Source organism: Chrysemys picta, chromosome 4 (assembly GCF_011386835.1).
Source record: "Chrysemys picta bellii isolate R12L10 chromosome 4, ASM1138683v2, whole genome shotgun sequence".
Taxonomy (NCBI): Eukaryota; Metazoa; Chordata; order Testudines; family Emydidae; genus Chrysemys; species Chrysemys picta.
In genome coordinates, this window is record NC_088794.1 from 102,342,606 (window position 1) to 102,455,845 (window position 113,240).

The following is a 113,240-nucleotide window of genomic DNA, read 5'->3' on the forward strand; positions in this document are numbered from 1 at the left end:
TACTTGCAGGTTTTTAAAAAGGAACTTTACAAGACAGGTATTTGCCCTGCCTGTGAATAAAAACAAAGGCTCTTTTCAGTATAACACAGAGGTACTATTCATTCATTGGGAAACTCCTTTGTGGAACAGGGGTGTTCATGAACATTTGGATCTTGATTCTTGTAAAACCAGTCAGCTCTGCAAAGACTGAATGTTGGGGAGAAAACCTACTTTATTAGATAGGAAGTCAACTAATAAGTTTAGACCAAGATTGGTATTTTATGGTTTTGTTTTGTATTGTAATTGTTTGTTTACATCACTTCTCATTCTAGTTAAATATTTACATTTTCTTAAATAGATCTACCTTTTGTTTTACTTTAAATGCTCACAAGTGCTGAGTGTTTATTGGAGCTGTGGTTTAAGGTAAAACTGGTAACTGGAGTACACTGCACCTTCGGAAGCAGAGGATCTGGGATTTCTGTGAGTAGCCAGTGGCAGGGACTAGTTATCAGTGGCAGATTATCCACTGGGCCAAGGGGACCTGTGCCCAAGGACCCTAGATAATTGGGGGGGGGGGGCAGAAAAATGGGCGCCCCGGTGCTCCAACCCCACTTCCTGGCAACATTGCAGGGCTGCAGTGCGGGGGAGGGGCATAAAGGGGCTGACCATGTATGGAACGGGGTGGTGCCATTGGGACCACAGGCGGAATGGGTGGAACAGGGTAGGACTGCAGGTGGAAGGGGTAGCGGGGGCCCCCATGAAACCTTAATCCACCTCTGCTGATTATCACAGGGAAATGCTTCAAAGGGACTCAGGGATAGGGTGCACCTATCATTAACCAGCAAGGCAAAGTTAGGTCTGGCATAGCTCGGAGGAGAGGGCTTGCGTGGCTGAAAGCTGCCTGTGCCTGGCACCACCAGCGACTCCTTGACACTGAAGACAAGGGTTACAAGGTGACTCTCAATCCTGACGGCCCAAAGAACAGTCACATAAGCATTAGTCTCTCCATTTTACAAATTGATTTTTGGGAGCCTACTTTGAGACAACTTGGATCTGATTATCAGAGATTCCCAAACATCTTCAGCTTCCATTGACTTCAAGGTACCTCAAATTTGACACTCAAAAATGAAAGCATCCAAAATTAGTGAGTAGTTTTGGAAGTTTTGGACTAAGGGGTCTATTGTGTGCTCATTGAATTCAATGGCAAAATCCCACTCATTTTGTGTATTACGGGTGTAGAATCAGTCCTTAACCAAAGTCAGACAGGAAATCTATAGCAGATTTGGTCTCCAGATATCCAATTTTATACTTTATCCCCTGAAAAATGCATCCTTCCTTAAACAGGAGGCCAGCATGGTCAGGATTTGTTGGCTTGCTCTAGGCATACGTTAACCTCTTCTATAAAACAGCACCATGCTTAGCTAAAACCAGTGTCTTTTTGATATTGCTCCATTGGGTCTTATGCCAAAGATACATTGGGGCAGTTTTCAGCATGTTTTCCTAACTATCTCTGAAATGTTTGCTGTTAGACATGCAAAAACTCTCTTATCCAAAACTCCACAATTGTAATAAATAATAATAATATAAAAATTAACTTTGCAACCAACAAGACAAATGAAAAACTTGAACTCAAATAACATTTCTTCTAAAGTTACACAACTTGTCAGCATTCTGTCTAATTTATCATTTAAGATCTTTGAAATGGGTCTTTGTCTTCTTACATATCTTTAAACCCGCATGCACGGTAACAATGCTGTAAAAGCAATGCATGCTAAGATAATTGCACTTGCAGTTATCAAATTGCATGAACAAAGGACAAGGCCCAAATCTGTAGTCCTAACCTCTCTGAGCCTTACTCCTGCATCCTATTGTAAAGTAAATTCCTATTTAACTACTTCATATGGGTGTTTGCAGCCTAACAAACTAATAGGCAGTGGAACTATGTCATTTTATACCAGTTGGGCTGAAAATCTGGCCCAGCTTTTGTAAGGCAAACTATATACTGCTAAGTAGTAAGGCCAGTCAGATGCAGCTGTTCCGAGGAACTAGGCCTGTGCTCTTTCCTTCAGACCATGTAGTCTCTGTAAATGCTACCTCCAATTTGGAATGGATGTTACAGAGTGTGCAGCAGACCTCCTATAAGTGGTTCTCACCCTATTTATCATTGTGGGCCACATATGCAGCTTTCCTGAGTTATGTGGGCCACATGCACACAACATATATACTAGCTATATCTCTACAAAAAAAATTAAGGTTTAATATGTGTTATAGGACAGCATTGATATAGTGCCTTTCATTTCAATACGGGCAAATGTCTACCAAGAGCATTTTAAATTTGCAAAATAAGTCAAAGCATTAAATGTTAAAATTAATTTACTGTAAGGGTGGCATGGCATATTTCCACCCTCACTTCCGCGCTGCTGCTGGTGGCACCACTGGGTTGAGCACCCAGAGAGTGCGGCTGCAGAGCCTGGCTGCAAAGATGGGGAGCCCTGCCCAGTGCGGGGCAGCCCCCCAGCTCTTCCCCAGACTTCCCCGTCACCCAACCCCCTGGGTCTGTCCCCCCAGCATCCAGAACCCCCAACACTGGGCTGGCACACGTGCCTCTCTGCAGAGACAGGGTGCGCAGAACAGCCCCCCAGGAACTGCCCCCCATGCACCCAGACCCCCACCCAGGGACTGCCTCCTAGGACGCCCCTGCAACTTCCCTCAGTACCCAGCCCCCGCCAACATTCAACTCCCCCATCCTGGGACAGTGCTCCAATATCTAGTCTCTCATCCAGGGACTGCTCCCAAACACCAGTCTGCCTCCCGCCCAAGAGTGTCCTCCACGCACCGGCTGCACGCCCCTTCCACTCTCCCCATGCCCGCTGGTCTCCTACCGTGCAGCCAGCTCAGCCATGCAGCCCTCCCTGCCCACCTGCTGCTATGATCCTAGTGCTGGGGAGCCTGGACTGTGGGATGATGAGTACCCTGGCCTCCTACCGATGGTGCTGGCCCGATCTTGCTGGAGGGAAAGGGGGAGCTGATGCTGCTGGGCCCAATTCTGTGCCACCCGAGTTTTGCGCGCACACATCCCTGCTGGCTCTGCGCCTCGGGCAGGTGCCCCTCCCACCCTGCCCTAGTTATGGCCCTGAGGATGTCACACGGGTCACAGCTGTGTGCTGATTGGGCTGTGGTTTGAGAACCACTTGTGGTTTAATAGACTGTAAGAGCACTTTCATGATTCAATCAAATTAACATGCTCACAGTGCTTCCAATGTTCTAAGCCATTCTGGCTTCAAATGGACAAAAAACAGAAAAAGTCTACAGCACGTGCATGAAAAGAAAAAAAAACTATAAGTGCTCATAACTTTATAACTAGCATTAAGCTGGTCATTTTTTATGTGGTTTATTCATTATGTAGATGAGATCTATAACACACAAAGTATGGATAAAATTACCGGTAGTTTAGTTTATGTATATGCAAAAGATTAGTAGAACCAAATTTTCAAACTTTCAAGAACAGATTCACCTCTGATCTAAATAAAAGCATGCAAATATTTCATATGAGAAACAATCAGTTTTGAGAAAATTAAGAGGAACTTAAAATGGGTGTTACAATGGAAATAAACCTTAACTATAGCCTATGTTACCAGTGCTTGCTATAATATAAATCAGTGGTTTTCAAATTGCAGGTCATGACCCAGTACTGGGTCGTGGAATGTAAGGCACTGAGTCCCGGCATTCTGGTCAGGCAGGCTAGTTCTTATCTGTTCTGATGCCGCGCTGTGCACCAGAAGCAGCCAGTAGCAGGTCTGGCTTCTAAGTGGGGGACCCACAGGGATCTGCGCGTTGTCCCCACCCCAAGCACCAGCTCAGCACTCCCATTGGCCAGGAAATGGCCAATTGGAGCTGGGGGGCGGTGCCTGTGGGAGAGAGCGCCTCCGCCTAGGAGCTGGACCTGCTGCTGGCCACTTCTGGGGCGCAGCACGGTCCGCGGTGCCAGGACAGGCAGGAAGCCTGCTTTAGCGCACCTGCTGCACCGCTGACCGGGAGCCACCTGAGGTAAGCCATGCCCCAACCCCATGCCCCAATCCCCTGCCCCAACCCTGACCCCCTCTCACACCCCAACCCTCTGCCCCAGCCCAGAGTTCCCTCCCACATCCTGACCCTTCATCCCCAGCTCCATTGGGTCACGGACATCAACAATTTTCTTCAACTGGGTCACCAGAAAAAAAGTTTGAAAACCACTGATATAAATGATGTATTATTGTGGTATATTTTTAACATTACAAACTGACATCTTAAAATTATTTCAGATAATTCTTTTCTTGATTTTTTTAATCTTTCCCTCCCAGCCATATCTATCTGTAATAACTGCAAATGAAAAACAGACCTTCATTTGGCACCTGAGCCATCAAAGGATCTCAATTTAGCCTTCAATTGTTCATACAAAATTGCATGTTCACTAATGTTACATGCACAGTTATTAAGGCTGCATGTACAAATTAAGAAAATAACCATTTGCACATCTAGCTCTATGCTTGTCCTTGTTCATATGGAAATAGAGCATGCACATTCTGCCTGGACCAAAGTGAAAGCCATTTTAAAAATATAAAATCTGACCCTAGCTGCCTAAAACTATGTTTGAAGATAGAAAAATGTTTGCTTCCAATTTTGCTTTTTTCAGGTTCATATGTTGTTACATAACTTATTTTGTGAAGTGACCTTTTTAGATCACTATCAAGTTAAAATCTCAGATAAGGCTAATCCTTGATTTCATGATTCTACAGGTTATATAGTGGACTCCACCTAAACTGAATGCCAATTATCCAGACAATCCTGATGCAAACTGATTTCCCAGGCTAAGTCCATTTTCTGCATAGCATGTACTGTACTGTCAATTAAACTGAATAGAATTTTCTCTAGTTTACTTTCCATGGTTTCTCATATCCTTTCCCCTTCAGCCTCTAATAGCTTTCTACATCCTCTTATATCTATCATATATAGCCCCACAAGTGTACATATTTTAAAAGCTGACAAAAAGACAAAGTGCCTGCCCTTAGGCACTCACACTTTAAGACTTCAATCTTTCAAGCAGCTATGCACCTACCTAGCTTGAACCTTGTGAAAAACACTGAAGAACATGATCTTGAAAACCCTTAGAGACTGATTCTGCACCATTTAACTGAATGGGATTTTTGCCATTGACTTCAATGTGCACAGGATCAGGTCCTTCAGGCTCACTGCTGAAACTGAAGAGTTGCAAGCTCTGTCAACAGTATTTACATGTCTGTAGAATCTGGACCTATATTAGATTAAGAACACAACATGAAACCCAAGATCAGACAGTAGTGGATAGGGAAGGGTGGGCATAGGGGAGACAAAATAGTAAATGTACAGGAGGGCAGTCCACTAAAAATACTATTAGAGAAGCATAATTATTCCCACAGGCCCCGATCCAAGAATGTAACGTGTGAATAGGACTACTCACATGCTTTAAACTGAGCACTTACTTAAGTCCTTGCTGAAGAGGGGCCACAGTGGCAAATTATTTGAACAGACTAATGCTTTATATTTTATCTTGCTTACATAGGTTTTATTTTGTGATTGTCTTTGTGGGAACTTTATCAAGTTATAACCTCTAAGAATTAGTTTATAATTGAAACAGTCACAAAACATTAACTATAATGCTCGCTATGGGAATATGTTACCAAATAACTAGCAACGGTTTATGACTGATAAATACTATACAATGTCTGTGTTCTCCACTATGTGCAGCTTCATCCGGTTTTTATTATTTGTGTAGCTCCAATGCATTAGAAACTCTACAAATAGTAATACCTATTTTGCCTTATTTCTGTTTGAGTGTGTGTTACCCAAAGTACTACTCTTTCTCCTTCTGCTATACAATATAGATTTTATCAACCCACTTACAATTAAATTTGTAACCCAACAATGAGGACTATTCTTAAAACAGAAAACAGTAATCCCATATGCAACAGAAATGGAGTATTACGGAATGAGTCAAATGGTACAGTATGTATGGCATGTAAAACTCTCCCTTCAGAGGCCTGTAGTGAAAAGGAATGACAACTATGGATTGTTTGCATGCAGATAGGGACACTTACAAGGGGTGAGGGATTTTGGGTAGCCCACATACTTCTATTCTCTTTTCCCAAATATAGCCTAAATGGGTGATTGCCATTCTATTGACCCAGCTTCTAGATGTATAACTCACAAGCCACCATTTCAAGATACAGAAAGAAGATGATATATGTATATTACCTTTGATTTACTCCATATAATAAGTGTATGTATATTTTGTACAAAGACTATTACAATAGTGTGTAGGGTGTGAATACCGGTGTGCTCATTGTCACAGTGAACTTGGACTCAACCACTCTTTGGGGCTCAGTTCACCAGCAATAAACCAGAGTTACTTCTCTACCTCTCTGGGGTTTTGTGAGAACAAAAGATTAAAGATTGTGAGATGCTCAGATACTACAATAATGGGGGCCAGATATGAACCTAAGGATCTGTCTTTAAAACACCCCGCACACCTTTGATATTGTATAAACAAAATAGCTTCATTTTGGGAAATGAAATCTGGGATGTGATCAGTTCCTAATCTTGATGCAGTTGAACCAAATCACCTGTGAGGATATTTACACCTGTAGTTAACTGATAACTTATTACAATACAAGACTACCTCTAAGATTTCCTGCTCTTAGTTTCAAATTGGTATAGGCACACTTTACCTTTTTTGGCCCTGATTCTCCTCACACTTACCCTTGCAAGTGTGAGAAGAGTCAGGAGGGGTGAATCAGGAATCAGTGGAGCTACAGTGGTGTAATGTGGTATGGGAGGACAATCTGGCCCCTTCTTCAATTAAGGATGTCATCTGAGTGTTGCTAAAATCCACGAAAACAAGTATAAAAAGCCCCATCACAGGGTTCACTCACAGCTGCCTCCCCTCTTCCCTCCCCCTCCCCCCCCCCATAGGTGGGTCTGGGGATCAGCTCCTGTCTGGTGTTGCACACTCTTCCATTGCTCACTTGCCTCACAGCTCTTCTCACTCTCCAGGACTCATGGTGCTCTCTCTTTGTGACTCAGCCCTCCAGCTACCTCACTGGCGTTTTCCCCTTCCAGGGTAGCCAAGTCCACCTGGACAATCTGATCAGGTACCACCTCAGGCAGTCTTCTATAATTCCCGGTCTGTACCACTTTCCCAGTGGCTCACAGGGGAACCCAGGCTTGCCCGCTACTCCAGGTTTCATCCCAGGGACCTTATCAACCATCAGCAGCCAAAGTCTACACAGTCTCAACTCTTGCTGATTTTCCCTTGGGCTTCTTCCCAGTCTGCCTTTCACAGGTTTTCTTCCCTGCAACTTCTGTCAGGGACAAGATCCCAGGGCTTTTGGTCCCCCCATGGTTTCCTCCTACCCACTCTCTGTGCTCAGAGAGTAACTGCAGACTCTCTCCCTGCAGCCCTTTTCTGCTGCAACTTCCTAGCTTTCTACAAGCCCAACCTGCTCCTGTCCATCTGGGCTTCATCCTCAATAAGTGCATATCAGTCAAGCCTGACTCTTTTCCAGGTGCAACCTATAAGGTTAGTTGCCCCCTTCTGAGCCACTTTAGGGCTGGTGTCGGGGTGAACACTACATCATGCCTCCAAAAAAATATCATGCTGGACATCACAATAAAACTCCTCGCTAATGTGCTTTTAATATAGTAAATACTGAGTATGGTATTTAACATTTATCTAACATTTCACCTTATAACCTTGTTTACAGTTTAGGTATGGCCTCAAAAGAATTTACCTACCAATGGGTAAAATACAGTTCCTTACCAAAGCAACCATGGCTCTTTGAGAGGATTACCCATATACCTTTGCATCCATGCATCTGAAGAAGTGGTTTTTTTTACCCACAAAAGCTTATGCCCAAATAAATCTGTTAGTCTTTAAGGTGCCACCAGACTCCTCATTGTTTTTGTCATATACTTATGTATATAGGTGCTTATATAGCCCAAACCATAGTATCAGATGAAATAAAAATAACTATGAAAATTTGAATCTGCATTCTTGGGAGATGAAAGTCTGTGGAGCATAAGGTCAGAAGTTTCTAGCAAGCAGTGTTCATTAGGACCACTCACCTTCCCCCATCTCCCATGCTTTGGTTCCCAAGGATACAAATGGGGACACATCCCCAGCTGCATGCTATTGCCTTAACCGGAATCCAAAGAATATTGGACTGAAGACTTCAAAGAAGCAGAGAAGGTGGGCTCAAAGTGAGTACATATGAGCGGTCATCTCAAAGAACCAGTTACTATGGTGGACTTTTGGGGAGTGAGGAAGAGTATTTTATTTTGTACTGCATACTAATTGATATCTCAACCCTGACCTGGAGGAATAACTATGAAGGGTAAGAGATCTCAAACCCTAGTTAATCTTTTTCCTTTGTGCTCAGACTGGCAACAAGAGTAGCAATCATTGCCAATTGTGGTGATTTTTGTGATGTGGACACTTGTTTCCTCGAATAGACTGAAAGCAATAATTTATTTCATGTAGATTGGAGTCCTATATACTCTTCTGAACAAATGCCAAAAACTATAATGCTCTATGCTTAAAATAATTAGAATGAGTAAATATTAGTACAGTACTGCTATCTAGATATGGTCTGTTTTTCCAGGTCAGTTGCCAGGTATTTCAAGACAAAAGTTTCAAGACCGTACATATGGGCTACTAATGCCTTAAATTCTTCACTCTAAAAAAAGCATTATTTATATGCAGTATGAACAATTTATGCCTCATTCTCATTTTTTGGATGAACTCGTCAACACATACAAAGACCAGGTCTATACGTACAGTGCTGCAGTGATACAGCTCTATCGGTTCAGCTGCGCAGCTGCAGCATGTCTGGTGAAGATGCTTTATGCTGACAGGAAAGAGCTCTCCTGTCAGTATAATAAAATCAGCTCCATGAGCAACAGAAGCCATGATGGTGGGAGAAGCTGTCCTGCCGACATAGCGCTGTACATACGAGCACTTATGTTGGTGTAAATTATGTCGCTCAGGGCAGGGAGTAGTTTTTTCACACCCCTGAGTGACAAATTATGCTGTCAAGTATCAGAGGGGTAGCCGTGTTAGTCTGAATCTGTAAAAAGCAACAGAGGGTCCTGTGGCACCTTTAAAACTAACAGAAGTATTGGGAGCATAAGCTTTCGTGGGTAAGAACCTCACTTCTTCAGATACAAGACATCTTGCAGAAGTGAGGTTCTTACCCACGAAAGCTTATGCTCCCAATACTTCTGTTAGTCTTAAAGGTGCCACAGGACCCTCTATAAATTATGCTGACATAGGCTATAGTGTAGACATAGCTTAAGATCCTCCCTGATAGGATTACCAGAGACACAGTGTTTCTCCCAAAGATCCCATTCATGCACACTCACACACAGTATTTAATAGCATTAGTCCTGTAGCAGCAATTTTCTCAATAGTGGTTCATTACCAGCAGTTAACAACCCCCTTTGGGCCTTTAATTAATTACCTTGTCTTTGAATCTTGGTGAAGGGAAACTACTGTCAAGGGCATTGTTTGCTCAATTACCCAAAAGCAATAGACAAATGCTTAGTAATGAATGTAGAGATAGAAAACCTTCAAAAAGCCATTCAGTTTTATTATATTTTCAGTGTGGGCTGTGAAGCCTGAATTTCTTTGATTTGCATCTTTAAAAGAATAGAAGATTTTTTTCCAAATACCAAGGCAAGAATATTTAAGTTCCTTCTGTAAAAATGCAGTAAAAGGATAAGCTCCAAAGATCAACTAAAGTACCTGATATTATAGCAATATATGAACAGTTATGGCTCAGTACAACAAGATGCTGAACAGCTTGAAGTCACCGGGAATTGAAGATGCATATTGCAGGTAGACACTTACAATTATTCTGTATTCACTCAGCTCCAATGTATTCATGAACAGTTCTCCTAGATCTGACAAAAATAATCACGAATTTCTATGTGCATTAAAGATGGCCGTGAGCCTTTTTATTCCCAGTTACCATAATCTTGTCTAAGATTTACAAGTAATGGGGACAGCAGAGCCCCCAGTTTATCGACTTTTGGAGCACCACGTTTTTTTTATTAGAAAGACCGGGGGGTTAAGTGCCTAAATACTTTTCAGGATCTGTCCCCTGATATATAGGCACTCAAGAAAAGGGATAGAATTTAATTAAAACAGGAGAGACAGTGTTTGTCATTTTGTTCCAAAAAAAGTGATGTACAATATTTAGCTTATCTCTTGATAGCTTAATGAAGGTCTTTGTGGCATACTGAATGCCACAATCTTGCTCTCCATGCAGGCTGAACAGGATTTGAAAAGAAATATTTACTGTGTGTTATAGGTACTGGATGTAATGCTGTTTGATTACTCACGAAAATGTTATAAAAGCAGTACCAGCATGAGGTGGTACAACAGTTCTGTAGCAAGATGCTAAGGGCCAGCACTTATGCTTCACTGGGAAATCTGAGTGCAGCTACTGTAATATCTATGCATCAAATTCTGCTCAGTTGCACCTGTGTAAATCCAGAATAACTCCTTTGTGTTTAGCAGTGTCATTCCGTATTTGCACTAGCTCACACTCTGACCTCAAGTATTGTAAATAGGTCACACTTGGTTGGGACCTGGTTGCAGGGCAGACAGCTTGAGCCCCGGGGAGAGCGGGCAGGGCAGTTTGGGCTGGCAGCCCGAGCCCCAGGGAGAGCAGGGCAGGGCAGTTTGGGCTGGCAGCCCGAGCCCTGCCCCTGTCAGTGGGGGAGCTGGCAGCCCAAACCCTAGCACTCTGCACGGGGCTGGCAGCCCAAGCCCCAGGAAGAGCGGGGCCAGGCAATTGGAGCTGGCAGCCCGAGCCCTGCCACCATCAGCGGGGGAGCCGGCTGCCCGAATCTCAGCGCTCCACATGGGGCTGGCAGCCTGAGCCCCAACGGTCAACGGGACCTGCAGCCCGAGCTCAGTTGACCAGGGTGGTCAACGAGGTCCAGCAGCAAGAGCCCCACGGAGTGTGGAGCCAGCAGCCCAGACCCTGGCATGGGGCCAGTAGCCTGAGCCCTGTGGTGGGCAGTGCAGCAGCTGACACCCCAGGGACGCAGGTGTCCTTGTCAGACAGAGGAAGTTGGCATCCAGGGCAGAGTGAGCAGGGGCCACGCTGTATGTGGGAGGTGGTCCAAGCTAATTTGTCCGTCACAGGGCACCCTCGTAGGGACGGACCTCGTGGCGGAAGTAAAGCTGTTTGCGAGCCAAACCAGCTGTTTGCGAGTTGTAGCCAGTGTAGCAGTGTTAAGGTGCCTCAGTAATTGTCATTTTCTCTGGAGTGCTGTTTTGCTTCAGTGAGACTTGAGTGAATCTTCTCATTTTCTAGTTTGTTGGTTGTTAGCAGTCTGTGTTACCAGACCTGAGACTTTATCTTACTCCAGTGTTCTGGACTTCCAAGAGCTATGCAGAGCAAAGCAAGCACATCCATCACGCTGAGTAAATCTAAACTTTAATCCCTGGAAATATTTATTTTTAGGAGGGGGTTCACAAGATTTCACAATTTAGTGAAAGAGGTTCGCGGGCTGTTAAAGTTTGGGAACCACTGCATCAGAGGGAATTGCAAACAAAATGAAAGCTACTTGCAGGTTTTTAAAAAGGAACTTTACAAGACAGGTATTTGCCCTGCCTGTGAATAAAAACAAAGGCTCTTTTCAGTATAACACAGAGGTACTATTCATTCATTGGGAAACTCCTTTGTGGAACAGGGGTGTTCATGAACATTTGGATCTTGATTCTTGTAAAACCAGTCAGCTCTGCAAAGACTGAATGTTGGGGAGAAAACCTACTTTATTAGATAGGAAGTCAACTAATAAGTTTAGACCAAGATTGGTATTTTATGGTTTTGTTTTGTATTGTAATTGTTTGTTTACATCACTTCTCATTCTAGTTAAATATTTACATTTTCTTAAATAGATCTACCTTTTGTTTTACTTTAAATGCTCACAAGTGCTGAGTGTTTATTGGAGCTGTGGTTTAAGGTAAAACTGGTAACTGGAGTACACTGCACCTTCGGAAGCAGAGGATCTGGGATTTCTGTGAGTAGCCAGTGGCAGGGACTAGTTATCAGTGGCAGATTATCCACTGGGCCAAGGGGACCTGTGCCCAAGGACCCTAGATAATTGGGGGGGGGGGCAGAAAAATGGGCGCCCCGGTGCTCCAACCCCACTTCCTGGCAACATTGCAGGGCTGCAGTGCGGGGGAGGGGCATAAAGGGGCTGACCATGTATGGAACGGGGTGGTGCCATTGGGACCACAGGCGGAATGGGTGGAACAGGGTAGGACTGCAGGTGGAAGGGGTAGCGGGGGCCCCCATGAAACCTTAATCCACCTCTGCTGATTATCACAGGGAAATGCTTCAAAGGGACTCAGGGATAGGGTGCACCTATCATTAACCAGCAAGGCAAAGTTAGGTCTGGCATAGCTCGGAGGAGAGGGCTTGCGTGGCTGAAAGCTGCCTGTGCCTGGCACCACCAGCGACTCCTTGACACTGAAGACAAGGGTTACAAGGTGACTCTCAATCCTGACGGCCCAAAGAACAGTCACATAAGCATTAGTCTCTCCATTTTACAAATTGATTTTTGGGAGCCTACTTTGAGACAACTTGGATCTGATTATCAGAGATTCCCAAACATCTTCAGCTTCCATTGACTTCAAGGTACCTCAAATTTGACACTCAAAAATGAAAGCATCCAAAATTAGTGAGTAGTTTTGGAAGTTTTGGACTAAGGGGTCTATTGTGTGCTCATTGAATTCAATGGCAAAATCCCACTCATTTTGTGTATTACGGGTGTAGAATCAGTCCTTAACCAAAGTCAGACAGGAAATCTATAGCAGATTTGGTCTCCAGATATCCAATTTTATACTTTATCCCCTGAAAAATGCATCCTTCCTTAAACAGGAGGCCAGCATGGTCAGGATTTGTTGGCTTGCTCTAGGCATACGTTAACCTCTTCTATAAAACAGCACCATGCTTAGCTAAAACCAGTGTCTTTTTGATATTGCTCCATTGGGTCTTATGCCAAAGATACATTGGGGCAGTTTTCAGCATGTTTTCCTAACTATCTCTGAAATGTTTGCTGTTAGACATGCAAAAACTCTCTTATCCAAAACTCCACAATTGTAATAAATAATAATAATATAAAAATTAACTTTGCAACCAACAAGACAAATGAAAAACTTGAACTCAAATAACATTTCTTCTAAAGTTACACAACTTGTCAGCATTCTGTCTAATTTATCATTTAAGATCTTTGAAATGGGTCTTTGTCTTCTTACATATCTTTAAACCCGCATGCACGGTAACAATGCTGTAAAAGCAATGCATGCTAAGATAATTGCACTTGCAGTTATCAAATTGCATGAACAAAGGACAAGGCCCAAATCTGTAGTCCTAACCTCTCTGAGCCTTACTCCTGCATCCTATTGTAAAGTAAATTCCTATTTAACTACTTCATATGGGTGTTTGCAGCCTAACAAACTAATAGGCAGTGGAACTATGTCATTTTATACCAGTTGGGCTGAAAATCTGGCCCAGCTTTTGTAAGGCAAACTATATACTGCTAAGTAGTAAGGCCAGTCAGATGCAGCTGTTCCGAGGAACTAGGCCTGTGCTCTTTCCTTCAGACCATGTAGTCTCTGTAAATGCTACCTCCAATTTGGAATGGATGTTACAGAGTGTGCAGCAGACCTCCTATAAGTGGTTCTCACCCTATTTATCATTGTGGGCCACATATGCAGCTTTCCTGAGTTATGTGGGCCACATGCACACAACATATATACTAGCTATATCTCTACAAAAAAAATTAAGGTTTAATATGTGTTATAGGACAGCATTGATATAGTGCCTTTCATTTCAATACGGGCAAATGTCTACCAAGAGCATTTTAAATTTGCAAAATAAGTCAAAGCATTAAATGTTAAAATTAATTTACTGTAAGGGTGGCATGGCATATTTCCACCCTCACTTCCGCGCTGCTGCTGGTGGCACCACTGGGTTGAGCACCCAGAGAGTGCGGCTGCAGAGCCTGGCTGCAAAGATGGGGAGCCCTGCCCAGTGCGGGGCAGCCCCCCAGCTCTTCCCCAGACTTCCCCGTCACCCAACCCCCTGGGTCTGTCCCCCCAGCATCCAGAACCCCCAACACTGGGCTGGCACACGTGCCTCTCTGCAGAGACAGGGTGCGCAGAACAGCCCCCCAGGAACTGCCCCCCATGCACCCAGACCCCCACCCAGGGACTGCCTCCTAGGACGCCCCTGCAACTTCCCTCAGTACCCAGCCCCCGCCAACATTCAACTCCCCCATCCTGGGACAGTGCTCCAATATCTAGTCTCTCATCCAGGGACTGCTCCCAAACACCAGTCTGCCTCCCGCCCAAGAGTGTCCTCCACGCACCGGCTGCACGCCCCTTCCACTCTCCCCATGCCCGCTGGTCTCCTACCGTGCAGCCAGCTCAGCCATGCAGCCCTCCCTGCCCACCTGCTGCTATGATCCTAGTGCTGGGGAGCCTGGACTGTGGGATGATGAGTACCCTGGCCTCCTACCGATGGTGCTGGCCCGATCTTGCTGGAGGGAAAGGGGGAGCTGATGCTGCTGGGCCCAATTCTGTGCCACCCGAGTTTTGCGCGCACACATCCCTGCTGGCTCTGCGCCTCGGGCAGGTGCCCCTCCCACCCTGCCCTAGTTATGGCCCTGAGGATGTCACACGGGTCACAGCTGTGTGCTGATTGGGCTGTGGTTTGAGAACCACTTGTGGTTTAATAGACTGTAAGAGCACTTTCATGATTCAATCAAATTAACATGCTCACAGTGCTTCCAATGTTCTAAGCCATTCTGGCTTCAAATGGACAAAAAACAGAAAAAGTCTACAGCACGTGCATGAAAAGAAAAAAAAACTATAAGTGCTCATAACTTTATAACTAGCATTAAGCTGGTCATTTTTTATGTGGTTTATTCATTATGTAGATGAGATCTATAACACACAAAGTATGGATAAAATTACCGGTAGTTTAGTTTATGTATATGCAAAAGATTAGTAGAACCAAATTTTCAAACTTTCAAGAACAGATTCACCTCTGATCTAAATAAAAGCATGCAAATATTTCATATGAGAAACAATCAGTTTTGAGAAAATTAAGAGGAACTTAAAATGGGTGTTACAATGGAAATAAACCTTAACTATAGCCTATGTTACCAGTGCTTGCTATAATATAAATCAGTGGTTTTCAAATTGCAGGTCATGACCCAGTACTGGGTCGTGGAATGTAAGGCACTGAGTCCCGGCATTCTGGTCAGGCAGGCTAGTTCTTATCTGTTCTGATGCCGCGCTGTGCACCAGAAGCAGCCAGTAGCAGGTCTGGCTTCTAAGTGGGGGACCCACAGGGATCTGCGCGTTGTCCCCACCCCAAGCACCAGCTCAGCACTCCCATTGGCCAGGAAATGGCCAATTGGAGCTGGGGGGCGGTGCCTGTGGGAGAGAGCGCCTCCGCCTAGGAGCTGGACCTGCTGCTGGCCACTTCTGGGGCGCAGCACGGTCCGCGGTGCCAGGACAGGCAGGAAGCCTGCTTTAGCGCACCTGCTGCACCGCTGACCGGGAGCCACCTGAGGTAAGCCATGCCCCAACCCCATGCCCCAATCCCCTGCCCCAACCCTGACCCCCTCTCACACCCCAACCCTCTGCCCCAGCCCAGAGTTCCCTCCCACATCCTGACCCTTCATCCCCAGCTCCATTGGGTCACGGACATCAACAATTTTCTTCAACTGGGTCACCAGAAAAAAAGTTTGAAAACCACTGATATAAATGATGTATTATTGTGGTATATTTTTAACATTACAAACTGACATCTTAAAATTATTTCAGATAATTCTTTTCTTGATTTTTTTAATCTTTCCCTCCCAGCCATATCTATCTGTAATAACTGCAAATGAAAAACAGACCTTCATTTGGCACCTGAGCCATCAAAGGATCTCAATTTAGCCTTCAATTGTTCATACAAAATTGCATGTTCACTAATGTTACATGCACAGTTATTAAGGCTGCATGTACAAATTAAGAAAATAACCATTTGCACATCTAGCTCTATGCTTGTCCTTGTTCATATGGAAATAGAGCATGCACATTCTGCCTGGACCAAAGTGAAAGCCATTTTAAAAATATAAAATCTGACCCTAGCTGCCTAAAACTATGTTTGAAGATAGAAAAATGTTTGCTTCCAATTTTGCTTTTTTCAGGTTCATATGTTGTTACATAACTTATTTTGTGAAGTGACCTTTTTAGATCACTATCAAGTTAAAATCTCAGATAAGGCTAATCCTTGATTTCATGATTCTACAGGTTATATAGTGGACTCCACCTAAACTGAATGCCAATTATCCAGACAATCCTGATGCAAACTGATTTCCCAGGCTAAGTCCATTTTCTGCATAGCATGTACTGTACTGTCAATTAAACTGAATAGAATTTTCTCTAGTTTACTTTCCATGGTTTCTCATATCCTTTCCCCTTCAGCCTCTAATAGCTTTCTACATCCTCTTATATCTATCATATATAGCCCCACAAGTGTACATATTTTAAAAGCTGACAAAAAGACAAAGTGCCTGCCCTTAGGCACTCACACTTTAAGACTTCAATCTTTCAAGCAGCTATGCACCTACCTAGCTTGAACCTTGTGAAAAACACTGAAGAACATGATCTTGAAAACCCTTAGAGACTGATTCTGCACCATTTAACTGAATGGGATTTTTGCCATTGACTTCAATGTGCACAGGATCAGGTCCTTCAGGCTCACTGCTGAAACTGAAGAGTTGCAAGCTCTGTCAACAGTATTTACATGTCTGTAGAATCTGGACCTATATTAGATTAAGAACACAACATGAAACCCAAGATCAGACAGTAGTGGATAGGGAAGGGTGGGCATAGGGGAGACAAAATAGTAAATGTACAGGAGGGCAGTCCACTAAAAATACTATTAGAGAAGCATAATTATTCCCACAGGCCCCGATCCAAGAATGTAACGTGTGAATAGGACTACTCACATGCTTTAAACTGAGCACTTACTTAAGTCCTTGCTGAAGAGGGGCCACAGTGGCAAATTATTTGAACAGACTAATGCTTTATATTTTATCTTGCTTACATAGGTTTTATTTTGTGATTGTCTTTGTGGGAACTTTATCAAGTTATAACCTCTAAGAATTAGTTTATAATTGAAACAGTCACAAAACATTAACTATAATGCTCGCTATGGGAATATGTTACCAAATAACTAGCAACGGTTTATGACTGATAAATACTATACAATGTCTGTGTTCTCCACTATGTGCAGCTTCATCCGGTTTTTATTATTTGTGTAGCTCCAATGCATTAGAAACTCTACAAATAGTAATACCTATTTTGCCTTATTTCTGTTTGAGTGTGTGTTACCCAAAGTACTACTCTTTCTCCTTCTGCTATACAATATAGATTTTATCAACCCACTTACAATTAAATTTGTAACCCAACAATGAGGACTATTCTTAAAACAGAAAACAGTAATCCCATATGCAACAGAAATGGAGTATTACGGAATGAGTCAAATGGTACAGTATGTATGGCATGTAAAACTCTCCCTTCAGAGGCCTGTAGTGAAAAGGAATGACAACTATGGATTGTTTGCATGCAGATAGGGACACTTACAAGGGGTGAGGGATTTTGGGTAGCCCACATACTTCTATTCTCTTTTCCCAAATATAGCCTAAATGGGTGATTGCCATTCTATTGACCCAGCTTCTAGATGTATAACTCACAAGCCACCATTTCAAGATACAGAAAGAAGATGATATATGTATATTACCTTTGATTTACTCCATATAATAAGTGTATGTATATTTTGTACAAAGACTATTACAATAGTGTGTAGGGTGTGAATACCGGTGTGCTCATTGTCACAGTGAACTTGGACTCAACCACTCTTTGGGGCTCAGTTCACCAGCAATAAACCAGAGTTACTTCTCTACCTCTCTGGGGTTTTGTGAGAACAAAAGATTAAAGATTGTGAGATGCTCAGATACTACAATAATGGGGGCCAGATATGAACCTAAGGATCTGTCTTTAAAACACCCCGCACACCTTTGATATTGTATAAACAAAATAGCTTCATTTTGGGAAATGAAATCTGGGATGTGATCAGTTCCTAATCTTGATGCAGTTGAACCAAATCACCTGTGAGGATATTTACACCTGTAGTTAACTGATAACTTATTACAATACAAGACTACCTCTAAGATTTCCTGCTCTTAGTTTCAAATTGGTATAGGCACACTTTACCTTTTTTGGCCCTGATTCTCCTCACACTTACCCTTGCAAGTGTGAGAAGAGTCAGGAGGGGTGAATCAGGAATCAGTGGAGCTACAGTGGTGTAATGTGGTATGGGAGGACAATCTGGCCCCTTCTTCAATTAAGGATGTCATCTGAGTGTTGCTAAAATCCACGAAAACAAGTATAAAAAGCCCCATCACAGGGTTCACTCACAGCTGCCTCCCCTCTTCCCTCCCCCTCCCCCCCCCCATAGGTGGGTCTGGGGATCAGCTCCTGTCTGGTGTTGCACACTCTTCCATTGCTCACTTGCCTCACAGCTCTTCTCACTCTCCAGGACTCATGGTGCTCTCTCTTTGTGACTCAGCCCTCCAGCTACCTCACTGGCGTTTTCCCCTTCCAGGGTAGCCAAGTCCACCTGGACAATCTGATCAGGTACCACCTCAGGCAGTCTTCTATAATTCCCGGTCTGTACCACTTTCCCAGTGGCTCACAGGGGAACCCAGGCTTGCCCGCTACTCCAGGTTTCATCCCAGGGACCTTATCAACCATCAGCAGCCAAAGTCTACACAGTCTCAACTCTTGCTGATTTTCCCTTGGGCTTCTTCCCAGTCTGCCTTTCACAGGTTTTCTTCCCTGCAACTTCTGTCAGGGACAAGATCCCAGGGCTTTTGGTCCCCCCATGGTTTCCTCCTACCCACTCTCTGTGCTCAGAGAGTAACTGCAGACTCTCTCCCTGCAGCCCTTTTCTGCTGCAACTTCCTAGCTTTCTACAAGCCCAACCTGCTCCTGTCCATCTGGGCTTCATCCTCAATAAGTGCATATCAGTCAAGCCTGACTCTTTTCCAGGTGCAACCTATAAGGTTAGTTGCCCCCTTCTGAGCCACTTTAGGGCTGGTGTCGGGGTGAACACTACATCATGCCTCCAAAAAAATATCATGCTGGACATCACAATAAAACTCCTCGCTAATGTGCTTTTAATATAGTAAATACTGAGTATGGTATTTAACATTTATCTAACATTTCACCTTATAACCTTGTTTACAGTTTAGGTATGGCCTCAAAAGAATTTACCTACCAATGGGTAAAATACAGTTCCTTACCAAAGCAACCATGGCTCTTTGAGAGGATTACCCATATACCTTTGCATCCATGCATCTGAAGAAGTGGTTTTTTTTACCCACAAAAGCTTATGCCCAAATAAATCTGTTAGTCTTTAAGGTGCCACCAGACTCCTCATTGTTTTTGTCATATACTTATGTATATAGGTGCTTATATAGCCCAAACCATAGTATCAGATGAAATAAAAATAACTATGAAAATTTGAATCTGCATTCTTGGGAGATGAAAGTCTGTGGAGCATAAGGTCAGAAGTTTCTAGCAAGCAGTGTTCATTAGGACCACTCACCTTCCCCCATCTCCCATGCTTTGGTTCCCAAGGATACAAATGGGGACACATCCCCAGCTGCATGCTATTGCCTTAACCGGAATCCAAAGAATATTGGACTGAAGACTTCAAAGAAGCAGAGAAGGTGGGCTCAAAGTGAGTACATATGAGCGGTCATCTCAAAGAACCAGTTACTATGGTGGACTTTTGGGGAGTGAGGAAGAGTATTTTATTTTGTACTGCATACTAATTGATATCTCAACCCTGACCTGGAGGAATAACTATGAAGGGTAAGAGATCTCAAACCCTAGTTAATCTTTTTCCTTTGTGCTCAGACTGGCAACAAGAGTAGCAATCATTGCCAATTGTGGTGATTTTTGTGATGTGGACACTTGTTTCCTCGAATAGACTGAAAGCAATAATTTATTTCATGTAGATTGGAGTCCTATATACTCTTCTGAACAAATGCCAAAAACTATAATGCTCTATGCTTAAAATAATTAGAATGAGTAAATATTAGTACAGTACTGCTATCTAGATATGGTCTGTTTTTCCAGGTCAGTTGCCAGGTATTTCAAGACAAAAGTTTCAAGACCGTACATATGGGCTACTAATGCCTTAAATTCTTCACTCTAAAAAAAGCATTATTTATATGCAGTATGAACAATTTATGCCTCATTCTCATTTTTTGGATGAACTCGTCAACACATACAAAGACCAGGTCTATACGTACAGTGCTGCAGTGATACAGCTCTATCGGTTCAGCTGCGCAGCTGCAGCATGTCTGGTGAAGATGCTTTATGCTGACAGGAAAGAGCTCTCCTGTCAGTATAATAAAATCAGCTCCATGAGCAACAGAAGCCATGATGGTGGGAGAAGCTGTCCTGCCGACATAGCGCTGTACATACGAGCACTTATGTTGGTGTAAATTATGTCGCTCAGGGCAGGGAGTAGTTTTTTCACACCCCTGAGTGACAAATTATGCTGTCAAGTATCAGAGGGGTAGCCGTGTTAGTCTGAATCTGTAAAAAGCAACAGAGGGTCCTGTGGCACCTTTAAAACTAACAGAAGTATTGGGAGCATAAGCTTTCGTGGGTAAGAACCTCACTTCTTCAGATACAAGACATCTTGCAGAAGTGAGGTTCTTACCCACGAAAGCTTATGCTCCCAATACTTCTGTTAGTCTTAAAGGTGCCACAGGACCCTCTATAAATTATGCTGACATAGGCTATAGTGTAGACATAGCTTAAGATCCTCCCTGATAGGATTACCAGAGACACAGTGTTTCTCCCAAAGATCCCATTCATGCACACTCACACACAGTATTTAATAGCATTAGTCCTGTAGCAGCAATTTTCTCAATAGTGGTTCATTACCAGCAGTTAACAACCCCCTTTGGGCCTTTAATTAATTACCTTGTCTTTGAATCTTGGTGAAGGGAAACTACTGTCAAGGGCATTGTTTGCTCAATTACCCAAAAGCAATAGACAAATGCTTAGTAATGAATGTAGAGATAGAAAACCTTCAAAAAGCCATTCAGTTTTATTATATTTTCAGTGTGGGCTGTGAAGCCTGAATTTCTTTGATTTGCATCTTTAAAAGAATAGAAGATTTTTTTCCAAATACCAAGGCAAGAATATTTAAGTTCCTTCTGTAAAAATGCAGTAAAAGGATAAGCTCCAAAGATCAACTAAAGTACCTGATATTATAGCAATATATGAACAGTTATGGCTCAGTACAACAAGATGCTGAACAGCTTGAAGTCACCGGGAATTGAAGATGCATATTGCAGGTAGACACTTACAATTATTCTGTATTCACTCAGCTCCAATGTATTCATGAACAGTTCTCCTAGATCTGACAAAAATAATCACGAATTTCTATGTGCATTAAAGATGGCCGTGAGCCTTTTTATTCCCAGTTACCATAATCTTGTCTAAGATTTACAAGTAATGGGGACAGCAGAGCCCCCAGTTTATCGACTTTTGGAGCACCACGTTTTTTTTATTAGAAAGACCGGGGGGTTAAGTGCCTAAATACTTTTCAGGATCTGTCCCCTGATATATAGGCACTCAAGAAAAGGGATAGAATTTAATTAAAACAGGAGAGACAGTGTTTGTCATTTTGTTCCAAAAAAAGTGATGTACAATATTTAGCTTATCTCTTGATAGCTTAATGAAGGTCTTTGTGGCATACTGAATGCCACAATCTTGCTCTCCATGCAGGCTGAACAGGATTTGAAAAGAAATATTTACTGTGTGTTATAGGTACTGGATGTAATGCTGTTTGATTACTCACGAAAATGTTATAAAAGCAGTACCAGCATGAGGTGGTACAACAGTTCTGTAGCAAGATGCTAAGGGCCAGCACTTATGCTTCACTGGGAAATCTGAGTGCAGCTACTGTAATATCTATGCATCAAATTCTGCTCAGTTGCACCTGTGTAAATCCAGAATAACTCCTTTGTGTTTAGCAGTGTCATTCCGTATTTGCACTAGCTCACACTCTGACCTCAAGTATTGTAAATAGGTCACACTTAGCATAATTATATTGGGAATTACCATTTTCTCAATAGACAGAAAGATGTTCATTTTCCTCCTACGCCAACCCCCATGTAACAAAGCACACTCACCCCTGTGGCGCCTCCTGCTGGTTGCCCTCGGGAATTAGCTCTCCCAGCCTTGGTGCACCCTCTGCAGGCCAGTGATCCGCCTTGCCACTGGCCAAATGTCCCTCCCAGGACCCCGGTGCCCCTTTCTCTGGGTCCTGCCTCCTGGCAGTACCCCCACAGTTCTGGGTCTCCCCCTCCCAGGGGAACCCCCACCCACTATCCCCACTTCACCTCAGTCTTGGCTACTGCCCAGTCTCCATCTAGCCCCCGTTCACTGGGGCAGACTGCAGTATCAGCCACTCATCACAGGCGAAGGGGTTCAGACCTGCTGCCTCTGCCTACCCATGGGCTGCCCCCTGCAAACCAGAACCCAGTTGGCCTTACCCTAGGCCTGCAGTCTGGGGGGGGGGTTTCCAGGCTGGAGCTCCCTAGTTCCTCTTGCCTTCCCCCGGCCCTGCTCCACCTTGGGTACCTATTGGGTTCCGGGAAGTGAGCGGGCGTAAGGCCGCCCACTGCTAAAGGGTCCCCCCCCCAGCCTAAGGGGAGGATCCACAGGGCCTGAAACCCAAATGAATACGGGGGACAACTAATGTAAAAACAGGGACAGGAGTGCGGTCAAAGGGTCAAAAGAAGGGAACCTGACGGGGACACAGAGCAGAGAACCCCGGACAGCGCCCACTGCTCCTCAAAGGTGTCAAGGGAGCCAGTGGACGCCTCCCAGAGGAACTCTGCCCGGATACGTGAACGGACCTTAGGTACCCAGGTATGCTCCCTAGCAGCCAGGCCCTTCTCCCTCCAAAAGCAGAGAGAGAGGCTACGTCTTCACTACCTGCCTGAATCGGCGGATAGAAATCGATCTCTTGGTAATCGAATTATTGCGACTGCCCCCCCACCACCCATAGTAAGGACGTAGCCAGAGAGACTGTCTGCTTGAGCTCCTGGCTCAAGTCTTTGTAGGGCCAGCTTCCTCCCAATCAGCCCAGCCTTTCCCCTGCCACAGCCCTCTCCCTGGGCTGTTTTAAACCTTTCCAGGCAGGAGCGGGTGACCACCCCCCTACACCCCACTTTCTAGACATAAGCTGGAAATGGCAATTCAGCATTACAGACCTCTGTACTAATGTACTGGGACTCTCACACAGTGCAATACTGCACACTAGCCACAGAACTAATGGAAACTACATACATTCCATCCCCTATTCTTGGACCTAACTGTAATGCTCATTCAGTCACTTCATGTTCACCATCAACTATTTCCTATTTTGGCTTTATAGCCATCTTTACTCCCCCCCCACCCCCCCCCCCCACCCTCCCTGCCCGAAAAAAAATTCTTAATCCCGGTAGATTGTTTCCTCTGTGTCACAAGAACCCCGCTGACACTGTGTTTTACAGTATGAACAAAATGCCACTGCAAGTTTTTCTGCTGCACCTCCCTGAGGATAATGATCATTGATCCAGGAACACATGCCTCACAACACTCCAAAGATATATGAACACCTCCACAGGCTTTTCCTTCTTCGCTGGTGTTGTGATTTTAACCCTAAAGAATAAAAACAAAACATGATTTCCATGTCTTTTCTGGCACTGTGCAAAATACTGGCTCCAGAAATCCTGAAGTCTAATCAATATACTTTTTCCCTCTGCCAAAGAAACTACAAAATGTAGGTATGTTACACATTTACATTAAGACCATAACACTTGTGAATTACATCAAGTATAATCAGACTGCCTGACAAAAGAAAAGAGCAACGTCAGTTTCTTGCCATAGTAAGTAATTCCTGTGCCCTTCCCAAGATAAAATACTATCTTCCTAACCACTTAACCCACCACAAAAACTCAGTTACACATACTCAGCCCCCCACACAAAAAAATTATTCTGTACTGTGTCCCTACTCCCCAAATTATTAATCCCTCCCACCCTCTGGCAGGCATCCCTTCACCTGTCATGCTCGCCCTTCCCAGAATCTCAATGAGGCTCGGTTCCTCACAGCAGTTGCAGGTGGATTGTTGTGCAGCCTCTGTTGGCAGCAGTTGTGGCAGACATGGAGTCCTGCACTTTCCAGATGGGGGGTACCTGGGTGGGTGAAGGGGGGGGGGTCCTATCTGGTTGACTGGGTGGACAATTGGGAAAATGGATTTACTTTGGTTCTTGAAGAGGACAGGGCTTCCCTGACAGCTGGAGGTCTCCTCTAGCTGCTGAGGGAGTTGTGGGAATGGAACTCCCCATGGTGGTGGAAATCTAAGCCTGACAAGTCTCCCCCAAGTCTGGTGGCCAAGAGAACAGAGCTCTTAACTCCTTACCAGTTTATTAGGCTCTGGCATGGGCAGGGAAGCACCAGCAGGGATTTGATGTGAGATGCAGTGGCTACAGAGCTTCTGCTCAGTGCAAATTCTGAATTGTTTTGATATGGTCACTTTCTCATGAAGATGTGGAGAACTGTAGTGTTTGTTACAATTATTCACATTCACATGGGAAGAATGCCATTTGCCCCATTAGTGCTTGCCATATTTATACAGGTTTATTAAGTAAGTGTGCAGAATCTATACCATGTGATATAGATGACCAGTCACACACCGTGAATAATGAACAACGTGTAGTTGAAGCCATATAGCTTTTCTAGCGATTTTTACAATACCCATCACTTCAGTAGTCAAAGTGAAAGGTTTATGAACCACCCAGAGGATGAAATGTTTGCACAAGTGTTTAACAATCATAATAGCAAAGGATAATTACAAATAGTCTGAGACAAATGAGACTTTGAGAGCTACATTTGTCAGATAAATTGCTTGCTATAATAGTGAATATAGTAGTCAAAAGGCCAAGTTTAAAAGGATGTCACTTTCAAACATGTGGGTGCTGAAAGGGCTACTTATCAGAACCCAAGAATTTACCAACACTAGACTGACACTAGACAGCCTGTATGATGATCTGAGTGAAGACTTTGTAGGGCAAGTCCAGATACTCCAGTGCAAAACTGCCAAACAATATATGGATTTACAAAATTTGGTTCTATGAGTCTGTAACAGGAGCCCTGTGTCTCGAGCTGGGGCACCGCCGCTGGCCCAGTGCGGGATTGGTACACCCCATAACCCAGTCATCGGGACTCCCCGTTAAGTGGGTGATTTCGGCCAAGTGGATCCCGGCCCCATGACAGGGTCACTTGAACACAGGGGTTAAAGTAACATAAAAGACTTATCGGTACGGGGGCCTGGCTCCGGGAGGGTGGGGCGGGGGAGGGTCAGCCTCCCCCAGCCAGCCCTTCCATGCTGCCCGGCCCGTGATGCCTGGTCACTTCTTACTGGTACGCTGTACTGGCCCACTTTTACCTCTGCTTAAACAAATAGTCTGTGGTCTCCGGGCGGTGAAAACAAACAAAAAGCTTGGAGCCCTGCAGTCTCCTGGCTGGGGCAGACAGTAATACTTAACAGCAATCAGGCTGCAGCCCCTATGCTGGGCTAACAAACAGTTTAGAGCCCTGCAGCCTCCTGGTTGGTGTGGCAGTGGCACTTGGGGAATTAGCCCCCTGGGCAGGGTGAAGCAGCAAGCAGGCTGCAGCCTCTGGGTGGGGCAAAACAAACAAACAGGTCTTACTTCCCTCTGGGCTGGACATAGAGCTGGCAGCAGCCTCCTCAGCAGATGGTGGCTTGGCTTCCCTGGTGTTCTCTGCAGTCAGTGAGTCGCCTGGAGTCTTCGTGCTCTCGTGCCAGGAGTGTTGCCGAGACCGGCAGTATACGTCCTTCCTCCTCCATCATTCACCCCGACTGAGCTGGACTGCCTCCCTTTATTAATGACTTCTCCACCTGGACCATGCGCAGCAGGAGAAAGGGAGCATGGCCTCCTTGGCCCACAATGATTGGTCCGCCCCTGACGGCCCAGGGCGGGGTTGGTACACCCCATCAGAGTCTATATTCAAATAAGAATGTATGTGCAAAAAATAAAGTCAGAAAGAAGAAAAAGGAAAAAAATAAGCAACGAAGAATAAATATTTATAATGAATAAATCAATAAGTTTATGTCGTCTTTTTACTGTTAAATCACATTCCATTAAACATGTAGGAGGGATTTTCAAAAGCACTCAGTGCTGGCCTAACTCTGTTCCCATTAAAGTCAGTGGTAAAACTCCTAAACACTTCAATGGGAGCAGAGGTAGGTCAATGCTGAGCATTTTTGAAAATCTTATGTGTAGTTTTTATTTGCTGCAGGCATCTGTCTTACTGGTTCCTTAGTCAAACAAATGATACATTTGAATGTATGGTACAGGAGCACCACATCTTCTAGCAGACTTGCTTTTATTTAAAAGGTACTTTATACAGCATCCAATCTAAGTATTTTAAGTATAACTTCCTCAAGTTATCAGCAAATGGAGACTTGTGTTGCCACCTCCCGCAATTTCACCCTAAGCTGCCTCTGCTGGAGCCAGCCTCATGATGATGCAAAAAGCTCCAGCCCTCACGCTATTTCCAGTCTAGCACAGAGGAATGATGTCACAGTCTCTTGGTCCAGGTGCCTGGAAAGTTACTGGCACAAACACAGAGTCTTGGGTCACATGTGCCTTGCTGAGTCATGAGGCATTCATCGCCTACATACTCCCTGAAAAGACTCCGGGAGGGGTCCCTGGTAGAGCTGATTGTCCTTAATGGGCCATCAAGCAGGCTGGCTAGCCTTAATGTAAATCTGTCTTGGGGGTATTACCCAGAAACACAACACATTTGAGATACAAACCATACCAAATATTCATAACTTCAGATACTATGATGATACATGGATTTAAACAGAATAATCATACTTAGCAAATTACAACTTTTCCATTGATACTTTATGAGGCATACAGTGTACAATATTTATTGCAATTATGTAATAGTGGTAGAAACAGAAATATAAATGGTCACCTACCTTTTTATACAGCATCACACTTCCATCCCTGAAACACCAGGCCTAGAAAGGAAGCAGGGAAGCTTCTCCCAACCCTAGTGGAGGGAGTGAAGAACCTCTGGAGCCTCAGGAGGAGTGGAGGTACATTGAGGATGAAAAGTAGATTTGGAGGTTAGTCTGGTGAGAAGGGGAGACCCAGAATTAGATAATTAGAATGTCTGGGTTTGGAGAGAAGCTGGAATCTCTGCACCATCCAACAGCCACTGAGAGCCCTTTCAGTGACGTCCAGAATCATCTCATGCTGTAACATTTCGGAGAGCTGGCAAAACTGTCACACACACACACACACACCCCACATGTGAGATGGGCTGGGAAAGTTCTTAAAAAAAATCAAGAGACCAAACCCCCCCCACACACACACTATAGTTGTTACAAGATTCACCATCCCAGAGCGACCCCCTCACAACATCATGTGGTGTTGCAGCCACTGTGTCTGTTTCCCCTCAGTGGTCTTCTCCTTGATCCACTTATAGAGGTGTTTTTTCTGCAGTGATTTCGCCGCCTTCCAGGATATCCATGTCTAATACAAACAACATATCAAAGTCTTTGACCAAATCTCAAACTGGGCACAGCCCCTTATTTCTGAGGGTCTGCTTTCTCTTCTCTAATTCAGATGCTCTCCTGCCCACCCTCTGGACTCATCTTTTTGCCCTTTCCAGGCTCCTCTCCATCTCTCCTCTAGCCCCTCCTGGCTCCCTACACCTTTCTAAGCAACCAGTCCCAGGCCTTCCTATCTGGAGTCTTCCACAGGCCTCTCCCTATCTTATACTCTCCTCCAGCTGCTCACAGACATCTGCTCTCATCTCCAGCCAGCTCTTCGCTGCTGGGCTTCCTTCCTCTAAAGTCCAACACCCAGCACAGGTGTAGTGGGGTGGGGTTATTTGAAAGGGCTGATTGGCCCCAAGCCTCCTGGACCTAAAAGAGGTGGGCTGCCTTGTTACAATAAGCTTAAAAATTTCATGATCTGGGGATTAATCACATAGGGGCTAACAGAGTCTGAATTATGATATTTTAACTTTTGGGGTTGGCAAATAGGCCTGGCCAGAAAACAATTTTGCTTTGTAAAAAAATAAAAAGTCAAGGTTTTACATGTTTATTCAATGTCTGAATGAAACTGAGACCAATCGAAAATTTTCTTATGCACACACACAAAAACCAACACAAGAAACCTCACTGATTTGCCAACAACCTGTTGGTTAAGGTGCTTGCAGGAATGTCGGAGTCCCAAGTTCAACACCCTAGTCTGCTTGATGTAGAGCAAGTGCTTAAGTCTGTTCCTTCCTCCATGAAATTCCATCGTGGACACAAGAAACTTTCCCAACAAAATTGTCATTGAAATGGATATGTTTCTGTGAAAGATTTCAGTTTTGGTGAAATGGCATTTTTTGTTCGGAAACAGTTTCACAAAATTTTTTTCAGCCAACTGTAATTGTCCATAATGAAATGTTATGTTCACATTTAATGTCCAGTTGTCTAGCTCATCTGTAGGGTCTGATCCATCACCCATTAAAGTTAATGCTCCCACTGAAACCAAAGGTGCTGTATGAAGCCCTAAATTCTCATGGTCAGAATCAGCTTTATTCTTCTATTCACCTCCATTACACAACTTAAATCAGTGGGAGCCAGATTACAATTCACCCCCCATAATTCACTTTCAGTAAAAATAGGAGATGGAATCATGAAACACCATTTTATCTGCAAAACCCTGAAAGTACCTGATAGTCTGAGGGGTTTTTAAATGATCTGCTTCTTAAAGGTTTGTCTTTATTATTATTTAATGTTTATATTGCAGTAGTGTCTAGAGGCCTCAGCCAGATAAGGTACTCATTGTGCTAGATACTGTACAAACAAAGTAATTGCCCAAAGAGCTTTCAGTCTAAAAGGCAAGATGTAACTAGTGAATGAAGATAAAAGGGTAACACAAATACACAGCAGAGACTAACTGTGCACAGGATTTAAACCTAATAAGTTGAAGTAGTTCACAGTTAATATCATTAGAGTTGGGTCAATAACTGATTTTATGGTTAGGTGGCACTTCAGGGGGGGAAAAAAGGGAAAAAAATGGCTCTAGAAGAACCAAATGTGACCCTTTTTTGAATTTTTGGTGAATTGAAAAAGTCTATTTCAGAACAGGGATTTGAACCTGGATTAAGCCAGTGAGGTAGAGGTTAAAGGGGGAGAAGTGTACAATGGCAGCACCACCACCACCACTTCTGTCTCTTTGGACTGTTTTGTGGCTGGCTGAAACCATGTTTGTCAAATTTGCTAATATAGTTTTTCATGAACAAAATGCATTTTTAGGCAAATAAATTTGTCAAAAAATATTTTTGTCCGGCTATAATCATCATCAGCAACAATAAATATTTGTTAAAAGTGCTTACAAAGGCAATTCTTACCCAAAAGATTTTATAATCCAGAGTTCAATCTGTATCACTAAATGTGTAAGTGGAATCTTGCTGTCCACATGTTGTAAAGGTGTGTCTCGCAAATTTGTTCTGTTGGAAAAGCTGCTTACAATAGAGCATTGGCTTCAGACACATGCTATCTTTCAGGACCCAAACATAAAGGAACAACCTAAGGTGACAGTTTTCTGGGTCACTTTGTCACCCTCTGCCTCCAGCAAGAGAGTGTCTTTCTTGTGGCTGCTGAGTGTCAGATGCCTGGCAATACAAAACAAAATCATTACACGCAAACCTAGGTCTACACTTATCAACTGTTATCTTTCTTATCTAATAAAGTAGATCCCTTGCAAAGTTCAGTCCCATGTAGAACTGGCTGGTTTCTCAAGAACCAGGAGTCATTTCATGAAAGCACCCCCTCCGCCAGGGGTTTTCCTCTGTGTATGGATCCAGAGTGTCTTTCCCTACACTCTGTTACAGTGAAAATAGAGTTTTCTGTTTCTATTCAGAGGCAGGGCAAACCCTGACCTTGTTGTACAGGTGTGTTTTCCCCCCTATCTGTAAGTGGTTTCAATTGTTTGTGATTATCTCTGATGGTTTTCCATTGACTGTTCTGCAATGTGGTGAGGATAGACAAAACTTTGCATCACTACACTGGCTGACTTCAATGGGTCATCACCGAGACACATCACCTCCTGGTGACCAACTTCTACTCCTAGTCTGTAAAGCATACTTTCAACATAAATACATTCTTCCTCAAATAATACCTGTGCATACATCTCATGAGGATTATAAGTCTTGACAAATTACGAGCTTTCTGGAAATACTTACATTGTACTGTGGAAGCAGAGAAAGATTGACAGGAAGGGGATTGCAATGCATGACAGTTTGTTAGCAAGAGTCAGGCTAACTGTAACCCTAATAACGCGAGATTTGTAGAAGCGAGGATTGTGTGAGGTGAGTAGGAAAGAACTGTGTGAGAAGTTGTTGCGACCTTGTATAGATAATATATAGATAATATGGAATGTAGACTAAGAGTCTACATAAGTGAGAAAAACAAGATATCAGAATGACCTATGTATAAACAAAATGCAGCCGTTGCTCATTATTGTCTGTAACAAAAGGTATAAATGCTTGCCGTAATTGTTTACCTGTTGAGAGACCTGCTTAGGAGGGGAGAACATGTGTCCTAGTGCACTCTCTCCCTCTATGCAATTGATAGAGAGAGAATAAAGTATCTGACTTTGCTGTACCCGAACAAAGAATGAGAACTGTGTTATTCTCCGACAGTACTCTTTATGGATAAATATCCTGCAAGACTGGAGTGGGTTACCTACGGAGGTGGTGGAATCTCCATCCTTGGAGGTTTTTAAGGCCTGGCTTGACAAAGCCCTGGCTGGGATGATTTAGTTGGGGCTGGTCCTGCTTTGAGCAGGGGGTTGGACTCGATGACCTCCTGAGGTCTCTTCCAACCCTAATCTTCTATGATTCTAAGACATGTTGTTATGAGGTTTGTCAAATCTGAGAGGAGAGTTGTTTGTAAGGAACAGAGGACCCCTTGCCAAGAGGTCTCTGGGTATGTCTACGCTAAAAACACTACAGCAGTACAGGGGTTTTCCCATCGCTGTAGTAATTCCATCTCAGAAGCAGTAGCTAAGTTGACAGAAGAATTCAATCTTCTGTCAATCTTTCAGTCTCTACACCAAGGATTAGGTAGGCTTAATTACATTGCCCAGGGCATGACATTTTTCACAGCCCTGAGCAATGTAGTTAAGCTGACCTAACTTGGTATTATAGACCAGGCTGCAGTGTCACACCTTGGCAAATGGGTTTTTGTTACATTAGAACCCATTCAAGTTCTGTCTATGATCTTCATCATATCAGCAACATTAACTAGGATCCCTGTTTTTGAGTCTCTGTGATATGGATTCTTATGAATGCTTAATGTGAACATAAACTGTTTCTTTCTGCAGTTTTGCTGGAGACTCCTGAATGGTAAAAAGCAGGCTATAGAGAAGTGCCGTTTTCCATTGTAAGCAATAAGGCATTTGCATTGCCTAATGGCTGCAGGTCTCCTCTCAGTTAAAATTTTTGCATAGCGAAGAGTGTGGGGATAACAAGGTGACTTAGGGTAAAAAGTACAATACATTTCCCAAACCAGAAATATGTCACAAATATTGATGCACTGCATTTCAGTATGATTTTTGTTTCAAAGCCATAACAAAAGTCCATATATTTCATTAAAAACATTAAGAGAGCTTCAATACAATGGCACAGCAGTCTCTCAGAAATACCCAGACTTTTACTTCAAAGATATTACCCACGCTAATTTATTATGCAAACTAAGAGTGTTTTTTTAAATAAAATTCTGCGAGTATTCTCTGTCAGATCTTGCACTTTTATATAAATGCAAAATCTTTAGAATTTCAACTCCTGGAATGTTTGTCAATTTCATGACTCTGGCTTGGGGCTTTCAAATTGTCATGAGGCACTCCGTGTGGGCAGCCAGAGGTTTGAAGTTAACAAAAAGTGACGGAGCTCATATCTGGGACTATGTTAAAGAAGGTTAGGTCAACTGGTTTTAAGTAGATGTTCTATTTATAGATGATCCTGGTTTTGAAATTAAATATTTCACTGAGAAGCATGGGTTAAACTACTCTGCTTGTCCCTTATTTGCCCTTAACTCGGGGGAAGTAGTTGCATGTGGTCATTTTGAGTTAGTCAAGCTGTAACAGTTCTCTACCCATTTATCCCTTCTTGCAATATTCTTTTTCCAAGACTAGATGACAGCTGAATACATTCAGTGCAGACAGAATTTATAAGAAGGAATTTAACTATTCAGAGAGAAATAAAATATGAAATATCTATGCAGTAGTAAGGGACATGTTTTTGCTGCATTCTTCTGACCGTCCAAGTAGTTAAGTATTATGCATATTTGCACTGTAGATGTGCACAATACTAGATGAAATGCAGATATTCTGTATAATTTACCTTTTTATGTTTTCATGGCACATTTGTGTCACCATGGGCCAATATGTACCAATGTGTGTGTGTTATACTGAACACCTAATAAAGCCAGAACTTCCAGATATCTTCCTTTCCACACTTGAAATGTGTCAGGAGCCTTCACCTACAGCTGGTCAGGAATTTTTTTGGTGAAACAGTTTTTATTGGAAAACATTGATTTGTCAAAGCCAGAATTTTTCATGGAAACTTATCAGTTTCAATGAAACATCTCAGGTTCAGAGTAGAATCTGTGGTCAGAAAGAGACAAAGCCAGATCTGCATCCCTATTCTTCCTGACTCAGAGCAGGGTCTTGAACCTGGGTCTACCACATGAAAGACATGTACCCTAACCACCAGGCTATTGACATTTCTGGGATGGGGGTGGCTGGTGCACTGGTGTGCACACAACTCATGTATCAGTATGGAATGAAACAAAATTGCAAAACTGATTTTTTGCAAAATAAAATTCTTGTGTTCCAACCAGCCCCCTCCTAAACTTCCATTTATACCAGAAACCTGCTAACACATCTTGTCAGGGAAGAGATGCAATACCACCTGACCTATGTGTTTAGTCAATACTAAGCAATGCATCTTGAATGTTCAATAATGAATACTCACAAAAACAAAAACCTATCTACAAGCCAAGGATTGGTAAATAATTCTGAACAACAAATAACTTTGAGGAAAACCATAATCTGCTTGCAAAATTTTACAAACAGAGGCAAAATTAGTCAAGTAATTTGCTTAGTTCTGTTTATAAGTAAGTTGTGTACCTGGATGTGATAGTGTTATGATTATGAAAAGGGGATTTTTCCCCCCTAAAAGGACATAACCTTATACAATGCATATTGAGTTTTCATATTGTCTGCACCTTCTGTATTGTTAACAACTGAATTTTCATTTTCCTGTGATTAAGAACACAAATTGCCATTACTCACTCTCAAACTCTCCATGTGTAAACCATCTAAATGTTATCCTCTGATAAATGAAACTCCACTTCTTAATGCACATCTCACATGCAAATTTACTTTACTCATGTCTATGCATATGGTGCAAATGGCCAACTATCAAACATATTTGTTTCTGATACTAGAAAACACTACGACATTAACTTGAGGACACGTGTCAAGTGAAAAATAGGGAAAAAATAGAATCAGAGCCTTTTAACTTAATCCAGGCAGATGTCCCTGATTCAATAGATAGAATGGCATGAGACACAAAAGGATATTGTAACAGATCCTCTGCTCAATAGAAACTATTGCAGTGATGATAGTTAACAATAAAATACATGACCACTGCCACTGAAATTCAGAAGCTTATCCCACCTATGAGGTGTATTGTGCTAAATGTTACATTTTATTATTTGTTCTATCATATACAGTATGTGGCAGCACCAAGTTGTTTTAGAAAGTGTCATTGGCAACTGACTCAAGGAATTGTCTAAAGGACCTTAAAGGTGTGAGCTAAAATAATTATAACATTTAACATATGTATTAATTAATAAACATCTGTATATTATAATATTTTAGCTGGGTGATAGGTTTCAGAGGGGTAGCCATGTTAGTCTATATCAGTAAAAACAATGAGGAGTCCTTGTGGCACCTTATAGACTAACAAATTTATTTGGGCATAAGCTTTCATGGGATATAACCCACTTCATCAGATGCATGGAGTGGAAACCTGCTTATTGTATTTTCCACTCCATGCATCTGATGAAGTGAGTTATATCCCATGAAAGCTTATGCCCAAATAAATTTGTTAGTCTATAAGGTGCCACAAGGACTCCTCATTGTTTTAGCCGGGTGAGCTATTCACAGCAAGCAATATATTCAACAAATATGGCCCCTTTTTCTCTTTATGAATTATCTGTGAAGAGGCTTCAGTTATGCTGAATGGGGTCTTTATTCAAAATAACTTGAAGGATTTAGGTGTACATATTTTAATTTATAGATTACTTGCAAATTATTATCTATGACTATGGCTTTGTGTGGTTTGTGGTAAGAGACTTTCTCCTGTCCCATAACTGAATTACTGCCAAACCCATAAACAATCAAGAGAGCTATATGAATTTTTACAATCCAAAAATTCACGTGTATACATGTTTTCATAAGTATCTGCAACTCTATTAACATTCTGGTGACAAAAATCCACATGTACAAATATTTTCAGAAGATACAAATGTTGTGACTTTTAATCACAAATGTTTGCAAACACTTTGGCCGCATCTACACGATGAGCTATGGGTGTGACTCTCCTATCTGTATACACATATTTATGCCAGCTTGATAAGACAGCTAGCAGGAGCATAAATAGCAGCATAACCATGGTAGCAAAGATAGCAGCAGCAGAGATATAGTGGAGCAAATCCACCTGAAACTGGTGGGCATGTTCTCAACACAGCTCACCCATGCCTTCACTGCCTATATCCATGCTACAGCGCCTACCTACTATTTATACTCACGCTAATTCGATGAGACCTAGCACAAATGTGTGTACATGAGCAGAGGACTCACATCCGTAAGTAACTCTTAGCGTAGACATAGCCTTTGAAGCATTATTCACCCAACTCCAAATGTAACACTCAGTATTTGTATTACAGTAATTCCTACAGGCCCCAACTGAGATCAGGGCGCCATTGTGCTTAGGTGCTATGCATACACATAGTAAGAGACAACAGCTGTACCAATAAACTTATAATCAAAATAGGCAAGGGATGGGAGGGATTGCAGTGTTACAAATTTAACCTAAGCCATGTTGAGAGTAAGACCTTGTGATACCTGTATTATCTAATGCACATCTGCCAGAAAATGAGAGAAGCACAAAACATGATAGAAGTGTATATGCTTGCTAAAAACCAGGTATCTGCCAATAAAATGCAAGAACTTATAGAGGAAACTTGTGAGAATGCAGGTCTTTGAAAAGATTTTATTTTACAGGTGGTCAGTAGCAAAGAGATGAGTTATCTGTAGCTCACTATTAATGGTCTGTAAATGATCCATTGGTAGGTGTTGGTGACATAATTCTGAAAGTGACAAAATTTAGTGATTCCATGCACAATGAGGGAAGACATGCAATGTTACATTCATGAAGAACATAATGCAAAAGGAATACCAGACAAATCTTTCTAGACGAGTATGAACACAAAAAATATTGTTCATATAGTTTTGAAATATTCATTGTTTTACAGCAGTCTAAGAACCATCATATCTTCAACAAGTACCAGACAAGATCATGACAAAATCCATTAACTCACCTTATATTTTGAAGGTAGATCATTTAGTGGTAGTTGATTCATATTCAAACTATTTTGAATTGAATCTTCTACAACAGTGGTTCTCAAACTTTTGTGCTGATGACCCCTTTCACATAGCAAGCCTCTGTGCGACCCCCCTAATAAATTAAAAACACTTTTTAATATATTTAACACCATTATAAATGCTGGAGGCAAAGCGGGGTTTGGTGTGGAGGCTGACAGCTTGCGATCCCCCATGTAATAACCTCGCGACCCCCAGTTTGAGAACACCTGTTCTACAAGATACCCTTAGTGAAACAAAATATATATATTTATATGGCAAATTACTAACAGAGAATTTTTGATTAAATGTTTTCAGCTAGCGCTGCACAGTATACTAATACAAAATTCAAAACATTCCCACTTGGAGTCTTGAGCATGTTACCTTAATCTAAGGTACCCAACGGCCAAATGGAATAGCAAATTAAACTGTTCAAATTGTCAGTCAAATTAGGATGCTTGTTTGACTATACTTTAAGATACTCCAAGAGGACAATCTGCATTCAAAGAATATCAGGGTTGGAAGGGACCTCAGAAGGTCATCTAGTCCAACCTGCTGCTCAAAGCAGGACCCATCCCCAGACAGATTTTTGCCCCAGATCCCTAAATGGCCCCCTCAAGGATTGAACTCATAACCTTGGGTTTAGCAGGCTAATGCTCAAACTACTGAGCTAGCCCTTGCCCAGTTACTAAAGGTAGACATCTGAAAACAGGTTTCTGGTGGTTAAACTGCACAACTGTGACACAATTAAGAAACTGACTGTAACCAGATTAAAAAACTACTAAGAACTTATCTCAGTTTATACAGTAGCGTTACCTTACATGGGTTCAGAAGAAACATGAAAGATATATTGAAGGTTTCAGGTGCAGACACTAACAGTTGGAATATCACTTTCTTACATACCATACACTGATGTTCAAATTAGGTCAAAAATAGGAGGAGAAATTCCACAGAAGTGCTGGCAAATTCAAAAGCATTTTCCATCCTGTTGTATAACTATCTAGAAATAATGTCACCACGGTCATTTTTCAAACTTTGTTGTGGCTTTTGGAGACTGAATGATGAGGAAGAGGGGAGATCAGACAGATATAATAGAGTAGTTTAGATATTAGATATGATTAGACTGGATACGAGTAGGAGAAGAGGCATGACTAGGGAAAGGATAGGAGAGAGATGCAAGAGTGGGAAGCAAGGGGATAAGGGTAATGACATGAGCCCAGAAACCAGGGCTCAAGAAGAAAGATTGTTATTCAGTTCCAGTTGCCCACAGGTAATGGGTCATTGTCAATGTAGTCTCACCTATGCAACCGCCAAGACTTCTGTGCCAGCAAATCATCAAGTGATCACCATCAGTAAGAGCAGGGAAGAGAGCAGGCATCGGTTCAGCCATCAGAAAAATCATGTTCTCAACCGGCACCAGCATGGCCAGCTTCACTACATGTCTCCCAGAGAAGCTGGGGCAACAGAAGTGAGAGTACCCAGCAGAAGGTTCCTTATCTGCTGACTCTGAGTGACCATGTACATCTGATGGTTGTCTTCTCAGCACACATCAGTGCTGTGTATGAGGAGAGGGGTGCCCTCCAGAGGGATAGGAGCACTCACAAGAAGAAATAGGATAACAGTTGTTAGATACAACCAATTAAAGCCATCATCTCCTCCCATACACCTACTAAGCTTTACTTCCCCCTCCCCTCGCCCCCTCCATGGTGCTTGTACACCTTATTGAGGAATCTGTATAAGATGGGTCCCATCTGGGATGTGATGAGATCATCATTGAAAATATGCGCTTTCTGTTGAAAGAAATGCTTTAAGGGAGGGGAAACTTGGGATATTTATCTTGAAGCAGTACCTTTATGAAGCATGTCACTGTTGTGTTAGAGTTAGTGCCCAGGAAATAATAAACAAAATATCAAAATTTGTCAATGTAAAAATAATGTATTCTGCATAATGCCAGTGAGGCTGTAGTAACACCAATAGGTAAGGTTGCCTAATACTTTCCATTATAAGGCCCTGTATTCAGTTGCTTTTAACTTTGCTACATTTTGATCATGAGCTAAAATTTTCATGCTTGTTCTTGTACTCAGGCCGATTATTTGTTTACTCAGAAATTTTCAGCAAAAGCTTATCAGCTGTTTATGAAAGTGAATCTAGGAAAACAGGTGACTGTTCCAATGTTAAAATTTTTCCTATTTCTTTGAAGAGCTCTAACATTTGAAGTTTGGCAAGAGGATAGTCCTGGAGTCAGAGAGGTGCATTTTTATGTTCCAGTGAAAATCCACCTAGATTTATGTGCTCCTGAAAAATCACCATTTGCATGTCCTCAGTAGAGGCTTGCTCCTCTGAAAATCAGACCGCACAGAGTATGATTCAGTCCCACAAAGTTACCTGTGTGCCAGCCAAACTGTGAACCATCCCAGGCACAGAACTACAGCTTTGGATGGGAGGAACAGGGGGAGTTGCAGCTGCCACAGTTCCTTTGATCTATGGGAAAGGAGGGGCTAAAGTAAGAAGTCAGTGGACTTATGCCAGGCCCACGTCTCTTCCTACTTAAATCAGAAGAAATATTTTAAGTTTCCACTTCAAGTGCAGTTAAAGTCTGTGTATCTTAAACCTACTTTTAATTGTGCGTAACAATAGATATGGTCAAGGTGCTAACAGTTGAATCTCCTCATGCTGGAATCCCTTTGGAAAAAGAACCTTCCCAAAACACAACAAGAAAAATATGTTTAGTGAGAATCCTGAAGTCTCCCAAGCCACCTGGGAACACTGGTTTATAACTGATGTGGTTGCCAGGCAACCATCACAATCTTTCAGTTACTAAAAATGATTTGACTGGAGTTGACCTTACTTTTATGTTAAGGTTACCCCTGCAGCCTTCCCCAAAATAGCAGAATTCTGTCAAACTGCCAGAAACAAAATTCTGTCATTACACAGAAATTTTTGCAGCCCATTAGTCCATAATATGAATGAATGCCTTTAGCCACTCCAGAGGGGGAGACACAAAAACGACTGATTTATTTCATTTAGAACAAGGTTTTCACTTTTCACCACATGTACACTCTTTTTTTCCCTATGAACATTTATAAGGATTTAAAGCATGTACACTTTGGGCCCAATTCTGCAGTCCTGATGCAAGCAACCCCCTATTAGATTTAATGGGAATGTTGCCTTATTTAACAAAACAAAACAAAACAGAGGCCAACAGCTACAAAGAAGTTTGTTAATGTCAAATACACTGTCAGACCAACACAACAACAACTTAAATAACTAAGGAGTCATATGACAAATGTTATTAACACTTTCATTATTTATCACATTCTACCAGTCAGCCATAGATCTCAAAGTGTGTTACATAAGTGCACAGATATCATTCCCATTTTACAGTCAGGAGAAATGAGGAAGAGAGAAGTTAAATGACTGATATTAAGGGCATGTTGACACTTATCGGTAGATTGTCACTGCTAGAATCGATGCAGCGAATGTCGATTTAGCGGGTCTGGTGAAGACATGCTAAATCGATGGGAGAGTGCTCTCCCATCTATTTGTGTACTCTACCTTCCCGAGAAGCGTAAGGGAAGTCAATGGGAGAACGCTCTTCCGTAGACACAGTGCAGTGTAGCCACCGTGGTAAGTGGATATAATTACGTCGACTTCAGTTATGTTATTCACATAACTGAAGTTGCGTAAATTAGATCGATTTACCGCGGTACTGTAGATCAGCCCTAAATTACGGTGTGAGCATAGGCAAAGTCAGAACTATTCAGGTTTCCTGTCTCCCAGTCCTGTGCTCTATCCACTAGTTTGTATAACATTGTCTATAGACACTCGTATGCACCAGTGGGAAAGGATTACAGAAGGAGTAGCTTTCTTCTAACACTGAACAAAGACATTGATTAGAAAAAGACAGACAGTATAATCTTTAAAGCTACTTTATCACTGCTCTGCTTTTGTGTACAGCCATTGCCTAGAATCTTTCAGTCCCAATCCTGGCTTCTTGATACCATTTTTAAAGAAGTGGTACACACATACTCACACTGCTCTTAATATATCAAGTTAAAAATCCCTCTGCCATGGGATGTAGTGAAGGCCAAAAGTATAACTGGGTTCAAAAAAGAATTAGTTAAATTCATGGAGGATAGGTCCATCAATGGCTGTTAGCCAAGAAGGTCATGGATGCATGCTCTTGATGTCCCTAAATTGCCAAGTTCCAGAAGCTGGGACTGGACAACGGGGATGAATTACTCTAAATTGCCCTGTTCTGTTCATTCCCTCTGAAGCATCTGGCACTGGCCACTATCAGAGACAGGATACTGGGCTAGAATGGCCCATTGGTTTGACCCAATATTGTTGTTGTTATGTTCGCTTAACAGTCATGACTCACTGTTTCTTCCCAGCCAAAGTGATAGCAGCTATTTTGGCAAAACAAACAAACAAACAAAAAAATCCTCCCTGGTCTGCAAACTCAACTAAACATTTTACTTTGGTCAGCATCAGCAGTTTCTTGTCCTGAAATAAGATCTGGTTATATCAACATGGTGTTCGCTTCACACACTTTGATTCAGTATTCTTTGGGGTGAGACTTGCCAACATGAGAAGGGTGTAAAGATCTATGACACAGCTCACCCATTCAGGAACTGTCTGGGATTGAGTCGCATGTACTCAAAGGGCATTTTACACCATTCTGACTCTGTAAAGGGTGTTAAAGTAAGTGTAAAAATTTAATTTTCAGAGCAGTGTAAAGAAAATCAGGATTCCTAATATGGAGACAAGAGATAAAAGACTGCAATCACCTGGATCTAGATATTTCTCTTGCATTTCATATGCCAGGACTTAAATATTCAGCGTCTCTTGTTGCAGCGGATTCAACCTCCACATTAATTACAAAATTACTGTATATGGATTGGAAGTTTTGTTTGGCCCCTATTTTAAACAAAAAATTTACATGAAGCACTATTATTTTGAAAGTATTTGATCTGTTCACCATGGAAAAGTTACATGCTGATTTAAAAACGGAAAAGTATATCTATATCAAAGCTTTTGAAGCTGATTTCTAATGAACTGAAATGTTAATCTTCCTTTGTCTGGAATCAAAACAACAAATAATCATCTTATTGTCTGCATTTATGAGTTGCCCTTTGCTGTGGTATCTGAGTAACAAATTCCTAGCACTTAGTACTTTACATATATTAACTACTGTTCTGCATCCTACCAACACCCTTGCGAGGCAGGACGCTACTTTTCCAATTTTACATAAGAGAAACCGAGCCACAGAGAGAATAAGTGTCAGAGCCAGGATTAGCACTTAAAAGGTCTGAGCACAGTACTGAGAGCCACAGTTCCTAAGATGGTACCTCATTCTCTAACAGAAAGTAACCTGACATTTCATTAGAAACAGATAAACTCACAAATTTCAGCTAGAATAAGGCACAAAAATGATCTGATTCAATAAAATTCTGAATCTAAATTTACCACTTCTGGGTATAACAAATATACATGAGTGTAGGGGCTGAAGAAATGCAAACATCCAAACAAAGAGGCCCAGAAGCTTACAAGACTTAGAATGCTCACTGGAAGAGCAGATGGCTTCCTCCATTGGGCTAGCCAACATGTCAGACAGATGACTTATCGAAGAAGGCAGAATTTGGGATGTGGCATTTAAGCCCAACGATAATACGGCCATCCTGAAAATCTTGTATGCATATTGTCCAGTGTAGGTCAGCAAGATCCAGGTTTCATGTATATTTTAGCTAGACAAAGAACCATTTTCACCATGGAACTCCTGTAAATGTTTTGCTGAGTGTTTATTAAGGGGAAGTGATAGCTTTAGGCAATCATCACTCCTTTCTAAAAATGCATGCTATTACTACTACTATGGAAACAAACAATTATGCCTCTCTTGAGGTCATAGCCTGAAGCTCATATTCAGATATATTCCTAGTTAACTCAGTGGGAATTGTGGGTGCTCAGCACCTCTGTAAGTCAGGCCACTTTTATTTACTGAAGGAGCCTAACTTTAGACACCCAATTTCAAAAATTTGTGACCCAAGAATCTTAAAATTATTTCTTACCAGAAGCAAGATGTGTACAATTTCTCTACCAGGTTTTCAATGATCTGATGTGGTCTATTTCTTATGCAACAACCATTACTGATGGGGAAAGTCAATTTCAGCTGCTGAAGTATAAGCAACAATAAACATCACACTTGTGATATTGGCATAGTCAATACAGTGTCCTTTCCACTCTTTACCAGTTGGACAAACCTCTGAGGTAACTGGAGTTGTGGAAGCACATTTAGGAGATTTCTTTGCATTAAATTCTATTCATCTCAACTTCATGTGCTCAGTGCTAAGGTGCTAGAAGTTGTGTAAAATAAGAATAATAAGCAAATATAGACTGGACCCATTTGACATTTGAATATTGCCAACTCATTGAGAATGTACCTGCCACCTCATGTTGGCCCTCATGTAGGGTATTGATTAACATGGTTACATGTAGGAGAACCTTTTTGATATTCCATCCTGACAAGAAATGTTTAAAAAGTGGCTTTTATGATTAGCTGAAGTAATATGTTAACAGAGTCTCATGATAAACTTATCAGAAAGCTGCAATGAATGATAGGGAAACAGGGACAGGATTCAAAACAGGGGAGTGTGATTTAAAAAAAAACATTTAAAATATATATCTTAAATAGCACCAATTGTTGTCAATGTATAGGAATTTTCATTTATATACAACAACAGGACAGGCAACAATGTACCTAGTGAGAAAATATTCACAGTAATGAATGCTTTTTGGAAGAAGGACAAAAAGTGGAATGTAAGCAGATAGGTTAGTAAAAATGATTAGTTAGGAACTATTTGGATAGTAAATGCTGTGAGTTTTATGACTGGCTGTCAGGAACCAAATGTATAAAATAAACCTTATATAAGATATAGAGAAGCCTGGAAATAAGTTTGTAAATGTGTGTTTAGCCTTTTTTGGAATCTAATATTAGAAAAGGACATCAGAAAAAGTATGCAATCATCTTGTGCACCTCTTTGATTGTAAATATATATATTTTAAAAAAGCTTTCACCCCAGGTAAGAAGGGCTAGAAATGCTTGGAGTATGCCAGCAGGAGGAGTGTTTAGACACCACGATAATAGGTGCTAGATGTACCAGGTAGGCTGGAGAAAATACTGATGGGAGGAGGAAAGCACTTTGAAGAGTTGGCTGCCACAGTGCAGTCTCATTTGGTTCAAGGCACACATCCAAAAATGGTCAATTCAGGCTGTAGGTTTAGGAATGCTCCTGGAGTTATTACTGATACTAAACTCTCACACAGTAGCATCCATGAATAATATTTTCTGCACTCTCTGGCTTGGAGACCACATCCCATTCTGGTGAGTGATAACCTGTCCTCAGTTACACATGCCTTCATCACCTACCATCTGGACTACAGCATTGCAGCTGGGAAGCTGGTCTGCAAAATATCTAGAATTTTTGGAAAAAAAATTAATCCCAAATCAGGACAAAGCAAAAAACTCAATTTTTCATGAACATAAACTCAGCAATATTTTGTTTCAGAAACAAGCATTGCCACTGCTACAATGTTTTGGTGTTTCCAAAACAAAATGCTCACCCCACCTTCATGCCAGCCTACCTGGAGGACTACCTGACTTCCCACTTAGCGGGTTGCTGAATTGCCTGGCACCCAGCCTCCCTGGGGCTGCCTGGCCGGGCAGCCCACTCACCAGACAAGCAGCCTGGGTAGCTAGACAGCCTGGGAGCCAGCCAGCCCACCCATCTACCCAGCACTCAGCCTGGGAGACTGGTACACTGGGGAGCCAGGTGGGCTGGCGAGAAACTAGCTGTCCAGCCTGCCTGGTTTCTGTCAAAGCTTTTATTTTGATTCCATCAAATCATCATTTTCTGGCAGAAAACTGTTCTTTCAGAAAATTTTCAACCAGTTCTAATTGTGATATATCTGGGCACAAAGCCATCAGCCCCTAGGAAACTCCAAGTAATTCCGAATGTGGTAGCATGTCTCCTCAGCAACACGGGCTTCTGTGGGCACATTAAACCTGACCACCACTCGTAACACTGGCTTCTCATGTAATATCCAGTGACAGGAAAAGTCTTGGCCTTTATCTTCATGGACCTTAAAGGCCCGAGTACAGCATTTCCAAAAGATTGCCTAATACTCAAAGATGAAGACTTGTTGACAGCAACACTCCTCGGACACAATGGAACTTTCTACTACAAGACCATCTGTGCAGGCGCTTTATGGAGGGCTGGTCCCAGAATGTGGAACAAACTCCCACAGGAACTAGGAAGTTCCACAAGCCTCACCACCTTCCTCTCCAAGTGCGAGGTGCACTGCTTTCACCTTGCCTTCCTTCCCAAACACATGGCAACATGTGCGTATTATTTTTTCAAAAAGAGTCCTACCAAAACACATACAATTTTCCCCACCAGGGAAAGGATGAGAGAGAAAATAAACTATATGTCACAGATGTTAGTCACATCACTTAATGTACTACTGGAAGGTGCTCAGACACTACAGTGATAAGGGTAGTAGAAGAACTTATATAGAACAGAAAATGCACAGGAATAGGAAATCTAAGATTAGACATGGTAATGGAAAATTATTTTTATATACCATAGTCTGCATGTACACTGTTATACCATATATAGCAAGATATTTAAGCACAGTCCTACCTTTAACTATGTGACTGATCCCTTTGACTTCAATAGAACAATTCCTACTTAAAATTAGGCATGCGTTTAAGAGCATCTTGCTGAACTGTGACTTCAGTAAGAGGTCAGAAATAAAACATAGGAACATAAATATACACGATAGTTCTATCTACAGTGTAAATACTACCATACTGGAGGACCCAATTAAAATGTGATTGATCCTGAACTGGTGAAAACACAGTGTGATTTTACAATGTAGACCAGAGCAAAGAGTACTAAAGCCCCGTTAAATCTCAAGTCTGTAACATGGTATAAAAAAACACAACCATGTGCCATCCAATCTGTAAGTCTAAACAGCAATTCGCACAGCTAAAACTTCAAATATCACCAAGGAATCCAGCTCACACAAATGTCAAATTGACAGTGGCTATACCTGGAATGTACTGATCTTTAAGTATTTGTGCAGAGTTGTACAAGATAAATCGCACTATTAACACCATGTTCATAGAGTTCATCGATTCATAGATTGTAAGGACAGAAGGAACCATTGTAATAATCTGGTCTGATGTCCTGTATAAACAGGAGTTCCCTGAATTATTTTTTGTTTGAAATAGAGCGTATCTTTTAGGAAAAAAATATCAAAGCTTTATTTAAAAATTGTAAGTGACAGAGAATCCACCCCAACTCTTATTGAATTGTTCCAATGATTAATTATCCTCACTATTAAAAAAAATGCACCCCATTTCTAGTCAATTTGTCTAGTTTCAATGTCCAGCCTTTGGGTCTTGTTATACCTTTTATATGCTAGATTGAAGAACTCTCTATCAAATTTCTGTCCCCCATGTAGGTGCATCTGAACTGTGTTCAAGTTGCCTCTGAACCGTCTCTTTGAGAAATGAAACAGACTCAAGGAGCTTAATCTATCACTATAAGGCTTGTTTTTCAATGCTTCAATAATCATTCGTGTGGCACTTCTCTGAATCCTCTCCTATTTATCAGTATCCTTCTTGAACTGCAGACACCACAAGTGGACATAGTATTGAAGGAGTGGCTGTATCAGTGCCAAATAGAAAGGTAACATAGCTTCCCTACTCCTACTCAAATATTCCCTTTTTATATATCATTAGTCTTTTTGGCCACAGCATTGCACTGGAAGCTCATGTTCAGCTGACCATGCACCATCACTTCCAACTTCTTTTCAGAGTCACTGTTTCCCAGGATAGAGGCCCCATCCTATATGGTCTACATTCTTTGTTCCTAAATGTATAACTTTATATTTGGCTATATTACACCACACATTGTTTGCTTCTGCTCAGTTAACCAAGTGATCTAGATCATTCTGTATCAATCATGAGCTGACATAAATAGCTGCACAGAGGAAGCCATTTGCAGTACACAAGTTTTATTGGATCTACAAAGCCCAGGAACTATGCTATATAATCTTGAATTCCATCTACTTGCTTCTCATCTTTTAACTATTTACATACACCCACACATGCATATCTATATATACACACACAAATACAGACATCCCATAACAGGTGGAGGGACTCTTTTTGGTACTTGCTGGTATAAAAACCTTCCTACCTACTATGATCCTTGACTGTGCTTTCTAGGCAGTACCATAACAGTGATAATAAACAGAAAATGCAGACTGAAAATTCCAATGAAATGGCTTTTCATTGGAATTTAGTAATTTCTCCAAATCAAAGTGTTCCACAGACTAATTTCAACTAAGTTCGTCCAGAAATCAGGCAGGGTTCTGAACACTTTCCACATCCCACAGACACCTGCCTGGTTTCCTACCAGTTCACCTGGCAGGCAGGTAGAGACCCCAGCGTCCATGGCTCTAGTACAGTCATCCTGGCAAACTGTCCTGGAGTCAGGGACACTAGGGATTCCAGCATCCACAACCACAGATACCAAAGGGGCTTCTATGGTCCACTGTCCTGGGGGCAGCCAGCCAGATGGACTGCTCCAGAATTGGGAACCCCAGGGCTTTTCCTTTTGTGGAGAATTTCAGTTTTTGTCAAATCAACCCCAAAACAAATTTCAAAATATTGAAAACCTCTGTGAATTGCCTTTCTCCAACAAGCTCTAATATTCAAATTTAAAACTACATTTATAAGTGGTGAGTCTATAAACAATATAAATGTTTGAATATCCTTTAATTTAAGGAAAGTGACATACCAAAATAAAGTATATAGTGTACAACCACACATTTGTAGCTGATCATGCACCTTGAGTTTTTTTTGATCGGGTGCAGAATTGGACCAGGTCATTTATTTTAATGTTCTCATACAAACATGAGAGTTATAATGCACAGTGTCCTGTCCAGGTCTAACAGTGACCAAACTGGGTCTGGTGAAAAGCTGAGATTTATGTAAACCTTAAACAACTAAAAAAAAATATCTACCAATATTTCAGAAAGCGTCAAGGCACTAGTCCTTACCAAGGCCAACAGATTAAATCCCATTCTGAGTTCACAGATCAAACCCCTTTTGAGTTATCATGCAACAGAATATTTTTGGCAAAATTCAGACAAGTGCAAATTTCTCTTACTTTGAAACCCCTAAATCAGAGGAGCAATTTCCCAGTTTATTTCACAGAAGCAAAAAAATAGCTAATCTAGCATAAAAGCACTGATTTTTTCAGGTGGATTGTCAGAGTTTGGATGAAAATAGAGAGGGGGTCAGTAACAGCCTACTAATAAAAACACTACATTAACTGGAGAGACTACAGTCTCTCCAAAATGATTTTCACTTATAAAATGCCAAATCACGTTACCAGCATTCATGCTTCTTTGACAGGTCTAGAGAAACTGAGCTGCCCAAGGTCAAAGAGCAAGTCAATGACACATCTGGACACAGAAACAAACTGTTTCATTGCAGGTATGTCAGAATATGTATCAAGTGTGTTCTTGAGTATGTGCCTCAAATACAAAAAGCAATAATCTTATGAAGTTTGACAGTTGGTCAGTCATTCAAGTGTTAAAACAATAATTCACCAGTTCACATAGACAATGGCATCTGAAACTGTCAGATGCCTGAAAGAAAGATGCATAATGACAATGAACTGTTCCCGTTAACATTGTTAATTTTCTCTTTTCCTTTGCTATATTCTTTTAAGAAACTTTAAAGTAGATAAACCTTTGTAGTACAGGATGAGATTGCTATTTGGTCAGATACCATTGTTGCACCAAGCCCTTAGCATCAATAGACCCACTAATGAATGAATAAACATATACTTGCGGACATACATTGTCCTATTTATGCCCAACTACAGTTGCAGATTCACTCAACAGCTGTTCATGTGCACCATTAGTGCCCTCTGCAGTGTGATAATATCGTTGCATTAAAATACAGAGCCAGAAAGCAGTAAAACATAATGCTAATGCTAATAAGACATTAAATGATGCAACCTAATGCACACATTAACCAAAAAATGCTGATTACTTTTGTCAAGTTAAAAGACAGTATGATCATTTGAACAATTTCAGCAAATCAAAGCTGTTAACCTGCAAAGGCTTGCCTTGCACACATCAGTAACTTCACTCTGGCAAGTTGTTCCATAGACTTCAATAAATTTTATTATATTATATTATATATATATATAGCTTGAACCAATTCAGAGCCTTGGGGCTGTTTAGTGCATGCCCAGAAAAGCAGCGCGTGTGCTAAGTGGGGAAGGTCCTCATGATCATGAGCTGAATAGAAGACAGAAAAAAAAAGGATAGGAATATATTATCAATTTCACAATGGAGAGAAGTGAATAGTGGGATCCCCTAGAGATCTGTACTTGAACAGGTGCTTTTCAACATCGCCACACATTATCTTGAAAAAGAGGTAAACAGTGAGGTGGCAAAATTTGCAGACAATACAAAATTACTCAATATAGGTAAATCCAAAGCTGACTGAATTACGAAGGGATATCACTAAACTGGCTGACTGGGCAACAAAATGGCAGATGAAATTCAATGTTCATAAGTGCAAAGTAATATATAGTGGAAAAAAATAATCCCAACTATACATACAAAATGATGGGGTCTAAATTAGCTCTTGCCACTCAAGAAAAAAATCTTGGAGTCACTGTGGATAGTTCTCTGAAAACATCCATTCAGTGTACAGCAGCAGTCAAAAAAGCTAACAGAATATTAGGAATTACTAAGAAAGGGATAGATAATAAGATTGAAAATATCATAATACCTCTATATAAATCCATGGTATGCCCACACTTTGAATACTGTTCACAGTTCTGGTCACCCCATCACAAAAAAGATATATTAGAATTAGAAAAGGTGCAGAGAAAGGCAACAAAAATGTTTAGGGGGTATGGAATGGCTTCCATATGAGGAGAGATTTAAAAGACTCGGACTGTTCAGTTTAGAAAAGAGATGACTAAGGGGAGATATGATAGAGGTCTATAAAACCAGGAATAGTGTGGAAAAAGTAAATAGGGAAGTATTATATACTCTTTCAAAAAACACAAGAACTAAAGGTCACCCGATGAAAAGAATAGGCAGCAGATTTAAAACAAATGTAGGGAAATACTTCACATAATTCACAGTAAACCTGTGGAACTCATTGCCAGGGGATGTTGTGAAGGCCAAAAGTATATATATGGATTCTTGGAGGTTAGGTCCATCTATAGCTATTAGCCAAGATGGTAAGGGATGTAACCCCATGCTGTGGATGTTCCTAAACCTTCAGCTGCCAGAAGCTGTGAGGGGATGAATCATTCTAAATTGCCCTGTTCTGTCCATTCCCTCTGAAGCATTTGGCACTGGCCACTGTCAGAAGACAGGATACTGGGCTAAATGGACCATTGGTCTGACCCAGCATGGCCATTCCTATGTTCTAGTCTGTCATCTCAGTCACTGAGTCCATCCACTCTGTGCTCTCCTTCACCTTCAACTCTTTCATTCCTCTCACTCACAGCAACCCCAGCTGTGACTCACTTCCAACATCTCCTTCCTCCAATACAGCTCCTATCTTGCTGAAAGACTCTAGAGAAGTCCCATGACCACAGATGTCCTCAATTACAAATTCACCTTCCTGCTTCTTTTCTTCTACCATCTTCTTAGCCAAAAAGAACAACTCCATTTTCATTGACTCTCACTCAGGCAACTGCCACCATTGACTCCCTCATAAATTTGCCGCCAGTTTGTTCATTGTATCTCCTAGATCCATTTTTTCCCTACTATTCACACCCCTGAAGCTGTCGTGCATCCTCTGTTAACTACTGCAGTTTCTTACTCTGACCTTCACAATGCCCATCAAAATTTAAAATACTACTACTAAGAACATCTTCCTTAACCATTGTTTGGACCATGTCCCCGTTCTTCAAGTCCTTCCACTGACTACCTATTCTGTACCTCATCTAATACAAGCTTCTTACCCTTTCCTTTAAGGCCCTTCACAACATGATCTCCATTTTATCCATTCTTTCATCTTATGTTACCCCCAGGCCAGCCCCTTCACTCTAACACCAATTTATCCACTTCTTCCACAAGCACCTTCCTGTTTTCTTCCATGCCATCCCCAATCCATGGAGCAGTCTACCTGGACTAGTCTATATAGCACTACCCTACTCTGTCCTTCAAATTCCTCCTCAAGATCTAATTCCACTCTGATGCCTACTGGAAACTGTCAATTGATGATGGCTAGACTGGTAGCCAGAAGGGATTGATTTTCCTTGTTTATTTATATGTTTAACAAAATTCAAAAGCTGCAAAGTGCACAAAATAAACTATATAGCCAAATGTTCATACCACTGAAAACCTCTCCTCTGTTCCCTATCCCCATCCCCATCAACTGCCTATTTGTTACATCTTGTCATAAATGGATTGTAAGCCTTTCAGGTCAGGGGACTGCCTCTTACTATGCATTTGTTCTGCACCTGGCCCTGTGAAGCCCTAATCCTGACTGGAGCCTCTGGTTACTCTTGCCATACAAATAGATAATAGGTAACTATTTAGGAAGGTAATACTTAACTACCACAACTGGAACCTTACCAGGATCCTGAGATTAAGGTCCCATAGCTTTTATTTCTCAATCAAAAAACACCTATCGTCTGCAATATAGTACCCCCAAAACTATACAGGGGCAGCAGGCTCAGAAGTGTGTCACTAACTGAATCATCACCACCACCACCTCTTACTCCCGGTAGAATTCTGTGTTACTGCGCAAGGCAGAATTTGAGCAGAATTTATGTTCTGCACAACATTTTTTTTTCCACCTCACACAAATGGGCTGCAGAGCTGCTGGCTGCCACTAGGGGCTGCTGCATCCCAGCTTCCAGATAGAAGACACTGTTGCAGGGGAGTGGGAGAAGGAGCTGGAGGGTTCCCGGCAGCTGCAGTTTCCAGAATACCCTGAAGGAAGGAGGCGGTATGCAGGAAAACCCCCGGTATGCATACAAGCCTAGGACCCCGCATCAGGCTGTTTCTCCCACTGGATCCCTGAGCTCTAGGGGGTAGAGGGAGTGTGGGTCCCTGGGCTGGGAGGAACCCCACAGCTGGGCTCTGGGAGGGAGGGGGTAAGCAAGTCTGGGCTGGGGGATGCCCCATAGCTGGCTCAGGGGGGAAGGAGTATGGGTGTCTGGGCTTGGGGGGAAGCCCTGCAACTGGGCTTTGGGAGGAGGGTCTGTCCCACCCAGCTGGGACCTGGTGGGGGAGAGGGAAGAGAAACAGGAACTGGATTGTCATAGGAGTTTTTTAACTCTCTACTCCTGGGGGAAAATGTTTTGTTGCTTGTACTGTTACATACATAGTTGCTGACAGGTATTTTGAAAGAAATTACCAAAATAATTGAAACTAGCATGATAATATAGTATTATCTTGACAAATAAAATATGCAGAATTTTAAAATATTATGAGCAGATTTTTTAAATTTTTTGGTGAAGAATTCCCCCAGGAGTAACTTCTACAACCTCTTTCCTGAAGCATCCAAAAAGATCTTCCATTTAAGTCACAACCCACGCTGAGCCTGATTGAGAGGACTGCTGAGAGTGGACAGTATAACAGCCAAAGGTGATAAAGACACCAAGAATTCATTACATTTGTATTGTTTACTATCCTCTACAATATTTGTCATGAAAAAGCATTCATGTCCTGCCTCATTTTGGTCTACTATAAATCTTTATCAGAAAACTAAGGTATCTGAATTTTAATGCATCACAAGCTGTATGACTTAGAGTGCTGGGCTTTTTTTTTTTTTTTGACCTTTTCAATAATCTGCAGGTCATGAGATAGCTCATTCTTGCTCTCCTTGGTTTACATCTTCCCTGATCACCGTGGGCAGGATCTAGAATAAATACTAACATTTATATTTAAAAAAATAAACAAACCCCTCAATAAGGAGAGAAATTCATAATTAAATGATGACATTCTATCCTGAAATGTTTTCTAGCCAACACAGAACATTATATATCACAAGCCTTTAGCTGGAACTCATGGGGACAAAGGGGAGAGGATGAAATGTCAGCTTCACACGTGAACCAAAAGTTTCCTTAAACTAAAGGTTGATCTTCACTGCAGAGTGAACTCAAGTTATAAACTTGAGTATTTCCCTGACTTAAATCCTGTCCACACACAAAAACCCTTAACATGAGTGTGGTTGTGTTTTTAACTTGAGTTGGCTGGCCTGACAGGGCATATAAACTAAAGCTCACCTTAGTACAACACATCAGCTGCTAATACAGCCACTAAGGCAAATCCCATCTACATATAAAAACCATTAACTCCATTGTGGAAGTGCTTTTAACAGTAGCTGACTGGCCCAAGAGGGAGTACAGGCTACCTATAATTCAAGTGATCTTCACCTATAAGTGCAGCCATCACAACTCATCAATTGTTAATGTGACCATTCTGTAGCATGGACACAGACCTATCACCATTTGATAGTCCTCCAGCACCTTACCACAATTCCTCCTGAGAGCCTAGAAAGGACAAACAAGCTCCTCGACAATCCTCCAGGAAAGAATCCAGAGAGCATCTCAGCTTAGAACTATGAGGATATCCCCCCCAGAAGTCCTAGTGACCCACCAAGTGAGTGCAGCACTGGAATGGACCCAGCAGTTCGAGTGTTATTATGCAGTGTGGCTGCTTTCACCTGACCTAGAATAAATCAAGGGGAGTAACTAGAGTAAATTCTGCAGTGAGTCAATTTACATACAATTTGCTATCCCATGTCATCTGAAGCACTGTTGAGGGATCTTGCCCATTAGTAGGGGGTCTTTAGTGAGTTTGAGAAAATGAGTGTGACAGTACCGCCCATAAGAGTTTATGGAAATATGCATATGAATGTATATATATGAAACATAACTAGAATGTGTTTTATAACTACATATGCCATGTAACATATCTCTGTAAAGGTTATGATCTACTGAATCTATTAATCCTATTTGTGTGCATGTATCATTTTTGTATTCGAAGTTATGAATATTGGCTGCATACTTGTTTGATTCTAAGCAGGCTGTAGCGAAGCAGTTGGTCAGCTTCCTGAGAAAAGACTATTCTCAGTAAGTGCCCAATCTGAAAACACTTAAGCCAGCAATGAACTTGGAGACACCAACAAACATCTGGGCTTTCCCAGGAATGTGGCTTGGCTGGTAAGGAACTCAGTCATGCATGGACATGTGACTTGCCCAGGTGACTCCAAAACTCCATCTTGGAGCTGGACTTTGCATAGGAGAGGGGAGGGCGGCTCCACCCACAAGAGAAAGTCTATTTAAGCCCGTGGGAGACCCCTCCATTTTGTCTTCAGCTGGCTAAAGAGAGAGCCTCTCCACCCCCCAGAGGATACCTGAAAGAAACTGGAACAAAGGACAGTGACTGCAAGGGGTGTGAGTGATTATTGGACCCAGGCTAAAAGGAGATTAGTCTGTATAAGGGAGCATTCTGGAACTGGTGAGGATCTTATCTGTATTCAGTTTGATTAGACATAGATTTGCGTGTTTTAGTTTATTTTGCTTGGTGACTTGCTTTGTTCTGTCTGTTACTACTTGGAACCATTTAAATCCTACTTTCTGTATTTAACAAAATCACTTTTTATTTATTAATTAACTCAGAGTATGTGTTAATACCTGGATAGGCAAACAGCTATGCATCTCTCTCTATCAGTGTTATAGAGGGCGAACAATTTATGAGTTTACCCTCTATAAGCTTTATACAGGGTAAAACGGATTTATTTGGGTTTAGACCCCATTGGGAGTTGGGCATCTGAGTGTTAAAGACAGGTACACTTCTGTAAGCTACTTTCAGGTAAACCTACAGCTGTTAGGGGATGTGATTCAGACCTGGGTCTGGGTTTGCAGCAGGCTAGTGAGTCTGGCTCAAACCAGGCAGGGCACTGAAGTCCTAAGCTGACAGGGCAGAAAAGCAGGGGCAGAAGTAGTCTTGGCACATCAGGTGGCGGCTCCCAAGGGGGGTTCTGTGATCCAACCCGTCACAATGAGTCTGAAAAATGGCTCCGCTATAAAAGATCCAATAAAAACCAGAAAGTTGGCTAACCACAGATCACTAACTTAACTGTTGTGGGTGTGGCACATACTCTTGCCCACTGTCATACATGGAAGAGCAATGGAACTGAATTTGTGAGGGGGAAGGGCAATAAAGAGAGGACAGGAAAACCAACACCTGAAAAATGCTAGGTGTTCTGTTTAAATCACATTGTTTTTTAAGAAGGGAAAAATCACTCAGCTCGGTGTTTTTGCATATATAAAATAAGTTAGCACCATCTAGTGGCATTAGAAATATTGACTCAGTTTTGAAACTGCACACCCCTCTATCTTAATGCAGATGATTTTCCAATGGTGCCTTATTAGGTACATACGTCTATATTTTCTAATGGGTGAAATCCTAGGACTACTGAAGTCAATAAGAGTTTTGCCACTAATTTCAATAGGGCCAGGATTATATCCAGCATGCTAAAAGTTAAGCTCCTAAATAAAATGTGAACTAATCTCAATTCCACCAGACCATCGGGGGCATAAATCCCCTAACCCCTGCCAAGCAAACAGAGGTGGATTAGTCTAACATAAATCACATACACTAGAGTTTGTCCAGCAGCAAACCCCCCAATCCATGTTTCTTGTTCTTGTTTCTAAACACACACACACACACACACACACACACACACACACACACACACACACACCCTTAAACACCCTTCTTGCTTGGCAAAGCATAGAGGATGTGCTGGGATGTGCACCCATTCCAGCCCAGACAGAGTTAACAAGGGCCTCAGAGCCCAGTTAGGTTACCGGGTGTCACCTGAGAGACAGAAGGCCAAGGTTAATTGAGAATAAAGCCCAGCTGAGGAAGGGTAGGGTCAGCACTATACAGACAAGAGGCTGAAAGCAGGAGGAGCCTGCAGGGGAAGGAGAGAGGTGGTCAGGACCAAGAGGAAGCCTCAGAGGGTGGGGAGGAGAGGAAGCACCGGGATCCTGTCCTGTAGTAAGGAGTCTAGAAAGAGATTAGGAAGGGGTGAAGTAGCCACAGGGAGTAGAATTGGCTCTTGTGGTAAACCCAGGCAAGTTACCAGAAGAAAGGCTATTGCAAAACAAGCAACAGGCAGCAAAGGACACCCTATACTGTGAAAACTACCTTCCCCAACATGGATGCAAAGAGGTGCAAGAGCAGTGAATGGAACACCTGTTACAGAGCACTTCATACCATTCTCTGACCAGGATACTGTTAACGGTTGGCATCACAGCAGAGGAGCTCCTCATAGAAGAGCTAAATATGATCATCACTACTTTTGACCACACCAGCTACGACTGGAAGACTATGTCAATGTTTCTGGCCTTGCAGATTTAAGCTTTGAAGATGAGGAAATACATTTAAAACTTAAGTTGCCAGACAAATCTGTCTATCCCCATTACTAATATTCCATTGACTGCATAGATGCTAAAAGCAAATGAAAATGATACAGTCCACATATGGTCCTCAGGAGAAGGGCAAGTTATAGAGTAACTCCAATTTACACATTACAGCAGCACAAAGGGATCAAAAGTTTTCTTAAAGGGAGAGCTGTTGTACAGGAATCCCAGTGGAATAAAGGCAGCAGAGCCAGCCTGTTTGACACCCCCATCCTCCCTTTTCCTTTACATGGAGGGCATGCCTCCCCATCCCTGGCCCATGCAACATGGAGTGAAGCAACAGGAGTCAAAGTAGCAGGGACTGGAACACACTACACTCTGGTGATTTTGAGCCAGCATAACATTCCCTACGATGCTGTTCCAGACAGCACAAGTTGGAGAAACCTTGTGGATGTTCTAACTTGTGCCAGGTTTAACAGGCAGTAGGTTTAAAACAAACAAAAGTAAGTATTTCTTCACACAACACAGTCAACCTGTGGAACTCTTTGCCAGGGGATGTTGTGAAGGCCAAAACTATAACAGAATTCAAAAAAGAGCTAGTTAATTTCTGGGAAGATAGGTCCATCGATGGCTATTCACCAGGGTGGACAGGAATGCAACACATGCTCTGAGTGTCCCTCTAACCTCCATTTACCAGAACCTGGGAGTGGACAACAGGGGATGGATTACTCAATTACCTGTTCTGTTCATTCCCTCTGAAGCACTTGGCTTTGGCCACTGTCAGAAGACAGGATACTGGGCTAGATGGATCTTTGGTCTGACCCAGTATGGCCGTTCTTAGATTCTTATGTTTAGTGTCAGTGATTATGGGTCTTGAACCATGGCTGACTGGGCTCTTCAGAGCTTGCAACCTGCCATCCAGTGACCCGCTAACTATTGTCAGAATAGGAGCTGAACACTGACAGAGGACCCCAGTTCTGGAATCTGATTGGCAAAATCCTGGGTATCCTGACTGGTTCACAGTTTTTATTTAAACCCAGCACAGGAACAGAAAGTTGTCCGTGAAACTGGGTCCTCCCTCCTTTGAACGGCTTCTCCTGCAATATCTGCTCCTACTGCCTGCTGCTGATCTCCTGGTAACCTGACCCTGCCTGACTCCTGACACCTGATTCTTGGCTGCCCTCTGGCCTATCAGACTCTGATTTTTTGTTAACCTGAACATGCCTGCTTTCTGACACCTAATGTCAGTTTGCCCTCTAGCCTGTGTCAGACTCTGACCTTGTATCAGACCCAGCTTGACTCCCGACTCCTGCCCCGATCACTAGATCAGACTGTCACATCCCAGTCGTGACAGTTAGCTCCAGGATCAGAGGAGAAGGAAAAGCCATACCATATGGGTTTCCAGGACAGTTATTCCATCCTCTACTTTCTTTTCTCTACAATGTATTTTGGAGGTAGATTTCCAAAACATAATAGCAATATGAAATGGTGGCAGTTTAACAACAACTTACCGGAAAGCATAATTAGGCTTGAATTTCTCAAGATCTCCAGTGTGCTAATTATAATTAAAATAAGCTTAGTGATCATTCACTTAAATTAATTTCATTAACTTCTTTATACCTCAAAATACAGTCAATATCCTGACACACTGCAAGATGACCATTAAATGAATCCATCATCTATTTCAACTTGGTGAATATATGGTACATAGAAAAGCCAATCTCACGATGAGTGCTCTGGCTAGGAGTTTAACACTGGCAACCTCAAGTCTGGTATTAACCTTTCACTTTTCTGATGGTTATTTTACACTCCTCAGAAAAGTTTCCTAAGTTCACACTAAACAATACTTCAGTGATATCTCAAAAAATTGGATATAAGCAGCATATGCCTTTAACACATTTTAAAATCAAGCACCAAATAATAATTTACAATTGGTTCCTGATAGGTAACAAATGGAGAATAAGTGTCATTTTTGTCATTATCAACATTTATAACAGATTTCAATAGACATTCAAATTTTACTATAAAGAAACTTCCTTCCTCACCTCCTCTAAAACAAAATCCACCCATTGTGCAGAGACACAAACTTACCCATTCTTGGGATTTAGCTTTATTGAGGAGGAAGTCGACAAAAATAAAGTTCAGCTTATGCTTTCTCTCCAGGCTTGGCTGTTCTTAGGCTTTCTAATTCAGGGCTTCTCAAAACAAAACTCTAGACCTTCTCTCTCCTAGTCAATCACTCATACCCCCTTCTATCCAGATGGGGAAACAGGCCACCTGCCTCAGTGAATCAACAGAACCCATTTAACATTCCCCATCAGGACCAACACTTATTGCTAAGAGGGTGGAGTGTTTCATGTGTCATCTGCTAGGTAATAAATTCAGAGGACTCCATGTTTCTAAAACTAAACAGACAATTGTTTAGACAATTGCAGCTAGCATTCAAGCCATGTATGCATAGACTGACAAACTGGTGCCTTTTCCAAACTCTTCCTTCCTATAACTTTTGTTCCTCTATCCAAGTTCCATGCAGTATGGTACAGCCAGTATATTATATTTTCATAAAGGTAAACTCAGCATAAAATCATCTAATTTTTTTCCATTTTTAAACCTGCATTGATATAGCGTTTCCCAAAATATAGGCAATATTCATTTGTATGGATCTACCATCACTAGTAACTCCTATTTCGGTATCATTACAGTACAGACACTTTACACAAGAGGGCCAAATGCTGAAGCTCTTATCCACATGATTAATCCCAATGGGATAGTTTATATGAATATATGCTGCAAGATCAAGCCTGTAGTTAACTGCTTTTGGGATGAGGAATAGTAAAATGTGAAAGTTTCTGGCAGACTGTTCATTTAGAAAAGTTTATTTCTAGAGCTGGTTGGAACTTTCTTGACTAAATAAAATTTCACTGAAATACACTTTGTTGATACATCTCTGTGAAATGCTTCATTTTTCACAAAATTTTCACAAAGAGACAGAGCCAGCCTCTCTCACTCTATAGCCTGTTGTTTAGGACACTACCCTGAGATGCTGGAGAGATTAAGGTCCCTGCTCTGCCTAATTCAGAGTGATGTGTAATGAACATCTCTGATTCAGGCAGAGCCCGTCTCCCCCAGGTTTTGAGCTGAAAATGGAAATTTCCATTTCTCTGAAAAAATTGTCACAAAAATGGAACTATTGTCCTCCCGCCAGTTCTAATTATTAGTGCCAGATTTCCAGCTATGTTACTGATCAGCACAATTAAAGATCAATTAGACATTGTTATTGCTTTCCCCAGAGGAAAATTGCTCTGATGTGAGATTAATCACTAGATTACCCTGCTCTGACATACAGAGCAAAATGCACAGAAACAAAAATGTATTCTGTGGTAAGTGTGGTCACAAATAGTTGTCATATTAGACTATGCAGGGTCAGCATGGCTCAGCATGCGAAATCACATTAAAAAAAATTATTTTACTGACAATTACGAATAGAAATTGCTTCCCAGAGTAAGTTGTATTACCTGGTATAAGACTTCCCAGCTTCTTTGTATGGGTCTAGTTTTTACGCTAATTTTAAACATACATAATTCTGTTTGGTGTAAGTTTGGAATAACTCCACTGAAGTCATTCCAGACTTACACCAATCTGAGATCAGAATCAGGCACACAGTTAAAATTCATCATTCCATGCTGATGTATAAAATTCTCATTGCATATATTGCTGTGCTTTATATGTTAGATGATGCAAGCCCATTAAGGCACCACATAAGACAAATAAAATATTCTAGACTCCCATGACTGAAAGAGCAGGTTTTCTGACAAAAATCTCTCAGTATACAATTCATAAATCAATAAACTAAAAAGGTCTGGTGTAATCCAACAATGTTAATTTATCTGAAATTTTTCACAGAATAAGAATTTAAAGTTCTTCACTTTATGTAATCTGCAGGGAAAGGATGTCCCATTGTTCATGGACAGAAAGAATGACAAGGCAGACATGAACAATTCCTTAGCATAATATCTATATTGTTTTCTAATATTTACCACCACCACCCCCACCCCACAGAGAAAAAAAAATATATAAGTTTTGCTCCCGAGTGGCACTGATTCTCCAGCAACTGTGTAGTGTGGCTGCAAATTTCATGTTTTCAGAAGAGTAATCCAGTGGTTGTTTTCTTTCATACTCTTGGCTTGGACTGTCAGGGCTTCTGGTTTATGAAACCTAACAGCTAGACTAAGGCCTGGTCTACACTATGAGTTTTGGTCGAATTTAGCAGCGTTAAATCGAATTAAACCTGGACATGTCCACACGACAAAGCCCTTTTTTTGACTTAAAGGGCCCTTTAAACCGGTTTCTTTACTCTACCTCTGACGAGGGGATTAGCGCTGAAATCGGCCTTTCTGGGTCGGATTTGGGGTAGTGTGGACGGAATTCGACGATTTTGGCTTCCGGGAGCTATCCCACAGTGCTTCATTGTGAGCGCTCTGGACAGCACTCTCAACTCAGATGCACTGTCCAAGTAGACAGGAAAAGCCCCGCGAACTTTTGAATTTCATTTCCTGTTTGCCCAGCATGGAGAGCACAGGTGACCACGCAGATCTCATCAGCACAGGTAACCATGATGGAGTCCCAGGATCGCAAAAGAGCTCCAGCATGGACAGAACGGGAGGTACAGGATCTGCTTGCCATATGGGGAGACGAATCAGTGCTAGGACACTTTACCACACCAGGCCAGTAGCACGTAGTCTGGAATCATTGCATAACAAAGCATGGCAGCGTATGGTTCCAGTGTTTGCCGGCATGCAGACAACATCCATTCCTTATCTCTCTTTGTTATCCTCAGGAGAGTGATATCATTCAGGGTCACCTGGTTGAAATGGGGTGATTTCATTAAGGGGACATTCAGAGGTGCCCATTCCTGCTCGGCTGAACAGAAATGTTCCCAGCTGTTAGCCACGCGGTGGGGGGGAGGGGTGAAGTGATCATCCCAGAAAATTGGGTGTGTGTGGGGGGGGTTGTTGGGTTTGTGCTGTATGTTAACCTGGAAACCGCAGCCCCTCCTTTTACATTGCAAACCCATTTTAAATGGCCAACCCAAGGGGTACTTGCTATGGGAAATGAGGGTGCTGCTGTTTGAAACCATTCCCACATGTTAAGAAGGTTAAAAAAGCCAAAAGACTGTGGCTTACCATGGCTGCCTGCAAGCCGAATTCTGTTGCCTGGCACTGCGTGAGTGATCTCTCACACCAAACCAGCAGGCCCTCAATATAAGAGGAAAAATGCGACCTTGTAATGAAAGCACATGTGCTGTGTAATGGAAACAACAAAATTTAACGTGAAAGAGTGTACCCATTGTTCTCTAAAATGTGTCTTTTTAACCACCTCTCCCTTCTCCTCCACCAGCTGCAAATGTTTCTCCTTTGCAGAGGCTAGTGAAGATTAGGAGAAAATGGCGGACTCGGGATGATATGTTCTCGGAGCTCTGGATGTCCTCCCACGCTGACAGAGCACAGCAGAATGCGTGGAGGCAGTCAATGTCAGAGTGCAAAAAAGCACAATATGAACAAGAGGAGAGGTGGCGGGCTGAATCGTGGGCTGAAGAGAGCAAATGGTGGGCTGAAGAGGATAGGTGGCGTCAGCTTGCTGACAGAAGTCAAGAATCGATGCTCCGACTGCTGGAGCATCAAACTGATATGCTCCAGCATATGGTTGAGCTGCAGGAAAGGCAGCAAGAGCAGAGACTGCCACTACAGCCCCTGTGTAACCAACAGCCCTCCTCCCCAAGTTCCATAGCCTCCTCACCCAGACGCCCAAGAACACGGTGGGGGGGCCTCCGGCTACCCAGCCACTCCACCCCAGATGATTGCCCGAGCATCAAAAGGCTGGCCTTCAATAAGAGTTAAAGTTTTAAACTGCAGTGTGTCCTTGTCCTTCCCTCCTCCCCCACCACTCCCGGGCTACCTTGGCAGTTATCCCCCTAGTTGTATGATGAATTAATAAAGAATGCATGAATGTGAAGTAACAATGACTTTATTGCCTCTGTGAGTGGTGCTCGAAGGGGGGAGGGGAAGGTGGTTAGCTTACAGGGAAGTAGAGTGAACCGGGGCAGAGGGTTCATCAAGGAGAAACAAACAGAAGTTTCACACCGTAGCCTGGCCAGTCACAAAACTCGTTTTCAAAGCTTCTCTGATGTGTACCGCACCCTGCTGTACTCTTCTAACCGCCCTGGTGTCTGGCTGCACATAATCAGCGGCCAGGCGATTTGCCTCAACCTCCCACCCCACCAAAAATGTCTCCCCTTTACTCTCACAGATATTGTGGAGCGCACAGCAAGCAGCAATAACAATTGCAATATTGGTTTCGCTGAGGTCTATCCGAGTCAGTAAACTGCGCCAGTGTGCTTTTAAACGTCCAAATGCACATTCTACCACCATTTTGCACTTGCTCAGCCTATAGTTGAACAGGTCCTGACTACTGTCCTGGCTGCCTGTGTACGGCTTCATGAGCCATGGCATTAAGGGGTAGGCTGGGTCCCCAAGGATAACTATAGGCATTTCAACATCCCCAACTGTTATTTTCTGGTCCGGGAAGAAAGTCCCTTCCTCCAGCTTTTGAAACAGACCAGAGTTCCTGAAGATGCGAGCATCATGTACCTTTCCCGGCCATCCCACGTTGATGTTAGTGAAACATCCCTTGTGATCCATCAGGGCTTGCAGCAGCATTGAAAAGTACCCCTGGCGGTTTATGTGCTTGGTGCTCCGATGACAAGATAGGGATACGTGTTCCGCCTATCGCCCCACCACAGTTTGGGAATCCCATTGCAGCAAAGCCATCCACTATGACCTGCACGTTTCCCAGAGTCACTACCCTTGATATCAGCAGGTCTTTGATTGCGTTGACTGCTTGGATCACAGCAGCCCCCACAGTAGATTTGCCCACTCCAAATTGATTCCCAACTGACCGGTAGCTGTCTGGCGTTGCAAGCTTCCACAGGGCTATCGCCACTCGCTTCTCCAGTGTGAGGGCTGCTCTCATCCTGGCACTTCAGGGCAGGGGAAAACAAGTCACAAAGTTCCATGAAAGTGCCCTTACGCATGTGAAAGTTTCGCAGGGACTGGGAATCGTCCCACACCTGCAACATGATGCGGTCCCACCAGTCTGTGCTTGTTTCCCAGGCCCAGAATTGGCGTTCCACGCCATGAACCTCCCCCAGTAACACCATGATTTACACATTGCTGGGGCCTGTACTTTGTGAGAGGTCTATGTCCATGTCAATTTCTTCATCACTCTCGTCGCTGCGCTGCAATCACCTTCCTGGTTTTGCTTTGTCACGTTCTGGCTCTGCATATACTCCAGGACAATGCGCGTGGTGTTCATAGTTCTCATAATTGCCGCGGTGATCTGAGCGGGCTCCATGATCCCAGTGCTATGGCGTCTGGGCTGAAAAAAGACGCGAAACGCGTCTGATGGAGGGAGGGAGGGGCGAGTGATAACATGGCTTACAGGGAATTAAAATCAACGAAGGTGGCTGTGCATCAGGGAGAAACACAAACAACTGTCACACAGAATGGGCCCCCCCCCAAAGATTGAACTCAAAACCCTGGGTTTAGCAGGCTGTTGATTTCACGGAGGGAGGGGGAAACAAATGAATACAGAACAAATTTGGTCCATCTATCTTTTACATCTTGGGTTGGCAGCAGACAGTGCAGCATGACTGATAGCCATCGGCATCTTCTGGGTTCTCGGCAGAAAATGTTGCATTACGACTGCTAGCCATCATTGTCAAGACGGTTCAATAGGACTGCCGGCAGGACTGAGTCTCCAGGAGACAAAACATGTCTGCCCAGGTGCCTCTGACTGAACTCACTGAGGAGTATGACGATGATGGATACCAGTCGTAATACACCATCTACTGCCAAAAGGCAATTAGTTGCTGCTGTGTAGCAATGCAGTACCACGTCTGCCGGCACCGAGATGACATATGGTGACGGTAAGCTGAGCTGAGCAGGCTCCATTCCTGCCGTAGTATGTCGTCTGCACAGGTAACCCAGGTAAAAAGGCACAAATCGATTGTCTGCCATTGCTCTGATGGAGGGGGAGGGACCTGACGACATGTACCCAGAACCCCCCGCGACACAGTTTTTGCATCATCAGGCATTGGGATCTCAACCCAGAATTCCAATGGGTGGCGGAGACTGCAGGAACTGTGGGATAGCTACCCACAGTGCAACGCTCTGGAAGTCTACGCTAGCCTTGATACTGTGGACGCAGTCCGCGGACTTAATGCACTTAGACCATTTTACGTGGGGACACACACAATCGACTGTATAAAAACAATTTCTATAAAACCAGCTTCTATAAATTCGACCTAATTTTGTAGTGTAGACATACCCTAAGAAGCCTCTCTCTCTCTCAGAAAGTAATATCACAGTACTCTATACAAAGGAGATCAGGAGAAACATCACATTATCCTCTTCTTCTCCCACTCCTTTTACCTATTTCTGATGATATTTACCCTTATCTTCTGTATGTATCTCAGTCCAATATTTATTTTTCCTATGGTACCACAGTAGGCACCTATGTCCATTTTGTTGTGCATTTGAGTCTATCATCCCACCCCATCCCCAGAGCTTTCTCCACTTTACTGATGTGTAAGCAATTTCCAGTTTGTACTTCTGCTTGGTATTATTATTCCCTATGTATGTTACTTTGTATGTATCTAACTTAAATCTCAGATAGTTGGCATTGCCCAATTTCTCTAAAAATCCCTAAATTGATCAGTAATTTGTCTGGCCTTTCCTCGTTTGCAGTCACTTTAAATTTGATATGGTCTGCAAATTTGATTTATGTACAATTGATTCTTCCTGTAGATTGTTTATGAAGATATGGAAATAGTATTGAACCCAAGACAAACCTTTTTTTCATGTTTTATACAACTTTCCTAATTTGAAGTCTATTTATAATCTTTCTGTTCACCATACAGCAGTCAATTTACCCATTCCACAATAACTTGTTAAAACAAATATCATTCTAATATCTCATTTAACTCCCTTCCTATGCAGGATCCTAGTTAAAAGCTTTACTAAATTCTAAACTAAACGTGGGCCAAAATCAGAAGCTCAAATTCCCTGCCCTTATGCACCATCTTAGAAACAAACCAGCCATGATGGTTTAATGTCATATTCAAAATGGGAAAGGAAATATTTTACTGTACCTGGTTGGATGCAAAACAAGAAGGTAGAAATCTTGCAAGAACTGCCAATCTTGAGAGATTTCTGTCAACTTGGACCAAAGTCTAATAAGAACTATTAATAAGTCTAATTTGAGATTTTGGATCTTCAGCACTTTTGAAATTCAAGGGGCTCAGTTAAGTTCCTAAAAATGGATTTTGGAGCCTAATGTCAGGCATCCAGTTTTGAATGCAGTCCAATGTAAACAGATTGGGTGATGCCATGGAAATAGTCTCTAAGGTGCCACAAGTACTCCTGTTCTTTTAGTCTGATACAAGAAAATATTCCAACAGGAAGTTCCATTGTGAAGTCTATAGCTAAGAACAAGTACATTTTCTTCTCTTATTTATAACCTTCTGTAAATTCCTTGTACAAGAGAAAACAAGACTCCAGTGGCCTCCAAGTATCAGAGAAAGCCAAAGTAAATCAAGGGGAACAAATTTAGAGACCCTTCTACCAGCTGAGAATAGCTATGGATGACCTTGGAAACATCAGTTACAAAGATAAGCATCAGTACCAGTTAGGAGGCTGCACAATGTGTAAAATTCACAAGTCTTGGATATTATGATGGAAGTCTACCTCTGGGGTAGATATGATTATGGAAGTTTGAACAGTGGAGGTGAGTCAGACCACTTAGCAAGGATGACTGCATAGTTGAAATATCCAAACAAGATCATGCTCTTCATGATAAACAACAGGCACAAGTAAAAGTATTAATATTTACTCACAGATGCTACAGTGATAGTCTGCAAACCACAATTTCCCCACATATTGAGAACAGAAAAGAGTTCTGGAAGCTATTGACAAATATTGACTTAGAAATGGTAACTAGTGTAGTGTTCAGTTTTCAAATCAAACAACATATGATAATATGAATCTTAGACTCCATAATGGTGTAAACTATTGTTTGTTCTGTCTTCCTTCAACTGGCTGCAATTTATACAGTATATTGCCTGTGCCAACAAGATGCTATTGAGTGGGCTAAATGGCTGTAATTTAAATAAAGAAAGATAAGAACAGAAAGAAGTGGTGTGCAGGAACTAGCCTAGTACATTTCTCCCTAATGGGGTGCCTAATCTGGCCGTTCTTTAAACAAAAAAAATCTTGGTACCAGAGCATGAAGATGAAAATTCTGCAACTGACCACTCAGTTTATTTTTTCTCACCATTTGAAAGCATTTTCCTATGGGACCCAATTGACAAGGTTTGTTGTTCTGTAATGACACCACAATAGCTGTAAAATAGTTGCCATTCCAGAAAAGTTTTATCAACAGTTATTGCTCTGTGCTATCTGGGATACTGCAACTATTTCCAGTTTTGGTATAGAGCATTGTGCTGTTGGTCAATATTAACTTTTGTTATGGCTCACACTGCATATTTAATTCTGCCTATGATAAACTTTAAAATTAAGCTCAGTTGTTCAGAAGTACTGATTATATATTTTCTAGATCAATATAAAAATAAAATGTGATTGAGTAACAAACTATATTATACCAGTTTAAAATCAGGGAGGTTTCTATTGAGAAGTCCTTGTTCTCACCTTAGTCACACAAAACACATGCACAGAAATTATCATCTTTACAGCTAGTACTGTATAAGGAAATAACGCTCAGAAAAAAGAACATTCTTCTGCATCCTGAAACTGTATATGGGCATATGTGCTTCCAAAAGGCACCTGGTTGGTCTTGAAACTTTAACATAAAGGCTCAGAACAGATCATGGCAAGACACAGTTTTCAGCATCATGGACACCAAAGTTTGCAGCTGTTCACTTGCCACATTCATATAAACATTCCACGTACATCTGACTAGAACACACCTGCTGTGATGCTGAAGGTGCCAGATATAATTTATTAGTTTCAACTGAGTGTAACTGGGAAAGAACAGCAAAGCAGATACGGTGACTGTCCAGTTGTGAAAAGGTTAAAGTAATTAAATATATTTGCTACATGGCCAGCATAATATAAAGAGTTAATACCACCCTTTTCCCAAAAAAATTTTTGGTTAACCAATGGCAAAATATAATATGAATAAGGAGTTAATTGATACTCCAAGAGAATGTTTGAGAAGTAACAGTCCTCAGAAAACATGTACCTTTTTCTTCAAACATATATTGATAAAATGTAGTAATATAATTAACTTCACCAACTAATAGGGAGAGTACATTAAAAGAAAACCTCAGTCCTTTAGATCCTTTAAAATGGACACATCAAGGAGCACTCCCATTCATTATCAGACAAATGGTCATTTCAACAAATGTGGCAGAAGCTAAAATAAAAATGGCATTACAAAGAGTTCTTCTGAATGCTGCAAGACAAAGATCCCCTAAATGCCTCTCATCATGAATTCCCAGGTAAGCACTTTATCAAGAAAGCTTTGTAAAGAAAAAAGCAAGAAGTCAGTTACTTTTCTTTGGCACTCACTCTTAAAGGTCAGCACTATTGCACATACTTTGATGCAGATTGCCCTGATGATGACCACTAATTTGCTCATCATGAAAGTGAAGAGGTTAAAGGTTTGTCCTAACAAGTTCAGTATTGGTCTCATTTTCACTAATGGTTAAAGGGTCCCTTGATTTTTGGGATGCTGCCTAAATTAGGAAAGTTAGTGGCTATTATCCCTTTAAAAAAAAAAACATTTTCTTTGTCTTTTTGGCTAAATTTTTAGATGGCAACAGGTGCAATCCACACATCTGATTTTAATGCCCAGATTCACTTGACTTTAGAGACAGTCATAGTACTGATACTACTTCGGTCAAAAAGCACAAATGTTCTAATGATGTTCTCAGGATTAGTCATTTTACATCTTTCAGTAGTTTTCTCCTTTGAACTTGAAAACACATTTGGAATGTTTGGAAGCAAAGCAAGGTTCATCAAGTACTGGTCGCAATGGGTTTCATTTATGGCTGGAAGGACATTTTGACTCTATATCTATGAACAACTGCAAGCTAGTTCTGCTCTGCTAATGACACACCATTCCACAAAGTTCTACTGGTCACACGTTTGCCTTTGGTCAACGTTTGTTTAGATCTCTGTAATACTTATTTTCAATTCTCCATCATCTGTGTCATTCATAATGAAGTCAGCAGTGCATTTATTTTATGGGATGCTGTTTTGGTTATATAAAAACCAGGACATTAGTGATTCCATATTGATGTCTGTGCAGAGATCACATGACAGCAGCAATGGCAATTTTCCTTTTCAAAAATTATTTTCAGGTATTATTGTTTGACAATACTGAGGGGATTATGGTGAACCCACTTTATTTCCAATCTCACATCTAGTGGACTAAGACACTATACTTTCAGGTCTAAAGGTCTGGCTTCACCTCTGCATTAGGGTAAGTAGCCTAGTGGCAGAATTATCTGTGGCCACCCTATGCTTATCTACACTGCATCATGTTAGAACATGTCATTGCAGTGTTGGGTAACAAAACGAGTAAAACATTCAGTGAGGACTGACTGTCATGTTTACTTTTGGGTCAGCAGATTGTGGTTTACCTTATGGTTCAACGTATAGTATGCTATCAGCTACCATGACTCCTAAAGTTCATTTTTAACACAATGAAATTTTCCAGTGTAGACAAGCCCATGGAGAATTGAACGTGTATCTCTTTCAAACCCAAGACTGGTTCTAGTTGTTGAGCATCCTAGACCAAAAAAGGGTGCTTTTCCCAGACTCTCTGCTGACTTAGATAGTCCACAGGAAATAACTCTGTGGTCTTTCAACTGTTGCAGCAATGCTGTGGGATGTCAAAAATCCTTTCCTAATAAACAAAGTATTTGACATTTAATTAACATCTAAATCCTCTTTGAAATTAGCAGTTCAACCCCAAAAATAGCTTCAAAAACTTCCATTGTTTCCTTAGGCTCCCCATGTCCATCTGTTGTATCCATCTGTTGTCTTGTCTTATTTAGATGTTAAAATCCTTGGGGGAGAAACTCTTTTTGTTATGCATGTGTGCAGCAACTACCATAGTGGGATCCTGCTCTGTGAGTGGGATCCTTAGATGGTACCACAATACAAATCGTAAATAGTAACAATAATCCTTGATTTTACAATGCAAGTAATTAAACACATCCTCAAGGCTGTGGGCACTTGCCAGGTTTAAAACCCCGTTTGTTCATTTCACAATATTTCATACATTTTAGATGGTCAAAACTCTCTTAATTATATTTAGATTTATACTATGCTACCGAGATGAACACCTTTCCCATGCTATGTGCACTATGCACGCTTTATGCCATGACCTAGAGCAGGGGACAAGGTAACTTAGTATAAGGTTTACTATTCTTTTCTGGTAATAGAAATCCAATGTCATTTACTATTAAAGAAAAATGTTTTTTTCCCCAAGCTCTGCATTTCTTACCTTCTACCATGATCTACTTTTAATTGGGGGGGCGGGGGAAGAGAAAGAGAACCACATATGTTTAAAGGCTTCTTTATAAAGAGGTTAGAGGAGGAGTGAAATAGGAGAAGAGTAATTTGTTCTTTAATTACAAATATGTTATCAAAATAAAACTCTGCAAGGCTTGAATTATAGTGTAATTACTCATGCTTACTTGCAGAAGATGGCATAAGATGAAATTTCAGTAAGCATGAATTATTGCACCATAATTCACATCTTGTCATGCCCTGTCACTTAATTAAATATTGAATTATGAAATTCCTATTGAGATGCCATACACAGAATGCAAACTCCATATTAATATTAAGCTAATTCTCTAGGCTATCCATTGCAATTGTCACCAAAAAGATTTAATAATTACAGGATATTTAAAATAAACTTGTAATTAATTTTATTTTGAAGTTGCATATCACTTCAATTAAATTAGATTTTTATTTAGAAAGCCAACAGCTTTAAGAAAAAAGGGCACATTCACCCACCATTTATTTCCTTAGAGTTAATACAATGGAATACCCTCTATTTTCTTCTGTTCCTTCTCTTCTTTAGGCACTTATTTCTTAAAGGGGACCTGCAAATCTTTTTTGGAAAATAAGGGTCTGATCTTGCAAGCTGAAATTAATGGAAGAAGAGAATGGTATTATAGGATCAGATTCTGTTTATTATTCTTGTACAGCACTGAGTACAAAGGCCACAAGCAGGTTGGAGCCCTTAAGGTGCTACTGCAATATACTTATTAAATAAATAAATAAAGCCAGTGTGGAGAATGCCCCAAATAGCAATGGCGTTAGATGCCCAGCACATCAGACACTTTAGCTACCCAAATTTAAAAATATTGGCTTAAGTTAGGGCTTGTCTACACTACAGTGGCACAGCTATGCCACTGCAGCGCTTCAATGTAGACACTACCTACACTAACGGGAGCAGTTCTTCTGTCAACGTAGGCAATCCAGCTCTGTGGGAAGCAGTATCTAGGCCGATGGAAGAATTCTCTCATTGACCTAGCGCTGTCTACATGGGGAGTTAGGTCGACTTACCACTACCCCTCAGGGATGTGGATTTTTCATACCCTTCACCAACATAGTTAAACCAACCTAATTTTCTAGTGTAGACCAGCCCTTAGACATTTAACTCCCAATTTTAACACTTAAGTAGCCTGATTTTCATAATTGTTGAGCAGCTGCCCCTTGACTTTAGTGGGAGCAGCAAGTTCTTAACACCTCTGAAAATCAGGCCATTTATTTAAGTGCCTTAAGTTGTTATTAAGGTAAAGTTACACTAAAACATTAACATACACCATACATTTTCAGGAGCAGGTTAATATTCAAAAAAACTATCTAAAGATTTTTAAGCCTACATTTCTAAGTTTTAAAACATTAAAGAGGATTAAATGCCCCCAAGCCTAGACCAGCAAACTCCATCTCCAAGTGATGGCTAAACATGCTGTAATGTCATAGGAACTCCAAGCCATGCTGGAGCATGAAGCCAGCCTCCTCTAGCTCCACTGAAGTCAACGCAGGGCCGGTGCTACCATTTAGGGAAACTAGGTGGTTGCCTAAGGCGCCAAGATTTGGGGGCGCCAAAAAGCGGTGCCCCCAATTTTTTTATTTTTTTTTTTAAGCACAGCATTCCTACGCCTCCTCCCCGAGCGCGCAGTCGCTGCTCCACTTCTCCCTCCTCCCAGGCTTGCAGTGCCAATCAGCTGTTTGGCACCGCAAGCCTGGGAGGGGAGGAGAATTAGAGCAGGGGCGGTGTGCTCAGGGAGGAGGCGGAGCAGAGGTGAGCTGGGGTGGGGAGATGCTGCATGGCTCCCCGGGCCAGGGGGGGTGGGGAGCTGCTGCGGGAGTGCCTCAGGGCGGAGGGTGGGGCGGGGAGCTGCCGCAGGGCTGTGGGTGGGGGGGCGCAAGGTGGAAGTTTCGCCTATGGCACGAAACTTCCTTGCACCAGCCCTGAGTCAACGGGAGTCTTTTCATTAACCTCAAAGGCCCATAATGGGAGAAGTGTCATTGCTACAAATTTTCTTTCGGGATGGTAAATAGTAAAATACCTAAGCAATGCCAGAAGTGAGTGGGATTGAGGGTCTCAGATTCTGAAAATAATATTAGTTAGTACATAAGTATCAGTAATAAGATGAAGCAAAATAGAATCAGAAATGGTTTGTCCTTATACTTTTACCATAACTAAAAAAAGTCAACAGCAACACTGAATTAATTAATTTAATTAATATTTTTAACCAGCAACACGCGGAAGAATCCTCAGAATGGGAGTCATTTTTCAAATAGTATCACCCTACTGATATTACGTTAGAACACACAGATACATCAAGCATAACTAACTTGAACCGCCTGATTCAAATTTCATTAACTCACACTATTTCATCTTAGCTCACCTGTATCTATAAAGCTTGATTTAGCATTGGGTAAATTATAGTAACTGTCATCATGGCTGGGCAAGATTTTTATACTACAGAATGAAGTCTGTGTGAAATTGGATTTTGTGAGATTTACTATATGTAGATATAGAGGAAGAGGGTGGAGGGATGGAAAACAAATAGATATTTTTTTTTAAAATGAGCATCTAAAGACAGGGGCATGAAATCAGTATTTAGGCACCTAAATAAGTGACAATAGTTTGGCAATTAGTGGATTTCATGACATCTCTAACTTCCCTCCCTTTCTGGGTTATAGAAACTATGGCTTGGGGTAAGAGTTTATTTGCTTTTTGTCCCCGATAGCTCACCAAAAATTCTTCACCATCCCGTGCTCTTTGAAATCAACAGTAAAGCCCCCATTGACTTTGATAGTGAAAAACAGAGCCCATATCCCTAAAGAAAAATCTCAGGAGATTCTGACGGGAACCCTGTGTACAGCCATCTCATGTTTTTGCAAAATCCTTTAAAGGTTTTTAAAGTAATGATGAAAAGGCTTGGATCATGATTAAATTCACAGAAGACCAAAACCATATTTCAGAACAGATCTCAGTGCTTTGGGAACAATTAAAAGCTGTTTAGTAGTGACAGCTCTCCTTGGGCCATAAGAAAGCCGAGAGGATGAGCTGAATTTCAGCAGTACAGTAGATAGAAATTCAACAGTATCATGAAGAGCTGGCTTCCTCTCTTTTGAAAAGGCAAGGTTTGATTACTGAAAGGTACAGGAACTTGCTCAAAGGCATGAATACAATGTTTGTGCTACTGTTCTGCATTACCACTTGACAGTTAGAGAACTTTAAATAGCAACTGATGCCTCATGGAAAATTTTAAAAGTGTAATTATTTTTGTAATTAAATAAATTAATGTTGTACTGTATCGACAGCCATGGAAGTCTTGCATATCGCTACAGAACAGGTACAATATGGTCAGCATTTGTGCAACCTCTAGCATGCCTCAATACTGACCTGAAGGAACCACCTATAGGGTTAGTTCAGGCTCTTGCCTGCCCAATCCTTCACTTTGTGTTGAAAATGCCAGCAGAGAGCCCTCCTCAGATCACAGCTTAATGGAAAAATGTATTTAGAAACATTTCTTCCATATCAATATTTTCTATACTTCTTGAACCATTCTTCAGTATTGCAAGAAATTATGCTCTGTGCATCTTAAAAATTCATTGTTCCTGTTGCCTATCCCCCACTTGAAGTTACAATCCTTTGCTATGACCTGAGAATTCATTGCTGTGTAAAGGTATGTCATACAGGATTATAACTCCCAGGTTTGGAACATACATCTCAGGAGCTGATGAAGATGCTCAAATCTCAAGATGTTCTTTTTATATAAATGTCAAACAGAAAAGGTGCATAAGCAGGATTCTAAACAGAATTTTCAGTGTTCTGCATGAGGCAGCAGCCACTTTTTAAGCGCCCTGGTTTTAATGCTGTTCATTCTTTCTCATGATAGCTATAATGATATCAAAACACTTATGAGAGTATTTTCCTCCCTCCATACAAGACATACAACATTTTGAATGTCAACTTTTTTTGATTAAAAAGGAACAACTTTCCCTCTTTCTGACCAGTTCTATTATTAAGTTACTATTTTTTTCTTGTAAATGTTTGGTCCACGTGGTGCTTTATTTCTCTTTAGAATTCAAGCAATAACAGAATATGTTTGACTTTATCAGGATATATTGGGCTTGTCTATATGAATACTTAGTTTGTGCCAATCTAGTGTGAAGCAAGCCACACTAGCTTGCTGCACATCAAGATCCACATGTAGGGCACATGCAGCTAAACACCACAGTGAAAGGTAGCCTGCATCCACCCTGCAGTGTGTAGCTACCTGCAGAGAAAGACTCTGGCAGCAGGACACAACAATGCTAAAAATAGCAGTGTAGACATAGGAGGCACTGCTTGGGCATGTAGAGAGCTGTATAGGGTATATATCCTCAGGTTTTGGCATGTCTCTATGCTACTCCCCTAAACAGTTAGGATTGAATAAGGACTGGGAATGGCTGAGCCATTACAAACATTGAATCTATCTCCCCTTGTAAGTATTCTCACACTTCTTATCAAACTGTCTGTACTGGGCTATCTTGATTATCACTTCAAAAGTCCCCCCCCCCCACTTACTTAATTGGCCTCTCAGAGTTGGTAAGACAACTCCCACCTGTTCATGCTCTCTGTATGTGTGTATATCTCTCTCTCTCTCTCCTCAATATATGTTCCATTCTATATGCATCCGAAGAAGTGGGCTGTAGCTCATGAAAGCTTATGCACTAATAAATTTGTTAGTCTCTAAGGTGCCACAAGTACGCCTGTTCTTTTTGCGGATACAGACTAACACGGCTGCTACTCTGAAACCTGTCACCATCTATAGTATTACTTATACCCTGCTGGGGGGACGTGCAATGTCTGTAATCTACAAGTCACCCAAAGTGTAGAGGTACCTTAAGTGTTTGTATGGACCCTGTTGTCACACTAAAAGTTCCCTAGTGCCCTTTAACCTACTCCCGCTTTGAAACAAGAGTTGATCCAAGTGCTCTAGGGAACTTATAATGCCCAGCAGGCTAGTGTAGGGTAGATTCACATCTTAGCTTGCCGCAAACTAGGTAGACAAGTCCAAATTGTCATTTTATAGAAGCGGCATGATGTAGGGCACCTCCTACCATGCTAACCAATATTATCTCATTGTTTCCTTGTACTCCCCTGTAGCCCCTAAATTTGACATTTCTACATGTACCCCAGAATTTGACAGTACTGCAGTTAGCCATTTTGTATGTTCAACCACTGCCAGCTGAAACCCAAACATCAAATAGCTGGAGTTAATCTTAGGCCCTGAGAGGCAAGGCTGTGAGGCTGCATGTTTGCAGCTCTGCTAATCAGAATGGGAGATTGGGACAGGCAGTTAAGATTCCATGAAAATAGAAAGAATATTTGGACAGCCGACATTGGTTTTAAGTTTTAGATACGTACGTTTTATTGTTGCTATGACTAGAAATGCTTTGCTGATAAGGAGAATAATGAATTGTTATTGGCTGTTGCTAGGGAAATTATTACCCTACTAGGGATTATTATGAGTTATGTGCTTTGTTTGGAGAAAATTTATAAAAAATTTAGTTAGAACGTGTGCTTGGGAGAAGCCCAAGGGTGTTTTCCTTTGGGTAAGAATCTGACCCCTAAGTTCTCCAGCAGCTAGAGGGAAGGAGGCCCTTCCCCCCCAAAGCCTAGCTGTTGATTCCTCAAAACCATTTCAGACTTTTTGGGTAACTATAAATGTTTGAAATGCTCTGAACTTAATCCTACTACATATGTATATGTGTGTCTGTGTGCGCGTGCACACTTGTTAGGTGAAAGCAGTCCTGAAAACCCTGGGTCATGCCCCCACCTGTTTATATTCATCTGTTGTCACTTGTCTTATGTTTAGATTGCAAGTTCTTTGGGCAAGGGGTAAGCTACTTTACGTCAAACTAGCTATGTAGTGTAGAGTGGGGCTATGTTTGTCTCGGACGTCCCAGATTTACTTTATTACTCCTGTACTTGCAATCATACTTCCAGACTGGGTCTCCCCAAATCACAGTTTGAAATGGATTAACATTGAATAGCACGACTCATGAATTGTTCTCTGTTACTCGTGGAAAGAAGTAATGCATTTAAGAATAGTTAAGTCTATTTTTTTATAACAAAGTTATAAAGGAAGTAGCTTTTGATTATTTGATTTTCAACTTCTAGAGAAAATTAAAATAGTAAATGACTACCCCTTTTTGAACACTAATCATAGTACATTGGAACGGAGCATGCATGGGCTGCTTATACTTTCAGACTTTAGTTTGCTAACAGACAATTATACTTCTGTACAGCTCTCATATGCAGTATAGTTGTAGATGTGTTAGTTCCAGGATATTGGAGTGAGACAAGGTGGGTGAGGTAATATCTTTTATTGGACCAACTTCTGTTGGTGCGAGAGACAAGCTTTAAATCCAGACAGATTCTTCAGGTCTGCGAAAGGTACTCCCAGTGTCACAGCAAAATGCAAGGTGGAACAGATTGTTTAGCATAAGTAGTTAGCTAAACAAGAAGAGCTGTGAGTGGCTTGAAAGCTTGTTTCTCTCACCAACAAAAGTTGATCCAATAAAACTTATTGCCTTACCCACCTTGTCTCTTTATAGATCTGTCCATCAGTTGCAAGCTTCCTCATACTCATTTTGTTTGTTTGCTACAATTTATGAGCTATACACTAAAAAATGATACCTTTTATTAACAGGTATGAAAAACATCCTCCCATAGAGGGGAAAAAAACAACTCAGTTCCTGCTCAAGAGAAATTCCTCACCCCATTTTATTACCTAGTCAAAATTTATACTTAGCAGGATCAAGCAATGGGTCCAGTCCTGTGCGGTGCAAGAACTCTCTGCTCTCACTGAAATTACTTAGGTGTGAAACAACATTTGTTATCAGTAGCTGGTGAGCAGTTAAAACATTTCTGCTGCCTACAGCCATGTCCTACATTATTATAGTGCATAATGATACCTCCATTTGCTGCTCCAAGGCTAAGAGGAATTATTGATTTATATGCTAATTGGCAGCACTTGTTTGATACAGATGTCAGATAATAGATAGCCAATTAATTTATACATGGTTATAATTCATTTATGGGGCTATAAAAATACAATCCCTAGAGTAAAGTTTCATCTGGTATTTGTTCAGCATCCATCTATTATGAATTACAATGTACTATATGTAGGGTAGGGTTTTCTCTCCATTTATCCTGGGAGCTTCCCCTCCAAACTGCTGTTATTCTTGTTGCAGGGAAGATGCTCTTCAGGACAATATTGCTGCTATAGGAAACACTTACATAATCATATCCGAGGAATCTTTATAAGATTATCCAGCCCATTAAAAAAAAAAAAGATAGGCAGACATAGTATTTGATTTGCAGGATAATAAGCATGAGCATTTTTCCTTACCTATAAAACAAAGAGGGGAGAAATTGCCAGGACTAAAGGAATTGTAAAAATCTCTCTCTCTTTTTATCTGCACACAATAAAAAGTAACATTGTGAAAAGTGCTTAAGGAAGCTAAATCCTATTTTCAAAAGTGACTTAGGCACTTAAGTCCCTAGAGCTTCTGAAAATCCCACTAGGCTCCTCAAAACCTTTAAAAATCTGATCCTTAGGTTCCTATCTCTGACTTCGCTACGTTACATTAGCTGCTAGGTACTTCAACAAATACTAAAATATTTCCCTTCCAAACTCTAGCAAACCAGTAGCAGAACCATGTGAACAGCCAGTCAACATTAATAGTTAAAAAGGAACATCCTTGCCTTCCCAAAGATCTCCAAACCCATGAAAGTCATCCCCCAAAGCCCTAACAAACTGCAACATGCACCAAAGGTCAACAAATCTAGGCTAATTTGTATCCAGTCGGGGATTGCATTCCAAAGTCAAGGGGCCTTAACTTGGAAACACCTTTGTTTAAACAAAAGAGGGCTCTTGCTTGAAGTATCTTTGGGTGATTTGAACCCGGGTGAAAATTTGGATCGATTGTTCTTTTGTCCAGATCACCTTGTCTTTCCCTCATGATAAGATGGGGAAACAAAAAGAGGGAGAGAGCCATGTTCACTATGGATTAAAACAGAGAACATAAAGGAAGGCCAAGTTACAGACTGAGCACGTTGTGGACTGTTCTGTCTCTCTCTCTGGAAATATTTCTGGCAATTGGTAAATTTACAACTTGCACAACTGACTTGCATTTTTGAGGATACAAAATAAGAAACTTTTGAGGTTATGTTTTTTTTCTCTTAGACTGTCTCTAACTGCATTGCTGATGCACAAGGGGGCAGTATTTCACAGGAAAATCTTGAGTGCTGGATTTATAAAGTATGCTGGTGAAAGTCTTAGCATAGAAACAAGACATCAGCTCAAATATTTTATATCCAGTAGTTGAGCCATTATACATTATACATGTTTGCCTGCATTTATCCTGTCTTTAGTTCTTTATTTACCATATGGGTTTGGTATATGTTACACCAAACTAAATCACATAGTGAGGTCTGCCAACATTGCTACTAGCTTCAGCCAATGCACGATAATAGCAACAATTGACTCAGCAGCATGTGCTGGCTCTTACACTTCAAGGTCACCTTCTAGTAGTAGAAGACAAACTTCCAAATGCAATAAGTTATCTTGATCAGGCACCCCAATCGTGTTAAAGCTGAACTTCCTTTCCTATAGAATTTCAAGACATCTATGATATTTGTAAAAAAAAAAAAAAAAAAAAAAAAATTGTAGAAAATATTCAAATAGAACAATTTAAGTTAGCTGATCGTGAAATTATTTCATGAATCTACCCGGAAATTCAGTATGACCACTTAATTTATAAGCCTCCTGAGATACAAAATCCCAGTAATTACAAAGTATGGTTTGTGAAATACTATGTTTTACATTCTGTGAATATTTCTATGATACGGCATTGCCCTTCTTAATATATATATATATATATATTTTTAATAATAGAAAAAGTAGGGCCCACAATGGGTTAATGCATTTCAGCTGGAGACCCTGGTTCTAGTGTTGTCTCAGCTCACGGATGAAGAGGAGTTTAGTGAGCTTGTCCAGTTCCCATTTTCTCACTTCACAAACTCACGAGCCCACTGGCACAGCCCCGTGACTTGGAGCCTGTTCTGCAGAGACCAATGACTGAAATTGCCATTCAGACACATTACAAGAGCAATGTGGAGACGTTTAAACAGCACTTGTCCACAGTATGCCTGACTCAAAGCAGAACTATTAGTATTGCGCTAAATCTACTCACAAAATAAACATAAAGGACTTCATTCAGAGGTGGTTTCCCCCACCAATAGAAAAAGCCTCTCAGTGTAGGCTGCGTCTACACTGCAGAACTATGCCGACATAGTCTCCTCTGTAGTGCTGACATACCTTAAGTTTGCAAAAGGGGCTAATGATTTTGGGTGCCCAAACTGAGACACCCTAGAGGATTTTTCATCGGTGCTGAACACTTACTCTCAGGGGGTAAAAAAGGAAGGAGGATTGTCCCTCAAGGGTGTCTCATGGTGGGTGCCCACAATCAGTAGTCTCACTTTTGGAAATGTTGGCCAAAAAAAAAAAAAAAAACTCAGCAAAAAACCTGTTTTCATCACCTGGCTTTTCTTATCCTCAAATATAGACTCATAATAGTCCCAATATTTGCAAATCAAGTGCATTCCATCCATAACTTCACACACTTCACCTGATTCACCCTTTGTGTTCCACCAGCATGAGTCGGCTAGGAGCAGGGGCACAAGCCACCAGCAAACCCCACTATGCTGGAGGACTTTGAACACCCAGCACAGTCACCAGAACAGAGAGGAGTCAGCCAAGCATAGGAACAAGTGCCTCTCCTGGACAGCCTTCGCTATCAGGGATCATAAGGAGCCCTGGCTAGATTTTAAAGCTGCCAGCTCCTCAGTGGAACATTGATAGGAAGGCAGGCATGGTACCACTGTAGCCAGCCCACTCTTGCACAGCTGCTCCAACAAGCACGGAGTACCTATAGGAGTGAATGTTGCCAGTTGGGTTTAATAGATGATTACAGTGTAGATAAAGACAAAAATATCCTCAAAGTTCAGATGTAGTCAGCAACTTGATATGGATAAAGTGAGAACTAGCGTGAATCCAATTACCAAACAAAATCTATGTTGAGGTTGGAAAAAGTCTGATTAATTTACCCACCTCAGGTTCCAAATATTTTCTGGTTTGGGCTGCAATGCCACAAAAAAAAAAAAGCTGTTCTCAAAGTATTTCCAATCTAAACAGAGACCCAGAAGTCTTGTGAGGAAAAGCTACTTGCTGAAATATTTCCAGACAAATTTTAATGTCACAGAGTGTAGAGGTCTGGACTCACCCCTGTGGTGCCTCCTGCTGGTCATCCAGGGATTTAGCTCACCAGCCTCTGGAGCGCCCTCTGCAGGCCAGTGATCCGCCTTGCCCTCTGCACTGGCCCCCGTGTCCCTCCCAGGTGCCCTTTGCTCTGGGTGCTGCCCCCTGGCAGTACTCACACTCTAGGTCTCCCCTCCCAGGGGAATCCCCACCCATTAAACCCCACCTCACCTCAGGATAAGGCCACTGCCAGTCCCCAACTAGCCCCCACTCTCTGGGGCAGACGGCAGTATCGGCCACTCATCATCGGCAAGGTTGGGTTTGGACCTGCTACCTTGGCCTAGCCCTGGGCTGCCCTCTGCAACCCCCAGTACCCCTTAGCCTTCTGCTAGGCCACTGCCTGGGGCTATCCAGGCTGGAGCTCCCCAGCTCCTTAGCCTATCCCCAGCCCTGCTCCACTCAGGTACGCTATCTCTAGCTTGCTGCAGCCAGGCCCTTCTGTCTGCACTCAGAGAGAGACTCTTCTGAGCTTCTGGCTCCCAGCCTCTTATATAGGGCCAGCTGAGGCCTGATTGGGGTATGGCCCAGCTGCGGCTGCTTCCCCAATCAGCCCAGTAGCTTTTCCCTTTGCCCCAGCCCTCTGCCGGGGCTGTTTTAAACCCCTCAGGCAGGAGCGGGGTAACCACCCTGCTACACAGAGGTTTGGGGAAATTTAGTCACATTCAGATTATGCAAAGGGAATGAATCTCTGAACCTTGTGAGGTTAGCATGCCAACAGTTGGGACACAAAGCAAAAGAGGCCAAGAAATTCAAAGTTGGGCCTTTTTTCTTATCTATGTGCCTTAATATTAATTAATTGCATGTTATCACAATGTACTGATTGGCAACCTCTGCAATCAAGGGTGTGGAAAAGGTGGGTTTTTTCCAGAGGGAAGAATTGGATTCATTCAGGATCAATGTCCATTCACCATTTACTTACATGGGCTTAAGCATGCATTTAAAGTTAAGTATGCATGTTTTGCTGAATAGGAGAGGGATTACTCATGTGTTAAAATTAAGTTTTGCTGAATCTGGGTCTTAATCCAGAGTGGACATTCTTATTCCAGACAATGTGAGAATAATCTATAACCCCATATTCATTTGTCTAGTTTTTTTACAATCATAGACTTCTTGAACTTGCTCATATATTGATCTACCCTGACATCCTACCTTAGAAGAACTGCATACTGTACTTCCCTATTCTCACTGGTTATCAGAAAGGTTTCTACTCTTGCATATGTTCTGTTCTACTTCACACAAAAAAGTACTACCTGTAAATGATGTGCATGGGTGCAAACATATCAGACCCATTTGTCTAATCGAATCTACTTTTCCCATATTGTTTTTCGGTCTAAGATGGAACCAAGTTTCAGTTAACCCAATAGTATCATTCACTCTCATTAAGTAAATACCATTAAAACTTTTACAATGTCTACAATCTTTTTTTAAAACATTCATTGTATTTGTATCCATAACGAACCTCACATTTTGCTCTCTTTTAATGATCATTGTTTATATTTTCCGCTTGCTGTCTCTCTACTCATTATTCTGTTCTAGTTCAATGTTCATCAGCATGCAGATTCCTAGTCTGAAAACAAACTTGATTTTACAACAGTCTGTCCACATACTTTCTGTTGGGCTGCAGCTCAGTTTTTCTTAGGATTCTGTTTCACCCAGAAAGTAGTTAGAATCCCTCCTTTAATCACACATTTTCTGATACATTTTACAGACAACCAAGCACTTAATAATTCTAATCAACAACCCACTGTGCAGTCTCCAGTTGGGAAATTCAAAGTAAACTTGAAAAACACTACTTCATATGTTGCATTTCTTTCCATATTCAGAGAACATATTTGAACCTGTCCTTTAAAGATCAATATCTACACACATACCTACATAGTCATAAGCAATACTAGTGTGATGAGTCTGAAGCAAAAGTAAGATCTAAACCTCCCCCGCCTCCCAAATCTCAAACTCTGGGAGTGTTCAAAATCTGAACTCAAATTAGAATATTGCAGATAAGACAAATCATAATCTCATATTCAAACCACCCTTACAGGGCCGGCTCTGGCTTTTTGGCCGCCCCAAGCAACAACATCAACAAAAAAACGGGGCGGCCAGAACGGCAAAGCAAAAAAAACAAAAACAAAAACAAAAAAACCTGTGGCGCGGCCGGAGCACGGGTACAGGGGGACCGGCTGGGGAGGTGGTGCGGGGGAGGGAGTGGGCGGGAGAGAGAGAGAAGGGGGCGGCCAGGGCTACAGCAGGGGCGCTGCCACGCGGCCCCTTCCGCTGCGCCGTCTCCTACCGCGAGGGCTCCGCTCCGGTCGGCAGGGAGGGAAGGAAGAGGACTGCCATGCAGGGCGCTCTGGTTCTCCGTGCCGCCGCCACCTACAGGGCAGCCGGAGCAGAACAACAACAACAACAAGCGGCCATGCCGCCCTAGGATTGGACAGAATGCTGCTTCAAACAATCTGCCGCCCCAAGCACCAGCTTGCTCAGATGGTGCCTGGAGCCGGCCCTGCACCCTTAACTTTAGGGTGTTGCAGATTAAGATCTGGATGCAGATTTTGCAGCATCAGTCCATCTCTGTCTAGTGTAATTCTCTTAACAAGGAAATATTCTAAAGGAATTCAGAATGTGCAATAAGACCATGATTTCATAGAATTTACTGATTGTACAAAAATATTCAATAAGTTGATTTGTGATTTTTAAAAAAATTCTATAAATCAATAGTAAATAGTTTCCTACAAATACTTGACATATTTGAATGCTTTGTGATTGGTCAGATAAGTCACATGAAAATTTTACTGATCCCTGATTGAAGACTATGCAAGAACACATTTCTAGGTTACTAGTGTTTGTAATGTTCAGTGGGATTTCTTCATTTTATAAGCAAACCTTACAATATGGGAAATCCATTGTTACCAATTTTAGGCTTTTATTGTTGTTTTAGGAAATATTGTTAAGTAGACAGAGGTGCTGTACCCTTAATTTCCATTAAGGGTTCTGTACATTATGATCTCATGCCTCACTCTTCTGTTTTCCCCTTTGTTTTGTACCATTTTTATTATGCATTTTTAACATGATGCCCTGAGTTGGTTATCAACAGCAGAGGTTAAACACAGGGTCCCTAGCTCTAGGGCTAGGAACTTCTACTGCCTGAGTTAAGAACCAGCTTCCAGAACTCAAAGTTTTTGGCAGACTCAAACTTCTAGATGTGCACTGTCATCTAGATGGCAACAAAGAGGCATATTGCTAATTTGAGTTATCCACAAAGCTGGCCAGGAAATGGAATTTTAGTCCTCTGTCATAAATATACACAGGACAGCTGTACTGAATTGCCTTACCTGTAAGGGGTTAATCAGTTCAATTAACCTAGTTGACACCTGACCAGAAGGACCAATGGCGAAAGAAGATACTTTCAAATCTGCAGGGGGGAGGTTTTCTTTGGGCTCTTCGTTGTTCCCTCTCTGGACAGAGAGTGAGACCAGGCAGGAACAACATCTTCTGAAAACATACCTAAAATGATTCATCTAAGATTACAAAAATCGTAAGTAAGGCAAGGAAATGCGTTAGATTATCTTTTGTTTTAGCTTGTGAATTTTCCCTATGCTAAGAGGTAATTTAATTCCTGTTTTGTAACTGGAAAGCAGAGTCAGAGAGGAATCCTCTGTGTTTTAAATCTTTTTATTTACCCTGTAAAGTTATCTTCCATCCTGATTTTGCTGGTGTGATTCTCTTACTTTTTTTTTATAAATAAAATTCTTCTTTTAAGAACCTGATTGATTTTCAGTGTCCTAAAAACCAAGGGGTTTGGTCTGTGCTCACATTGTAACCAACTGGTTAGTATATTATTCTCAAGCCTCCACAGGAAAGGGGGTGAAGGGGCTTGGGGGAATATTTTGGGGAAATAGGGATTCCAAATAACCCTTTTCCTGAATTTTTGTCTAAATCACTTGGTGGTGGCAGCAATACCATCCAAGGACAAGGAAAAAATTTGTGCTTTGGGGAAGTTTTTAACCTAAGCTGGTAGAATTAAGCTTAGTGGGTCTTTCATGCGGGTCCCCACATCTGTACCCCAGAGTTCCGAGTGGGGAGGGAATCCTGACATCCTGCAAAAAATTCTGAGTTTTTTTTGGGGGGGGGGAAAGGGGGGGGAGAGTGTTCTGTTAGGACAAAAAGTCAAACACACTGAACTTGTTGCAGGACTGAAATTTTTTTAATTTTTAATTTTAGGAACATCTTGGTTTTTCCAAAACATTCCTGCCATCTGGGCAGGGATCTCTGACTGCCTGGCTGCCAGTCTCCATGTGCTGCCCAGCTGGAGAATTAACTAGTGGGGAAGCCTACCAACCTGCACGTGGCCTTCCAGGGACCCAGGGAGCTGTGGATCAGCCAGCAGGAAATCAGGGAAGGAAGCAGGTTTGTCATCAAAACTTTTGACAGAATCTATGCATTCCTGCGACATTTTGGTTCTGTCATATCCATATAGTTCAACTGAACACTGTTCCATTAGAAAAAATTTGACCAACTCTACTGATCCATTCTCTTTGGGCAGGGAAGCTCACCCTGAGCTTCAGAGATCCCTCAGAGCTAAAATAGTATGAACCACCAGTTGTAACACAATTCTTCTGTATGGGTTACAACACTGGGGACTAGACCCTGGACTGCTATCTCTAAACACATAAGCCTCCTCTGCCCTACAAACAGACTCAGAAAAGGTTTGAGGGATTCTGACTGAGCCAATCAGGCCCCATTTTCTCAGAATCTGTCCAGATACGTCAAAATGGCTACTCCATCCCAGACTCTTTTGGCCCCTCCTTTGAACTTGCGTTAGGCACTGTCCAACCTTCAAAGAATTAAGGGATTGTCTTGAAGGGTATTTAAAGCCTTCCAAAGGTTACGCACCTACAGGGCAATTGCATATTGTTTAGTGACCCTCCTATTGTCCTTTAATAGAGCGGAAAATGCAAGACTCCTGGCCCTTTCCAGTTATATTCATTCCAGTGTTGTATATTGCAATGAGAAAGAGAAAAAAGATACTTGCTTCAAAGGGCACAGTCACTCCATTTAAGTTTAATATAAGATGCACCCCATGAAGCCTACAGGACCAGCTCAAGAAGAGATCCCTCAATAGTCACCATTCGCCTCCTCTACTTTCTCAGGAGCCATGTGTTGTGCCTTTACAAACACACTAGTTGAGAATTAGCCCGTCAGTGAGTTCCATTAAAACACTTATAAGAAGGCTGCTGCAGGGCAAAAAGCCTGGGCAAATGACCTACCCCTTGGCCAGAAATCACCCCTAATGGCTCCTCTGGTGTTGGGGAATCTGGGACTTCTGTTGCTAAAGGCTTCAAGTTTCCTTAACTTTTTTCAGTCTGGTTTTAGGCTGTAGTAGAGCCTAAGGTAGTTCGATTGCGCAAGGATTTCATTCCTGTGATGGACAAAAGCCAAGTGAGGGGTCTTATTTGATCTCCTACTGCTTCTTTCTCTACTCTTGGTTTACAGGATAGAGTCTCTACCAGAGTGATAAGGTGCTATATAGATAGAAAGTTAAAATTAAATATAAAATAGCAGAGCTGGTCAAAAGTTTTCTGTTCAAAGTTTTAAGTAGGGTGGGTTGTAGCCATAAAAGACCAAGATTGCTTCACTAGTTTTAAAAATTATTTTTAAAGCACAAAATAGATTTCTGGTGTTTCAAATATAGATTTTTCTGGTCAAATCCCCTTTCTCTTGTGCAATATTTGCACTCTCTTCCTTTAAAACTCCCTTCTGAATTACTTTTAAAAAATTCACTATTTCTTCAACTATATGTAATATTTACTATTGTATATATGTTTGCTCATATTTTTCATATTTCTTTTAGATTATATTTAAATTCCCATCCTAGTTTTCCTTTTGTAATTACTCTGTTCTTTTGTGGCATTCATTTTCCTTTAATTCTCTTCAGTAGGCACACCAAAGAGATGGGATGTTCATGGAAGTGAATCCTATAAGCTCATACCTCTCCTGTGCTTTTTATGCTCACATCCTCACTAAATGAAACTGATAGTGTCAGAGTGAGAATAGAGACAACCCATGCTGACGGAGGAGTCATGACATTTTGTACTGAAGTGCATTCTCCTGCCTTGTTTGTAAGATTGACTCTTTAAACTTTTTATTCCATTTTAACCTTGCTGCATGCCTCTGATATGAACATGTAAAATGAGCACTATACAAAAACATAGTACATTAGTATTACTACACATGTAGGACCATGTGTAATGCCTTCCAGAAAGATCTTCAGGTTTCTGAGTAGAGATGGGGGTAGAAGCCAAATTAAAAAAAAAAAAATACCTGGAGTTATACCAGGGTTCCATCCTATAACAGGAAAAACACACTTGGGGAATTTTAGGGACTATATTTCTGTTGGTTCTAATCCAAAAAAGTTTTGTTTCCAAAAACTTTACATAGAATAAAGACTTGAAGATGTAGCCATTTAATATTTTTTTATATTGAGCCATGTGTGTCGGCATTATAGGTGTAAATATAAAACTCAAGAGTTGACAGTCTAATTTATTAGGTAAAACAAAAATAGATATCAAAGCATAAAGTAATCAGGCAAGTGGGGTGATGAAACAAAGGAGGAGGAGGGGAAAGCTCTTGGGAGAGCATTTTTCTGCACACTTAAGTTTACAGTCACTAGATGGGTCATTATTTTTATTTAAAAAAATAAAAACAGTATGGTTTGCTTTAGGACCCTACCACGATTGGGGGTTAAGCAATATGGGGAGGGAGTAAGACTGAGCAGAGGTTAGTGGCAAAATGAATAATAGGTGTAGATTTGGGTGGAAGGGGAGAGAAAGCAGTAGAAACAGAAGGTAGAAGGAGCTCATTACACATATAGGAGGCCATATGGAAGAGACACAACATAAGGTCAAAAACTAGAGAAGACAAAAAACAGTATGAGGGCAAGTGAATCTGGGAATAGTAAGAAGGACTTGGCTCTGGCATTAGCCTCAGCATCTCACTCTGCCTAATATGGGGAGTTCAGAGCTGAATATGCTCAGTACACAGGTGTGGTCGTAGGATGATCAGAGGAATGGAAAACCTGTCGTATGAAAGGAGACTAGAGGAGCTTGGGTTGTTTAGTCTGACAAAGCGAAGGCTGAGAGGGGATATGATTGCTATCTTTAAATATATTAGAGGGATTAATACAAGGGAGGGAGAAGAATTATTCCAGCTTAGTACTAACGTGGATACAAGAACGAATGGATATAAACTGGCCGTGGGGAAGTTCAGGCTTGAAATTAGACGAAGGTTTCTGACCGTCAGAGGGGTGAAATATTGGAACGGCCTTCCGAGGGAAACGGTGGGGGCGACGGACCTGTCTGGTTTTAAGATTAAGTTAGATAAGTTTATGGAGGGAATGGTTTAATGGTAAAACATAGTAGTCAAGGAAAACCAAGCAATGGTAGGTAAATAGTATAATGGCTAACAGGGGTCAGGCTGGAGACTCTTGCCTATATGCTCGGGGTCTTACTGATCACCATATTTGGGGTCGGGAAGGAATTTTCCTCCAGGGCAGATTGGCTGAGCCTCTGGAGGTTTTTCGCCTTCCTCCGCAGCATGGGGCAGGGATCTCTAGCAGGAGGGTCTCTGCCGATTGAAGTCACTAAAAACAGGATTGGGGACTTCAACAGCAGAGTCCAGGGAAGGGGTAGGGACGGTTTTATGGCCTGCAGCATGCAGGGGGTCAGACCAGATGATCATAATGGTCCCTTCTGACCTTAAAGTCTATGAGTCTATGAGTCTATGATCTCAGTGCTCCTACTCCCAAAGAATGAATTTGATTCTCCCACAGAACTTCTAGCTCCAGCTTACAGAATAGACAGGCTAGTTTCCATGGGAGTTTGTATGCCCCACTTCAGTCCAGTAGGATTGGTGAGTATGCCACTTACAGCTATCATTCCCCTCCTTCTTACAGGTAGCTCCACCCTTTAGCTGGTTGCTAGGCTTTGGTGACCCACACAGCTCCTCCTACCAGATGTCCTCCATCAGCTACAGTCAAAGCTTCCTTTGCCTGAAACTCTTACACAAAAGATTGGAGAGTTCTATACCACTAGATATAACTACAGATAAGTATATACTTGGGTGTGGCTTCCAGGCAGGTCTCCTTTGCAGAAAATTAGTTCATAAAGATAGAGACTGAAATCTACCTTTCCTCAAGGAGCCACCACAATCTGGAATGTGAGCAATGGTTAACAGTACTCCAGGTAAAACTTTGGTTGGATCACTGAGACAGAACTGTTCAACACATTGATTCTGAAACATTGAGTAATGGTGTGGACTAATTAGTTGATCACCATTGGAAGCAAGCTTGGTCAGACAACTCCCATGATTGGAGTACCAGCATTAAGGGATATAGCTTGTTCTGGAAGGATAGGTATAGGATAAAAGGAGGAGGCATTGCACTGTATGTACACACTTTTTGCAAGGTCCAAGAGGAGGTGAGCAGCAAACCTCAGAGTATCTGGGTGAGGATAAAAAGGGAAAAGAATAATAGTGATATTATCAAACCAAGAAGAGGAAGTGGATGATGCATTCTTCAAGTATGTAACCAGATTTGCTAACACACATGAGCTAGTATTAGTGGGGGATTTTAAACTTCCCTGATATCTGTAGAAAGACTAAAACAGCAAAACATAATATGCCATGCAAGTTCTTAGCATGTGTAGAGGACAACTTTCTAATTCAGAAAGTTGAGGAAACAACTAGGGGGCCATACATTTTGGATCTGGTGTTGACCAACAGGGATGAATTAGTTGCAAATACTAAGGTGATTAGGAACTTGGGATGAAATGATCGTGATCTCATAGAATTCAAGATCCTAAGGAAAGGAGGACATAAGAAAAGCAAAACAATGATACTGGACTTCAGAAAGGCAGACTTCAACCAATTCAGAGAAATAGTAGGCAAGATCCCTTGGAAAGACCAATTAGGAGGAAAAGGAGTTGAAGGGGGCTGACAGTTCCCAAAAGATATAATACTAGAGACTCAATATCAAGCTATTCTGATGCAGAGGAAAGATAAGAAGAGTCAGGGAGGCTCATGTGGCTTTTAGATCCTAAAAACCAAAATGGATACATACAGGAAATGGAAGGAGGGGCATGTCACCAAAAATAGTGCAAATGAGTAGGGACAAAATCAGGGAAGCCAAGGCAAAGAATGAATTACAGCTGACAAGAAATGTTCGAGACAACAAGAAGGGATTCTACAAATATTTCAGACAAAAAAGAAAGATCAGAGATGGCGTGGGTCCGTTGCTCAATGGAGAAGGTGAGCTGGGAACGAAAGATGATAGGAAGACAGAACTGCTCAGTGCCTACTTTGCTTTGGTGTTCACACTAAAATAACATGTGACCAGACAACTAGCAAAGTTATTATAGACAAAGGGGAAGGGATGCAGATCAGGATAAGTAAAGAACACATCAGAGATCTTCTGACTTTTTCACCCTAGGAAATTAGCTGAAGAAATCTCAGTGTGACTGGCAATAATATTTACGAACTCGTGGATGACAGGAGAGGTCCTGGAAGACTGGAAAAGGGCTAACAGAGTGCCTATCTTTAAAGGGGGAAAGGAGGCGCCAGGACTAGTCAGGCTGACCTCGATACGTGGGAAGCTACTAGAGCAATGTATAAAACATTCAATTTGCAAATACCTGGAGAATGAAGAGGTATCAATAGCTCCAGCATGGATTTACTAAGAACAATTCATGCCAAACCAGTTTGATTTCCTTCTTTGACAAGGTCACTGATTTGGTGGATAGGGGGAATATGGTGGACATAATATACCTGGACTTTAGCAAAGCTTTTGACATAGTCCTACATGACATTCTGATAAGTAAGGTGGAGAAATGCAGGCTCAGTGGAACTACCCTTAAGTGGATACATAATTTGTTAAATAACCGCAAACAGAGTAACAATTAATGAAATAATTGATTGATTAGATTAGATTAATTGATCAGATTAGAAGGAGGTCTCAGATGCAGTTCGAGGGGGATCTGTTTTGAGTTTGGTGTTATTTAACATCTTTATTAATGATCTGGATGTAGGAATAGAGAGCATACTGATAAAATTTGCAGATGATACAAAGCTAGGAGCGGGTTGCAAATACTTTGGAGTATAGACCTAAAATTCAGAGGGATCTTGATAAATTGGAGAAATGAGCTATAGGCAACTAAATGAAATTCAAAAAAGACAAATGTAAGGTACTATACTTTGGGAAGAAAAACAAAATGCACAAATACAGAATGGGGGATAACTGACTTGGCAGCAGCACTGCCAAGAACAATCTGGAAACTGTAGTGGATCACAAACTTAACATGAATCAATAATGTTATGCTATTGCAAAAAATGCAAATGCAATTTTGAGTTGTATTAACAGAGGCATAGCATGCAAGTCACCAGAGTTTAAAGTACCGCTCTACTCAGTACTCAGCTGGAGTATAGTGTCCAGTTTTGGTCACCAAGGTATAGAAAGGATGTAGAAAACCTGGAAAGGATCCAAATGCGAGCAACAAAGATGATTCAAGGGGTGGAATGCAAGCCATATGAGAAAAGGCTGAAGGAAGTGGGTATGTTTAGTTTGGAAAAGAGGAGATTAAAGGGGGACATGATAGCAGTGTCTTGAAAGGCAGCCATAAAAAAGAACGAGAAAAGTTGTTCTGTCTTGCCACAGAGTGCAGGACAAGAGGCAATCAGTTCAAACTAGAGCATAGATTAACTCTCAGGAAAAACTTCCTAACTGTAAGAACAGTAGGACAAGGGAACAGACTGCCTAGGGACGTTTTGGAAGCTCTTGCACTGGAGGTTTTCAAAAAGGAGGCTGGAAAGCCATCTGTGTTGGATGTTTTAGATACAACAAATCCTGCAACTTGGCAGGGGGTTAGACTAGTTGACCTTGGCAGTCCCTTCTAATCCTATGAATCTAATCATAACAAGGACCAGACTCTTACTGTGTGTTTGGACAGGGAATGAGTAGCCCAGTGTAAGGAGACTTGGATCGCAACTGGAACATTTCAGTGTTGTTATGAAATACAAATAACGTTACTAAGAACAATCACATGCTCTGTATCTCTGTTTAGGGCTTTTATATGCATTTCCGGGTCATCCCCAACACAACACACAGTAGAGAACTAGTAGGCTCAGTGGAGAACAAGATCAGAAGATCAGGCAGCAGTATAGGGCTGTGGGACAGCTCAATGGAGTTGGACCACATAGTGGGTGCAACTAGAACTCAGATTTCTCTGAAGGTGCTGGTAGGCTACGTAAACTGAATAAGCCCACAAAGCATGTCAAATCCTGATGCATCACACTGTCCAAACTGATGCTGATGGAATTCATCATAGACCAGGCTGGCTTGTAATAAGAAAGAAAAGGGTTCTGACATAAAATTAATGAAAGGAATGGAAATTCCACATGTGTATTTGGTCCCAAATAGCCACAAAAACATCATTTCAAATGGGATTGAACTGAAGAGGGAATAATGGATACATTTGAGGATCTTAATTCATTTGGCTTTTGGCTGTTTGTTACTAATCATGTGATAACACACTTAAGGAAGAGGAAAAATACAATGAAGTCTTTGAATATTTTTTTTGGTAGGAAACCAAATAAAAAGACTGGGCAGAGGGTGGCTCATGAATTTCAAAAAGAGCTCATGAATTTGCAAATGTGCCTGCCTAGTGCAGATAGTGGAAACGCCTCCTCAGACATCATGCTATATAATGCACTTCGACACGGTTGCTTGAGAAGTAGTAAATGAACTGCAGTCCCTATCCAGAATGTTTGATCAAAAGGAAAAAGTCACAGTTGTGCCAACTTTAATTCACAAGAATGGCCTTAAGGAAATCAATGCGACTGTATTCTCTCTGCAAAAGGATTTCACAAACCATTCCATGATTGCAGCCTTTACAGAGCAAATAATCCAGAGATCGAAAACCAATTTAAGAAAAAAGAGTAGGTATCTGTCATTTGCAATAACTTGTTTGAAATGTGCTGGCACAGCAAAAATTTCAATTTGAACAGCTATTGGCAGGACAACTTTATTACAAAATTTGCATCACATCCATTTGTATTTTAAAATAAAAATGTATGGTTAGCACTTGAATCCCCTTTCATACAAAAATAAAGATTAATAGCCTCATTCACCTGGGCATTTCCTTACCTGAATACATTTTATTAAAAACACGCACATGCATATATCACAGTCTTGGGCTTTTCTGAAGTTGTTTCAAAGCAGCACATAGAACATCAAACGTGTCTTCCCAATTACCTCAATGGAAGAAGGATCAGGCCCTGAATTTCTGGTTATAGTACCTGAAGGGATAACACGATTTTCATGCCTTTTAAAAAAATCTGTGTTGAAATAGGCATCAGCTTATGTTAAAAATATATATATTTTTAAATCAGTTACTATCTAGATTGCAACTTAAATAGGCTAGAATTTTTGAGTCTTGGGGCCTAAAGATATACACTTAAATAAAAATGAATTCAGTAAGAGCGAGATGACTTGGCCCCCTCTACAAATCCCTACAAAGGTTTAGACCTTGATCCCACAAAGACTCTTGTGTGTGTGTGGGTAACTTTACACATTGTAGTTCTATTGAGATCAGAGGGTTTATTCATAGTGCATAAAATTAAGTACATGCATAAGTTTTTGCAGAGTCAGGAATTTCCAGTTTTCCAATTAAGAAAAATTTGGGCCCACTTAAGCAAATAAAATGAATATGGCCACTGATCTTTATTTTTCTAGGCGATTAAGCTGCTGACCATAGACATATTTAGATTTTGAAATAAAAAGTATTTTTATTTCAGCAGAAAGGCAGTGGGAACTGTTGGTGCCTAGTATCCCTGAAAATCATACCCGCTTTCCTCAAGTTCCTAACTTTAGGTGCCCAGGTTTGAACATTTTGGTCATAGTATATAATACTAGAAAGGGTTTATGAACCTGGCAAATGAATCAGGTAAATATTTCCATATAACAACCAAAATACACCAGACTAGATGTAAATAATGCTGATGAACCAGCAGCTAATGGGTAGAAGAATAGGCATTAAGCATCTGTGGAGATTAAACATCTGTAGTGATTTTCTACCATAACCACTTCCAGTTGTTCCCAGGCAGACCAAGGAATGCAGAGATGTATGAAAAATAGGAAACAATGGGGAAGAAAATCTTTTCAAAATCTAAACACATTTTGAATTAGGTCCAGTTTGGTACAACTATTCAGGTAAGTTCTTATTTATATAAATAAATTCACCTATCCCTAAATAGGTCCTGTGTTATTGTCTAAATCTGATTGGGAATATCCTCCACAATTGAAATCTCTAGCATAAATGAAGCACTCCATGTCTCTGTCCATCACCTTAAAACAATCTATGGTGAAATCCTGGCCCTACTGAAGTCAATGGGAGTTTTGCCATAGACTTCACTGGGACCAGGATTTCACTTTACATGTTATAATAAACTGGCCAGCGTTCACGTGTGCTAGTGTTCTTTTACACTGAATCCACGTGGAACTCAATGGGGGCTCCATACAGGCACAGAGGTGAACCTGCTCAAATCACATTGCAGGAACCAGGCCTTTGGGAGAAATTCAATCCCTCAGCTGTGGTTCCTAGGCCATGTTAACAGTCATTCTCCTTTAGCTTCAGTGAACTAGTGCTGTTCTTTTGGAATAGTAGGATCTTGGTACCTGGAACTGCTGAATGGCCATGCCAGGCAGCATTACCAACTTTCATACTTTTATTGCTAGTCCCACAATATTTGCCTTTTTTTCCCCCTTAAAGCTCCAGCTCCTAGAGATCTCTCATTATGGGATTATCTCAGCTTTATTTAAAAACAATATATTTCTAGCCCTCATCATTGCAGAGAAAAGCTTGAAAACATGAACCCTAAAGGCTCAAAACCAGAGCAGCATAGAAGACCCCAATATTTTTTAGTTTTCATATCTCACAATTAAGCCAAACTCATGATTATTTACAGCCCGATTCATGTTTTTTTAAAACTTGGGTTGGGTAGCACTGAGCATAGTGACAATTATGAAGTCCTAGCTGGGTTCTGATTTATTATTAAAGAACTGAGCTAAAACTGGAATTTCTGTCCTATGGGAAATTCCAATATTTTTCTGTCTCAAAATGGTGACAAAAAGTTGAAGTATCAAACATTTTCTTGCAATGAAATTCTGAAAATTTTTGACATGTAAGCGGGGAGACATTTCATTTTGACATTTTCTACCGAAACAAAAAATATTGAGTATTTCTGAATCTAAGTGTTTTGTTTCAGTTTTTTTAAACTGACCCAAAAAATGTCATTTGGAGTCACTTCAATAGTAACCTATAGTTCCTTATGGGATTGCTTTGCCTTACGGGAGCTGTAGTTCAGTCATCTCATGCTGCCATTTTCGGAGGACATCTCCTGTGATATATCATATGACTCACAGAGAGAGGAAATTGAATCATATCATGGGAGGTGTGATCCAGCCAGGGAATCCAGCACATAGGAGAGAATGAGATACTAGAACTACAACTCCTAGGAGATACTAAGACCTCCCAGGGAAGTAAAGTTTAATGTTGAACTGGCTTGAAGCAAAATATTTTGGGTCAGTTCAAACTAAAGTACTTGATTCAGTTTAAAACAATCCAAGCTAAAATATATTTCTATTTTCTCAACAGAAAAATAAAAATTGAACAAGTTCTGAAAAAATCATTTTCCACAGTAAATTTCATTTCTGTCAAAAATTTCAGTGGAAATTCCTGACCAGTTCTAATTACACATTTTTTAATCATATCAGTATTTGGAAACTGTCTACATGTAAAGAATGAGTTGTGCTTTTCTTCTGTTGTCAGACAATAGAATAGGTAACTGCTCTGATCTGTGCTGTCATCAATGGGGAATGCACAAACAAAGTTAAACAAGCTCCTCTAGAAACACAAATTGCGGGGTAGCGGGAGAGGAGGAGAGAATAATTTGGTCTTTATAATTATTCATTTGCTAGCAAAGTGCCTAACTAGGCTGGACTGCAATGCAGATTTTATTGAAGTGACTTGTATTTATAAGCATGCCTTTTACCCTCCTTCATCTGTGCTTTTCATCATGCTGCACGGCATCTCCAACAAGTTTATAATTTACATCTGAAAAGGGCAACAATTATACATATCAATTTGAAAAGAAATCATCTCCCATATCAGTCCTCAGTGAACTGATAATTAAATAATTAATCCTAAATTATGCACAAAAACTACAGATAAAAATATATTTTAGTACCTCTGAACAAGTATATATCAAAGTAGCCTGTTGTTAATGCAAGCATGAGAGAGTTACTAATGGGCATTCAACTTGTTCTTTAAGAGTAAATATTTACATTTTTGCATGTCAAGATTTTTTTAAAGAGCAACATCCCTTCCCTTCATCCCTAGTGCAAACTGCACCTAAATAGTACATTTTCTGTTTGCAGTTACTTGTGGCTATAAATCAGGTATGTATCCACCCAAGTGCTAGGGTTCCCAATTAATTGAAACGACTGTATGCATGATATTTACAAGCAGAGAGTCCACCAGCAAAAAATGATGTCAGATGGAAGGCCATTTACAAATCTGGTCTTAAGGTGCAATCTAAAGAAGACTATACCTCTGATCTCACACCTGAATGGGAGCAAGGAAGGTCAATTTCTGTCCTATCCGTTACTATCTTGGCATCACTACCATCCATAGCCGATATTTTTGGCCACTTCAAGTACTCCTCAGCTAGTCAAGCTTCCAATTTAATTTTTTTCCCCAAGCCTTGTAATTTTTCTGTGCCAACATTAAGGTAGAGCCCATCCCTTAATGTCCTAACACTCCATCCCACCTTCTCACCCATGCACTGAAGCCTTTAAAAATCTCCCTAAGCAAGCAACAGAAAGAATTTCAGCGAAAACTACCATAGAGACCCAACACTTAAGCCTTTTTCCTATGCCTCTGAGCACACATACAGCATCATGTCCCCCATGTGACTTAGATAGCCAAATGTCTGTATTCCCCTGGTTTCTGAATCGCTCTGGGGCTTAGGCGTCTGAACACCTAGAGGAAGACAGCAGCGTGTATGCCCAGAGGAAGGAACTGAGGCTCAGTGGAAAACTTTTACTCTGAAAAAAATGTAGGTAACTACAGGGTTCAGCAGGAATTTTGTGGCTCACACTAGAGCCAAAACTGAGACTTAAGCACCTAAAGTCTGGGGTTAGGCACTTATGTACCTTTGTGGATTCCACTGTAGGATCCCAAATTATAAAATAATGGGGTTTATTTATTTAAAAAATATAAGATTTCATTTTGCTCACCTTCAACTAATTGAGTAGCCTATTCCCTTTAATGCCAAACTCCCATATAGTCCTAACAATCACTCTGTCAGTGTCTCACCTTGACTGCAACCAGTTCACGCTTCTGTTCCTGGTCCACTCTGAGAAGTGGTGCCGAATGAGAGGCACAAGCCATCTCCCTCCCAACCCCTTTGCAGTGATATGCACTTCTAAAGGGTGCATAGATGGAGCAGTCCCTGCACTGCCCCCAAGCTCAGTGACTGTATTTGACCCATGGCACACACATTAGATGGTGAGGGCTATAAAAGGAAAGGAGATACTTATTTTTAAAACAATATCCATTAAATTGAACCCCTGACTTAGAAGTTTAAATTAATGTGCCCTGTTCCAATGCTAATAAGCCAGATACAAACATTAATTGTTAAAGATAACCTAATGGTGGAAAGGTGACTAATTTTGTAGATATTAATCACTGCTTCCAAGGGAAATTGTTTCCCTGGAGATTTTTTAAAACTTTGTTCCCTGAGGACTAATTGACATTTGCTACATTTTAGAAGAAAATCTTTTTTGGTATCAGGTTTTTATTTTTTAACTCCAGTAAATACCAGTTTTGCCAACTCTGACAAAATTTAGTGGGGTGTTTTGTTTTTTGTTTTGTTTTTGGAGTCCCAGTTTCTGGAGTCATAGGATTATGTGGGAATATCAGTTTTCTTTAAGTAAGTTTCGAGCCCACAGGTTTGCAGATAAAAAGTTCAAAAACCATGAATCACAGAAGGTAAATAAAAAAAATCCCCCCTTTTTAAAAAAATCTCATGATTTCGGGGTGGGGGGCAGACTTAAAATATTTGAATGCTTAGGGCTGGAAATAGTGTATGCTCATATTTAGCACATATATGGCACAATAGATTTAGCTAAAGCAGCCCACTTTTCCAATAAACTAAATCATTTTCTTCTGCCATTAGGAGTATATTGACAAAGTCAGAACTACACTTACTAAGGTACATGATTTTTCTTCAATGCGTGGTACTATGGGGTCTTCTAAAAAATGAACTGCAATTGGCCTTCATTGGTTAAAAAGATGATCCTCTGAGGGGAAAAAAACTAGCGTCACTTTTATGTTGATGAGGTAGAAATTGCTTCCTATAAACATTTTACTTACATGATTAATGATGCAACTGAAAAATGTTAGCTACTATGGAAAGAATTTATCTCCTATTGAAAGGAAAACACAGATGTACAAGTGAAAAGTACAGGGACAAAGTAGAGTGACAGTAGAAGTAGAAGTATAGGAACAAAGGGACAAAGGATTTCACTTGTTTGTATATAATATGTGTGTATTCCTAGTAATACGTTTTGTATCATTGATTAAAAAAATCAATATAGACTTGTATTATAACAATACAGTAATACAGATATTGGCAGTATACTAAGCTTGTTCCTCCACTGAAGGAATATACACAGACTATTTTTTTTAAATTCTCAAGAGAGGATAGTAGTGCTGAAGTCACATGCAAAAGATGACATTCATACAATCTGTTTTGGTCCCCCCCTCCAGTTACCTGAATGCTCTTGAGTCTGAAAAGGTCCAACAGAAAAAAGGAGGAACACCCCCCGTCAAGAGTTTTTAGAAAAAGGCTCTTTCAGGGCCTACACTACAGACTTGTGTCAGTGTCTACACTAGAATACTGAAATAAGTGGCCCGCTACGCTGACATAACTCCACCTCCATGAGAGGTGTAGCATTTATTTCGATGTAGTTAGGGTAGACACTGTGTTACTTACATTGGCTGTTGGCTGTTAGCCCCAAGTGGAGCTGACAGTTGGAAGCTTCCCCCCTGCCCCGGCGCTGACTGCCCAAACTGTCAGCTAGGCGCCAGACTCACACCGGGGCAGGAGGGCTCACAGCTGTCAGTGTTCCACAATACCCCACCTCAGTGGATGGAAGTGCTCTTGGTGAGTATGCGCACCACCAGCAGAAGAAGCAAGTGTGGATATGAACCTCTGCTTTAATTACTATGGTGGCTGTATGTCGACTGAAGTAGACTTAATTGTGTAGGCTTTGCTTACACCACAAAGTTAAGTCGACTTTAATTATGTAGACATTCATCTGCCGCTGTAATTAAACCACTTTTGCACATCCACACAACACTCCACAGTAGGTGCTCTTGTATCAACAGAGCGAGAGAGAGCAGTGCACCTTGGATAGCTATCCCACTCACCACCATCTGCCACTGGGTGTTGAGGGAAGGGATTGCAGTGCCTCATGGGGGGGGCGGGCTCAGCATCCCAGGATGCAGTTTTCTCCATCCCATCATTTCATGGGCTTCCAGCTATGTTTCATGCCACTTTCCAACAGCTCCTGTAAACTGCATGCCCATCATCTCTGTCTGAAATTGCTGTTGGCATTCATGGAGCAGCTGCTGTTGGCTTCTCGGTGTGGGGAACAAGCACTGAGTGGTGGGATCACATCGTTATGCAGGTATGCGATGAGCAGCAGTGGCTGCAGGACTTTCAGATGCGCAAAGCCATCTTCCTGGAACTGTGCAGAGATTGCCCCTGCCCTGCGGCGCAAGGACACCAAAATGAGAGCTGCAAATGGTGATCTCAGTGTGGAAGGTGACAACTCCAGACCACTACTGATCAATCGCAAATGAGTTTGGAGTGGAGTGATGCAAGTGTGTAGGCCATTAATCTTGTCCTGCTACGAAGGACTGTGACTCTAGGCAATGCGCGTGAAATAGTGGATGACTTTGCAGCAATGAGATTCCTGAATTGCGGTGGGGTGACTGATGGCAGGCATATCCCCATTTTGGTCCCAGACCACCTTGTGACACAGTACATCAACAGAAAGAGCTACTTTTCTATGGAATTGCAAGCTCTGGTGGATCAGCAGGATCATTTCACCAACATAAACATGGGGTGGTCTGGGAAGGTGCATGATGCACGCATCTTCAGGAACACTAGCCTGTTCAGAAAGCTACAAGCCGGGACTTTGTTTTCGGACCAGAATATACCACTTAGGGATGTGGAAATGTCAAAAGTGATCCTTGGAGACCCAACCTACCCCTTGATCCCGTGGCAACCTTGACTCATCAAAGAGCGCTTCAACAACAGACTGAGCAGGTGCAGAATGACTGTTGAATGTGCCTTTGGATGCTTAAAGGGTCACTTGCACGGCCTTTTTCGCAGGTTAGACATCAGTGAGGAAAATATTCCCATGGTGATATCAGCCCGCTGTGCTTTGCATAACATTTGTGAAGCTAAGGGGAAGAAGTTTCCGCAGGGATGGAGTATTGAGGGGGATTGGCTGGCTGCTGTCTTTGAGCAGCCAGATACCAGGGCTGTTAGAGGGGCTCAATGGGGGAGCTATTTGAAACAGGGAGGCTTTAAAGGAGCATTTTGACAATGAGCCCCAGTAATATGGGTATATGTAATTCATTGAGCCAGGCATTGCTTTCTTGAACCGCAGTATAAACTTTGTAATGACTGTTGTGTATGCTTTAATTTTACAATGTAAATGCATCGATTACCGCTGTGTATGTATTTCAACAGCAACCACCGTATATAGGAGACAAATAAAAAGTACATTTTTATTCAACACCCATATAAGCATTTCTATGTTCTGCGAGGAACATTTAAACTATAAGCAGATTTTAAAATGAGGTTCTCACAGGTGGGTGTATGTCCAGCTGTCATTGTGCAACATGTCCCTCCAGATGGAGTACATGAGGTACTACAATGGCCCGGGAACATACAAGGAATGTGCATTGGGGGATAGCATGGAAGACAGTTCTCTATGGGCTGAAGGGGGAGGCAAGAACGGATGTGTTCCGTCTGCAGTTCAATCAGGGACCTCAGCATGTCTGTTTGGTCTTGGAGCAGCTGTACCATTTGCTTAGAAATGTAAGAGACTCATTTTCTGTGGATTGGGCACAGCAGGGGACAGTTGTCTCTGCTGTGGGATGTCCCCTGCTGTGCCCAATCCATAGAAAATGAGAGTCCCTTACATTTCTCAGCTAGAAAGGTTTGCTCTTTAGCTCAGGCTGTGAAAAATTATGCTTTTAAGTCTGGAGGTCTCCACTGTCAGCCAAGATGCTCAAAATTGAACTGCAGTATTGGACAGAGACACATGTTTAAACAAGTGGGTGCCCTGGAAAGTAACCTAGTGTTTGCAGTGCTGCCTGTGTCCTACCTCCCCATGCAGTTCTCTCTCCAAACAGATTACCTGTAGACTGCTATGAGAAACTGGAGACTGAGCAGCACATTTTCAATCCAGCATGCAGAAGCATGCAGGAAACTCCCATCAGCAGTGGGACAGGGGTTTCCCCCTTTTGTCCATCATTTTCTAACATTCACCCTTTGGGGTAAGGAAACAAATGAAAGGGGATGGGGAGTGACAAATTATTCACATTTTGTATAAGCCAAAGTATTTCAAAAATGAACAACAGTTACTGTTGCAGATGCAGGCAGGTATGAACTACATGCAACCCCACCCCTACACACACACACACACACACACACACACACCCTAAATGGCAAGATTCACTTCCTAGGAACAGCAGGTAGCAATAAGTCAGCAGAACTCAAACTTTATAAAGCCCATTCGGCCAAATTCATCCTCTACAATCAGCAGGCTTATATCAGGGATGACTTTAGCCCATTAAATATCTTTCTAATCATAGTTTATTTTAAAATAAGTCAGTGTTGCCTTATTACACTGAATCCTCTTGGTAGAAGGCACAATTACTGAACCCCATTTTCTTTTGATGTATTTTAACGGAGAGAAGAAAATTTCCAGCAAATATAGTTCCACTGACCTAATCACTGGTGATTCAGTAGAAGTTCTTTTAATAGACTGGTTTAAACTAAGCCTTTTCCCAGTAAGCCTTCTACTTACACATGCAAAAGAACAATGCAAGCACTGTCTTGTTGCAATGAAGTTACATACATCAAAAAAAACAAAACACCAAAAAAAAAAAAACTTTTAGAGAGAGTAAGAAATACTTAAATTTATATGTATTGTAACCCCAGAACTTGACCAAACTAAACCACAGCCATTTTGGGTGTACTTAAAAGCGGAATACCATATAACTAGGAATCATTTTCAGGGCTCTCATAAGCAAGGCAAAATTTCTGCAGTTGCAGCTTTGCTAATCAGAATGAGAGGAGAGTAAAAGAGTTAACAGACCATGAGAATGAGAGAGTAAGTGGGTAGCCACCTTGGATGTGGGTGCCTCTCAGATGTAAGTTTATTATGGCTAGAAATATTCGGAATGTTTTGTTGATAAGAGACAATGAGTAATTTGTTAAAGCTAGGAGAATTAGTGACCCATTAGGGGTTACTAACTTTTGTGAGGATTAACTATAAAAGAGTAAGTAAAAGTCAACATCTTGGAGCAGTCTGGGGAAGCTTTTCTTCAGGCAAGGAGCTGACACCTAAACTCCACATCAGTTGGCTGGAAGGAGGGCCCCTGGAAGCCCAGCTGGTAATTAGTCAAAACCATCTCAGACTTTGGGTAATTAAGTTTCGGATGCTCTGAACCTATTGCTATAGCATATATGTATGTCTGCTTAAGATTTAATTAAAAATAGTTTTAGGTAAAAGCACTCTGGTTTGTGTCAATCATTTATCAGACAGAGGAGCTAGGTCCCCATTGATTTATTCCTGACACTGCCTGGCAAGAAACAGTTAGGTTACCACTGTTTTGGGTTCTGAAACCCCTGTTTAACAGTACTTTAATGCACTTTTGCATCAGTGAAATGAATTGCATTTTATTTCATACACACATCAAGTAGAAATATACACTCATTCATTCAATTCTCAGAGACTGGTGTTTAAAAAGCAAACAATAATTCACTAAATGGTTTCAATCTAATTTTTTTATACGAGGAATGAATGGTAAACCATCATTCAAGCTCCTTTCATTTGAACTGAAGTAACTGCTTTACTATTTTTAAACCATTTCTCCTGACTACTTACTAAAATCCATGTTTCATTGCAGTGTTAATACACTTTAAACTTATAAGTGAAACAGAAAAATAATGTGGAGATGTGTTGGAGCATCAACCATATACAAAGCTTGGCACAAATTACTACCAGAGATTAATTTCCAAGATGTGGAATCGTGGGAGAAAAAAATTACAGGGATAGATTAAAACCTAACCAATGCACATTTTCTAAATAATCCTACACAAGATTTTATCAGGTTGGGAAATGGTTAATAATCAGAAACAGAAGAGAAATAATCCTAGTAAGAAAATGCTAAATTTCCATTATGCACGCTCCACAGGAATTAATATGCCTTAAAAATTTGCTAGGATTAAAAAAACCCCCAAAAAACAAAAAAAACACTTTGCATATATTTTAAATAGTGCTGATCATAAGCTGCCAAAGGGAAAGCAATCGGGACTGACTTTATCTACAGAACAAGCATCATGGCCCATGTTGTAATGGCGGCTTCTCAAATCTGATCTGCCACCGTGCCTCAATCAAAGAAGGCTTGTTAAGAGAGTCAGACTCTCTGCCTCTCCTGCTTTAAATCAATGTCATCTTTGACTGCTATTGTAAAATGGCTTTTAGATGTCACCAGCCTGAACGCTGACATGGTAGGACAACTTCTAAGCGTGAAAGCCTAAAGTCTCCCTGGTCAGTTCAGTCTTTGGCCTCTGCTGAGACTCTCAAGAGTGTCAAAGCCAGCTCTGTGGGTCTGTGGTATGGGCACCTATCCACTGAGAGATAAATTAAGATTACCAGGTCATACATGTAGGGCACCCAACATCATATAAATGATAATTTGCACAAACTATACCCTAGATTCAAACCAGCAACCTAGTGATTGGAAGCTACATATTCCATTACCAATCAAATAATTAAGTGTAATTTCAATTTATATCAGAGAATCTATCTTTTGCTCTTGGTGTTCTGACATATAGTCTACAGTAACAAACTATCCAAAATCTTTGTAGACTGTGGAGAAACTGAAAACTCTGAATTCACATTCTGGAATTGCTACAGAACTTTTAAATCCACAGTTTAAAACAAAGAACAAAACAAAAAAGGAGAGAGACAACTACAAAAGGTGTCAGAGATTTCCCAACACAGGCATAAAGGTTTAGAAACTGTGTAGGGAGGCAAGCCAACAAGATGGTTGTAATGGAGTTGAGAGAGATGTTCAACTTCAGCCACAAAGGTACTCAAACAAATAACCAAGTACCACCACCAAAAAAATCAGTCTTAATTGGAGACATCCCTGAACCTCAGACTCAGTTCATGAAGTTTGGTGAACATGATCCAAGGCTGTTCACAGAAGTGTGGAAAGCCAGTGGACCTTCCTTCCACCCTTGATTTCTCCCCATCCCCAGTGACATACAGAAGCATATTGGAGTGGGATCGTCATTTGTATTACACTATAATTCAATGACCCCAATCAAATTTTCCATTGTGGGAGGTGTTCTGAATCAGAGCAATAAGGAGAGGCAGAGGCAATCTAGAGGCCAAATTATGTTGTATCTCAATAAGTTGGGATAAAAGAGAAATCAATTAAGTGGGTAATAATCACAAGTGAATCAGAGTTGGTTGTTTTAGCAGGAACCACTACTTAGGCTTACACCGTAAACACAGCAACCAATTACTGTTACCTACTGAATATCAATTACTATTATCTTAATTAAACTCATTCTATAGGTAATAATTTACATTTATGAAATAACAGAATTTTGAATTAGAAAATGCTATGCACTAGAACATAAACCCTACCATTATATATTCCCTTTTCAGTTTCTCAGGGTTTGTCTATATTACCGGCTGGATCGATGGGCAGCGATTGATCCAGCGGGGGTTGATTTATCACGTCTAGTCTAGACACGATAAATTGACCGCCGAGCACTCTCCCATCGACTCCGGTACTCCATCAGGGCGAGAGGCACGGGCAGAGTCGACGGGGGAGCGTCAGCCATCGACTTACCACAGTGAAGACACCGGGGTAAGTAGATCTAAGTACATCTACTAAGTAAGTAGATCTAAGTAAGCGGTAAGTAGATCTAAGTTATTCACATAGCTGAAGTTGCATAACGTAGATCAATCCTCCCCTCTCCCTCCCCCACCCAGTATAGACCAGGCCTCAGTTTTCAGCCTCTGTAAGACCAGAGTTTGGAGGAAAAGTTGTAGGATGTTTAGTTATATCTTGTACAATCCTCTTGTGTAATCTTTGTTTACTGTTTTGCATCCCAGTTTAAATAAAGACATGTATTCCTTGATGTGATGTGTTGGTTCCTTGATTGAACAATTATCCCTCTCTCCTTTTGGGCTTACAGTCCATTTGTTCCCTAACAATTTCTCTATTCCGGTCACTTTACTTTGTATACCTTAAGATGCTGTCCTGATGTTCCGTTTTACATTCCTTACTATTTTCTTACTTCTGCTACAGCTCACTTCCTCCTTATCCATAAGTTGTTCCTATTTAATTATAGTTGATCTTTTCCCCTTATACCACTGTGTTTCTAGGTACTGTCCCTTTTCGACTATCCTTACTATTCCTACTATCTCTGTCTTTCCTGTCTCTCCTAAACTGGACTTCCTTTCAACTCTTTTCCTGGAACCCCGCTGACACACATAATTCAGCTACTGGGGTCCCTGTCCACTGTCTCCTGATTTACCGCTAGGGTTATCAACCTATTTCAAAAATAAAGGACAGTTTTCTTAGCACTCTCACCCTACCCCTCCTTCTGATATCATCATCATCAGTAATAAAAGAATAATCAGCAATCACCTACATTCGCCAGGGATATTTCTTGCTGCTCTTTGCAGGACTCAGGAACTCCCAATCTTGTTGTACAGAGATGAAAAAATAAAACAACCCTATTTACCATGTGCCCTCATTTCTGGTGCCAGTTGCTGCCTCATTCACTCCTGGCCCCTCTCTCCCCTTATCCCCCTCCCCCAATGCTCAACAGTCTCCCTGCAGAGTCCACCAGCCGTTTCCACCACTGCCTGTTTGGCCTGCTTGGGGAATTGCCAGCTGCTCTCCCTCACTGTTTTTCCTCTTTTTCTTTTCCCTCCCAAAACATATCCAGACGTGAGCTCACCTTGCTTCAATTGCCCCAGAATACTTTGAGTTTGAGACTCTCCCAATCCCCATAGCAGCTATTTCAGGCTCTTAAAAAAAGAGCATTTTTAACACCATGAGACTGACTCTGAACTGCCAATAGAGGTGGGGCATTATTGTATGCACACATTCTATAGACAGAGAAAAAGACAGTTCTCAAGGCAAAAAGAACCTTTAATCTAATTTAGTACAAGATGCAACAAGTGGATTTGGATAGGTGGGACAAGGATAAGAGTAATGGGAAATAGCTAGACATTGAACTAGTTATGTGAACAACTAGATGGTTTTGAGAAGTACTGTAAGTGGTAGAGAAGGAAAGCAGGCTGGAAACATCAATAATGGTAATAGTGGAAAGGGAAGAGAGTGCATCAAGGTCAGGGCCATAACCAGGATGGGGCAAGCGAGGCAGCTGCCCAGGGCACAGAGCCATGGGAGTGGAAAAACGGGGTGGAGAAATGTCAAAAAAGAATCTGGCAGGGAGTGCAAATATGCTTGCTTGTCCCAGGTGCTAAAATGTCTAGTTACAGCTCTGGTCATAGTAAGTGGGGAGGTGGTGAAAGGTCATGTCCAGGGCCAATGAGGTGGGGGGGAAGCTGGTACAAATTACCGGGGCCCGGCAGTCCGGAAGGGGGCCAGGGACCCAACTATGTTGCATATATGTAAAGATTTTTATCTGGTCCACCCTTGCTGGGGGGGCCTGAAAAAAAAAATTTCACCGGGGCCTGAACCCGCTCTCGGCGGCCCTGGTCATATCAGATGTCTCTAACCCTCTCTTTGGAAGAGTCAACAAGACCATGTGCATTCAAAAATTGTGAATAGGATGCTGGAATTGCCAAAGTGAAAGTCAATGAAAATGGAATAGTGTTAATTGACAATCACTAAAGAAGGGGGGAAAAATAAATCTTGAGTTGAAGAAATTCATATGATCACTGGGTATTCTCTAAAAGCACTCAGCTGCACAGGAGCAAGAGTGGAAGTAGTGAGTGATGGGATTTGGTGTAATGGGACCTTGCAGAGGGCGAGTGAAGGAGTTGAGGGTGGAGAAGACCCTAGAATGCAGGGTTTTACCACCTGAACTGAGAGGAGGATAGAACAAGCAGGAGGGGGGCAGAGGTCATGGACATTGATGGACCAGGTGTCACTGGGTGGATGGTGGTGTGAAAGACCCGTGATGGGCAACAGTGAAGGAAATAAGGAGCCAATCAGAAAGAGGGAACTCAGCTACTCAAATATCAGAAAGGGAGCAATCAAGACCAGTTGAAAAATTTCCATCAAAACTGTTTTTCGATGGAAAAATGAGTTTCCGCCTAAAGTTTATTCATGAAAAGTGTCTGCTTGCAACAGAAAATTTCTATTTTTTAATCAAAAAATAGAATGCCCAAAACATTTTGATTTGGGTATGATGCCTCATGGGAGTTATAGTTCAGTTTTCCTCTATGGGAAAGACTCCACAGGCAGACCACATCTCCCATGATGCGCCACAGCCAGACACTACCATGACACACTGATGCCCCTCTTCAAGGAGGTAGCCAGTGGTGTATCATGGGAGATATAGTGTGGCCAGGGAGCCCAGTCTATAGATAATAGGAGCATTAGGCCCCAAATGAGGCATCTGAGTGGCATTTCCAAACTAAACTATTTTTGCTTTTGGCCAAAATATCTTGATTTTTGACTGTTCACCAAAAATCAAAATTTTCCACAGAGGAAAAAATCCAACATTTCCCAACCATTTCTAGGAGCGATGTTTGGTGAAAACAAGGTGGCTGTTTTGGAGACAACAATAAGGAGCCATTTACAAGGGCTGATCTGAAGGAAACTCCAAGGGTTTGGTTTACTAAGTCACTTGAAATGGAGCACTGCAGGCTATGTACAACACTCAGGAAAGTACCATGGACATTTGTTACCAGTGCAAAACAGCATCATCCAGCTATTCAGTTATTTTGCCTGGACAGAGGATTTGCACACATGGAAGCATTTCTTGGCTCAAGATAAAATTATAGCAACAATATTCCTGCCTCTAAGCATTAACTTCCTTTGTACACTAACCAAACTGCTGCACTTTGCATTTGCTGACACAGAATAATAACACTTTCTAACAGCACACCACCAGATGGTAACTGGCATCTAATAATAGAACAAAATACTGAGATCGCCTGCTGTTTAGTTGTGCTTTAACTGATGTGACAGCAGTAAATCAGCCACCTAGTAAATACAGTAGGAGGAATGGGATTTGAATAACCAAAGGCCACAAGGCTATAATAAGTGCACGTGCAACAAACTAGTGACAGGGTTGCTTCAGCACCATGGACTGGAGAGGATGCAAGGGACAGAGAATCCCAGCAGCTATTCCACCATACACTTTGTATATTGGAAAGTGCAGCATGGTTAATTCAATCAAACCAAATTTACCCAACGTACTAAAACACTCTCTCATTTCCAATGAGCTGATGAAGCAGTAAACTGCAAATGTAAATAACACTGATCTTTTAGTTCCAACATCCAAGTTTCTTGGAGTTGGAGCTGAAATTCAAGATTTCTGGAGAAGAAAGCAAGCATGTGACTTGAGCCTTGTACCATGAACAGCTGAGATTTACCTAAGGCTATATCTATCTACCTATCTATCTACACACACACACACACACCATATTAGCAATAAGACTGGGATATAATAATTTTGGACCCTCAAGCAAACGTCTGCAGTGGACTCTATTTCTCTCATCACAATAGCCTCTCAGCCCCACCAACACATGCTCAGATGCACATTGTCAATGTTGGGCTGCTCAGTTCCAGAGTACACCAACCCCATAAGGTGCCAGTAGCATGCCAGGTGTCCTATGACATAGAAGCAAGCACTGTAGATGCTTCAGCAGCTAGGATAGGCACTATCCTTGGTGGGTCCCAATAATCACTCAGAGACATGGCTAAGGGAAAGGTTGTTTTACTAGGACTGGCAAGAAAGAGAAAGGTTGCAGAGACAAATGGTCACAATTCAAAGAGACCAACAGCAGTCAATAATGGGGCTCCTAGTGCCCAGGATGCTCTCTTCAGTCCAGTCTCTGTTTCCAAGCCAGTCTCAGCAAGAGTCTCTCATTGAGGCCCTCAGCACTGGCTCCCAAGGAAAAAAAAGATGTATGTGGACCAGGCCTGGTATTACTGGCCATTTAACAATAAACCTTGATATAATAATAAAACTACATGCAAATAGACCCATGTTGTTTTTGTTTAACAAAAGCCAAGTTTTTATTAATAAAACATGGCTTTCAGTAAACAAAAGTGATTTTGAAAACTAGGGCCAGCTCCAGGCACCAGCCCACCAAGCTTGTGCTTGGGGCGGCACCTGGATGGGGGCAGCACAGCGCTCCGGCTCTGGCCGCCAGGGAGAGCAGAGCCCTGGCCGGGCTCTCCACCCTCCTCCCGGGGTTCCAGCCGCCAGCAGAGCCATGGCGGGCTCGCCGCCCTCCCCCCGGCGCTCCGGGCGGTCAGGGAGAGCGGGCCTGAGGCCGGGCTTGGCACCCTCCTCTGCCGCACTGGGGGGGGGGGGGGGGGTGCGGCGGGAGGCTTTTTTACCTGGGGGCGGCAAAAATGCCAGAGCCGGCCCTGTTGAAAACAACTCTTACATCCACTGAAATTATCACAAGTTACAAACACAATAATTCCTAACTCGTCCACAAGGAGGTAGGCCAGATGTGAGTAAGGGCTCCTGGGACCTAATATTAATTTATTGTTTGTATTATTGCAGCACGTAAGAGCCCTAGTCGTACACCAGGGCCCCATTGTGCTAGTCATGTACAAACACAGAGAGCTTAGAATACAAGTATAAGACAAGTCAGACTAATAGAGAGTGTTAGATGGGCAAACACAAGGAAACAATGAGACCATATTGGTGAGCATGCCAGGCTGCGGTATTAGTGCACCAGCAGTCTAACAGTTACAAAGGGTTTTTTGGAGGACATCTTGGCAAAGGAGAATTTTGAGGAGGAATTTGAAGGAGGACAATGAGGTAATACCTGGCAGCCTTCTATACAGTCCATTCCTCTATTCAAATTATTGAGTATTCCCTGAAGGTCCTACTGGCCAGGGCTCAGCTCCAACATCTACTGGCTCATTGGGGACCCCTCCACATGTCCAGATGTTGCATAGGCTGCAAGTCCCACATCACAATCCCTCCTAAAAGGAATTACTGCATGCTGTACATGAGTACCTTGGGTGACTACAGTTTCTGTGCTCCCTAGAGTCCCCTCCAGGCCTAGTTCTTCCCAGGATAGAGTTTAAAGGGTTTCCACCTTCCCTCCCTTATTGACCAGAATAAGGCTCTTCCCCCTCCAGCAGACTTATGACTCTCTAGTGGAAGAAAGAGGGAAAAGTAGTGAACATGCTTGCACACCACATTCAGATTGGAAACAGAATGGGAGCTCATGGGTGGATGAGGGGATTGGAAGGTCTGATGAAGTTTGGAAGGGGTCTATCAGCAAGAAAAATTTTCTGATGGGAAATTGGGAAGAAGGGGAATTGGGGGCACCTCAGAGGGTTAGAATAGGGACTCTAGGCAGGAATGGGGGTTGGAGAACCCTAAACATCAGAATGGGTGTTGTGCAGGCCTAGGACACTAATGTTTTGGCTCTGTACTGGGTGGGAGATGATGTGACATTTCACTTTTTACAAAAGGTGGCAGTGGTGGTACACTGACTTGAGGTGACATTCTGCTGTTACACTGGCATAACTCCAAGGGAATGAGTCTGGATTTCCACTGGACTAACTGGGAGCAGAATTTCATCTTTTTTTTTTTTTTTTTTTTTTTGATGCTAGGACTGCACTTATGTAAAACAGCTGCTCAGATCTCCCCAGCTGGGAGGGTACTATGGACATGCATTGACAGCACATGTCCCAGAGTGGAAGAGGACTTAGGACAAGGAAACTCATCTAATTTTCTACCTTCCATTACTTGGCACCCAGCTCTAGCTTGGAGCCCCAACTTGCTTGGCCTTGTGTGGTACATTCATTAGCATACCAGTAGCATTTGGGGATTCCCCATCATGGTGTAAATGGTGTATCACCATTTGGAAAACAGAAAGGGAGACAGGCATCACACTCACCTAGCAAGAGCCAATTGTATAGCCTGAAATTGCATGGAACACAGAGTACAAGGCAAGTTTGGACAGTATTAGAAAAGAGAATTTAGGGTTATGTTCATGGCTGAGCCTGAGTTCACAATTGTCCTATGACCACAGAAAAGCTGAGCTGGCTTCAATCACAATAAGATTTGATAAAGTATAAGCACCTCCCTGCAGCCCAACAGTTGATTCCTCAGTAGTAAGAGCTCACACTCAGCTAATCTGCACAGTTGCTATGATTACCCCTGTTCAACACCACTTCTAGCTGTCTGCTTAGATTGATTTTCTTCCTCCAGTCTTTAACATCCTGCTGATGAATGGCCTCATTCTGCTAGGGAAGCCTAGCCATCCATTCTTGTAAGAACCATATCACAGCCTAAGCTTCATATTAATATTCTCAGAAGTCTTGCCATCAGAAAAAGTTTTCTCCCTACTGCTTAATTTAGGAAAAGTAAAGACCTTGATTACAAGAGTATAGTACAATACTAGTGGAAGTTTCTATTCCTGTCTCAGCACCAAGAAAATCTACCACCAGCACCCCCTTCTCTGGCACAGGTAAACTAAGGGAGGTGGAAACTAAGTCACCTTTTAGGAGCTATATGGCCCCAGGTGCAAGGTAGAGCAACCTTGGCTACTCTGACTTGAATAGTTCTTCTAGGATTTGTTTCACTGGCCAAAGATCAGCAGAATGCATTGTGCTCCAGCCTCCACTGTGCATCCTTTCTTTTCTCAGGAGATCTTAACACATGCCTTATTCATGTGGGGGTGGGTCCCAGCATAAAGTTTACTTTACAACAGCCCAGAATTCCCCCCTACTAGAGGGGAATACATACATCAACTTCCTTAAGGCTGGTTTAGGGCTAAAGATGTGTGGCGGATAGAAATTCCATTTCATGAAGGATTTCGAAATCTGATTTTATTTCAAATCAGAATTAGAGCCAAAAGTTTTGTAATTCTAAAACAGAAAATTCTGAAAAAAGTCATTTTGCATTGATGAAAATGCTTCATTTAAAAAAATTGTTTTTGACTTTTTAAAGGATTATTAATACGTTATACAATTTTTAAAACATGGTCATTTCAAAACATTTCATCCCAAAAGGGTCATAATGGCTCATTTCAACATTTCTGCAGCTTTTTATCCTGCTGGTTTTTTTATTCCGAAGTGGAATGTTGGTGAAATTGACACAATTTCAAGTATTTCGATTTTGACAGAATTGCCTTTTCCAACAGAAAGTGGTTCTGTCACAGTATTTCTGACCAACTCTATTTAAGATCCTTTTGAGCTGCTTTGTCATCATATGATTATAATGCATTGCATTAGCACCATATATCCTTAATGCTAGTGTAGGTCTGTGCATAATGCCTTCCATTGTTAAAGAAAATATTGTAAACAGCATCTTGGTTTTGATTCTTCAACTGAAGGTCAAAGCTATCATTGACAACATCATGGTCTGAACTCTGGATGTACTTACTGATCAAGCTATCAGAGTTCTGTTACATACTCTTAGTTGCTGAGCAGAAGCAGCAGTTAACAGGAAAGAGATGATCAATAGCACTTGTGTGCTGCGGCAAGATGAAACATCACTTATTCCTGAGGGGAAAATTAGTGTTTTAATGAGAAACTGTTTTATTAGTTCTATCAGTGTAATATTATGTTTCTTGTATGGTAGTAGCTAACTGTATTTCTTATATTGCACTTAGGCTTTGTACAATGTTTCTCTCAAGAATATCCAAGCACGTTTTAAACTTCAGTTCAATTAAGCTTCACAAATCTGCAAGTCAAAATAATTGTACAGATGGGCAAACTGAGGCACAAGGTGGCTAAGAGAATTCCCCAGTGGTTCTGAGTCAGGGACTGAGCTAGAGTTTCCAGGCCCCTTTTGTTTTCACACTAAATAACACCCTTTCATATTTTACACAGAGAATGTTATAACACAGATAAATAGTTTCATTCCTGAGCAAAGTTACAGAATATCATCAGAAGCACAGAAAAAAAAATATTCCATTGAGAAGACAGCTGAGTATAAATAGAAATATCTTGGATGAGGAGTGTCCATAGAAATAACTATATCTGGGGGGAAAAAACCACTGTGGAAATATGAGGAAGTAATAACAGAGTCTTCAGATGTGATTGTCAGTAATGAAATCTGATTAATTTTTTGTTGTACTGTGCTGCTAGAGCAGTGGTTTTCAATCTGTGGTGAAATGTTTAGGGGTCCACAAAGGAAAAAAGGTTGAAAACAGTACGGTACTAGAGAATAGGTTTTCTAGTTACCAGAACAGGTTATAAATGAAATTGGACTCAGTAGAAGTATTGTTTTCAATAACATGTATGAGGTTCAGTACAATACAGTGTAGCTATGGTGATTTTTTAATTAGGGCTAATTAACTTTGATAGCTATTATGATAATTGTATATTGCCCTTACATCAATTTTAGTTATCTTTACAATAAAAATGCTGAAAGAATCCCCTTTTAATTAGCATGTACACTGATTAAACTATATGAAGGCACAGCAGCAGTATTTCTCCTGATGTTTAACTTTGATGATTGATGAGGACACCTCACTCTCAGGGTCACTTATTCTCAAGCCCTTGAATTCATGGTGGAAAAAAAACAGTAATGAAGAAGCCATCATGAATTGTGCATTTTGTCTTTTATGCAAATTTCAGTGCAATTATGTTCCTAATAGCATATTTCAAAGTACATAATGGTACAATTTCTATTCTGCAACTCCAGATATAATCGGTACTGTGCCAGAACAGGAGTTTTCTGGCAAAGCACTCATTGCTATTCTTGAACATACTGTTCATCAACTTCCAAATATCCTCAGCTTATATGTGATATTTACAATTAATGGTTACTTTTTTTTTTTTTTTTTTTTTTACACAGCACAATATGATGTGGATTTAAAACAGTGAACACACATAGTATGGTAGGTTGGACTGGAATGGTTGAAACAAAAGAGGAAAAAGCCATTTACCTACACTCACCAACTAGCACTAAATACAACAAATGTGTACTCAAACTCCAGTCCTGGTAGCATACGCCATAGGTCTTGTTCCACGTAGCAGTGGAGTACTCCAAACCAGTGGAGTACCACACTAGTATGTGATGCAGTTCATGTTTGATGTGGATTATGAAGTTAGTAGACAAAGCCATTATTGTTTGCATTCTAAACAGATACTCTCACAATCCAAATATAAATGTAAGCCTGAATTTATTTGTTGAGAGGATTTTTTTCTCCTGTCTAATT

At 41.5% G+C, this 113,240-nt stretch overlaps 2 long non-coding RNA genes across 2 annotated transcripts; one reads left to right on the forward strand and one right to left on the reverse strand.

The window, feature by feature from the left end:
• Positions 1-23,653: 23,653 nt before the first annotated feature.
• On the reverse strand, positions 23,654-79,944 carry LOC135983155 (uncharacterized). Its single transcript, XR_010600676.1, has 3 exons — positions 79,416-79,944; positions 27,226-27,381; positions 23,654-26,236 (listed from the first exon to the last, which is right to left on the reverse strand). It is a non-coding gene; the product is annotated as an uncharacterized LOC135983155 (long non-coding RNA).
• LOC135983154 (uncharacterized) lies at positions 53,339-61,474 on the forward strand. The gene is made up of 2 exons (XR_010600675.1): positions 53,339-53,548; positions 60,859-61,474. It is a non-coding gene; the product is annotated as an uncharacterized LOC135983154 (long non-coding RNA).
• Positions 79,945-113,240: the final 33,296 nt, after the last annotated feature.